Source organism: Hyaena hyaena, unplaced genomic scaffold (assembly GCF_003009895.1).
Source record: "Hyaena hyaena isolate Hyena2069 unplaced genomic scaffold, ASM300989v1 scaffold_39, whole genome shotgun sequence".
Lineage (NCBI taxonomy): Eukaryota > Metazoa > Chordata > Mammalia > Carnivora > Hyaenidae > Hyaena > Hyaena hyaena.
In genome coordinates, this window is record NW_024080671.1 from 1,241,907 (window position 1) to 1,386,085 (window position 144,179).

General features: G+C 43.1%; 1 protein-coding gene across 2 annotated transcripts; it reads left to right on the top strand.

The window, feature by feature from the left end:
• The first annotated feature begins 8,962 nt into the window (after nucleotides 1–8,962).
• Nucleotides 8,963–120,010, top strand: MAP2K6 (mitogen-activated protein kinase kinase 6). 2 transcript variants are annotated; one of them, XM_039229777.1, is made up of 12 exons: nucleotides 8,963–9,228; nucleotides 86,628–86,694; nucleotides 96,823–96,871; nucleotides 97,465–97,578; nucleotides 98,946–99,065; nucleotides 100,363–100,479; nucleotides 101,149–101,200; nucleotides 103,510–103,637; nucleotides 104,532–104,609; nucleotides 105,981–106,120; nucleotides 114,156–114,201; nucleotides 118,802–120,010. In XM_039229777.1, exons 1-12 carry the CDS (start codon nucleotides 9,213–9,215, stop codon nucleotides 118,877–118,879), a joined length of 1,005 nt encoding a protein of 334 aa, XP_039085708.1. In that variant the 5' UTR covers nucleotides 8,963–9,212; the 3' UTR covers nucleotides 118,880–120,010. The 2 variants fall into 2 exon arrangements, with proteins under 2 accessions (XP_039085708.1, XP_039085709.1); XM_039229778.1 differs by having other exon boundaries at nucleotides 114,156–114,250; nucleotides 118,802–118,881.
• The last annotated feature ends 24,169 nt before the right edge of the window (nucleotides 120,011–144,179 follow it).

Below are 144,179 nucleotides of genomic sequence, written 5' to 3' on the forward strand. Positions count from 1 at the left end.
CTAGAGCCCAGAACCATCTATTAATATCAATGTAAACAGATCAAGGAGCCTCGAAGGGCACAACACTTTGTCCTATATCAGTGTTTCTAACTCATCCCCAAATAGAGGATTTACTGAATTGTCACAGAGTGTAAAGGGGATACACAGATTTATCGTGGGCTTTATGAGTCCTGGGTTGAGCTTGTCCCGTGAACAATTAATATGAACAAGGAAAAATGTTACCAGATGACTGTTAACCTGAAAGAGGTACAATTCTAGGGCATTTACTAAAAGTTACCCAGCATAAGATGAGATTGGATTGCTGAAGTAAGGGACTAGGGATCAGAAGACAAGGTTGTAGATCTGTAGCCAGACTGTTTTAAATCCCGTGTTTTTCCATCTTGTCCAAGTAAAGCAACAACAACATGATTTGATGATGATAAACTGGGATGCTGGGACAGCCCACTTCAGTGTCATTATAAGAATAAAATGATATATGGTGGATGTGGAAGGAGCTTGTGAACCTTCAAATATTATAAAAATGTTACTAGCATTACCCGCATGATTTGAAGCATCTCAGAACAGAGATGGTACTTTTTCTATTCTTTTTTTTTTTTTAAAAAGTGTTTATTTATTTTGAGAGAGAGGGAGAGAGAGAGTGAGAGAGAACGAAAGAAAACACACAAACAGGGGAGGGCAGAGGAAGGGAGGGAGAGAATCCCAAGCAGGCTCCACACTGTCAGCGTAGAGCCTGATGTGGGGCTTGAACCCATGAACTGTGAGATCACGGCCTGAGCAGAAACCAAGAGTTGGAGGCTTAACTGATAGAGCCACCCAGGCACCCTTACTTTTTCCATTCTCTTAACCCACCATGCATGTCATAACTAGGTCTTAATGAAGGTCTATTACTTTTTAAGATGGGATATAATAAACCAGGGTGTTTCTCTTTTCTTTTCTTTCAGGTCCTCGGGATAAAAAGATTTGTGAGATGTAATGTTTTATAGCTTGCATTGCCTGTATTTTACATTTTGATGGTTCTTTAAAAAATTTTTTTTTTAACATTTATTCATTTCTGAGAGAGAGATAGACTGTGAGTAGGGGAGGGGCAGAGAGAGACACACACACAGAACCCAAAGCAGGCTCCAGGCTCTGAGCTGTCAGCACAGAGCCTGACGTGGGGCTCGAACCCATGAGCAGTGGGATCATGACCTGAGCTGAAGTTGGATGCTTAACTGACTGAGCAACCCAGGCGCCCCATATATTTTGATGGTTCTTAATCCTCCTTTAGCACACAGAACTAGTATTTGAACATCTGAGATTTGAATATTCTGAGAGATATGTAGGAAAGGAAAAATAGATGCACAAGCAGAAATACTCAAGGAAAACTGAGAGCTAATTTTTTCTTATGGTTACGAGATTCATGATTCTTGTAGTAAATGCTCAATTTAATCAACCTATCAAGAAATACTTAGAACAGGCTTGCTATGTATCTCCTGCTGTGCTATGGAAAATTTCTAGGGTATTCTAGAGTATTCCCAAGAACTTCACAGGGTAATTGTGGAGTTAAGACTTTTGTATTAGAAACAGTTCAAGTACATGGTGACTAAAAAAATGGAATACCGTTGGAAATGCTTTAATTGTACCAGGGGTTTATAGGAACATGTAGGTAGTCAAGACAAATTTGTAAAGTAGGGTCTGCACGCTCATTCAGTCAAGAACCAGAATGTAAGTACTGTAGGTCCTATAGGCCAGAGAGTCTCTATTTCAACTTTGTTGTAGTTTAGAGGCACCTGGGTGGCTCAGTTGGTTAAGCATCTGACTTCAGCTCAGGTCATGATCTCATGGTCCATGAGTTCGAGCCCCACATCGGGCTCTGTGCTGACAGCTCGGAGCCTGGAGTCTGCTTCGGATTCTGTGTCTCCCTCTCTCCTGCCCCTCCCTTGCTCATGCTTTGTCTCTCTCTCTCTCTCTCTCACAAAAATAAACATTAAAAAGTTTTTTTTTTAAAAAAAAAACAGCCACAGGCAATACATATGGGCATAGTTGTGTTCTAATAAAAATTTACTTACAAAAACAGCAGGCATGATCAATTTGGAGCATGAAACCGTAATTTGACAGCCTCCATTGTAAAGAAATTCTCCCAGCTCTCTATGATTTAATAAATGTTTGATATGCGCCTTTCATGTCACTAGGGCACATATCAATCACCTTTGACCCTTTGCAATAGATCACCTTTGACCAGTGAAGTGGCAGCCATGACAAGATTCTTCAACCCAGCCATGAGGTTCTGGAGGAATTCTCTCTGAAGAAGTCGCAAAGGGAAATATCTGGGTGTCTAGGTGGCTACGGTGCAGTTCTTTTTGAATCACTATATAATACAAATCAATAACTGATTAAATATGAAATTGGAGTGTTGCAAAGGGGGTTCCAAATTTAAGCATAACTTGAGCCTCCCGTACAGAGCATACCCGTTTATTTGACTTTCTGTAGAGCTCGAACGTGTTCAGGTTTTCAGAAGCCAGATGGGGCAGGACCAGAGATATTGTGTGTGTGTGTGTGTGTGTGTGTGTGTGTGTGTGTGTGTGTGTGTTTATAAAGATAATGAGATCGATTGATTTGATTATGGTAGAAGGAAGAGAAAAAGTATATGCATGTGTTGGATTAGACAACCTTCCAGTTTTCTGACTTAACAGAATTTGAAATATTTGTGCGCCCTGTGTTGCTTAATCTAATGATTCAAAGCAGTTCACGATTTGCCAGTCCTTTAACACACTCCCGAGATGACACACGAACATGCTTATAGGGTTAATGCTAGGTGGGAATTGTTTTTATTCTCACCTTCCTAGAATCAGCATCCTTGTCAGTTCATGCTATTATTTCCGGCTAAGACTGAATAGAGTTTGGGGGCGAGGTTGAAACAGCACCACATTGGAGCTCTAAATGGCTTCTTGATTGTTAAGAAATATGGAACATTCTTTTTATGCTTTTTTTTTTTTCTTTGAGAGAGACGCAGAGGGAGAGGGGGAGTGAGAACCTCAAGCAGGCTTAGCATGGAGCCTGATACAGGGCTCGATCCTACAACCCCGAGATCATGACCTGAGCCAATACCAAGAGTCGGATGCTCAACCTACTGAGCCACCCGGGGCCCGTGTACATTTTTTATTCAGTGAGAATGTATTCATGAGGAATCTCGATAGTCTGTTGGCATTTCCACCAGACATGTCAGACACTGTTATTTTAGAGGTTGTTGATAGTAATTTGAAAATCTAGAATCTTAATAGGAATCTTAAAGTACTAAACATTTTTTAGATGGTTATATATCATAATTAAATAAAAATTGTTCTTCCTAGTGAATCCCTATGCTTGAATTTAACTTTTAGCAGAGAATGCTAAGGTAAGCTAATCAAGCCATTTTAGGTGAATGCATTCAGTACGTAACAAATCCACCCATACATCAGATTAATGAGTATTAACTGAACACTTATTATGTGCATGCCATGTATTTGATCTGGGGCAACATGATGAAGATGAAACTGCCCCTGGCCAAGCTCAGAATAAGGGCCAAATATAGTCAAGTAAGGTCTGTCCAAGGGAGAAGGTTAGGAATGCTCAGGGAACAAAAGATTTAGCAGAAGGGGTAAGGTTTGCACTTAAGCAATATTACCGCAAGACGGTATTGGATAGATGGCCTATAAGAGTTAACAGTGCCATCAGAATTTAAAGGGGAGGATGTTCTTTTTAAGATGGAAGGATGTGATCAAGGACAACTTCCGAGAGGAGGCGACCTTGAACCTTGAACGAAGGGTAGAATTTAGAAAATTGAAGATGTTAGGTGGGGGCCAGACAGAATAAGGCAAAGACATAGAATGGCATGAGTTAACATACAGGAGTGGTGACATGTGAATTCATATCTCAGTAGGATAAATAATTCTGTTTTGACCAGATTGCTTAAACCAAAAGATCACAGAATATAAGGCTGAATGGGAATAGCTGTGCCATTTTGGGGAGGGCACTGGAAGCTAAGCAGAATCCACCTCGGGGTTTCTAAAATTTCTACCAACAACCCTAATTCATTCTGATATATTCAAGCAGTAAAAAGAAAATTTGTTCTTAAACAAATCATCTGGTTCCTTAAACTAATCTGCTACATGTTTCTCCCCAACATACGTCATTATATATAATGTACCTATTTATACCGTAATTTTCTAGAATCTAGGAAAGTAGATATTCAGAGTTGAACTCTTAGCTTTAACTGTGACAACTTCTTTCCCATGTTTGATATCTAGTCGATGCTGTTGAAAGACATTAATAAATGTCACATACACATGAGTATTGCTACCTGTAAGGTAATATTTCAACCTGTAATTTGAATATTTCTTATCCCAGCTCTTTAGGGATAGTGTTATGATAGTCATCGTATGGCTTGCAGGAACTGAGGATCAGGAACCCTTCATTCCAATGTAAAAAAATGGACTGTGTGCGGGACGCCTGGGTGGCCCAGTCGGTTAAGCGTCTGACTTTGGCTCAGGTCATGATTCGTGGGTTCGAGCCTCACATCGGGTTCTGTGCTGACAGCTCAGAACCTGGAGCCTGTTTCAGATTCTGTGTCTCCCTCTGTCTCTCCCTCTCTCTCTGCCCCTCTCCCGCTTGTGCTCTGTCTCTGTCTCAAAAAAATAAACTATAAAAAATTTCTTAAAAAGCAGGATGTGTGACCACACTTCCTTTAAATCTTTAGTGGTTCTTAATCGGACACGGAGCTGGGTTTACAGTCATGGGCTATTAGAACGAGAATTTACTCTGACTCTCCTTATTTTATTGAAACAAAAAGAGGTCCAGAAAGGTAAAGTGACTTGCCTTAGGGACCACAGCTAACTTTTTCTACATCCAGGACTAGATGGTTTCCTCGCATCCCAAGTCACTCTTTCCAAATCTCAGTAGCTTTAAATTAACTTAGAATGTCAGTAACTTCTCAAGGTGTTACTATGTAGCGGCGTTTCTCAAACTCAGCCCTACTGACAGTTGGACTGGAAAATTCTTGGTAGCGAGAGGCTTCTTGTGTCTCGTAGTAGGGCTCCCAGCTTCCCGGATCTCTACCCACTAGATGCCAGTTATCACCAGCCACCCTCAACCTCTGGTTGTAACAAACAAAAATGCCTCCAGACCTTGCCCAATGTCTCTGGGCAGTGGGTTGGGAGTGGGGGTGGGGCAAAATCACCACCGGTTGAGACACCCTTATCCCCACCACTGTCTCCACCCTGCATATATACTTCTAGAATAATTCTTTCGGAGCCAGTTTGACTTAGCCGAAGAGCAACTTTCCAAGAGTCACAGCTCCAACCTGCCAGTGTGCGGCTTTTCCCAGGTGCTCCAGTCTCTCCTGCAGGTGTTACAATCCTTGCAATCTGCTTATTCCAGGCTGTCCCTGATGGCAAGTCCTTCCCCGATTTATTGCAGTCATTATTTTACTATGCATTTGAGTGCCTATTATATGCTAGATACAGGGCACTGGGGATGGAGAGATAAGTCACTGATCGTCAGGAGTTCAGGCTCCTGGAGGAGACAAAGATGTAAATGCACACCTGTCAGCCCCATGATGAGTATCAGGAAAGAGGTGTGTGCTGGGAGGTACAGAACTAGAGAATGCACCTCTTTCGCACTGAGGGTGGCCGCCGGGGGATGGGTCACAGAAGGCTAGCAAAAGGAAATGGCAGCTAAGTTGATTTTTCCAGCGAGGTCACGAATGGAGAAAGCTTGCCAGGCAGAGGGATCAGTGGCTCTCAAGAAAGGACAGAGGAACCTGGCTTCTGACTACAGCATCAACATCGGGTGAGAAATGAAGCCAGAAGGTAAGCAGGGGACAGGTCTCAAGGAGCCAATTATACCCTGTCAAGGAGTCTGCATGGCCTTGATGGTAACTGTGAGCTAGGGGAGAATGCATTACATTTGCATTTTAGAAACATCTGAAGTACAGAACACGTTCAAGACGGGGGATCCCAAGGAGAAGCGCAGGCCACCTCAAGATAAACGTTGACTGTACTGTCTAATAAAAGAACAATGTCCCCGATTTTGCTTTCACTGGCTTGTGTGGCCGTGAGAGGGATTCCCTTTCGAGGAGCGCTGCCCCAGACTGGCCAGAAGACGAAAGGCCCACGACTGTAGAGAGGTACAGTCTCTTCTGCCACCCAGGACTATGGGCAGAGGAAAGCTTTCACCACCCAGGCAAGAAGAACTTTTTCTTCTGGAATCTCAGACTTCAAAGCCAAGTTGACTTCCATGCAGAAATTCAAAATATATTTTTCCCCAGAAAGAAAAAACGATACATTTTGCTATTTTTTAAAATTAATAAACTAATTAACGAATTTTTATTTTTTAAAGTTACGTGTCCAATGCGGGCTCGAACTCCCCACCCCGAGATCAAGAGCCGCGTGCTCTACCAACTGAGCCAGCGGCCGCCCCAATTTTGGTATTTTGAAACACGTGGCTCAGCCAATTTATGGGGCAAAAGGTGTTTTGCATATGTGTATATGTGCATTGGCTGTTGAATGTATCGTTTCTCTGGGAATATGAATTACAGGTAGATTTTTGGAACACAATCCATTTGCAGGCAGTGAGCTAGCTGTGCGTGCCGTGAAGACAGAGGATGGGCATGAATGACAGCAGCAAAATGCACCCGGCAGGTTGTGATTAGAACTTTTCCATCAATAAGGGAGTCTGGGGCAATTTAAGAGCAGTGCTGCTGACCATCTACAAGGCAGCCTGAAGGAAACTCTCTAGCCGCGCAGGCCCTGCCCCCCGGGGGGTTCGGGGAGGCTGCGCAGTTCCCGTAGCTGCCCTGGGCCCTGGCACATTGCGGGTGCTCCATTCATGACTGCAAACACAACTGGATGCATTAAAATGGATCTGCACACTCACACGCCTCCTGGTTACAGGAGACTTAGGAGACAAAAATGCCGGTGCCGTGCGGTGTCCAGATGAGGTGTGCAAGAAAGGAAGAGACGGCAAGGGTTTGCCTAGAAGGACAGTGAAAGATAGTGAGCTAGTAAGTCCCTGAATTTGTTGCTCCTGGGACAGAGACCCCCTTCGTCTTAGGGACAGAAGCTAACAGGTACACGAAGTGACCTTGACGAATTCTCAATAATGTCAGGACAGGAGATCAACTTAGGTAAATCAATGTTTGTGGCGTCACCTATTGCGTATTTCAAGAGCTGATTTGCTGGCTTGTAGCTTAAACATGGTGGCCTTCTCTCTGATTCATCCATTACTCAGAAGGCCCTGGCTTCCTAGAATTCTGATCCAAACTGCAATTGTTTTCATTAGCAGTCATCAAATCTAGCTGAATCCTCTTCCAAAGTGCCCTTTTTATTTAAAAGTGTGCTTTTTGATTTCCCACTACTGATCTGGCCTATCTCTAGACTCTTCCAGATTCAACTCACCAGGGATTGCGGAGAGCAAATTTACCTTCTTAAAACAATGCTTTGATTCAGTTACGCCCCTTTGCAAAACCCTTTCACAGCCTCCCAAGTATGTGTCAAATAAAGTCCAAGTGTCCAGCCTGTCTTTACCATCCAGGACAGCCCTCACCTATAAATTCTGTCTACCTCCTCTTTTGTATACAGTAAAACCTTGGACTCAGAGTAACTTGTTTTGCAAGCGTTTGCAAGAGGAACAAACATTTCTAATACATTTTAACATAAATACAAGCGATGTCTTACAATAGGGGTACTACTGAGGCCGAATGTCACATGATCACAACTGAGCCAATGATTCCTAAAATTCGCTTTGATATACAAGTGCTTTGTTTACAAGCATGTTTCCAAAATGAATTATGCCGGCAAACCAAGGGTTTACGGTCCGAGGCAACATAGTATCCTTAGTGTCTCATGAATAGGCTGTCCTCATTTCTTTATTGCCTGCGGTTCACCCCTCTTAGCCTGAAATCCTCAACTTCTCCCTCTCCAGGTTGAAAGCACACTTCTGAGTCCCGTCTCCTTGGTGAAGTAGAAGTCTGAGTTCATGTCAGCCCATGCACCCTCCTTCAGTTCCATTCCTTGGGTAGAATCATTCTGTGCGTCTCTGGGGTCCTTGTGAGAGGGGTGGCTCTACCGTGTTGATGTAGCCATGAGCAATACATGACAAATGGATGACCCAAGGCCCTAGAAAGGTGCCTGGCCCATCCCAGGAGCTCAACAAATACTTGCTAATTTTGTTGAATAAATTCAGGATATCTGGTTTGGTTAATCTAAGATTACCACCCACCTTCTCCCGCAGACCAGGGACTTTCCTCTTCCACCAGGTGAGAAAAAGCATCTATAAACATTTTAACTTTGATAAAGTTAGCTCTGACACATAAAAGGCAGAACTTCCTCTTTAACCCTTCGAGAAATGAGAATTACCTCCTCCCAATTCGCCCGTCGGCCCCCCACCCCCTGAATTTCAGGTTCCTTGAAAGTAACCGACCTGGATCATTTCTTACTAAATAAAACTTCCACATCTTCTCTGCATTTGCAAAGGTAATCTTACCTCTAGCCAGACAAATCACCAACCAATTCTCCATGCGAGAAAAATGTTAAAAAATGGAGGTGGGGGTGTAAAACGTCTACAGGCAGGGACATTACAACAGGTGCTACCCTGCAAACACAAAACACCCAAGTGACCTTCTCAGCGAGCCAAATGCTTTTCAGCTAACCTAATGTTCTTCAACTGTTGCTTCTGGGGCTTTTCGGCAACAAAAATGCTCCCTCGCCTTGGCCCTGCCGTTTTTTGGCCCATGCCTTACTACCGACTGCGTGTCTGACTTGTTTATCTGGGCGCACCCAGTCATCTCGCTCGGCGACCCAAGCGACCACGTTTCCTTAAATCAGAGCCCCGTGGACTCTGCTCGGAACTACACTACCCAGCGGCCCCCGCGCCCTTCGCAGGAAGGACGTCTGCGCACTAAGATACTCAGTTCCAAGTTTGGAGCTTTTAGCTGCCAGCCCTGGCCCATCATGTAGCTGCAGCACAGCCTTCCCTAACGTTGCAACTGGGGGAAAAATCACTTTCCAGTCTGTTTTGCAAGGTGTGCATTTCCATCTTGATTCCCTGAAAGTCCATCTGCTGCATCGGTCAAGAGAAACTCCACTTGCATGAAGATTGCACGCCTGCAGCTTGCATCTTTGTTGCAAAACTAGCTACAGAAGAGAAGCAAGGCAAAGTCTTTTGTGCTCCCCTCCCCCATCAAAGGAAAGGGGAAAATGTCTCAGTCGAAAGGTAAGAGCCTATTTGCATTACTTGCAAAAATGCAAAGGGTTGTGCATGCATTTATGAATGCATGGATGCAATTTTCGCCTGGCGATTGCATTTTTAAGTTTGAGGTTTTCCACAGCTCAGTTGCATTTCCTGTTTAGTATGTGTCTTTTTTTTGCAGACACAGAGAGTTCCTGTAAGGCAGGGCTTGCAGTTCAGCTGTGCATTGACGTTATTTGCATTCTTCTGCTAGGATTACTGAGCTCTTTCTGCCTTTTGCACAGTCAGGAGAGATAGAGCAGGTTGGTAGCGTCTTAATGTGCAGTGCTTTATATAATTGTAAAATTCTTTAGTATGCACGCACATTATAAGTAATTTTATGTGCAACAGGAATACAAACTTTTAAAAAGTCTGTAGGTGAAGATGAAAGGTAAAAGTTGAGTTAAACTAGTAGGAAATTAATGTAATCTTATATTCCTTTGGGAGCAAACCGTTGCGGTGCCAGTCTTTACCTAAATTTCCATTGATACCGCTTTGAACATTAAACAACTTTTGATTTTTAAAGGAAGTAAAGGTGAAGTGTGAATAATAGCATGTTACCAAAAAAAAAAAAAAAAAAAAACCCAGACGAGAAGTCTTTCTCTTCTGAGATTTTGCACTGTACACCAATTGCTTGTTGGCTCACAGAATTTAGAAGCAGCCGTGAGGATATAGATGTTTTAGGTCTCCCCATTTGAGAGATGCTTTGCATCTCAGGGGAAAATATGGGGAGAAAACCTGTACTTTTAATCATTACACCAACGTGGGTGAACTGCGCCGTTTCGTTGAAAATCAATGAAATCTTTTAAGTGTGTAACTTCATCTATTTAGTCAGCTATAATAGGTCAGAAATGCAGGGTTGTGGTTGTTTAAATTTTTTTTTCTTTTTCTTATTTTTTTAATGCAGCTGTATTTTGCAGGCTTAATGTTATACTTGGGGAGGGGATTAAAAAATTCCTGACATGGCATCAGAGAGCTGAAGGCCGGGTGCTGGCAGGTGTCTCTAGGACCCTAAGTCAGTCACTTGTTTCAGAACAAATCTTTCTTCACCGTAGAGAAAGCATATGCCATATGAGAATGTGTGGAAGGAGGAGGAGAGTTAGGTGCAGGTGAGTGAGGCTACCGGGCCACCACTTGCTTGGGGAAGACCTGGTGGAATGAAAGTATCTCCTAAGCTTTCTGCCATGTTTTTGGAGTTGTTGAATCGCTTTTTAATTCTACCTGATGGAAATCCTACATCTCAGACGAAGAAGGAAATGATCTCTGTTCATAAGAGTTCGAAGTAGGGCTGTGTTTTCCTTGACCATTAGGGGGGAATGGAATCTGGAAGGCTCAGCGTGCTGAAGAACCTGGGAATTGGCATTATGAAGGGCAGATGTTCCTTAATAGAAGGAAAACCTACAATCTCCGGAGCAGAGAAATAACAGCTTAGAATGGGCACTCCATTCTTTGGTGTATTAAGGGGCTGTATCTAGTTACTTTGTATTTGGGATATACTCATTCATTCATTTCAGTTAATGTATGTATAAATGTGTATGTGTGTATGTATTCAAGTATGTGATATATATATGGATATATACATATATTGCACAGGATTTGGAGGAATACAAAAATATTTAAAATATACTTGTTTCCTTCAAGGACCTCACCATTTGGAAAGCATGCATGCAAATCATTATACTACAAGATAATTGCATAGATAGTGAAAAGAAATGGCCCAGTTGGAGTTTAGAGATGGTAGTGATCTCTCTGAGAGATAGGAAGATTTCATGAAGAAGATGGTATTATGGTGATCTTATCTCTGGACCTTAGGGTCCAAAGTAAATCAGGTTATTCATCCCTTTTTTTTTTTTTTTTTTGGCTCACTTTTAAGATATCTCTCTGTCCTAGGAGAGCAAGTTTCTGAGCTGAGAAACTAAAAGATATTAGCATGGCTTGCTTCCATTACGAGAGCACCCATTGTAGATCGGATCCTGGTGGTTTTTCGTATCAGTTTCCAGTTAGCCCACGTGGGTGGGTTTTCTTCACTGGGCCCTCTTTAGAAGGTGCATCTGGTGTGAGTGCGAGGTTCCTGTCCGAAAAGAAAGAGATCGATAGCAAGAAGTGGGTGATCATTTCAGAAGTGGTGTAGGAGCCTTGGCCTGGACTTTTAAGTGTGCAAGTGGCCTAATTCAGCCGTGGTGTTCTCCAGTGGCCAAGACATTTTTCCCAGTACCAAACTGCTTTGTAATACTATCACCCAATGGAATGGGAGACAGAAGTGAAAGGTGGACACAACCTCAGAGTATTGAAGAATTTAACAACATGTTCAATTCAAAGGACCCTTACGAACTTTCTAGATCACTATAATTCGGTTTCTCAGACCTCTAATTTAAGGCACAGCAGAGGCAAAAGAATTATAGAGTCCCTGGGAGCTGGAAGAACTGGGCTGCCTCTTTCCAGCCTTCCCAGCAGTAAGATTCCGAGAAAGAATTTCTTAAAAAGAAATTTTGTTTTCCACAGTTGTAACTTTAGGTGGTATGCTTTTCAGCTTGTTTATATTAGCTGTCTGGGGTTGAGCTGACATTTTTCAAATATTAAAGTGGTAGAATGCCTTTTGAGGAAATCTGAAATGTAAGTGAACAGGAAGGGCACCCAGAAAGTGCAGGAATTCCTGCACTTTACAGGAAGACAGGCTACAGGAAAAATGTGTCATCTACATTACCCGGGAGAGACACACTATTGTTATTAAGCCACGATGATTTGAGGGAGGAAGGGAGAGAGGGAGGTCGGGAGGTCTGGCATCTCCCAGTTCACCTGAAAATACACAGAAAAGTTTGACTCTGTTGGAAATGCCCTCCTTCTCACTTCTCCCTCTTTTCACCTTTTAACAAAGTTAGTTTACCTTAGTTTAAGACAGGAATGGGTAAATCATGTCGTGAGAAATGCATGCAGGGCGTAATTGCAGAAGCATGTAGGAGTGTGGCGGGTGCTCCCCTGGGTTCCTTTCTTCTGTAATTCATTCCACCCTGGGAAATGAAATGTGTAAATTTCTCATTCTGTGTAAATTCCTTTGTTAGATTATACCAGACAGACTGTCATGCTTAGTCTGTAATCTGAGCCAGTATGTTTTATAACCTCGTCCATCTCAGGACACAAAATCAGAATAGGTACCTTGGGTTTCCTAGGCTTGCTTTGTGTTGGTGTGACATTCTGCACTTCACAGCACCCAGTTTGTCATCTGCAGGGGCTCGGGGCGGCGGGGTTCCTGGTGGAAAATAGAACGATGGAAAAAAAGGGCTGAGATTTGTAATATTGGAACTACTTTCCATGCTTTTACTATCTGAAAGAATCTATAAGGATTGCTTTTAAACCAAAAGAAAAACGTACACAGATAATATTTGGTCATGATAGAAACATTTGGAAATAAAGAAAAGGAAAATAAGAATCACTTGTGACCGCAGTATACATTCTGGGGTATATCCCTTTGAGATTTTTTTCCTCTACTCTGTGTGTAGGTGTCTGAACAAAGCTACAATGTGCATGAAACTAATGTCTACTTAGTTACCTTTTGTTTCACTTACCATATACTGAGAAATATTTCCAAGCGAATATATTTCTATGTTCATAATATTCAGTTCTATTTTATTTCAACAGAACCTTCATGTTTATTAACTTTCAGTATTACGAAGTCGCCATGATTGTCACCTAGTTGGTACATTATTCTGTATGTTGTGGGCTCAGACTAAATTCCAGGTTCTAGATATCGGATTCTTCCCCATTGTCTTTTTCTGTTCCACCTTTAAAAAATCGCCTTCTAATTATTATAAAAATGAGATATGCTCATTGAAAGAAATTTCAAGCTAAAGAGAATGTCATAATAATAAAGTAAAGATCACTCACTCGGAGTCACACTGTCCAGGGCTAATTACTGTTAACTTTTCGGTAAGCATCACTTTGCATTTGTGCGTCCATCGATCCATACTCACACACACAGACATATGTGCTATTTTACACGCTCTATATGATACTCTGCAACTTGCTTTATACTCCTCCTTATATCTTTGATATCCTTCTGTGATTCCACACATATAGTTATACCATTCTTCTAATTGGTTGCTTATTTTAATTTGTAAGAATGTAGCTATTTAATTAATCTCCAGTTTGGACTTTCACAGAGTTCCATTTTTTTTTTTTTTGTACAGCTATAAACAAAATCTAAGGAATACTATGAACATACATCTTTGTACATTTGCCCAATTATGTCTTTAAAATGAATTCCTAGAAATGGAAATGCCAGGTCAGAGGGCATGGACATATTGCCAAATTGTCCTCCAGAGACCTAACACGAATTGTTATTCCCACCAGAGTTTGGGACTGTGCATTCTCTTCTTTAAACATCACGGTACATAATGCCAAATCAATTGCTCTCCAGAAAGGCTATGGCTCCTTTCATCCTCCAGGTATCCTAATTTGAAAAAAAAAAAATCTTTGTCAGTTTGGTAAAAGGTGTTAACACTTATGGTCAGTTGCATTTTTTAGTAAAAAAAAAAAAAAAAAGTTGAATTTTCCCCCTTTTTTGACATTTGCGTTTCATGTGTTTGAATTTTTTGTCCCTCATAAAATGTATCTTAAAATTTTAATTTGGGGATCAAATTATTTCCAGAGTTGGTCCAGAACATTCCAAAATTGCAAAGCTTAGGTAATCATGGGTTGAGAGTTGGATTCTCAACCAACTGGGGTGAGCACTGGGTGTTGTACATAAGCCATGAACCACGGGCATCTACCCCCAAAACCAAGAGCACACTGTATACACTGTATGTTAGCCACTTTGACAATGAATTACATTAAAAAATATAAAGAGAAAAAATAATTTAATATCTTAGTGAGTTCCAATTTTAATTTTAACCTAAATTTAAGTAAACATCACATATTTCATAAATTCATTTTGTTACACTTTCTATAGCTATCCAGAACTGTACGAAAATTATAAGAAAAATGTAATGATCTGATTAAAATTCCAGTCTGGGAAATAACTGGCTTCTGGACATTTCTGCATTTTTGGTTCATCTCTACAGGCCAAAGTAGCTTTTCTTTCGTTTTGTAAATAATTCTTACATAGCACCTGGCTGTGTTCTAAGCACTGTTGCAGAATATTTGCTTTTTTTTTTTTTTTTTTTTTTTTTTTTTAGCTTTGTGTGCAATCATGTGCATCCTAAAAGGTGGTTCACTTTAGTTTATGAGATTTGTTAGAAGAATTAAGGCTGGGGTCAACTTTGATGACCTCCTAAATTATATGTCAATCACAGCATCTTGTCACAGCCTTCTCTAGTAAGCCTGCTTAGTTATGCACCCTGATATTCAGTGATCTAATTTAGAGCCACAAACGGAGTTGTATGGTCCAATCATCTCATTGTACAAATGAGCGAGTTGAAGCTTTGTGAGAAAGTGATTTGCCTGTAGACACAGCCAGAGGTGGGACGTCACGGCTCTCAATTCTCCATCCGCAAGTCCTTTACATCCAAACGCCAGCAATCCACATTTATCAAGCATTTGTTTCTTCAGAGTCTTTAGCATTTTGCACATTTCTTTTTTTGTTTTGCTTGTCTTTGTGGGGAGTGTGCTGGCAGGGGTGGGGAGAGGCTTTACAGTTCAAACAGCAGGGGTTCTTTTTCCAAACCCAAGAAATGGTGATCCATTGTTATCATGGTGGTGGGGCTTCTTACCAATTCTCTGCCAGGGGATATTTGGCAAATACTCTCATTTTAATTCCCAGCGCTGACACCATACAGCTCCCAAGTTTTAACCACTGTCATTGTTACTTGCCTTTTATGGACCATCTCTGAAAGCCCCTGCTGGGTGGCAGACCTCTCTTCTTGTATCTCCACATTTCGCGTTGTGCTTATAAATAGGAAGTGCTCAATAAATGTCTGACAGTTAAAGTGCTCTTCATCAGTGGGGATCTTTAAAATTTCCCCCCACAATTCATAAAAGGCTTGGGGTAATTAAATTATAATGCAATTTTCTTCCTGTGCTTCCTTGTTTGCATTCATATTTCCATTACAGCTTTGCTTCATGAAGGCAAGAATAGCATACTTAGCAACTCAGATGGCTGAAGAAGTGTCATTTCTCCTACCTATGTCCTCCAGACAGATTTAGAGGTTGCCTGATCCTTGGCTAACTTTTTTTTGTTTAAAAATATGCGGAACTAAGATGTGTTGTCTAAAGAATCTGGTGGGATAGGACTGGAGTGAATTCCTCCATCCTGCGCTGGTTTCAGGAGCTGTTTGCAAATTACCTCAGCACTTGAGCCTCTGGAGGGTTGTCAGAGATCATCTGAAAGTTTTTAACAGCTGGCTGCCCTATGAGAAAACAGGGAGCTCTGCACGGACAACCTCCGAATGTGACAATTCCCCACCTCCTCCTAGCCCACCGCTGCTGTCGCTGCCGCCCCTGGGATTTATTTTCTGTCCTGTGTCCTCGTAGAGTCTCCCTTTCCTGAGCTGGTCTATACAGTTTGATATGCAGCCGAAAAACTCCTCTTTCTGCACCGAAACGATAATTCAGGTTACAATCGAGTCACATGATGTCTATCAGAGCATTGTAACTGAGCCAACTCCGTTCTGAGTTGAAGCATTAAATAGGCCCTTGCTGGATATATCGCCCATTGTCTGTTTTATATTCCAGTCTCTTTGTCCCTCCTTACGTTGGATTGAGATCACCCCCTTTTTTTTTTGAAACAAATCATTAGCTGTAGGTCTAAATGCTGATCTCAATCCACACTCCAACACCCCATACTTACATTATGTGAGTTGCTTTCTATGTTATGCTTTTTTTAAAAAATTTTTAAATGTTTTATTTATTTCTGAGAGAGAGAGAGAGAGCGAGCAGGGGAGGGGCAGAGAGAGAGGGAGACAGAGAATTTGATACAGGCTCCAGGCTCTGAGCTAGCTGTCAGCACAGAGCCCGACGTGGGACTCGAACCCATGAACCATGAGATGGTGACTTGAGCCAAAGTCAGCCGCTCAACCCACTGAGCCACCCAGGCGCCCCCTATGTGTTATGCTTTTGAACTTCATATAAATCCTATGGGGATAGATGCTATTATTGATAATTCACAAATGGGGAAACTGAGGCTCAGGGGAGTTAACTAACCTGCTGATGGCTGGATAACCAGTACACGGCAAAGACAGGATGCAAAGCCCCTGTCTGACCACAGGGCCTATGCTCATGACCAGGGTAATTGCAAACTATAGCCCCATCTGTGTTTAAGTATAGCCTGTGAGCTAAAATGGTTTGCACATTAAATTTTTTTTTAAGTTTATTTATTTATTTTGAGGGAGAGAGAGAGAGATGAGAGAGCACAAGCTGAGGGAGAGGGGCAGAGAGAGTGGGAGAGAGAAAATCCCAAGCAAGTTCCATGCAGCATGGAGCCCGACGAGGGGCTCATACCCATGGGCCGTGACATCATGACCTGAGCTGGAGCCAGATACTGAATCAACTGAGTCACCTAGGTGCCCCTGCACACTTTTAAATAATTGGGAAAACAACCTCAAAGAGTAATATTACATGACACGTGAAAATTATATAAAATTCACAGTGTTTACACATAAAGTTTTATTAAGACACAGCTATGCTCATGCATTTACATGTTGTCTGTGGCTGCTTTCCCCCCAAGGATGGTAGAGTTGAATAGTAATGATGGAGATGTTACGTCCCACAAAGCCAAAAATAGTTACTATTTGGCTCTTTTCAAAAGAACGTTTGTTGACCTTGCCCTTTATGACTTTATTCAATCAAGTAATGGGATCTTTTCATGATGAGGCTTCCATATTACATTCCTCTTTGGCATTTCATTGGAAGTTGTTAACCTGGGCAGCTACTCCGGCAGCAAGCTCTGGGGCCCAGCCCACAGGAAATGTCTGAGTGGTGCTTCTCTTGGTTATGAGATTTGTAGGCCATTGCTCATTTCCGCCAAACTGAGCTACCAGTCTCCGGCAGCCCATCCTGGGGTCCTTTCCCCTCAGCTCTGCTCTTCCTGTTTGCTTTAGATTTCTTTTCTTTATTTTCCCTCCCATTGAGAAGCTGTTCTTTCATTCTTCCCCTGGTCCCTTCCTTCTCCTCTTCCTGATCTCACATTTTGTTTAAAAAGCAGATAAGGTAAAGACAGTTCTCCCTACCATCACTGCCTGGTTTTCTTGATTATTATCATGACCCAGAAGGTCCATCATTTCTTTAGTGTGGAGAGAAGCTGAAAGCCTGACTCCCTCCATAGTCCCATAGCCCCCATCTTACCCAGAGAGCTTTCCGTTTATCATTTCCTACAAAGCGTAGAGCTGTTTTATCATATCAACCCCCCTGCCCCCCAACTCCTGGATGGACAGTTTTGTTTGGGGTGGGGAATGAGTGTCCTTTGGCTTACAAAGTCGCTTAAATGGTGAGTATTTTGTGGGTAGGAAGCAAGGTTCTGGTACATGTTCTGAAAATGAAGGGAAGGAAGAGGTGGAGATGGACACAGAGTAGCTTCAGTAGAATGAACTCAGATTTGTCTACCATATCCAGAATGAGGGAAGTCTAAGTCACGTACAGGGGAGTGCTAGAATTCCTACCATCCTGCATCCTACATCCCACAGGGACGTGAATGATCTCATTCTCCCCTGACTAGGGCCTGGTGAGGTGATGCCCCATTTTGTACATGAGCAAACTGAGGCCAGAGAGGGCAGGGAGCTTGCCTTAGACGACAGTTGGACAGTGGCAGAGAGGTAGCTTTAATCAAGGTCTGTCTGACTCTAGAACCCGAGCTCCTGGCCCCTCCGCTTGAGTTGCCCCCCCCCCCCATAATAAATTTGTGAACCCGTTACCCAGAAGACACGTTGGTGGAAACATTTTGTTTGGAGAACTTTGCCCACTCATGAAAGTATGAGTGGATTCCATGGGAATCTGTATATACCAGGGCCAGGTATGGTAATTAGGAGGAGCTGACCTGCGTCCATCTACATCGAGGTTCCTTGTGACATGTCCCTTTAAGCCTCTGTAGATCATGGTCATTACCAGGTCTGACTCATTCTGAGTGTTAAGGTTGAATTCCAAGTACAAAGTACCCATTGGTAGAAGGAAGCTGGCTGCAACTAGTCTCTTGATAGATACTGGTCTGTACAGACAGGAAGTTAATGTTAAACATCAGTAATGAATATCGATTCCATTAGCTGTAGGCTGTAACTAAGTAGATCCAAACTTTAGGTGTTTCCCTGCACATTTAAGTTAAAATTTTTTTTTAAACAGTAATAAGAACATGACCGGGTTGATACCATACCTAAGTACAGGTATGATATCACCCCTTTGTGGCTTAGTGATTTCCTATATTCCTGGTTATTTCTGTGTAAATGTGACAAGTGTTATTTCCTTGAAACTGAATGAACCTACATTTCCACTGCTTTCCTCTTGTACTGGATGGTGTGGAAGAAATTAGAATTCTCTCCTTTTGTGGTAGAGGAGGCAGCCAGGGGAGTGGGGAATGAATTTCCCTTCATCCAGTGAATTCCCCCTCCACTTTCCCTCCTTCCAAAGCAGAACAGTCATACCTAGGCTTTGGTTGTTTCCCAGGATCCCATGCAGAAGCCATGGGAATAGATGGTGGGGACATTGAATGACAAGTTATTCATTCCCTTCCTCGATTCTCCCTGCTCCAGTCCCACATGGGAGGAATGAATTAGAGATAGGGTAAGGCAAGTAATCTGAAGAACCAGTGGGAACAGAACGGTCGAGAGTCTGGGAATTATTTTGGAGTGAACGTGCAGAATTGGCCTCTCTGTGCTATTTGAAATCTTTCTAAGCATGTTCTCCCACTTTATTTACTCCTTCATGCTCCCCAAACTCGGTTGCCATTTGAAAAACACAATCATGAAGACTCTGAGCATACCTAAAGAGAGAACTTGGATAAGGGGCTTGTCCAGATTAACCCAACCTGTATATTTTGGGTCAATGGTACCATTTAAGACATTGTGCTAGGTGGGACTAGACAGAAATGCATCTCACTCCACTCTGCTTACTAGCCACGAGCCTTGAAAAATCTACTTACTGTCCACCTTCAGCTTCCTTACCACCTCAGTGGAGAGGCTGACACTCATCCTCAGGATTGTTATGAAAATTAAACAAGGTAATGGACGTCATGTGTTTTGGCTAGTGCATGGCGTTCAGTTCTTCAACAAATATTTATTGAGTATGTGGCTGGGGTTGAGGCATTTTGCTATAACAAGCTCGCTATGAACATAAATTTGCTCCCCTCTTCCTTTCTCTCTAGCCCTAAGAAGCTTATAGTCTAGTAGGAGGTAAGACACATGCAGAAATGTGTAGAATAGAATCTAGAATCCTAGATGTGCTCAGAAGAGAGAGTGTGAGTCGGGAGGTCCTAGGGATGAGAGGGAGAGCAGGGAAATTTTTACAGTGCGCGTGCAAGTATCGACATGAATTTCAGAGTTGATGAGGAAATTGTGCCCTAGATCCAAAGTTGGGATGGAGAAAGGCATCTTGACTTTAAGGATCCAGGGGCACCAGTAGAAGGCTGTAGAGGCAAAACAGTTCCTTAGAATAAAAATGAGAAGACGCCCTAGCAAAATCTCTGAAGCTTAAAAGACCCCACTTGTGTTTTCTAAGAAACTTCCCTTTTCTTGCCAAGTGATATGCTGTTGGTATTACTTACGATCAGAGTAAGTTAATAAATGGAGTATGCCATATCTCATACTTTTAGTTTTTTTTCCCTTTGGATTGTGGAAATTCCAGGAAATCCAGAGGTTAATAGTTAAACAAGTATATCATATCACCTGGGTTTATAGGCACACTGTAATTATATAAGCAAGCTGTTGGTTCAATAATCAACATCTAGCTAAGTCAGGGAATATTTTCCAGAGCATGGCCACAGCTGTAATTTTCATTTTTTATAACCTGCCAACCTGCCTTTTCCATTTCTTAGTGCTCTTCCTTTTTCTAGAATCATTAGCAGTCAGTTAAGGAGTAGGAAAACTGTTGAATGTATTTCTGAATTTCCTCTCTCCCACATGATACTGGATACCGGCCAGGGAGTTCATAACTTGTGTGTGTCTGTGTGTAGTTTTAATTTCAGAAAACAGTTCCATTTAAAATCTAAATTTATTGAAATAATTGATAGGTTAAATTCACATGTCTTTCATTCTATTGGCTTATAAAACACAGTGACCTATAGCTCCGAAGCCCATAGTAGGCTGCTTAGTGTAACTGGTGCTGAGTCACTTTCTTTCTCCTCCACGACTTCATTCAACTCAGGGTCAGTATAGAGTGGGTAAGGTGGGTGGGCTGACTCACTCACAGTCAGGGTCAGGAAGGACACAGGGCACTTTTTGCCTCACCTTGCTGTGTGGTTCAAGAGCGCGTATGACCTGGCCAGGTGATAGGACCTGCCAGCTCTATCATCTCAATTGATGGCTTGCCAAGTCTTCCTGCTTGGGCTTTGTTCCTGAATGAGCTTCCATTGTTCTAGAAAAAAAAAATGCAGATTTAATTCTGGAATTGATTTAAAAATGAAGTGGAGAGCTCTTTGATCCATTAGTGCTAGAAAAACTTTCCCCTTCCCAAATTTCAATTGTGTTTTTTGGTGTGATCTAAGAATAAGAGAGTCAGCGTTGGTCGGGAAGGGGGTGGGGGATGGGTGAGAGGGCTGGGAGCGCTGAGGACCATATATTTTTTGGTTGAATTTGACAAACATTATTGAATAATTAAATTATCTGCACCTTGCACTGTGCTGTATGAATACGAAGATGAATAGAATTCCATCTCCCCCTTCAAGAGGCACACAGTCTGGTGGGATGTATTCATTCCCTAGGGCTACCAGAACAATGAACACAAATTGGGTGGCTTACACAACAGGAGTTTATGGTCTCACAGCTCTGGAGGCCAGAAGTCTGAGGTCAAGGTGGTGGCAGGATTATTCCTTCTGGGGGCTGGGAGGGACAATGTGTTCCAGGCTCTTCTCCCAGCTTCTGGTGGTTGGCTGACAATCTGTGATGTTGCTTGTAGGCTCGTAGATGCACCACCCAGATCTATGCCTTCGTGCCCACATGGTGTTCTCCTGATGTGTGTGCCTGTGTCACCTGTGTCTAAGTTCCCCCTCCTTTTAAAGTTTTTATTTATTTATTTTTGAGAAAGAGACAGAGAGAGCAGGGGAGGGGGCAGAGAGACAGGGACAGAGAGAGAATCCTGAGCCGGCTCTATACCAGTCAGTACAGAGCCCAATGTGGGGCTCGAACCCACGAACCGCGAGATCCTGACCCGAGCCCAAACCAAGAGCCAGACGCTTACCCGACTGAGCCATCCAGGTGCCCCTAAATTTCCCCTTTTTATGAGGCCCCTGGTCATACTGGATGAGGGACCAACCTTAATCTCATATGACATCATCTTAACTAATGATATGGGCGATGACCCTATTTCCAAGTAAGGTTATATTCTGAGGAACCAGGGGTTAAGACTTCAACACAGTAATTTGTGAGGGGCACACAGTTCAACTCATAACCCATAACATGGGAAGATAAATATGTCCGCAGCCTAATACCACTCTGTGTGATCTGCATGTAAGTTTTGGTTTCAAACTGCAACTAGGACACCAGGGAAGGTAAAGAGTACAGCTTAACCCGGAAAGATGAAGAAAGTAGTCGATAGAGACAGGATCTTACCTTGGTACAATGGAACTTTCAATGTGGTTCTTCTCAGGAGAAGCAGCGAGTGAAACAAGAGGCTTGCCATCTGGTCCATGAGCAGACTACCTGCTCTTCCTTCTGACTTTCTATTGTTAATGACAGACTGGATGCTTCTAAATTGGGGGGTGTGAAATTGGAAAACATGCATGCGCACACACACACACACACACACACACACACTGTTGCTGTATTGAGTCCCAAAACTTAACTCATGTTTAGAGGGAATGAGATGTAGTAAACACTTTCAGTGGCTGTCACAGGCAGCTTTCATGGGTAGATAGGTTCAGAGATGGTGCCTGGAGGTCAGGGAAAGAGGGCATCCTTCCCTTTGTAACAAATGATTCCAGTCCTCATGGAATAAAGCTTAAGAGGGAATGAGAGTGAGTAAGAACCAAGGATCTGTAGCCAGGCACAGCTTATTTTTAGAAAAGGCTTGTAAGCCTTTAAACAGAAAAAAAAGTACTACTCGAGGGTTATTGAGCTCTTAAATATTGATTGTTTACAAAAGGTGTTTTCAGCTCTCTGTATACTAATTAGAGTTAATGGCTTTATGTTCTTGAAGTGGTCAGAGTATGTTTAGCATAAAATCCTGCGTAAAAATGCCCATCAGCTTGGGCGAGAGGAGACAATATGGGACAGAATTGTCAGGGGAGGTTGTGTGAGGTGGTTGGGGGTAAGGTCAGCGGGAGGGAACTCTCTTGGCTTAGAACGGATGTCCATTATCTGTCACATTGCCCTGCCAGGGTGTTGATGGTGGCTTGCTTCAGGTAAGGGGGGGAAGCAAATGGACACCCCGGAAAAGAGCCACAGGAAGGGAAGGCATCCCTCTCAGCCAAGCCGATGGTCCTGGGTCAGGTGTTGCAAACAGCAGAAGGACAGGTGGGCAGCAGAAGTGAGGCAGAAGGTCAAGTGTCCAATGAGTCAACATGAAAAAGGAAGAAAGAAATAAGCAGGGAGGCCAGCTGGAAAACGGGGGCCAGAGAGCGAGAGGGAGGGTCCGAGAAACCAGGGTGCGGAATTCAGGCAGGGATGTGTGTGTGTCTCCTCCCGTATTCGCCCTGCACATCAGAAATGAGTGATGCCCTTCACCTCTTTCTTGCAGTTTTGGAAACAGTCTTGGTACCCCGGGGTGCTGTGTGATGCACTCCTACAAAGCCTGTGGAGGTAGGGTGTAGAAGGAGACGCGGAAAAAGAGCATCAGAAACTAGTTTGGGGCTTGTTTGAAACGAGCCCAGACTTATCTCCACGTCGAGTACCTGCGTGAAGCTCTAACTGGGACCAAAAGAGTCAGAAGAAAACAGGAACTGGTGAATCAGATGGATTGTCAGGCCCTGGGCCTATAGGCTGAACAGCTACTGGTTTCCTGTCTCAGGTTAGGGGGTGAGCACCGTCTTATGTGAGATCGCAGCCCCGAGGCCTAGGAATCCAGTTCCAGAGCGAGCCTGGGAGGAAGAAATATTCAGTGCTGGAGGAGAGCTTGTGCGTTCTTCTGTCCTAAAAAGATGTCGGGGGGCTGGGGAGGGGGGTGGAGAGATTCCGTGTTTGCCGAAACGGTTGGGCAGTATCAAAAAACTGGTACGATTTTTGTTCCCTTGGATCCTGCATTTCCATCTTGAGAATCCATATGCGGTAAGAACTAGTGATGTGGGTGTGCCTACTGTGTGCAAGGCTTTGTGATAAGCGCTTTACGGATTAGCTCTAATTGTTCACCAAAAGCCGGGAGGTAGGGAAAATCATCCCCGTTTTACAAAGAAGGACTTGGAACGCGAGATTAACAATTTGCCCAACATCAGAGAGTTCATGCTTGCAGAGCTGGGATTTGAATCTAGTTCATTTGAATTCCAAAGTTCATGTTTTTCACTATGTAACCGCCATGGCAAAGTAGTGAAAAATAGAAACACCCTGCTGCATAATCATAAAGGAATCGCTTCAGTTACAGATACCTACCTGATATGTAATAGGTTATAGAGACAGAGCAATAACGTTAATGGGAAGATGCTTATGACCCAGGAAAAATGGATATAGTCCCACTGATGGAGTAATTACAAATACAGGCAGGAGTTTGTGTCTTCGTGTTTTGTTTTACCTCAAGTCAAAATATCTCTTTAAAATTTTTTAAAAATTGTATTTATTTTGGAGAGAGAGAGAGAGAGAGACTGGGAGAGGGGTAGAGAGAGGGAGACACAGGATCCAAAGCAGGCTCCAGGCTCGGAGTGGTGAATACAGAGCCCGAAGTGGGGCTTGAAACTACAAACTGTGAGATCATGACCTGAGCTGAAGTTGGACGCTCAACCGACTAAGCCACCTCTGTGCCCTAAGTCAATGTCTTTATTAGAGAGAGTTTCAGTGAATCCAATCGTAGGAGAAACAGCTGAGTCTGGTAGGAACTAAAAAAATGCCTTTTCTGATTCCCTGCTTGCTCTCCCTTTGAAGAGGCTCTTTTTCTGTTTTTCTTGGAGGGTCTTTACCATTTTCCCCTGCAGACTCATCTATACACACGTCGTTTAAAAAAGCTACCAGCCCTGCATCGATACAACCTTGCGGTTTCAGTACCGACCATTCTTTGGCTAGTGACAGCCTCTGGGCTGAGATGGAATTCTCTCAGAGAATTCACTAACTGTCATGAAGGGCAGTTGCAGGATTGTCTGGCTCAGAGTTCAGGTGTCCATGTCTGTGGGCGTGAGGGGTAAGCGTGTGGCCCACTGCCCCTCAGAGCTGCCCTAAGGACAGGTTATCTGAGTTGGCATACGTAAGACAGAAAAATGGGTTGACGTAATTAAGCACTCAGGAAGGAACTGCAGGAGAAAATGAAAACCATGAACGTGGCCACCTAGGCTTTAACTTAGGCAGAGCTTTGACAGTATTGTGACCTGTGGTGTTTCAGTCCTTCTTTTAATAAAAAGTCATTATAAGTGTGCATGCCCTTAATAATAAGGAATTTGGTTAATGAGGAGGGAGATGGGTCACCTCAGATTCTCTCCTATTCTCCTGAGTGGAAGAGACTCAGACGCTCTACGCCGCCCTTTGTTCTGTGGCGGGTTGCCTTTATGAGAAGCCGTAAAAGGAGCAGTAATACCATCTGGTGAACAAACTGAGCCACTGCCCTTGGACTGAAAGAACATCATGGAAAAGGCACGCTGGTGCTCTCTCCGATGGCTAAGTGATAAACGCAGGATTAATGTTCTGATGATGTGACAATTGCCCAAGTATGTGGTCCAAAGAGTTTGGGCAATAGGTTCTTGGCAAGATGTAAAGAGTTTCCAGTCATGGGAGGTTATATCCTAGCAAAGGACTTAGAAATCATCTAGGCTGCACACCTCATGTTATAGATGAAGCAAGTATGACTGAGGAAGATTAAGTAAGTAACTGGAAAGGCCGAGGTGATGGCAAACCAGATCTGACAGATCTCCGACACCCACACCTGGATTGCTCGTAGCATCCCAGGTGTATCCTGACGCAGAGCCAACCTTCGACTCTCTGGGGAGCCCTTATTCTCTTCCCATAAAGACAGAAACAAACCCCCGAGGCTTAAAGATAAAAAATAAACAGGAGCGCTGGGCACAGTGGAAATCAGGACCTCTGTTTATTCAGTGGGGCATCAGATGATTGAATGGGTCTTGTTCAATCATGCATGCGGCCGTTCATCCGTTTATTCATTCTCTGAACATTTGCTAGATGCTTCTCTGTGTGGTTCACAGCGAGGCACCAGGAAGTGTGCAGAGAGATGATTCCTACTTCAAGAAGCTCGAATCCTAATGGGGAACAGATGTGTGTGCCGACGGTTGTGATTTAATGATAGCTCAAAGGAAAGGCGATTTATCTGCTTCGATCTTGCAAAGTGAATGGGAGAGCCGGAGATTGGGGTGGGGAGTCAGAGTGGACTTCAGCTCCGGTCTGTGGGGCAGCGTGAGGCGATACAAGTGTCCCGGAAATCCTGAAGCTCTGTGTGATTGGAATGTAGGGGGTCATCTGACGGAGCAGCGAGAGATGATGTCGGAGAAATAGGCAGGGGCCAGGGGAGGGAAAGGCCTTGCAAATCAGAAGGCGTTCATTGCCTGACTCGGATACAGAGTACAAAGTAGGACTGGAAGAGGGTTTCTTCCAGCAGCTAGATTAATATAATTTTGCATTTTAGTCTCAACTATGCAGCTATGTCCCTTAGCAACAGGTTTTGTTAATATTCTGAGCTCTGTATGAAGCAGAGAGCCAAATTAGCCTTGAAAAGCTTTCCCTTGGCAAGTCTGCGACAAACTTTTCTCTATCAGTTAGAAAAAAAAGGATATTGACCTTTATAGGGATGAGAGTTTGTCCAGGTTGATTAGTATTAGTGGTTTTCTTTACCATTTGATGATTCAACTCATCATGACATTTTGTTGGCATTTCATCGACTGACACTTGCCTCTGTTCCACCGGGCATGTCTTCAGGTCTGATGATAGAGTTTTTATTCATCTGGGCATGTCAACCACCTTGCTCTTTTGGTTGTATTCTGGCTAACGAACTTGACTTTCCTGCCAAGACCTTGGGAGCCTACCTTCCCCTTCCTTTGCTTCCGCCATGAAGTCAAGTGAATGGTACTCACATACCTGTCGTTCTGGGGGCCTTAAGGGGCAGAAACACCCACCTGTGCATGTTCTAGACTGGAGATTCCAGCTCTGGACCTTGGAAGTCAGTCTGCATCTGGGGAGTAGAATGCTCCCTGATTCCAGAGTTTTACAAAAGTGCGGAGGCAGCGCCCAGATGACGACGAAAGGCAAGACCAAGCCTAAGGTGGTCTCTCCAGATGTCACAAGCAGCTACCATTATTTTTGTGTTGTTGTTCAACTCTTCTTTAACTTAGAATTTCCAAAGTCTGTATCCACAACCTCGCCCGGTTCTTTGTGACAGGCTTAGCAACACATCAGAGGGAAAAATAATTTAGCTGGTTATCTCTATCTTTCGTTGGACTGGTGATCTCATCGACCTCATACAACCTCCTTGGGCCTCAGTTTCCTCTTCTTGAAACTGAATGTTCGCCACATTCTCTTGTTTTATTTTTTTAATTTTTTTAAATTAAAAATTTTAAAAAATATTTATTTATTATTGAGAAACAGAGAGAGAGCATGAGCAGGGGAGGGACAGAGAGAAGGGGAGACACAGAAACCGAAGCAGGCCCCAGGCTCTGAGGTGTCAGCACAGAGCCCAACACGGGGCTCGAACCCACAACCCGTGAGATCATGACCTGAGCTGAAGTTGGACGCTTAACCATCTGAGCCACTCAGGTGCCCCTGTATTCTCTTGTTTTAAAGACATGCACTAAGGAGCATGCATTGAGGCTGAAACATGGGGAGAATTCAGATACAGTGCAAATACAGAAGCATAAATAAAATTAGTGAATGTTAGCTGAGCAAGCATTTCAAATGTTTTCCCTTCCACCCACTGCTGTTGGGCTCAAGAAAACCCTCCACGCTTTTCTTGATCTTGATAGAAGCTTGGGAGTAACAAACTACTTAACCGATACTCTAATAGTAACCTGAACTTATATATAACTGGACTCCTGTTCGTTTTCGAAAATGCATTTATCCGCTTTCACTCTGCTAAGAATAAAAGGCAAATCCTGGAGATCGAGGAAGAGTTTTGTCCTTTGAGTGACAGTTGTAAACGTGAGGCTAGGTGACCAAGAAAGTTTATGAAGTCTTCAAAACAATAGCTCAATAAGAAGGACGGAATCAGCTTTATAGGTTGGCTTGGAGCCAGCGTTCCTAAAAGTTAAAAAAACAAACCAAAAATACATTCCAATCATTTGGAATTGATATGAAAGGATAAAATAGATGTGCTGGCAGCAGTGTTCGCTTGTTCGACTACAAACAACACTTTAAAAAAAGTGAACAGCTGTCACACTTCTCTGTCCTCCGTGGAGATTTAGCTTTGGAAAGATAGCAAGTTTGCAAATTAACAGATCCCATCAAAATTCCTTCCTTTTCTCCTGGAGCTTCTGGTGCGCCCGCCCTCCCCCCTTGCCTCCTTTTCCTCACTGTTGGATGCGTTAGTAACTAGGCAGGTTTTAAAATGAGAATTCATGAGGAAATGCTATCAGAAATGTTTAGTTTTATTGTAATGGCCATACGATAAATATCTCACATCTATTTTTACAAAAATGCCTGGATGGGGGCTTTTGCTCTGGTTAATTATAGATTGGGACAGAAGTTGAAGAAACACTTTTCTGCCCTGTTGACTGGTTTATTCTGAGAGCCAGGCTCGGTGCCCGGTACATAGTAGGTGCTCAACCAGCGCTGTCTGAATAAGTGACTTATTAGCGGTGTGCAGGGTTGGTCTAAAACATGTAATGTGAATTAAGGTGGCCTTCGGTGGATTCACTTGTCAAAGGAGAACTTCTTTTCATGCCTGTAGAACCCTCCTGTGTCTTCTTTATCTGGGTGTTTATTTTTTATGATGGTAAGATGCACTTAGCATAAAGGTCACCATTTAAATAAGTTAAAAAGTTTTTTAAATTTATTTTTGAGAGAGACAGAGACAGAGACAGAGTCAGAGTGCGAGCAAGGGAGGAGCAGAGAGAGAGAGGGGGACACAGAATCTGAAGCAGGCTCCAGGCTCTCAGCTGTCAGCACAGAGTCCGACGCGGGGCTTAAACTCCTGAACCCTGAGATCATGACCTGAGCCAAAGTCGGATGCTTAACAGACTGAGCCCTGCCCCCCCCCCCCAGGTGCCCCTAAATAAGTTTAAAGTATACAATTCTCTGTCTTTTTGGTAGTCACAAGGTTGTGCAGCCATTGCCACTATCTAGTTCCAGAACATTTTTATCTCCACAGATGGAAAGCAGTCACCCCCCCCACCCCCCGCTCCCCAGCCCCTGGCAACCACAAAGCTACTTTCTGTTTCTATGGATTTGCCTATTCCAGATATTTCCTATGAATGGAATCATACAATATACAGCCTTTTGTATCTGGCTTCTATTACTTAGCATCTTGTTTTCCAAGTTCATCCATGTGGCATGTCATAGTACTTCTTGACTCTCTGTGGCTGTATAGCTTTCCTTTGTATGGATATATTTTATCCTCTCTCTATTTCCCATCAAAAACTAATGTCTAGAGAACCGCATAAGAAATAGGTAATAAGTTCCATCTAAGTATAACCAGTAGAACTTAAATTTAAAACTCATCCAGGGGAATTTGCACTGTTCACGTGGAAAACAGCTTAAACTAAAGTAATACATTAAAATTTTTTTGATGTTTATTAATTTTTGAAAGAGAGAGGCAGAGGGTGAGTGGGGGAAGGGCAGAAAGAGAGGGAGACACTGAATCCGATGCAGGCTCCAGGCTCTGAGCTGTCAGCACAGAGCCCGTCGCGGGGCTCAAACTCAGGAACCGTGAGATCATGACCCTGAGCTGAAGTTGGGCATTTAACCGACTGAGCCACCTAGGTGCCCCTAAAGTAATACATTTCTAATGGTGAAATTTCAGGGTTGGGGACAGGGGACTTTTCTAGTAAGTGAATTTCGTATTCACGAATATCTGACTTCTTGTGAAGTCAAGTCTGCCAATGGCTGTGAGACTGGACAATGTGTTGAATGGAGTAGATGGGCACAAGGAGTAGTTGTGAGTGAACTGTGTCACCTTCATCTTCTTGGATGTAGTGTTTTCTGTTTGGTGTTTTGGTTTGGTTTTGAGTTAGGCTCTTTGCTAAGCTCTTTGAACGTGCTATACCTCATTCAACCCTCACAAAAATTGTGTGAAACAGGTATGGTTTTTATCTACATTTGATAAATAAAGAGTCCATAAATGATGAGGAGTAGGACGACTAAATACCATAGCTGAAGTTTCACTTCTAGTAAATTGTGGGGGCAAAACCCAAACTCACGTCTGACTATCTTTAGCATGAGCTCATAACCAACATATGGCAAGGCTTGGCAAACTGTGGCCCGTCGTGTGTTTTTGTACAGCCCAAGAGCTAAAATGGTTTATACATTTTTAAATGACTAAAAAAAAAATCAAAAGAATATTTCATGCCACGTGAAAATTATATGGAGTTCAAATTTCTATCTATAAATAAAGTTTTATTGGAACATAGCCACACTCATTTGTTTACATATTACATCTGCTTTTATGCTACGATGACAGAGTGGAGTTATTGGGATAGAAACTGTGGCCCACAAGGCTGAAAGCATCTCCTCTCTGGCCCTTTACGGAGCAAATTTTTGCTTTTTCTTCATTTGTAAAATGGAGGCAGGGCAAGAATCCGATTAAGTTATTTATTTATTTATTTTTTTTCCTGAGAGAGACAGACAGTGTGAGAAGGGGAGGGTCAGAGAGAGAGGGAGTCACAGAATCCAAAACAGGCTCCAGGCTCTGAGCTAGCCGTCAGCACAGAGCCCAGGGTGGGGCTCGAACCCACGAACTGTGAGATCATGACCTGGGCTGAAGTCGGCCGCCCAACCAACTGAGCCACCCAGGTGCCCCCGATTAAATTATTCTTAGGTCCCTTAAAGCTTGAATGTTCTGAGAATTGCAGAGAAAGTTGTTTATGTCTGCTTTCCTGTGAGGTCGCTAGCTCTCTCTGCCTTTCTCTCCCTCAACAGATGAGTTTGCCTCTTCACTAAAAATCATCTCTGCTGCGGGCCATATACCCATGCCCTGATCTCACATCTCTGTGAATCTCTCCTGTCCTTGGTTCATCTATCCTGAGTGGTAACAAGGTTACCATTTGTTAAGTGCCTGTGGTCAACAGGCACTCAGTGGGGCTGTGAGGAAGGTTCAGAGATGATAGACGGAAGGTCAGATATGTTGTTTTCATTTTATAGATGTGGGAACTGAAATTTGGGGAGTTCACACGATTTCTCCAGGATGCATCAGTTAGGAAGTTGTGGTGCTGGAATGCGAACCCCAGATCGCCTCTTTCTGATCCTAGGGCCATTGCTACTCTTGACTGATGTTCTCTTTGCCCTTTGTCTACCTAGAGTTATCTCCCTAACCCCTCTCTGCACCCTATTCCTCAGTGTGTACCCTCTTCATTTCCCCACTCCTCTTCCTAATGTTCTTTTTTTGTATCAACCTTGCATCCTGAGAATGATATTCCTTATAGCCAGCTCTTTTGACCACACCTGCTGAGCCATGTGGGATTCCCCACCCCTTGGGTGTGTTTAGGTCAGAAAAGCATGAATTAAATCTGGTTCTGCCATCTGAAGCTGCGTGACCTTGAACATTTGGCTTAACTTCACTAGGTCTGTCCGCATCTGTAAAATGGGATAATAGCAACTGCAGAGGCTTGGTTTGAGAACCAAATGAGCTCACTACCATGTTATTGTACCTGAGTGTGTTTGCCACCTAACAGACACTAAGAGCTGTAGCTCTCGGTCTTCTCACTATTATTATAAAACAGTATTTTCTACCCTATCACTCAGTCCCAGGCCCAGATTTGCTTTGCTTGGTTTTCTAGGGTGTTTGGTGATTTCTCTCCATCTAACTGTCTGATTTAGGTTCAGCTTATTTTTCACTCCCTGGCGTGCCTCATCTCCTCTGGTTAGCCCTGCTCTTTGTTTCTCTTCAGCTTGTCTTACCCATACTTGGTGCCTATTCTTAGGCACCTTCTCCTTCTCCCCTCCTTCTCTACAAATCCCATGCGTTTGTCAGGCCTCAGCTCCAGTGCTAGAGTCTCCTGTGACTGAGTCCTTCTGTCTGGATCGCTCCCTTTTGAACTTCCTTTGAACATGGAGTTGTAGAGCCATGGACTGTGGCAATGAAAGGCGCCATGTTTTACTTCCCACTTGGCCAGGTTAAGTAGCTCTGGTAAGGTTATTCAGCCTGTTTGTGGCAATGTCAGATATGGCCTTCCCTGTATTATATAAATCTTCTCTGAATCATGTACACTTTCTTGTGTTATTCACCATTCAGTCAACAAGAGTCGGAGTGCTTATTCTATAATAGGCTCTGAATTAAAGAAGGACAGATGGTAAAGACCGGTTTTATGCACTTGCACTTGAAAGTGAGTGCTTCTTTAGGAACCTTGCTTGCCTTAACCTAAGCCTGGCCCTGGTTAAGGACCTTCACTTGTTTTAGGAATTCATAGTTGGACTGGGGGTGAGGTTGGGGGGGGGTGGACTGACACTCCCCCAAAAAGGGAAGCGTAGTGGCCACGGTAGAGGTTTCAACAACATAAAAGAAGTAGTGATTAATTTAGGGGGTGTTAGGAGAGCTTCACAATGGAAGAGACTTTTGAGCTGGGTTTAGAAGGATGAACAAGAGTTTACTAGCAAGGAGAACACGTTGTCAGAATGAAGAGCATAGGAAAAACAAAGGAAGTTGACCATGCATGTCCTGTGTGGTATGTAAGCTTGTGGTACTGCCTGGGTGTGTCTGAGATGTGTTGTCCTTAGAGCATTGGAGGAGAGGCAGTAAATTCAGATTTTTTTTTTTTTTTTGACTAAAAGATCCATGCTCTTATTCTCGTACCTCATTCTACATCTGTATAAAATGTCTGAGTAGGGGCACCTGGGTAGCTCAGTTGGTTGAATGTCTGACTTCGGCTCAGGTCATGATCTCACGGTGTATGAGTTCGAGTCCTGCATCAGGCTCCCTGCTGTCAGTGCAGAGCCTGCTTTGGATCCTCTGTCCCCCTCTTTCTGCCCCTCCCCCATTCACACACGCATGTGTGCTCCCTCTCTCTCTCAAAAATAAAGAAACATTAAAAAAATAAAATGTCTGAGTAGAGTTGGTCTTAAAACATCTTTAAATAATCTAATCTTCTAAAAAGTTTGTCATTCTATACCAGTGAACTACAGTGTGGTTATTTTCAGGCTCTGCCAGATTGCTTTTCTCTTCTAACCCTGTGCTTGCTCTGTGATGTCCATTGTGAATGGTAAGGTGGATAGGGTCATGAGGTTTTGTGGCACATCATCTGGAAATTTCTGGATGAAGCCTGCTGCTCTGCTGGCCTTGGTTGATTTCTTGGCCTTGAGGATGATTTCTGAATTCATAAGATTCTGCTATCAGAGATTGATTCCTGCTGATCTTGTCAGTAGAGGAATCTATTGCAAGCATTTGGGGTGGCTTCTAAAAGCTGCCAGAGGTTCAGAGAACTAGAATCGGAAGCAATAGAGCTGGAAGAAAGCCCCAAAATGAACTGAAGAAGGGGGCTGGTGTAGACACTGCTGCTCCCCCCAGGGGGTACAGATACCCAGCTTTTACCACTATTCCCAGACATGAGGTATGGTTGTCATCAGAACTGTTCCCAAGAAAGCTTCCCCAAACTGGACAGAGCGGCCAGTACCATCGTCAAGTGCCAGAATGGGTTGTGTATTGTCCCTGCCCGATTAATCCCCAGGACTGATTCCAAGTCTGCGGTGATTGCCCTGGGCTTATGCTCTAGCACAGAGGATGCTGGGAAAATGAGTAACCTGCACTTCTAGTTTCTCTAATAGGTGGCTGGCTTTGCCTCGTGAAGTGGAGGGCTCCAAACAGGAATGGGGCTCAGATGCCAAATGCATGACAGATGCCACCGCGCTCTCTAAGCTGGCCATTGAATGTGTGCGCCCAACTTTCTTCAGCTGGAGTTTTATGGGAAACTCAGAGTGCATTTGCATCAGGAAAAGATTCTACCAGCTCTCTGAAGCAGAGGAAGGAAACTCGACTCGGGGGACATTAGCAGCGGAGAGAAAAGTCTCCAGTCTTAGATTACTTACTGACCTCAAAAGCAAAAAGGGCTGGCTCAGCCCTAGCGAGGTCTGCCAATGAGCTAATTCTAGTTCACTTAACAAAAGTGACGTTTTAAACGTGAATGGCATTGCCTTGATTTGTACACAATTTTCAGAAATCATCACTCAAATCATAGGTCAAAATTTGTTTTGTCCTTTCTGAACGCTTGATGTAGTAGACCAAGGATTTTCCTTCTTTCCCAGGGAAAAGTGTTGCATGTTGAAACGAAGTAGCTTGTTTTGGGGGCTGTGTTACTATCTAGTGGGAGATGCAGAGCCCGGTCTTTCCATTTCTCTTTAGTATTCTCCCCAAAATACAGGCATTTCCTTATAAGAATTCCCCTTTCTCTGGGTAAGAAGTGAATTGTCTGTAAATGCCCGAGTTCCATAAAGAGTATGAAAAGAGCTCTTGATATCGGGTTGGTAGGATGTACACGGTAGTTTTGTGTCTCATGGGTGGTGATTTGGATAAGGGACATGTTGCATGTCTGTGCTCTGGCTTCAACACTTGAAAATGCAAACCTATGGGGCGCCTGGGTGGCTCAGTCGGTTGAGCGTCCAACTTCGGCTCAGGTCATGATCTTGCCGTTTGTGAGTTCAAGCCCCGCGTCGGGCTCTGTGCTGACAGCTCAGAGCCTGGAGCCTGCTGCCTTTTCTGTGTCTCCCTCTCTCTCTGCTCCTCCCCTACTCACTCTCTGTCTCTCTCTCTTTCAAAAATAAATGAACATTTAAAAAAAATTAAAAAAAATAAAATGCATACCTCAGGAAGTTCTCTCTTTCCTATTTTGCGATATTCATGCTATCGACTTCAGTTTCAAACATATCCATCTGAGCTTTAGTTCACATGTGTTCAATCCACCAGACTATGTGTGTCATGCTGCATAAGGAAATCTGACAGGTACCTACGCACCTAAGGAGTTAAGAGTTTCAGCAAGAAGAAAATGTTGCTTATTTTTTCCCCTGTGACAAAGGTATTTTGGTATGTAGCGTGTTGTCTTAACAGCTGTGGCCTCCGGTAGTGTTAGCAAGTGTTCCTTGCTTTACTCTCTCCTGGTGATTAATGGAAACTGGGGTAGCAGAGGGTGGATCCATCACTTCATCTAAGAATATCAAGTTTATATAATCGAGCCGGAAATCGACAGTTGACCGTTCAGTAGCAAAGCTCCCGCATTCTCCTAGGGAATGAAAACACAGTACAGGGATACGGCTTGGATTTACATTAGTCAACAAGTTTTTTGAGTGACGCACGGGGAGCCTCAACTGTACTAAGTGCTTGGAGATTGAATTGCTGGATGAACGATCGTGTTACATGGGCCAGATTAGCAGTAGCCGGATTGGCTGAGCCCAGGTACTCTCTGTACCTCAGTTTCTCCACCAGCGTTTGAAGGTATTTATTAGGTGCCAGACCCCATCCTGCGTGTTAGCTTATCACTCCTTCACCGCTCACCTTTTAGGTGGGTGTTGTTTTCTCTTTTGCAGGAGAGGAAACTAAAGCTCTGGGGAGGTTGAGGAACTTTCTCGGAGATCCTGGAGCTAGTGAATAGCAGGGTTGCAGGCTTAGCTCCCCTCCAGTGCCCCTCGGCTCGCTGGTCTTTTCTTATCCACTGTCTTCCCGACAGCAGATAAGTACTGCCCACATTAGTGCCTCCTCCGCCCTTTTACGGTGGCTCTGTTTTGAGCTTATTGGGGGAATGGGTGCTTGAAAACACAGTTGAAAACACACTTCACCGACTCGGGCAATTCTGTGAAGTCGTCGTTGAATTTGATACCTTTACAGATTCCTTTAGGAGATTTATATAACCATGTGCCCTACGGTCATCTCCGTGCCCTTCGTGCGGAGGCGTCAGAGGCGAGGGTAGGCTTGGGAGATGGAACATCAAAATGGCCCAGAAGCGAGTTTAGTAAATAGGAGGGAGGGTGTGAAGGAAGGGGGGATTGGAGTGGCATTCGGAGGGGTGAGCCTTAGCCGAGCAGGGGCATCAGTGAATAAGGGCAGAGCAGGAGAGAGCTGGAGGCCAGGGTCGCGTATCCCTTGCACAGGCCCAGGCCAGGGAGACGTGCGAGAGGCTGGGCCAAGTCCAGGGAAAGGCAGACTAGCCAGACTGTTGAGGTCAGTTGGCAGACAGGGTGCTTTCAACCTGAAATTGAGAGACTGCCTCTGGAGCACAACAGAAGGAGATCTCTCAGCGTAGGGATGAAGGGAGGTAACACTGCCCACCTAGGACCGGAACAGGGAGGCATCTTTAAACGCCTGTTCCGTCACTAACCACGATAAACTCACCTAAATATTGTTGCCCTGCACCTCTGATTTGTCCTGCTGTTTCTGATGTATTTTTAATTTTAAGTTTGCTTACTTGCTTTTTGCGGAGGGTAGTGAAGGGACAGAGAGAGAGGAAGAGGGAGAATTCCAAGCGGGCTCCACACCGTCCGTGCAGAGCCCCATGTGGGGCACGATCCTGCGAACCGTGAGACCATAACCTGAGCCGAAACCAAGAGTCAGGCACTTAACTGACTGAGCCACCCAGGCACCCCTGCTGTTTTCGATTTCTATCGGGGGGCTCCTTACCCCACTGTAAAATCTAGCAAAGACCTGCCTGTCTAGCTCTGTAGGGAAATGTTCTCAGAACTTTTTTTTTTTTTTTTAAGTTTAGTCCTTTGAGCACTGAGGCCTAACGTAACCCAGTTTTCCATGAGACTCTGACCCAAAAGTCCTGTCTTTTACTCTTTTCATTTAAATGTAGTCTGAGGGGCGCCTGGGTGGCTCAGTCAGCTGCATGTCCGACTTGGGCACAGGTCACGATCTCACAGTTCGTGAGATCGAGCCCTGTATTGGGGCTCACTGCTGTCAGTGCAGAGCCCGCTTCAGATTAGCTGTCTCCTTCTCTGTCCCTTCCCTGCTCACGTTCTCTTTCTCAAAAACGAATAAGCACTTATTAAAACCAATGTAGTCTGATAAATTCGGTCGTGGGCTGGTCTGCGGTGCAGAGAGACCACGAGAAGCTGTTGAGATGCAGGGCTTTTCTGTCCCCAGCCACCGGGGGTGACTTCTGGGTGTCCCCATTGCTGCCCGGGGGCCTTGCAGCCACCAGCGTCACTGTCCTGGCCACGCTCCCAATGGCAGCCATCGCTGGTCAAGGCTCTTGTCATGCACCACTGCGCTTTTCTTCTGCTTTCCTCTTCAGCCACATCGTTGCCTTGGCCCCTGTGGTTTACTTCTTTCGCTGTCCCCAGGTGACGAGAAAACTCCTTCCTTCTGGTCCGTGGACAGACTGTTCGCAGGCCGGATGTCCTCTGGGGGCTTTGTCTCCTCTTGGCTCTTTTCAGTCTCGCTCAGAGTGTTTGTTTTCATTGCTGGCCGCGGAGGCGCTTCCTGTCCTTCCTCGCCTCTCGTTTCTTCTGTCATTGGGGTTTGTGGCTTTTCCACATGAGGAGGCTGCTCAAAGGAAGTGTCCCTTGGCAACCGAGGTGTTGGTAGGGCTGGCATGGCTGGCCACGCGTTCCGTAGCCGGTGACGGGCAGGCGCCCTGTGCCAGGGTGGAGGGCAGGGGCGGGAACTCCCAGCGTACAGGCTTTGATGGGGACGTTCGTCCCCAGTCCTTTGATGACAGTGGTGAAAAGTGGCCAGGGAGCCTGTTTTCCTCCTTCTCTTCACATGATCAAGAGCACGGAGTTGGGAGCCAACCGCCCGAGTTCAAATCCTGGCTCTTCCCCTTCTTAGCTGTGTAGCGTAGGCAGATTACTTAACGTCTTTGCTTCTTAATCTGTAAAATGGGGACACTCCTTGTATCAAAGACATAGGGATGATGTGAGAATTCTATGCTACACCATATGTATCATATATAATCTAACATAATATTAAACTTCACAATATATATGTTATATATTATGATCTATAACATATATAACAATACTATATATAATAATGTTATATTACCTATATACCACAGTATTATATTTGCATATATTGTGTTATTATATATATTATGTGTTCTGTATTATTGTAATATATAGCATACTCACTTTCATTTGTTATATATTACAAACTACCTTTTTATAATAGCATATACCCTAACATATATATATTTCTAACTGCTTATATATAATATACAGTACATAAACTATACATATATAGTGAATATATGTAAAGCCTTTAAAACAGAGCTGGTAAATACAGCAAGCAGATGCTATATTAGAGCTTGCATTATTATTCTTTGTTTTTGTGGAGTTTTTTTTTTTTTTTTGAAAAGGGAGTACAAAAACAAAAATGTTTTTGACTTAAAAGCAAAGCTGGTTATTATTCCTCAGCCTCCTCTGAGTGGTTGATTATCATTTCTATCCTTATTTTAAGGATGCAGTACCTCTCAAGCAGTAGGCTCCACGTGAGTGTCTAAGGCTTGACTTAAATCTCAAGCACAGTGAGCACCTCATGTGATTCCGAGTCCGAGGCAGTTGGGGATAATAGAGTATTTTGTCCCCGGGATGTCTTTCTTTTACCATCTCTATTTGATGATAAAGTTGAGCTAGGAAGTGAGACCAGTTTTCAGTTTATTCGAAAACATATTTTGTGAGCATCTTGTATGCCAGAAAAATATAAATAAGTAAGACCCTACCCTCGGAAGAGTTATAGTCTAGACAGTATAGTTGTATAAACACACACACACACACACACACACACACACACACACACACACACAAATATCATAGGAATACAATGATAGGAAAGTATTTTTGGTCCTAGTGGACACAAAAGCAAGAAAGTTCTCTTTAACCTTTGAGTGAAATGGGATGGGGAAGGGTGAACTTTGAAAATGTTTATGGAAGAGATTTTACTTAAGCCGAATCCAGGCATTGAGTAGGTCTGCATGAGTCATGTAGAAAGGAAGCATATTCTAGACAGAAAACTCCATGAGTAAGAGCACAGAACCTCAAAGCATCCTGGTGGTCTGAGAATTGCGGGCGTTTGTCATAGCTGAAATGAAGTCTGAGTGGAGGAGGACATGGGAATTCACAATAGTGAATGGTCAGGGGTTATCAGTGGCCTACTGGAGCTGGCTTGTGTCTGGTTCATCAGAGCCATTTATTAAATAGCCAGTCAATGGGGCGCCTGGGTGGCTTAGTCGGTTGAGCGTCCGACTTTCGCTTAGGTCATGATCTCGCGGTTCGTGGGTTCGAGCCCTGCGTCGGGCTCTGTGCTGACTGCCAGCTCAGAGCCTGGAGCCTGTTTCAGTCTGTAACTCCCTCTCTCTCTGACCCTCCCTTGCTCACGCTGTCTCTCTCTCTCTCTCCTAGAAATAAATTAAAAAAAAAACATTTAAATAGCCAGTCACTTTGCAAGTCATTGGTAAACTGGTGGTACCTTGCAGTGGACAGTGGTGGACATACTTACACCATAGAAATCAGCATATACCCTAAATCAGGGCTTCCCCTGCAAAGAGCTGCCTTGCTGTTGTCTACTGATTGAGATGTCCCTGTATGCCACTCTGAGAGTTATTCCTTAGGGTCCCTCCGTGTAGGTGATGGGAGATGAGTGCAGGATGGCCGGCAGGGAAGCAACGTGATCAGGTCTGTGATTTTGAGAGATCATTCTGTGTCTTTGGTCCTGTCCCTTAGGAAGCAGACTCAGAGAGAGCGCTTTGCACACAGCACGTTTACTGGGGAGAGTTCTTGCCACTAGCATTTGATTAAAAAAATTTTTTAATGTTTTTATTTATTTCTGAGACAGAGAGAGAGAGAGAGAGAGAGAGAGAGAGAGAGACAGCGTGAGCAGGGGAGGGTCAGAGAGAGAGGGAGATACAGAATGTGAAGCAGGCTCCAGGCTCTGAGCTGGCAGCACAGAGCCCAACGCAGGGCTCGACCCACGAACCGTGAGTTCATGACCTGAGCCGAAGTCAGACACTTAACCAACTGAGCCACCCAGGCGCCCCAATTGCCACTAGTATTTGAAAGCAAACCAAAGAAACGGGACTGGGCGGAAGGAGCAGCTGAATAGGAAGATGATGCTTTGGAGCCAGAATGGCCCATCGGAGTGAACCCACCCAGAGGCACGGGGGGTGTGAGGATAGAGGCTGTCCCTGTGGAGGGGTACAGTGCATCTTAGGGCACTCCGCGGGGAACATTCAGCCGGTGGGGGAAGGTGTGCCTCATGTCTGCAGGTGATTCAGTGGCAGCGTGGAGGATCTAGGCCTGAGCTCTGGGGAAGGTGGGTGGCTGGGAGACTAACTGGGAGAGTCTTATAGGGGTCCAGGGTAAAGATGATGAAGACAATGATAGAGACGGGATGAAGAGCGGGAAGGTGGGGTCTCTGGGGCCTGTTCCCCTCATGTTGTAGTTCTCAACTAAGACCCGGGGCTGCCCCCCAGGGTACCTCTGACAGTGTCCGGAAACATTTTTGGTTGTCATAAAGAGGAGGGATTGTGTGTCTGTATGTATGCTGCAGGCATCTAGCAGGTAGAGGTCAGAGATGCTCCAAACATCCATCAATGCACAGGGCAGCCTCCAAAATAAGGAAGTACCAGCTCCCACATGTCAGTAGTGTCGAGGCTGATCTGATATTAAGAAGAAAGGAATGATGTTTGGAGTAAGGGAAGGGAAACGGGAGAGGGCTTGTTTCTCTGCCCTTCTCTGGGTGTCTGGGTATTGAGCCCACAATTCAGTACCCGATTGCTCAAGTGGAGACAGTATTTTACTGACAGTACTTTACAGAGAGGAGAACTTTGATCTTACAAGCAAATGCATGTCATGTAGTCACTAAAGCCCTGCTTGTCTCCAATGGAAATTTTAATTCTAGGTAGCAATAGATTCTCATGTCTTTTCCACCCATCTTCCTTCCAAAAGATGCAAGTAAGTTAGAGCTTCATTCTGTATTGAAAAATACAGAGGTACAAGCAAGCAAATAATAAGGGGCCTCTTAGAATCTCTAGTAGTTCTGTAGTAAAATCAGTAGATTTTGTAGATCAGTAGATTCTGTAGAATCAGTAGAAGCTTCTGTAGTGAAAGGTTTGCAAAGAAATGACAGAACTATGGAGATACTATGAAAATGCATTGCTTAGGTTTTAGCAGAGTCGAAAGCCAAGGAAGAACGTACAATTGAATTAGGCAAAAACCAGAAGTTGATTAGGGAGGTTGAAACTTGGGTCGTGGAGAAGCCCTGTGTACAATATATTTGTTTGCTTCTTAACACGAGCACATTCAGTTACAGCAAGTTGGTGAGAGCTTTGGTGTTTTTTGTTTTTCGTTTGTTTTTGTTTTATTTATTTATTTTTTTAATTTTTGCTTTCTGGCTGAAGGCTGGTTAGTGTGCAGAGCGACCGTCAGTGGTCAGAGCTGAAGACAGGGCTCCAAGCTGGCGGGGTGGAATGGAGGGACCCCCAGGAGTCACAGGCAGGTGGTCTTGGCAGAGCAGCCAGAGCTGCGGTGTAGACAGGAGCGAAAGTGCAGAGCTGCAGCTTGGGCATGAGTGGGAGAAGCAGAGATGGATTTATGCCTGGTACTAGACCAGAGCAGTGGTTGAAAACTTTTTCTGTAAAGGTGTAGATAATTGGGTTTTATGGACCAGATGGTCTCTTGCACCTCTGCTGTAGGGTGAAAACAGGCAGATAATATGGAAGTCGGTGAGTGTGCCGTATCCACTAAAACGTTATTTACTGAAACAGGTGGTGAGCCAAACTTGGCCAATGGGCCGTAATTTGCGGCCTCTGGACTACTGTCTTGAGGAGCTGTGCACTGAAAAAAAAGTTTCGAAATACTGTTTAAGGAAGATGTGGATATGGAGGCATAGGGACAACTAAGATTTATGACTAAGGGGCCATAAATTCTATGGCCACTTCTATTTTCTTTCCTTTAAAACTTTTTAAAATGTTTATTTACTGTTTAAGAGAGACAGAACGTGAGCAGGGGAGGGGCAGAGAGAGAGGGAGACAGAGAACCCGAAGGGGGCTCCAGGCTCTGAGTGGTCAGCACAGAGCCTGATGCAGGGTCGAACCCACGGACTGTGAGACCATGACCTGAGCTAAAGTCAGATTAGCTTAATTTTGGTCTCTTACTCTTGGCCATCCCTCTCCTTTCTTTAAATAATTATATATATGTAATTTTTATATTTAATAATTTATTATAAAAACATAATTTATGGGGCATCTGGATGGCTCAGTCCATTGAGCGTCTGAGTTCGCTCAGGTCATGATCTCGTGGTTCGTGAGTTCAGGCCGCCTTTGCGCTCCCTGCTGTCAGTGTGGAACCTGATTCGGATCCTCTGAAGCCCCTCTCACACCTCCCCTGTACCTCCCCCTCATGCATGCATGTGCATAGGCACGCCTTCTCTCTCTCTCAAGAATAAATTTAAAAATTTAAAAAGACCCATAACTTATAATAATCGATGATATAATAACTTTATTTATCATAATTGGTTTTCTGGGTTTTTTTTGGAGAATTGTTAAACAGTGGGAGGAAACCATTCTACTTTTCTCTCTTTGCTCTTTGTAAATGCAATTTAGTTATTTTTTTCTCTTGGGTGTCGCCCTTTAATTACATTTTCTTCTATTTACCATTGACCTTCAGTCAGTGGTTCTCAACCTTGACTGTATATTAGAATCACCTGGGGAATTTTTAGGCATCCCAGGCTGCATTTGGAACAATTCATCAGAACTGCAGGGAGAGGTCCAGACATCATTATATTTTAACGGTCCCCCTGGGACTCTGATGTGCAGCCAAGGTTAAGAACCACTGCCTTGGATTTAAAGGGAAAAAAAGATGTCCTCCACACTTGTTTTCGATGCAGAGGGCCATTTAACCTGTGTAGGGGTATCCATTTATGGCCAGTAGGTTTTAACTATGAAAATTGGATTCTTCAGATTTTAAGGGTTGTATTCAGACAAACTTACTAGTGACGCAGTAGAAACTCTTTGTTACGGTTTGATACTGGCAATAAAAAAATTGTCAGGAAGCTATTGTGACTTGGCTGGTGTCTATATTTCTAGCCAGAAGCACTTTCTCCATCAACGCACATGTAGTGACAGCTTCTGAACATGGTGATAGCTTCCAAGTTCCAGTGATTAAGTCATTACCCATCCGTCAAAGCCAGTCTTACCAGAGGAAACGATCAGAACATATGTTCTGACTGTGTCCAGAGGGAATAGCTTTCTTACATCGTCATGGGTGCATACATACTTGATGCTATTTCTAAAAAAGACCCTAATTGGTTACATGAAAGGTGATTTTTGTTTAATGTAGGGAGGCATAGGGAAATTCAAAAGGTAAATTCAAGGAACTTTTAGAAACATTTGTCAAAATTAATTTGAAAATATAGATATGAGGATAATCCTGTTTTGTGACTAGTGACATTTTTGAGGGATCCAACAGCAATTTTCTTTTTTTACAACAGTCATGCTTTTGTTTTCGTTTTACATTTTACAAATGGAAGATTCTAACCTTGTGACCCTGGAGTTGCTCAAGCATTTAATATTCAAGGCTGGATTTCAAAGATTTAGTGCTTTCTTTCCTAAGCAAGAGTTAGAGAATCATGGTATTTTTCTAGGAGGGAGGTGGGGGGGGGAGGGGCGCGGAATAGCCTACCATGTTCCAAGGAGTTTTCCAGTTGGGAGCGAAGTGTCTAATGACTACTGCAGCTTCTCAGTTTCCATTATACTCGAGATGTGAGAATTGGCTTCATTTATTGAGGGGTGATGGAAAGAGAATAGGATTCTGTCTGCTGCAAGTAACTGCTACCCAACAAAAGTGGTAGCAACAATTAGGGTTTATTACCCCCTCTTTGAAGATATTGGATGGAAATACACCATTTAGGGTTGGGTGATTTGGTCATTTAACCATGCTTTCTGGCCTTGGAAGGTATTCCCTTGATTCCTGAACCCTTGACTTTTTCTTTCTGGTCACAGGATGGCCACGGTAGCCCTAAATGTCATGATGTAACGTGACAACATCAAAAGGCAGGAAGAGAAGGGGGCATTTCTCCCCGGGGTCTCGTTATTATTTTAATCAAGAAGGAAAAGCTTTCCAGTAGCTCCCAGTAGACTTCCTCTCAGATTTCAAACCTGAAGCCAGAGGCTGTTGCTTGTTCACCCTCAAACCCATACCGGCAAAGGGGGTTACCGTGCTTAGCATAGACTAAGGGTCAGCAAACTTTTTCTGTAAAGAATCTGATGGTGAGTATTTGGAGCTTTGTGGGCCACAGGGGGTCTCTGTTCCATATTCTTCTTTTGTTTCTCTGAATCCTGTGCAAATGTAAAGACTATTTAGATCTAGGGAATGTTTGCCAGGCCATGGAGCCTGGCATAAACTAATGAGTTGTGTTTCATCTCATGAGGACGATGGAAGGGTCTACCATTCCCTACCACCTTGCTATCCATTTTTTTGAACTCAACTGTGATTTTGTTAGCAAATTGAGTGTCCAGCCAACTGTGTTTGCCTCAATATCTTTTTTTTTCTTTTATAGTTTATTGTCAAGTTGGTTTCCATATAACACCCAGTGCTCATCCCAACAGGTAGCCTCCTCCATGCCCATCACCCCCCTTCCCCTCTCCCCCACCCCCTTGAGCCCTCAGTTTGTTCTCAGTATTCAAGAGTCTCTCATGGCTTGCTTCCCTCCCTCCTCCAACTATTTTTCCCCTTCCCCTCCCCCATGGTCCTCTGTTAAGTTTCTCCTGTTCTGCTTATGAGTGAAAACATGGTATCTGTCCTTCTCTGCCTGACTTATTTCACTTGTGTTTGCCTCAATATCTAATTTTTAAATTGTCATAATGATTATTAAGTGAGACAGAGCTAAATAAAGCAACTAGTGTGGTTCTGGGCACATCACAGGCCCTCAACAAACAGGGTTAGTTATTTTAGTTTTCTTGTGTCATCGCTGGGGAATTCTACCATCTCAGCTCCTCTTGTATATATGCTGGGGATCTTGATTAAATTGTAATAAAACATTATTTTGTGATTTTTAATTGGTTCAGTTTTCCTCTAGTGTGAGGAAGTATGGCCTCTAAATTCTACATCTTGTCCATTTATATACATTTCTAAGTAATTTGGCAATGAGCAGTTTGATGAAGAAAAATTGGGATGTGACTTCTCAGGACTTTAGTAGAATTTGAATTTGAATGGAGTTATTCTCACTGTGGTAGTCAGGTTGTACTAGGTAACAATCCCCAAATCTCAGTAGCTTAACATAAGAAAAATGCGATTCTTTGCTCATACTACATGTTTCCAGTGAATTGATGGGGAACCTTATTCCATTTGGTGGTGCAGGGACCCAGCCTAGTGGAGGCTCCACCATCGAGGAGTCGAACCATCTGGAACACATGGCCTTCTCGTCTGCAAGGCAAGGGACAGAGAGAGACTGGAGAATGGCTCATGCGCTTCCTGCAGTCTCATCCTGGATGTGACATATTTCACTTTCCAGAACTGATCACATGGGTCAACCCAACCAGAAGGAAGGCTGGGAAATACAGGGGAAGCAGATGTTGGTTGAGTGTATTCCTTCCGCAGCCCCACTGCTGTATTCATATTCTTCCAAGAGAAGAGAATCAATGAGGTTGCACTGTAATAACAGCAGCGGTTGCTGGTGTTTTACCTTCTATCTCATTTTAAACTCTTATTTATCCCATTTGCCCCCTCCCCCACCTTTTTAAACATTTTATTTATATAAAACATTTTTTTAAAAAATGTTTTATTTATTTCCGAGAGAGAGAGAGAGACAGCGGGAGCAGAGGAGGGTCAGAGAGAGAGGGAGACACAGAATCTGAAACAGGCTCCAGGCTCTGAGCTAGCTGTCAGCACAGAGCCCAACGCGGGGCTCGAACCCACATAGCGTGAGATCATGACCTGAGCCGAAGTCGGAAGCTTAACCGACTGAGCCACCCAGGTGCCCTTAAACACTTTTAAATTACATATTTCTCTTTTCCCACACTTTTTCCTTCCCTTACACAGTTTAGAATCTTGTCAATAGCTTCTAAGTTAGAGTGAATAAATCAGAAAATGATAGACGTGCAAAGGTGTACTTGAATTACCGCAATATAAAAATTCAATAGGATTTATCATTAATGTCAAAGGGACTTTCTTACGCCCTTTGAATTCACCTCTCATCCAGTGAGTCTCAACTGAGAATGGTGTTGATCCCCAGAGTATGTCAGATGATGTCTAGGGACATTATTTTTTTTGGTTGTCACAGTGGGATGGGGTTGCTATGAGGATCTAGTGGGTAGAGTCAGGGAGGCTACCCAACGCTATCCAGAGCACAGGACAACCCTTTACTATAGAAGATGACCAGGCCCCCTTGTCAATAGTGCTGAGATGGAAAATGTTGTCTCTTTCTCTTATTAATGACCTCCTTGAGTCCTCATATTATTGGGTAGCCTTCTCATTCTGTCTTTGCATGTCTCTGAACTATTTCGATTTTTTGTGAAATATAGCCAGGTAAAAATGTAACCTCCAAAAGTGTGGGTAGCTAGTTGATTGTTTAACAGATTTTTGTGATTATTGTGTCGACTTTCTTAGGCTTCAAGTAGAATCTGTGAAATGTAGTTTTTACATGTTTTTCTTTTGTCCTCCTCAAGCTTTATACATCCATGGAATTCTAGAAGATTTCGCGTTGATTATCCAAGTTGCCATTGTCAAAGTAGAATTTTAAAATTTTCTTTTAAAGTTTATTTATTTATTTTGAAAGAGAGAGGGTGAGAGAGCGAGCATGTGTGTACATGTGAGTGGGGGAGGAGCAGAGAGAGAGACAGAGAATCCCCAGAAGGCTCCATGCTGTCAGCGTGGAGTCCAATGCGGGGCTCAATCCCACAAACTGTGAGATCATGACCTCAGCTGAAATCAAGAGTTTGCTTGACTGAGCCACCTAGGTGCTCCTGTTTTTAAGTTGTTAAAAATTAACTGTATCTTATACAAATATGTGATGAACATTAATATTTTTATGATTTGTTAATAAGGATAGCAAAGCTGGTTCAGGGAAGAAATCAAGAGGCTGAGGATTTATGGGGCCTGGGTGGCTTAGTCGGCATCTGACTTCGGCTCAGGTCATGATCTCATGGTTCATGGGTTCAAGCCCCACATCGGGCTCTGTGCTGACAGCTCAGAGCCTGGAGCCTGCTTCGGATTCTGTGTCTCCCTCTCTCTCTGCTTCTCCCCCACTTGTGCTCTGTCTCTCAAAAATAAATAAAAGTTAAAAAAAAATTAAAAAAAGAGACTGGAGCAAGAACACTGGTATAGCGGTGCTAGTTTAGATATAAAACTGGTTTATATACTTCAGGGCTATAGTCAAATCATTGGAATTCTTTTTGGTACTAGGGCAGAAATCTTTTGTATCTAGAAAACATGTACACATGAAAACAGAAGGTCAAACAATTAGTACTCTGGAAGAGAGTGGCTCCCACAGGTAAGCATGCATTAGAATCACCTAGAGGGGTTATTGAAACCATAGCTGGCCCCAGCCTCAGTTTCTCTGTCTGTGATAGTCTGTGATGGGGAAATCCTGGCATGTCTGACAAGGGTCTCAGGTAAGGCTGCTGATGCTGGCGATTCAGATAACACACTTTGAGTGCCATTGCTCCCGTATGTCATGGAAAGGACACGCTGATGACCTTCTGCCTTATTTTAAGTTTTAGATGCTTTTTTCTTAACACTCAGACAAGAAATTCCCTAACTGAGAAAAAAGAGAGAGAGTGAAAAAAAGGAAGGTAGCTAGGGTAAGCTGTCCGGTACTGTGACAGTAACTTGCAGATCTCAGTGACATCACAGAGTGCCACTGTCATTCATTTTATGTCACGTAAAGTTGGATGGAGCTTAGACGACCATCCTTAAACAGTAGCATCCAGAACACATGGATTTGAAGGTGTCAATGGCAGATACGTGAGCCAGAGTTTCTAATATGGGCTTTTCACTGACTCCTAGACCAGAGTGGCACCTGGTATTTCTAGACACATCCCAGTGGCTGGAACTAACTGTAAGGGAGGCTGGGAAATGTGGGAAAACTCACATATACTGAAGGAGCATTTGATGCCTGTACTGCATGTTTCATAAATACAAGAGGGTAGAAATGTATACTTACCGTTCAAAGGACCCAAAGCATCTTTTTTAAAAAAATTTTTAAAATCTTTTTTATTTATTTCTTAGAGAGAGAGAGTCAGCATGAGCAGGGGAAGGTCAGAGAGAGAGGGAGACACAGAATCTGAAACAGGCTCCAGGCTCTGAGCTAGCTGTTGGCCTTGAGCCCGACGTGGGGCTCGAACCCACGAACTGTGAGATCATGACCTGAGCCAAAGTTGGCCGCTTAACCAACTGAGCCACCCAGGGGCCTCAGGACCCAAAGCATCTTAATCACAATAATGTTACTCTTATTATATTGAATGGGCATATTTCACACTTAAGATTTTAGATTTCTAGAAGAGCAGTTAGGGGGTAGTATCACCAAAAAAAAATTGATGAAGTTGAAGTAGGGAAGATTCTAGTGTTTGAAATTGCTATTAATGATAAAAAATTCTATTTTGAGGAGAGTAGTAACTAATTGCATAGACAAACTTTGGGAGCTCTGACTGAAATATATGTAGAGAGAGAGAATCCTTAGTTATCTTACCATGAAAGGTAAACTCTTCTATCTTGGGATGCAGCAAGCTATAGATTTGGAGTTTGTGGAATGGGGTTCCCACTTTTGCCCTGCCTCAATTTCCCTTTTGGGAGTGTTAAACTTTTATGCTCACCAAACATTTACTTAAGGATTACAATGTGGGATAATCCAGGTGAGATGAATTATGTGTTTCCTAAAGGCTTTCCCCTTTTTTACCAGCTGTTAGTTAGCCTCATGGGTCACTTAGCTTCCTGATTCTCAGTTCACATGTCTGTAAAATGGGTCTCACAGGAATACCATGAAAGTTAAATGAATATTTATACAATGTATCTAAAAATTCCTACACTTGGTTCCTTTGTTTTTCTTTACCTTGTACTTATTAACATGAGCTAGAAAAGCTATAACTGAGATCGTGTTAGTTATAGGATGACCAGCCTACAGATTTACCTGGGACTGGGTGGGTTCCTGGAATACTGGACATCCAGTTTTGAAATCCAGAATGTCCAGGGCAAACCAGAATGAATGGTCACCCTCTTTGGTGGACCTTCTTGGAAACTGCCTGTGGCTTGGCTTGCGGAAATGCCTATACTTCAGATATCTTTATGAAAAAATCGTACCTTGGTTTTGAGATGACTCTTCTGTTCTTTTACAGGGAAGGAGCTTAGTTTTGGATGGCCTAGGGTTTATCTAGAGTCTTATTTTAGAGTAAGGAAGCTTTATGTCTTAAAACTTTAAAATCATTGATTCTAGAAATGGGCTTGAATTCACTCTCTCCATTGTACTAATCCGATCTTTAACTCATTAGAGTTTGATCAGTGGAGTATTTACACATCCATGATTTTCCCAAGGTAGAGGTAGTAATTTGAGAGTGAGGAGTTGCTCTCAGAGTTTATAAAAATATATTTCGTTGGACCAATGGTTTTCTCAATGAGATTTGGAAGTCTCAAGTGATAGCCTCCCTAAACTATTCCTCCTCATGGTTCCTTACCACTACATCTTGCCATTTCTCTTCTTTTTTTCTTTAAATTAATATTTATTTATTTTTGAAGGAGAGAGAGAGAGAGAGCAAGTGTGAGTAGGGGAGGGGCAGAGAGACAGAGACACAAAATCTGAAGCAGGTGCCAGGCTCCATGCTCTCAGCACAGATCCCAACATGAGGCTCAAACTCTTGAGCCTTGAGATCATGACCTGAGCCAAAGTTGATGCTTAAATGACTGAGCCACCTCGGCACCCCCAAATCCTGCCATCTCTATCATAAATGGCTCCCTGCCTGGCCTCCTCTCTTCATCTTAGCTCACTGCTTTGATTTGGGTCCTTTTGCCAAACCTGCCCCTGTGTCTTTTATCGCCAGTCTCTTCAAACACATCTGCTACACTGCAGCTAAATATCTTCCTACAAAACACCTATCATCATTCTCTCGCTTTTCTAAAAGAGTTTATTTATTTATTTTGAGAGAGACAGAGACAACACATGTCGGGGAGGGGCGAGAGAGAGTCCGAAGCTCTCTCCGTGCTGCCAGCGCAGAGCCTGACGTGGGGCTCGAACCCGTGAAGCTGTGAGATCATGACCTGAGCCTAAACCAAGAATTGGATGCTAAACTGATTGAAGCACCCGGGTGCCCCCATTCTCCTGCTTTAGGATGGCTGCTTCTGCTCCCTGTTGGCCACCATGATGAAAACTAGCTTCGTAGCTGGGAAACCCTGGCGGGCCTGCTTTACGGGCCACACCCAGAGCCCTTTCACAATCCACACTCTGGCACACGCTGCCCCCGTCCTTCTGCTACAACATCCTCCTTTTCCTTTGTCACCAGGACTTTACACACCTGTCTTTTTGGACCCAGTTCTAATGCTCCCTCTCCCTTGTGAGAGACCTTGGTACCTCCCTGTAGTGGTGGCTTCTTCTGTGGAAGAACACAGCTTGTGCATTTAGAACGTGAGGTTATGACTCCCTGATCTGCCTCTCGTTACCTTCCTGCACCAACAACGAATGTTTAAGGAAGGACTCCCATTGCTAAGCACGGTCGTAGTGTTTTCTCTGTCTCATCCAATGCCCGTTGACATGTTTATCCCTCGTGTTGAGTGATACTTACCTGGAAGTTCTCAGCGTGTGGCTCACAGTACGTGTTCTGTATGAATGCTTGAATGAATGATGGAGCCCAATTCATGCTCCTTTTCACAGGGGACGCTTTCCTTTTTAAAGTATATCCTTCACTGGGGTCTTGCTGTTACAAGTTTGGTCTCCGGACCAGCGCACCAGCAGCCTGGCATCATCAGGGCTCACCCCAGACCTGCTGCATCAGGGTCTGAATTCTACCACGGCCCCAAGAGATTGATAAGAACATTAAAGTTTGAGAAGTTCTGCCCTGGGCTGGTCTCACATTATGGTCCCATCATTACCTGTAAGACATTCACCCTTCAATGCATGAGGTTCTTCTAAAAAAAAAATTAGGATTCCCTCCCTCCTTCCTTTCGTTCCTCAAATGCACATTCATAGGACCCCTTCCTGGGCCTACTGAGTCAGAATCCCCGGAGGGTAGAGCCACCGCCTTTGAAACAAATATCTCAAGAGATTTATATCACCCTGAAGTCTGAGAACCATATCCTAGAGAATTTCTTAACTGTTTGGTTGTCTCTGATTTCCCCCAAAACTTTGGACTTAGGAAGTCTAGCCTCATGATTAGTATTAACTCTGTTGAGGGCCCGTGGCCCTTTCCAGTTTCCCTGTTGCTGTTAAGAGCGCCGTTCTCTCGCTGCACCCAGATTTCCCCCGGCTGGCACCCCACTGTTGGAATAATCCTTTTTCTTGCATCAAAAAATGCACAGTGTCCTCAGTACTCAAGATGAGAACAAACTGAGGGCTGATGGGTATGGGGGAGGGGGAAGGGGGGTGATGGGCACGGAGGAGGGCACTTGTGGGGATGAGCACTGGGTGTTATATGGAAACCAACTTGACAATAAACTATTTGTAAAAAAATAAAAAAAGTTTAAAAAGTTTTAAAAAAGTTAAAAAAAAAAAAAAGAAATGCACAGGGTCTCTGAGCTTCCTTTCCTAGCAGTTGCCCCGCCCCTCTGCTTACGTCACTCCTTTCAAGTTCAGGGTGTGTTGCCAGCACCTCCGTTTTCTGCATTGTCCCCGCCCCCGCTCTTACTGCTGGGTGGCTTCTCTCCCCACTTGGGCACCAAAACTCTTCTTGCAAGAGTCACTGGGGACTTCTTTCTTTTCATATTCACTGACCTTTTTGAATGCTTTACAGAAAATCTCTTCAAGGCCAGCAACCTTGTGAAAAAGCACAGATTACGGTTTGAACCTGCTTTGCTGGTGTGCAAGGTTGACCAGAAACGTCAGCCTCAAGCCAGGGAGAAGTTGGACCTTACTTCTCTTTACTTGCCAACCCTCGGGGAGGGAAACTACTCAGTCACTGAAGGTTTTCATGCTTAAAAACATGTTTTACGGATTCAAGTTTACTGCAAAAAAGTTTGTTTTAGCATTAAGCTAGTGATTTTTAATTCCTAACTCATTAAATTACCAAATTTCTTCAGATAAATAATGGCTAATATCATTCTTATGTGTAGTTACCATTCTGCAGTTGCTTTTGACTGCAATCTTCCCCTGTTTTATAAAATGCGCCAGAATCAGAGTAGCTACATAAACCATTATTTTCTCTTTGAGAACCTGTAAAGCAAATCTTTAAACATTCAATAGAAGGGAAAGTACTCAAAAGGAAAGAGTAAGAATGTACCATGTTGGATATCCTTCTAAAAAAACAACAACAGCAAAACATTTCTCTCTCCTTTGCTCTCTCCTTCCTTTACACCCTCCCTCTTTCCCTTCCTTCTCCCCCCCTCCTTTTTTTAATAAACATTCAGCAAACACATTCCAGGCAATACTTTGGGCTCTAGGGATAGAACAATGAAACAAACATGGCCCGTTGCCTTTAAGATGCTGACAGTTTAGCTTGGACAGTCAGTCTTGTCATCCAATAAATAAAACAATTTGTTAAGTATATGGGGGAAGATAAGGGTGCAGTTGCTGAGGAGGGAGTGAAAAAGATGGGGTGAGTGGGGAGGAGGCGGAGACTCGTAATAAGAAGGATCTTCCTGGAGCTGAATCCTGAAGGGCGCCGGTGCCCTTCAGCTGGAGCTGTTACATCACTGGCAGAGCGGACGCGGGGGTGTTTCAAGCCCTGAAGCCCCGTGACGGGACCCAGAGGTCACCAGGCATCCTGGCGGGGGAGCAGGTGAGGAATGAGTCTGGATTTTAGCATGGGCAGTGGCGTCTGTGACACTGAGGACCACGGGTTGGAGAAGTGCGGTCCTGAAAGATGGGTCACCACTGGCTGGGCGAGTTCAAGGTCTGGCCAAGACGCGATAGCCTGGGGGTCCGCACGGAGAAGTCCCTAGAGTCTTAGAAACCTTGACGACACCGACACCGCACAGGTGAGAGGCACAGGGAGAGAGCACGGGCCAAAGACAGAATCTCCGGTCAGGTCGGCCTTTGCTGGGGAGGGTAAGGAAGGGCTGCTAAGAGACAGAGGAGGAAGCTCTTTGTGATACAGGTTTAAAAAGCTCACCACCCTTCCCAGCTAGGTGTAAGAAAAGTCCTTTTCTTTTCTTTAATTTTTTTTTTTTTTGAGAGAGAGAGACAGAGAGAGGCAGAGCCCAAGTGGGGGAGGGGCAGAGAGAATGAAGCACAGAATCTGAAGCAGGTTCCAGGCTCTGAGCTGTCAGCACAGAGCCCAACGTGGGGCTCGAACCCCCCCAGCTGTGAGATCAGGAGCCGAACTCCAAGGCCTAACCGACTGAGCCACTCAGGCTCCCCCTGCTTTTTTTTTTTCCTTAATTTATTTTGAGAGAGAGAGAGAGAGCGAGAGCATGAGAGACACAGACAGAGAAAGAGAGAGAGAGAGAGAGAGCACGAGTGAGGGAGGGGCAGAGAGAGAGAGGGAGAGAGAATCCCCAGCAGGATCCATGCTGTCAGTGCAGCGCTGGACACAGGACTCGAACTCACAAAACATGAGATCACGACCTAGACCAAAATCAAGAGTCGGACGCATAAGCGACTGAGGCTCCCAGGTGCCCAGAAAAGTCCTTTTCATGGTGATGCCACTCGTGCATCCTTATTTCTTTGCCTCCGGGAGTTAACTCAGAACAAGTCTGCTCGCTTCCCAGCCCACCAGCTCTTGAAAGGATCGGGAGGGCGTTCTCGTGATTTCCTTCATCTTCTGCTCCGGGGGGTGACACCCTCCCTTGTTGTCACCACCGGTCCCCTAAGTGACATGCTTTCTAAACCCCTTACCTGCCCTGCCAGCCTGGCCGGCAGCACGTGGTGACAGCGAAACGGAGAACATGAGGGCCACGACTTCCTTGTCTTTCATTCCTTCCTCCCTCCGCAGACCCGCTCTCTCTTCCAATTTTTACAGCAGACTCCGCATGAGCCGTTGGGTCAATGAACCCGCGGGGTGGAAGGGACAGTTCTGGGATCGCTGAATAGTGTCGCTTTGTCTTGGAGGCATGTTTTTCTGGCTGTTGATGGCGCCTGACAGGGTCGTTTTTGTTCTGGGGAGAGCCGGTTTGGGACAGCAGGCTGCCGAGGGGGCCGCGGGGCTCCCCTGCCCGCTGGGGCTGTCTGCAAGGCCTTCCCAGGGGCCGGAGGCAGCATCCCCAAGTCCCCTCTCTCCCGGGGAGGTCATCCGAGGCCTCTGCGGCCTTGTCCTGGGTCTAACCAGATAGCGATGGGGAGAGAAACTACCGCCAAGCTCACCAGCTTAATAGTCGTCGGGAAGGGGCCCAGCCAGCAAGATTCCACTTTCATCAGCGATCACACATGACAAGAGAGAGAGAGAGAGAGAGAGAGAGAGAGAGAGAGAGAGAGGGAAAGGAAGGAAGGAAGGAAGGAAAGAAGGAAGGAAGGAAGGAAGGGAAGGAAGGAAGGAAGGAAGGGAAGGAAGGAAGCAGAAAACAGCATGTCAGTTACAGAGTCAGGATGTATGTGGAGAAATTTGGAAAGGAGGCAATTTGCAGAGGAAGGTGAAATTAGTTCAGGTTTTCAGTTCGCCTTTGGGATGAATCACACCCATTTGGGATTACAATGTGCAAACGAAAGGCTGGAGTTTCCCTGTCTTGGGCCTTCCTGCTTTCTCTCTCTCTCTCTCTCTTTCCCATGCCTGGGCACATCACAGACTCCCTTACAGGCAGGCTTGGAGTCCAGCAAAGGGAGCACAGGCAAGAGCAATGGAGAGAGAAGGTGGGGGCCCCGGCTCAGCGGGCAGGGGCCATGCTAGCGTCTCTTCCATCGGGGCATGGGCTCCGGTCAGCTGATGGGGGGGAGGGGGTGGCAAGTACATTCCAGGGGCGAAGGGAGGCTTGGCCCGTCTCTGTGGCTTCCAGAACATACAGTCCTTCCATAAAATGACGGAACACAGAGTGCTAGTGGGTGCTGCTGGATTTGTACTGAGTCATCTGCGTTTTACCTCCGAGGGTCAGATCAGAGGTGGTTTCTTCGAGTGAATTCTAGACAGCAGTCTAAGGCCCTTTAGGGTTGAGTCCTATGTCAGCTCCGTGTTCTTTATATGGCCTTAAGGACTTTAACCACTCTGAACTACAGTTTCGTCTTCTTTATGTCTGTATGCCATGAATATTTTTGCCCCGCTTACGTGCCCCTGCATGATTGAGTCCTGGCCGGATTTCTGGGCCTGTCCGGGAGGGCTGTTCTTCACGCAGGCTGGATTTCCTCTCAGACAGTCCTGGTGTCCTGCATTTCCCCACCTCTTGCTCTTGTGTTTCCTTCTCTTCCCTTCCCCTGGCCCTTAGACTCTTCTTTTCTTCATATTTGCCTTTAAGAAGTCCTGCTTATAAGAATTAGCTCAGTCAGTTGAGCGTTCGACTCTTGATTTCAGCTCAGGTCATGATCTCACAGTTACGTGGGTTTAGACCCCTCATCAGGCTCTGTGCTGGTAACATGGAGCCTGCTTGAGACTCTCCTTCTCTCTCTGCTCCTCCCCTGCTCACACTCTCTCTGTCTCAAAATAAATAAATAAACTGGGGTACCCGGGTGGGTCAGTTGGTTAAGTGTCCTACTTTGGTTCAGGTCATGATCTCATGGTGCATGGGTTCAAATCCCGTAGTGGGCTCTGTGCTGACAGCTCGGATTCTGTGTCTCCCTCTGTCTCTGCACCTCACCCACTAGCTCTCTCTGTCTGTCTGACTCTGTCTCTCTCAAAAATAAATAACATTAAAAAATGTAAGAAAACAAACTTCAAGAAAGAATTAGCTCAGATGATATCTCACGGATAGAGTTTGCCCAAAATCTGTATATATTCAGGAATATATGAGACACAACATACAGATGGAGTTATAAGCTGTCGGGGCTTCCCTTTAGAGAAGTAGGGGTGGGGGTATAGATGAAGCAAGACTGGCCAAGAATTGCTAATTGTGTAAGGAGGGTGATGGCCGCATAGGGTTTCATTATATTCTTCTCCTTTGTGTATGTTTAACATTTCTTACAATAAAAGGCAAGAAAAGCAAATTTTCTTAATTCCCCATCCCAGAGGTGATCTCTCCCACACATGTTCGAAGCTTCCTCATGGTAGCCCCTTCTGACATCTGCTTCCTGTTATGGTGGTTGATGGGCGCGTGTAGCTCAGTAGTTAGAGACCAGGCATTCCGATTTGCCCAGGGCAGTCTTGGAATATTTTTTGGTCCCGTATTCCCTCTGGATTAGCGTTTATCCCAGATTTTTATTTTTATTTGTTTAAACAAAGTATCATGATCTAACAGTTGCATTAACCCAAGCCAGGATGGGTTTTACAGCCCACCGCTGTTTTGTTCTGGCTTCTGCTGTGATCTCTATTAGCATGGCAGGTGTCGAGGTAGCAAGCAGAATTTTATGGTAGTGCCTGGGCATATCCAAAAGATGACCAGCCAGGACTTCTCCCTCTTTTCCTTGCTTGTCATAGAGAGCGTGCAGGGTAAATCCTGATAAATCCAGGTGGTCAGAGTTGCTACCTCCTTTCAGTCTTAGATGGGCGAAGAAGTCCTGGATACGGTCAGGGCCCAAGCTGTGCTCTGTGACGCACAGCGCAAGGGGCTTCGTGGCTCAGAAACTGACCTGAAGGATGTAGACACGTGCCAAGAAGAAGCATTATGCTTCTGTCATTTTATAATGCACACTTTGCTTTCATGCAAATGTGTGTGTGTGTGGTGTGGGTGTGTGTTTAGAAACAATTTCATTTTGAAAATAGCTTTCAGTAGGTTGGGATTGTATAGGTTCACCACTGTAATGAGACCAATCTGCGGATCAATCAATAAATATTTAACATATCATATAACTTGTATTATTTTTCTTACCACCTTTCACTCACAAAAGTGTCCCTGTTTAAGTAATAAGGTATGTACTCACCTTACTGTAAGTCAAGAAAATGCACTCTGAAGTTAGACTTTTGGCTCCGATCCCCAACTCCAGGGCATGTGAACTATTTCCCCTTAGGTCTTTGTCCTCATCTGTAAAGTGGAGAGGATAATGGTTGATTATAGAATTTTCATGAAGATAAATGAGTTATCCCATGTGTAATGTTTAATGTAATGTTTTCCCTATTTTAAACACTTATGACTTATTCTGCTTTTATTTGGCTCCTTTTCTCTACTAGATTATATGCTCATTTAAGAGAGAAAATGGTCTCTTTATTTTCGTGGACCTCCACAGAGCATGATTCATAATAGCCCCTTGATAATATTTGTTGATTGACTGAACACATGAATGAATGATAGGCAGCTGTCTTAAATGGCGGCAGCCAGCTGGAGTGGTTCGAGTTGCAATCTGTGTGTATGAAATTGAGCAACGTCTAGGCAGGAATTCCAAATTCATCTAGTCCTTGTTGGGACCCCAGTTGGACTAACTGAGCTGACCCTTTCAAACACAAAGTCTTAGTGTTAGTATGTTCTGTAAGTCTCTAAGTGAACCTGCCCACTTACTTCCTGAACTGAGCACCTTACTGGACCCCATTCCGTTCTTCTGGTTGGTGTGTTACTTGAAGCTAACTTACTCAGCCAGTTATAAGGCAAAGAATATGGGGTTAAGTAAAGAAGAGTTACCATATATGATGGACATGTACAGGAAGAGATTAGAGAATGCTGGAATCTGTGTTTTAATACTTCTCAGGGAGAAATCCAGAGCTGGCGTTGTATCTATTGCTTAAAAATATCCGATTGGTCTGCTCTGCAAGTGTCACAGCCACTGGTGCTTTGGGGCTGATGTGTGTTAGGAAATGGGCCATCTGTAGCCAGAAAGGTTTAAGATGACCAAGGCGGGGGGGAGAGGTAGGAGGAAAGGGGGTTGTATGGAGCTCTGAAATGCCATTGTGGTGAATTTCCTTTCATTGTGTATTGGTTGGTTCTTCTAGAGGGAGGCTCTGGACTGAGTCCCTTTCCATTTTCACTGCTGCTGGGTTGACTATTAAACAATGGTTTTCGACTTGGACTTTTTGATGAGACAACTAGGAACACCCTGAAAATACTATACTATAAAAAATGTTAATATGTACATTTCTGTATACAATAATAATTCTCAAATCTTGGTTGGCTGTCCAATCCTTTCCTTGAAGCTTTAGATTTAAATAGACCTTTTTTTGCCGACTTTCTTTACTGCGATGGTCCCTCCACCTCACTGTACTCCAACCCAAGCCGATCCCTTCCTGTCTTCTCAAATTTGCTTCTCCTGTGTTCTTGTTCCCACTTGGTACCTGCCATTTCTCCTGGGAAGACCTTTTTCATGTAATTCAATTTTCCTTCTCTTCATCTTTACTGTCACTGATCAAGCCCAGGCTCCTGTCTCCTCTCACTCGGATCTCTGTAGTAACCTCTCAACCTCCACTCTTGCTCTCCATCTTGATCCCTGCTCCATCTGCCCACCAGGATGACTAAAGAAGTTAAGTAATTCAGTAACCGTTTACAGGCCAATCATTCTCTTTTCAGGGCTGAGGCCAAAACAGTGAACTAGTCACTGTTTCTGCTCTCACAGAGTTTCTTTTCTGGTACTGAAGACCAACAAAGCCATGTACCCAGAAAGACAGCTAACATGTTTATAAACTGTATTGTATCACAAAGGAAACCAACAAGCATTTGACACGGAGGGTAACAGGGTGTACATACGTTGCATGATATAGACAAGCAAGGCTCTCCTTGATGATGACCTTCAAGCTGAGATAAAAAGGATGGAAGGAACTGGAATGGAAATCATTCTAGTGGGGAAATAAATGTTCTAGGCAGAAAAGACAGTTTGTGCAGACACCAGGGTGTGCAAGAACTTGGTGGCTTCAAAGAACAGAAAATTGGAAAAGAATGATTAATGCACAGAGTCATCAAAGAAGAGTGATTTGAGATAAGAGCAGAGAAATGGGTGGAACCCACATCACTTGGGGCCTTGAAGGCTATAGTAAGAGTGCATTTTACCCCAAGTTCAATGGGGACCTATTGAGGAATTCTAAGCACAGTTGCAGCTTTATCCAATTTACATTTCACCTCTACTGTTGCTTTTTGCGACATGTGTCAAAGGAGGATGAATGACAAAGTGTGAAGACAAGGTGGGAGTTTGTTACAGAAAGTAGGACATGGTGATGGTAGAGACCAAAGTGTTAACAAGAGAGAGAGAGAAATGTAGACTGATTTGGAATAACTTCTGGAAGTAAAGTCAACAGTATTGCCTATTGGATTAGACATGGGGACAAAAGAATAGAAAGAGATTAAAGATGGTGGGTTTGAACAACTGGATGGAGGGAGTCATCTAATTGAGATGAAGAGGATTTTGACCCTTCTGTCTCCCTCTTCTACCTTTGTAGGACTCCTAGGATTAGATTGGGCCCACCTTAACAACTCAAGTAATCGCCCTGTCTCAGTGCCTTTAGTCTTAAACATACCCTGCAAAGTTCCTTTGCCGTGTAAGGTAACATATTCACACTCTCTGGAGATTAGGGCGTGGACATCTTTGAAGAGTGACATTGTTCTGCCTACTACAGAGGTTGAGTAAAATGAGAAAAGTGACCACAGAGGTGGTTGGTGGCCTTGACAGCACTTTCTCAGGGGTGTGATGGCCGAAGAGAGCCATATCATGGTGGGTAGAGCTATGGAAGGAGGAGTCAGGAAGTAGAAACAACTAGAAACAACGTGTATGTAGACAGCTCTTCAGAGAACTGCGATTATGGTTGGAAGGGATTTTGGAATGGAGTGAAGCATTTTTTAGGGCAGATACAAGAGTGTAGCTGTTTATTGATAGGGGTAAACCAGGCAAGAATAGCATGGTGGGGATACCGGGGACTATCATCAGGGAGGGATTATCTGAAGTACTGGAATCCTTCTTCAAGGTGGATCCAGAGCCCAGTGGAGGATCTGGCTTTTGATGGGAGGGACATGCCTACCTTTGTATAGAGAAAGTAGAAGAGGAAGCTTTGTGACATGGTGACAAGAGACAAGTGAAGCCCCATCTCCTACCTTCCATTTCTTCAGGGAAGTATGAAGCAGGTTATCATCTGAAACAGAACCGTGACCATACCAGTTGGTTGCTCCAAACCCTTTAGTGGCTCTTCCTGCCTATCTCTGATTCCATTGCCTGGCACTCTGCGTAGGATTTTACGCTGTAGCCTCACCAGCTCCTTAGAACCCTCTGGACACACCGTACCCCTCTGCTTTTGACTTCGTGTTTGCTTACTTCCATTACAGGAATGCTTTGCGTCTTCTCACCTTACTTTACCCCATGCTCCTCCCACCTCCAATGCTCTAGGAACCAGCCTTGAGACCCCCACCCCCTCACTCAGGTCAGTTAGCTGTTCGGTTCCTCTCAGATCTCCCTGGTTACACTACTCTACTCCTAATGTAATTCTGTGTGATAGGTCTGTCACCTCCACTAAAATGGGAGTTCGTTGAGGAGAGGCACGTGTCTTTCATCGTTGTGTCTGTAGCACCGAGCACAGTGCCTGCATGTATAAAAAGCTCAAAATGTCCATTGCACTTCATAGTATCATAGCAGGTAAAATGATCGAACGTGTATCAAACAAGAGCAAAGTAGGATAGAAAAATCCATCTAATCTAATCTGTACGTGACCCGTTATTATATTTCTCATTGACTTTTTATGACTGTTTTGCTCGGTCTCCACAGTCAGATCCCAGCTGCCCTGCATTCCAAGTACCAGCTTTAATTCTGCAACACCCTGTAGGCTTTGAAGTCCTCCAGAGGAAGATTACGGCTTAGTAGCCGCTGTCTCACTATTATTTGATGCGTCGCAAAGCCTGTCGAAAGCATAAAAATCTGTAGATAGATTATTTTGTATGATTTAAAAATGGTAGGTTTCTTTAGAAGCTGGGTATCTGGCAAAGTTTCCTTTTGAGAGCATGTTTTTCTGTTCTTTGAACAGCCTTTAGAGAAAGGTAGTCTGACATCACTGTGATTTTAAGCTCTTTATCCATTTCAGAGGCTGGTGGTATTCTAAGTGGATTGATTTCAAGTTCCATGAAACTGGGTGACCTAGCATATCACTCGTCAACTTGTTCTTTTTAAAGAGCCAAACACGTTTCACATGTGCTATAAAGGCATGCCAGCTATGCGATTGGTCACTTCACAATTACAAATAAATATACATCTTTACAGCCAGTATTTGGAGGGCTTTGAAAGGAGGATTTTGCAACTGAAACAGGGTTTAAAAAAATACGATTGATGTATACAGAAAATATTCACAATGAAATGCAGAGGGATGGGAACAGTGTTAAAAATCGCACACATGGAGGGGCGCCTCGGTGGCTCAGTCGGTTAAGTGTCCAACTTCAGCCCAGGTCACGATCTCACGGTCTGTGGGTTTGAGCCCTGCGTCGGGCTCTGTGCTGACAGCTCAGAGCCTGGAGCCTGCTTCGGATTCTGTGTCTCCCTCTTTCTCTGCCTGTCTCCCACTTGCTCTCTGTCTCTGTCTCTCAGAATAAAAAAATAAAGACATAAAAAATTTATGAAAAAGAATCACACACATAGTATGGGCTTAAGTTTATGAGAAAATGCTGTATCTGTGTAAACTTACGTATTTGTAGATCTATCTATGTGCAAAAATGACCCCAGGGTAATGCACCAAAATAGTAACAATGGGTTAGCCTGGGTGGTGGAATTTGGGTAACTTCAATTTTATTCTTTATACTTTTCCTCATTTTCTGATTTTCCAAATACATATTTTCTACCTTTGAACTCAGAAAACCTCTAGTATTTGTTTTAATGAGTAATTTATTATTCTTTAAACATCAGGGGTAAGCTAGCTTTTTAAATTTATTTTTACTTTTTATTTGGCCCGATGATGAAGAGAGCAAGAAACCAGGAGTCCCAGATTTGAAATATTTTTTAGCCAAGAGAACTAGAAAATGAAGTAATGATTGTAAATGATTACTGATCCCAGAGAGTACTCGGAGATGATTTCAAGTGTAAAGATACGGCAGACGCCTGGGTGGCTCAGTTGGTTGAATGTCCGACTTTGGCTCAGGTCATGATCTCATGGTTCGTGAGTTTGAGCCCCATATCAGGCTCTGCACTGGGGGTGCGGAGCCTGGTTGGGATTCTCTCTCTCTCTCTTTCTGCCCCTCCCCACTTGCACACACACCCTTGCTCTCTCTCTGTCTCTCTCTCTCTCTCACAGAATAAATAAATAAATTTATTGAGAAAAACAATAAAGTGTGAAAATGTGATTAGGGCTCGAGAGATTTGCAGTGAGTAACCTGGTCACATCTGTTTGTTTCCACAACCTCAGGCAGATGTTGCAGCTGCTGTTAGGAGGGCCTCTGTCTACCCTGGCATGTGTGATTGCAGCAAGATTTTTTGAATGCAGCTTCATTCCCAAGACCAAAATAGTCCAATGAGTCACTTGGGTATACGGTTTAAAAACCAAAGCCTGCAAATGGTCCTATAATGCCTTAGCTTTGAGTAAACGTCAGTTAAGTTTGGTTTTAAGGCTACCAAAAGGGTTGTTTTAAAGGCAGAGTAATGTTAGGATGAAGAGACCTGGCTCCTTGTGTGCAAGCACAACACGGTTCACTGGGTTATGGCAAGCCACAATATGCTATTTTTTAAGAAGTTTTTTATTTTGACAGAGGGACGGAGAGAGCGCTCGAGCAGGGGAGGGGCAGACAGAGAGGGAGAGAGAATCCCAAGCAGGCTCCAGGCTCTGCACTGTCAGCGCAGAGCCTGGTGCGGGGCTTGAACCCATGAGCAGCGAGATCATGACCTGAGCTGAAATCAAGAGTCGGACGCTTCACTGACTGAGCTGCCCATGTGCCCGCACAATATGCTATTTTATTTTAATCTCATTTTTATTCTCTGTGATGCTTAACACAGTGTAAGGGACACACAGGGGCTGCAGGCATGTCAGAGGGGACAGCAGAGGAGAGTGGTAGGCAGTATCGGCAAAGTGGGGTGTGCTGGGACCGCCCTCCTTCACGTTTCGCGCCTTGCTTTAGTCATTAACAGTGTCTTCTTTCATCCTCCAGAGTGTCCCATGTGGGATGACCGTTTCATGGGGTCACCCTGTCACCGAGATGGCTAAGGTGGCCCTAGAATCTGTGATTGCATCTCTGTCTGCACAGCAGCCTGGCACAGATGTAAGAGCCACACGCAAGGGCATACGCTCTTTAATGCTCTACCCCCCACCCTGTCCTGCAGTGGCTGCAGCGGACGCCTTTGTAGTCAGCTTTTTCAGACAGATAAATACAACTGTTGAAGGAAGCCTAGAGGATTAAAGCTCTGGACGGGGGACTTCTTTCCGTTGCCACAGCTGCCCCAGAGGGTGGTAATAACTTCTAGGATGCTGAACGCTGCATTTGGGGCCAGTGGACTAAAATCCTGAGACACACTGACACTGACAAGCTGCCTTGACATTTGCTCTTCGGCTCCTAAACCCCGGACTCTCTTCTTTTATGGCGGTTTGCACTTCTGTTCCCTTGATTTCTTTGGAGACTCCCGCGTGGTCCCTTTTCTCTTTAGAAGAATGAGAGTTTAAAGCCAGCATGGCTAATTCGAATGAGATTTAGTGACCCTTAATTGCCCTAGAAACCTGAAAAGTCCATCTCTAGGAACAAACTCAAGGAGGACTCAAATTGAGACAAACATTTGTATTTTGACAAAGGCCGTGCAGTTTTCTGATTTCTGCCCTCGGGGCAGGACTGTAATAAATGAGATTGGGGAAACCGTTGCATTTTCTGAATTAGGGTCTAAGTTCCTGGAAACCTCTGTGCTCCTTGAATTTAAGATGAAGGACTGTGCCAGTTAAAAAGAATATTTTTAATGTTTATTTATTTTTGAGAGAGAGAGAGGGAGAATGAACAGGGGAGGAACAGAGAGAGAGAGGGAGACACAGAATGGGAAGCAGGCCCAGGCTCCATGCTGTCATCACAGAGCCCTCAAACTCAGAGACCACGAGATCCTAACCTGAGCCGAAGTTGGATGCTTAACAGACTGAGCCACCCAGGCGCTCCTGCCAGTTTAAAATCAAATGGTTCTAAACTCTTCTTGGGGGCCTGAGCCCTCTGAGAAATGATGATGACCCAGGATCGCCTCTCTGGAAAACCAGACACGTGTGCACACAAAGAAATTTTGCATATTATTCCAGAGGATTTAAGTCACCCCATCTGCTCTATGGGTTGTGGGTTAATGTAGTGGATACAGTGGATATCTGCTTGCCTCCCTGATATCCATCTTCCACGGCCCCCTTCCTTCTGCCTCCTAGAAACCCTATATATTCTGTAGGTATCTCAGCCCCCTCTGTGTGACCATGCGCTTGAAGGGAGACCCTGACCCCAGCCTCAGGAGTGGAGGGAGTAGGGAAGGACGATTGGTCAAAGCCAATCATGGTCCTTTGCTAGAGATTGGTTCTAACATGGGTGTATAATACTTGGCTGGCAAATAAAGCAGGGGTGTAATTCTGCTGGGGGGCTTTGTGTCAAAATTTACATTTTACTCTTAAAATGAAAAACATACGATAGTATGGAGACAGCTGTCTTTTTTTTTTTTTTTTTTAATGTTTGTTTATTTTTGAGGAGCAGAGATAGAGCACAAGCAAGGGAGGGGCAGAGAGAGAGGGAGACACAGAATCCGAAGCAGGCTCCAGGCTCTGAGCTGTCAGCACAGAGCCAGACGCGGGGCTCAAACCCACAGACCGTGAGATCATGACCTGAGCTGAAGTCGGACATTCAGCCCGTGAGCCACCCAGGCGCCCCTGGAGACAGCTGTCTTGACACTCTTTTAGATGTGCTACAGGACTGAGCAGATGAGAGAGAGCAGAAAGAACCCTGTGGGGATGGATTGGAATTGGGCACATTTGTATGAATTCATGATTTCTAAAATATGCACATGATGTACACATGTGTGTTCATGTGTGGATATACACACATGCGCATATTTAATTTTTTAATGTTTGTTTAGTTTTGAGAGAGAGAGAGAGAGCAGGAGGGGGCACAGAGAGAGGCAGAAAGAGGATCTGAAGCGGGCTCTATGCTAACAGCAGAGAACCTGATGTGGACTCAAACTCACGAACTGTGAGATCATGACCTGAGCTGAAATAGGATGCTTCCCGACTCAGCCACCCAGGTGCCCCACATATGCGCATTTGTAATGCATGGGTGTATGTATGTATGCACATTCATATGTTTTCCATCTCTGATTGGTGACATGGCCAAGAAGAGATGATACTCAAGTAACAGTGGACACACCTGGTGCTCAGACCTCCATGCCGTCGCCCACTCTGAAGTCAAACAAGCCTCCTTGCAGAAATTCAAGGGGTGAGGCACAGACCAAGGTGATACTGGAAGAGTGGGCTGTTGGTATGCTAGTGCCTAACCATGCTGGTGCCTGAGTTACAGGCCATTTCACAACTCACTTAAGCTGCTTTTGAACAATAAGGCTTGTGATCCGACTGGTGGATTCCTTGGTCACCCATTGTATCTCCTTTAACAGAAATCAGTCCCTTGGTCTCAACAACATGGTGTGGGATCTCATGCTGGTAGATTAGGCATTCTTCTGTCCTTGGATACTGTGCTTACAGAGAAGGCAAACCCATATTTGGAGTAGGTAGGCCTGAGTTCCAGTAAGCATGAATTGCTATTTCCTCCTCTCCTTCAGGGTGGAAGAGAAAGGTCAAAATCCACCCTCCACCTAAGGGCTGGCTGATATCCTTGAAGGTACTATAGGGATTGGCATCTATCTGTGCTATTGATTGGCTGGACATTTAGCAGGAGCCGTGTCTAAGTCATAGGTTGGAGGAAGCCCACGCTGCTGGGCCACGCGTAGCCTCCATCCCTGACACCCGAGCCGTGGCATTCATGGGTGCATCGTGCCAGCACCCGAGTGACTGAGAAGAGGAAGCTCGCTGACATCCACAGGTGACACATGCATTCTTCTAAGACACCTCAAGCACTGTGGGATCTCTGATTCGTGTGGACTGAGGGGCAGGACAGACACCCTTCCCTGCTACTGAGTTCTCCCCTGCTTTGGCTCACAGTTCTGTTTCCACCTCCAAACGCAGAGCCCAAAATAGACGCTTGTGTGCAAGAGACATGTTTGTCATTGTATCTTAGTAAATGGGATGGACAAGGTAGGTGGGACAGGGAGGGCGGGAAGTCCCTTGCCGCAGTCACTGCTCAGGGCAACTGAAGTTTAATACCATTGGATCTTCTAAGAGCCTCGAGAAATGTATCCCAGGACTTCATGCCCATGGGACTAAAGGGCTTATTCATCAGTTCGTCTATCATGGTTCACCGATCAGAGGTGGTCCCATAGGTTTTGACCCCAGCTTCTGCATGTCAGCAAGCCCAGAACATTCCATCAGCCAGAGAACTCTAAGAGTAGGAATCCAAAGAAGAAAAAGGGCATCGGGTGCAACTCAAGAGGAGGCACTGTTGGGGCGCCTGGATGGCTCAGTTGGTTAAGCCTCCGAATCTTGGTGTCAGCTCAGGTCATGATCTCACAGTTTGTGGGATCAAGCCCTGCATCAGGCTCTGAGCTGGAATAATCTCTCTTTCTCTCTTGCTCCCGCTGCATGCCTCTTTCTCTCTCTCTCAAAAATAAATAAATTAATTAATATTAAAAAAAAATAAACCATCTTAAAGAAAAAGATGAGGAACTATCCAATTCCATCTGTTTGGAAGCTGGCCAGAGCCTGGGCTCAATTGGAAAGCCAGAGCTGGGAAGGGGGGCAGGGCAAGAGTCGTCCTTTCCACTCCAAATGGTCAAGTGAGGGCAATTCAGGATTTGAACAAAACACAATTTGCTCCACTCTTATCTAGTGGTGATACCCCGGAGTGTTTACCTAACCGTTCTAAAGTTCAGTTTCTCATCTGTGCATTGAGGATAACAAATCATTGTGCGTTCAGGAGGTTTAGCAGAGGGTGATATCGGTTAAATTCCTTGCTTTGGGCCTGGGGTAGATGTTAGTGACCTACCTCCCAACCGTGCAGAGCAGTAGATCCAAGGATAACTTCATAGTCTTATGGGTGAAGGGGGAGGGAGGGAGCTGGGAGGTGAGGGATGAGTGTGTATGTAGGAAGAAGTTATTGGACCAAAATGCAGGCAGAAGAGCTCTTAGTAGGCAGAGGACTGTGTGTGTGCACTGCACAGGTAGCAGGAGCAGTGTGGCCAGAGGAAGGGTCAAGACCAAGGTTGGGCGTGTTCAAGGAAAGAGAAATGACTTCTGTTAGGCTGTGTTATGTAGACTTCTGTTATGTCGTGGAGGTGGCCGGAGTAGATAGCACGACTCGGGTAGGCTCTTGAATGCCAGCTTGAGTACTTTGAATTATACTTGGCTGGCAGTGAGGAAGGAGGCATAGACAGACTTCCTCAAACATTGGGAAGTAGCCACAGGGGCTGCCTGGCTTTCTCCTGTCCCCACCGCCCAGCTCATTTAGGCCATGTAGGAAGTAACCATTGCCCAGTCCTTCCTGGAGCCGCTGGGAATATCCCAGTGTAGCTTCATCATTGCAGAAAAGACATACTGGAGGCTGCGGGTGGGCAGAAGCAGGGAGCTAGCTCTGGTTAACGTCTTACTTTCAGGGCCAGCTTGGTGCTGATGCATAGTAGGGACTGAGTAAATAATTTGAGGAAAGGATGAATGAATGAAAGTACTATGTGTTCATTTCTTCAGTTCCCTTCTTGGTGGTATCATGAGCTTACGTGGCCCCTCGGTTAAGACATTTGCCCCTGTTGTGCCAGCGCCAGCTGGGAGGCGTCCGTCGGCCAGCTACCCGGATCCCACAGAGGGGAGTTTTCTTAAGTCTTAATAAAGACTCCGGGAAGGGTTTTGAGTCGAGCCGCATGTGGAGTGTCTGTGTCTCCTTTTTCTCCCAAGGTCAGAGCAAGCTGTGTTTCAGCTCGTGCTTGTGAAAGTGTTCAGTTCACTGAAAAATCATGTGGTCATGTAAATACTCAGAAGGAAGCCCGGTGTTGCCAGTGATCACAGCCTCTGCCAGAATATTTAGAGTATGTTGCATTCTCTACGGAAAGAGAGCTAATACCATAGCCAGAGCTATTTATTTTATATGGTAAAAAAAAAAAAAAAAAGTCTTAACCCCAGTAAATGGCTTACTGTTTCCAAGCAGTCTTAAATATCCCAGAATTTCAGTACCACTAGAGAATTTGAACAGGTTCTTGGAGCTTTGTGTAACAGGGTTTGACTTGCCATGATATTATTTGGGGAGTTAAGCCCGGAAAATGTGCCTTTACTTACCACAACATCGCTTTGGCTGTACACATCCTTGGCTGTTTGCTCTTTCCCCCACCCTCCTCCCCGATACAGGAGGATGGGGATATCCCCACATTGCATGTTTTCTTATTTGTGTATAAAATTTAAGAAACAAATCGTTTTTAAGAGACAGTGCAGCCATTCACCGGGCCTCTAGTGTTGAAAGCTAAGCGTGCTGAAGGACTTAGTATCACTTCCTAGCATTCTGCACTTCTCTCTGCTCCCTCGTGTTCTTTCACTTTCGTTCCCCAGCAGCTCCTCCTGTCGCCTGTGACTCTCTCCGTGCCCCTCCTCTTTGTCATGGGACATTCCGTTCTTCCCGCCAGCCTCAACCTGTTTGCAACTTGGCACACAGGGAGAACGCGACTCCTTGCGCAGCCTTACCCCCCGGGACCGGTCCTCCTTTCAAGCTTAGCAGAGAGCAAAGCTTTGGGCCCAACAGCGTTTGGAGATTGAGACAATTGGGAGAGGCAGGAATGCATTTAACTTCAGAGAACATAGTTTTTGGCACCGGAGGAGGAGGCGACAGTGTAGGGTGGGATTCCATTTATCCGAAGCGTCAAGAATAGGGGGGTCTCTGGGGACAGAATTTAGGCTAGTGATGGCCGAGGACCAGAGGGCGGGATGGTTTTGAAGGAAAATAAGCTGTGGTGGCTAATGGGTATGATGTTTCTTTGGTGGGTGACAGAGATGTTAGACAATTCTATCACACAAGTGAGTGTGCTAAAAACCATCAAATGGTACCATTTTATCTATCTATCTATCTATCTATCTACCTATCTATCTATCTATCTATTTAATGTTTATTTTTGAAAGAGAGAGAGAGAACAAGTGGAGGATGGGTGGAGAGAGCGAGAGACCCAGAATCTGAAGCAGGCTCCAGGCTCTGAGCTGTCAGCCCAGCACGCGGGGCTCGAACTCAGGAACTGCTAGATCATGACCTGAGCCAAGGTTGGACGCTTCACCAACTTGGCCCCACAGGCACCCCCTTGAATTGTACAATTTAATTAGACGAACGTGAATTATATCTCAATAAGGCTGTTATAATAAAATTTGGAGGGCAGAGGTAGTATCATGGATCAGATTTTAGATCTTGGGGTTTGCAACTCTGGAGATGAAGAAGTCAAGCTCTTTGGGGCGCCTGGGTGGCTCAGTCAGTTAAGCGCCCAACTTGGGTTCAGGTCATGATCTCACGGTTTGTGGGTTTGAGCCCCGTGTCAGGCTCTGTGCTGACAGCTCAGAGCCTGGAGCCTGCTTCAGATTCTGTGTCTCCCTCTCTCTTTGCCCTTCCCCCACTCACATTCTGTCTCTCTCCCTCTCTCAAAAATAATAAAAAACATTAAAACATTTTTTAAAGAATTCAAGCTCTTTAATAGCAGACTTGCTGAATTTTCTAGAAGAATGAAATACATCACATACTCCCCATATGTGATCTTTGAGACTTGTGGACAGTTCTTGAGCTGAGCACCACTTCCGACTCGTTTGTTTCCAGGTTTTATGATGAGCCACTTTGGAATGGAGGAGGTTCTTAGAGGAAATAAGGAAGTTTTAGATCACACCTACTTTAGCTTTACATAGTTGAGTTGCCTTCTGGAATGTTCCCTTATGTTTTTCATTAGCTACTTCCTCAGGAGCTTATATACTGCAAGGGTATGTGGTAAAGTTTCATTTGAAACTACAGGAACTCCTTTGCCGACCTATTCTGGCTGTTTCTAATGTTTCTTGGCTCCGTGTTTCCTAGAATCCCCGTGGGAAATCTTGGCAGAACACGCTGTTATACGTCAATACGGAGTGCCTCTCTCAACTTCCCTTCACATTGAATTTTCTTTTCTTTTTTTTCTTTAATGTTTATTTATTTTTGAGAGAGAGAGAGAGAGGAAGGGGCAGAAAGAGAGAGGGGTACAGACAGAGAGAGAGGGGGGGACAGAGGATCAGAAACGGGCTCCGTGCTGATAGCAGAGAGCCTGTTGCAGGCCTTGAACCCACAAGTGCGAGATCATGACCCGAGCCAAAGTCAGACGCTTGACCGACTGAGCCACCCAGGCGCCCCTTGAATTTTCTCTTTGTTGTCACTATTTATGCATTTTTTTTCCTTCTTACGGTAAAGAGAGACCCTCCACTCCTTTCTCTGAGTCCAGCCTTCTCCACTGTGCTGTTGATCCCACACTGCCTGTTGGGAATTTTTGCCCCATCATTTCTGTGCACTCCTCTGGCCTCATGGCCTCTTTCCCCATTGGCTTCCTTTCTCAGCTAGACAGCTGCTCGAATTTCCCGTCATATTTAGAAAGTGGTAACAAATGCACACAAAAAACCCCAAACTCCCAGACTTTCCTTAGATCCTTATTTCTTCCTCAATATACCATGTGTTGTTCCTCCCCGCCCCCTACAGTTACCTTTTTCCCCCCCAAAATCTGTGTATTTTCCTGTTTTCATTGATGTGTCCTTTCGATGAAGAGATTGAGTTACAAAGTTGGGGGTCTTGTGCTAAAATTAAGTCTAGAGCATGTCCTACCTAGGACAGTTACAGATGTGAGAACAAAATGTGGGTTTCAACAAGATGGAAAGCAGATTTTCCAAATGGTTTTCCCAGGCATCGCTCCAGAGGCCCAGCAACCCCTAGTGGACTCTGATTCTGGTCATGTGGCCAGATGCAGTGAGAGCGTTGTTTGTTGGTTGGTTTATTTGTTAAGCACTGGAGAAGGGGCCAGTTTCCTGGAGAAAAAGTATGGCCCTTATTCAGAGCCCAGAGTTCTTCCTTTACAGAAAATTCTCCCAAGATAGTTGTTGGGATGTATTTGGTGGTTTTGTGCATTTCTTTTATGTTGGGTGTTAAGATGCCTGGCATATAATCAGATTTAAGGCTCTCAGGGACCTTGAGTGTTTAGTCCAGCCCAGGACTGGTGGGTCTTGCCGTAAAATGGGAGAAACATCAGGCTGCAATTACCATCAGGATGTGCCGATCAAGGAATCCATTAATGGACTGAGAGCCCCCCACCCACCATGTGTTTTTGTATTGAGAGAGGGGCACACAGCCCCACACAGCCCAAGTGTCACTCACCCAATGTTTTGTAAACAAAAGCCATAGTGACAGCTTTCAAACAGCCACTTGGCCATTACCCCCCCTGCTAAAGTGATTTCTGTCAGGTAGGAGGTAGGCTTATCAATTCTATCAGAACCCCCTTAGGGAAGGGGTGCTAGTCTACAGGCATACCACAGAACTATCACACAGTCGGCAACTTTGTGACATCATCTATGGAACTGGTGTAGTGTTCCTCCAAATACCAGAGCTCCCTTTAATGAGAAAATTAGCTCGTTTTATCGATGGAATGTTTTCCCTTTCAGTATCAGGGAAACTACAGTCCAGAAAGGTTAAATAAAATATCTTAGAGAAAGTTCATGACAATAGAGCTTCTCGATTGAGTCTTGATCTCCTCTTAGACCTTAGGTCAGGTCACAGTAGTTCCTGGTAAACAGCTTTATAGCCTACATTTGTTATCTGAAAAAGTCTGGGCATAGGGGTAGAAAGTCTACATGGGATTTAATCCAGAACTTTTACTTTTGGATCCAAGATTTTATGTAGAGCCCGGATACAGGTCAGCAGTAATCCCTCTACGAGCTAGTGGAAATAGACTTGAGATGCAGTCCAAGGACTGAATACCATTATATTTAATGGGAAAGGCGACCACTTACATCTGTAAAGCTCCACGTGTCTGGACAAGAGCCTTGAAATTGAAGAAGTAATACTTATCCCATGCAGTTGTTCTCATCATTAAATTAAGTGTTTACGTGGGAAGCTGAGCACCGTGGCTTTATGCAATAAATTCTCAATAAATATTAGTCGCTTTTCATTATTCTCACAAGCAGCTACTTGTTAATAAGAAAGCACTTTGGGGCGCCTGGGTGGGTCAGTTGGTTAAGCGTCTGACTCGTGATCTCACCTGAGGTCATGATCTCCTGGTTGGTGAGTTTGAGCCCCGGCGTCGGGCTCTGCGCTGACAGCACAGAGCCTGCGTGGGATCCTCTCTCTCTGCTTCTCTCTCTCTCTCTCTCTCTCAAAATAAACAAACATTAAAAAAAAAAAAAAGAAAGCACCTGCCAAAAATGGCAGTGTAGCTTGACTTATCCAACACATTTTTATCCACCGGCCCTGCATATATTTTGCTTAGCCTGTGTAATGCACCAAGGTAAGATATGGATATTCCCATTTTAAGGATGAGGCTTAGATCAATACCTTCTCACGAGCCATTAAAGCCAGCTTGGGGAAGTTGTATCTAGAACAGTGTGTAGGAGACATCACAGAGAGATTTAAAATTTACCCATTTCACTCCCATTTCTGATCACATGGGTAGGTAGAACAGTCTCCTGGTGTGCGAAGGAATTTATATGCTTTTTTTGGGTGCTGAGTCTTGGACATTAACTGCTTTACATGTTTCAAGGTGACTGCCTGGAATAATTTCTAGACTTATTACCCAAGACTAGGGACCTCTGCTTCTTTTGACACCTTGAGTTATAGCGCTGCCTGAAGCAATACTTGTTAATTACGGTGACAATGGCTTATCCAGGAGTCTTTCTATGGGACTGCGGAATTTTCCCTGAAGGGCCCTGCATGACCTGAAATAGTACTGAAATATGAGTAGATTCAAATCAAGAGCTCTGCTTTGGAATTAAGTTGATCGCTTTTGTATACTAACATTCTCTTCTTGAAAAATCACATTTAAATGCTGTGGTTTTCTCAAAGCTATTTCTCGGTCTCTGTTTTTTAACTGAGCACTGTGAACCTCTAATGGAAGTGTGCCCAGAGAAAGACGCACTAAATCAGGAGAGTATGTTAGCTATGGTTGCAAAACAGGACTCTCCAAACTGATCATCCTCCCTGGAAAAAAGGTGACTTAGACTTTGCAGAAGAAACCTTGGTGCAAAGGATTATACTGATTTTTTTTTTTTTTTTTCAGGCTAGAAGGTTGGAGTTTCACAATGAAGGATCCTGCTGTAGTTTTTTGACATTGCTTTGGCCACGGTTTCTTTACATTCTTGTTTCTTGTTGGCAGGGGGCTTAAGGGATTCCAGAATGAGCCACAGGCCTGGAGAAAGGGCTGCATTTCTTAGAAGTTTTCCTCTGACATGGCATCGAGTTAGAAAGAACTGGAAGCATTCCAGTTCAGCATTCATTCCTTCATTGTTCCAGTGAAGGGCATCGACCAAGGAGTGGGATGGCCTCTTCTACCCGTTCCTTCTAGTTTGCAGTTAACTTCTCAGTGTCATTTTTTTTTGTTCCCTTTTATTGTTAAGGCTTTCTAGGTGTTTCTATCACCACCGGGATTGTAGGGTCACAGAAGGCTCTCGAAGGCCAGCGGCAGAAGCAGTTGAGAAGGAAATAAAGGGAATGAAAACGAAGGGTAAAGGAAACGAAAAAGACAGGGAAAAGCAAGACATCTATTCGGTAGAGAGTATGGCAGCTTACATATAGTAGGAGAGACATTGGATAAGTTTTGAAAGAGAATTTGATAAAATTCAGTTTCCGTTGCTAATAATTCACTGTATTAGTTTCTTGTAGCTGCTGTTACAAATTATTGCAGACTTGGTTGCTTGAAACAATAGAAATTTGTTCTGTCCCATTTCTGAAGGCCAAAAGTCTGAAATCAAGGCATAGACAGGCCAGGCTCCGGCCAGAGGCTCTGGGAGAGAATGGGAGAGAATCCTTTCCTTGCCTCATGTAGCTTCTGGGAGCTGCTGGCATTCCTGGGCCTTCCTGGGACTGTTGCTTCCTTACACCAATCTCTGCTTCCGTCTTCTCTGGGCAAGTTGACCCTTGTTTTTCCTCTCTCTTATAAGGACACGTCTGACGGCCTGTAGGGCCCAGCTGGATAATCTAGGAAAATCTCCTCATCTCAAAATCCTTAATTTAATCACATCTGCAAAATTGTTACTATGGTAACATTCACAGGTGCCAAAGATTAGGATATGGGCACACCTTGGGAGCCATTATTAGCCTACATCACTCACTAAAATGTGAACGGTTATATACTTCTACCAAACTGAATTAAACCTAGCATAATTTTTTTTTAAGGTAGAAGGCTAAAAGTTTTCTTAAAGTCAGGATCAAGTGAAGATGTCTGCACTGACCATCATATTTAATTATTTTTTTGACATGGAAGCCAATGAATTTCTATAAGAGGTATACATGTTAAAAAGTTATATAGGATTAGTGGAGAAATAAATGGACAGATTAACAGGTGGTATTGGAACAACTATCTAGCCCTTTGGAGAAGAGGAAACAATGTTCTTTCCTTATAAAAATGCAGAGGCAATGGGGTGCCCGGGTGGCGCCGTTGGTTGAGCCTTCAACTTCAACTCAGGTCATGATCTCATGGTCTGTGGGTTCAAGCCCTGGGTCAGGCTCTGTGCTGAAAGCTCAGAGTCTGGAACCTGCTTGGGATTCTGTGTCTCCCCCTCTCTCTGCCCCTCCCCTGCTCACGCTCTGCCTCTCTCTCTCTCAAAACTAAATAAACATTAAAATTTTTTTAAAAATGCAGAGGCCAGAAAGGAATGTAAAAATTTTAAATTTTGTATAATCGAAAGGGGAGAAAAGCCCAAATGTTGTGGTGTGTGTGTGTGTGTGTGTGTGTGTGTGTGTCGCAATACAAACCACCAAAAGGGCAATGTCTTCTCTTATAAATAAAATAATGATAATAATACTAATATAGAAATGAGCAGTTCTAGTTTGAACAGGCAGTTCATAGACAAACACAGATATCGGTAGGCATACAAAAATACTCAGCTGTATTAAATATTTTAAAAATGTGATTAAAAACAACGAGATACTCTTGTTTACTTATCAAATTGGCAAATATTAAAAAGTTTGTTGACGACCACCTGTTTTTGAGGGGTTCTTTCTTTCTTTCTTCCTTTTTCCATTAAGAGTTTAAGATAGTTTACTAGGATGCATTTGGGTTATAACATAAATAAAAAGTAAGTGAGGTTACCTGTGAAGGAGTCTTGCCAAGCAAAAAGTCACGTTTGACTCTGATTAAGCGCTAACTTACAGAGGATTGAGTGAATCTACAAGGGGTATGATCAGCAGAATCCAGTGGGAAACTTTATAGAACAAATGGCCAGATCTTTGCAACAAAACAATTTCATGCAGACGGAGGGGCAGACGATAAGAAATGGAGCGAGAGCTTAGAGATGAAGAGAGACACAAGGGATTTTATCAAGCAGTCATAAACCATGGAATCAATTTGGATATTGATTCAGGCACACCATAATTTAACAATATTTGAGATATTCATGAGACCATTAGACTTTTGAACGCTGAATAGATATTAAGGAATTACTTATTTGTTCACATGTGATGACACTCTTTGTGGGTTTTTTTAAATAGTCAATTTCTTTTGGAGATATTTGGTAAAATATTTATGAACAAAATGATTTGAGGTCTGGGATGGTGGGTGGGTATAGATGAAACAAAATTGGCCATGAGTTGATATTTGTTGAAACTGGGGAGTGTGTTCATGTGAGTTGATTGCACGCGTTTTGTTTGCTTTCTTGTGTATTTAAGATGCTCCATAATAAAATGTTATTAAAGCGTAGATAAGACACAAACAAAAAATACTTACTTGGGCACAAATATGAATAGGAATCCCAGTTTGGTCCTAAGCTTTAAAAAAGTATTTTTAATGTTTATTTATTTTTGAAAGAGAGAGAGAGAGAGAGAGCAAGTGTGAGCAGGGGAGGGGCAGAGAGAGAGGGAGGCACAGAATCCCAAGCAGGCTCCAGACTCTGAGCTGTCAGCACAGAGCCTGATGTGGGGCTTGAACTCACACGCTGTGAGATCATGACCTGAGCCAAAGTCGGATGCTTAACTGACTGAGCCACCCAGGCATCATGGCCCTGAGCATTTTAGCCATCAACCCAAGGATGAAAACATCCACAAAGAAAAACATCCACATCATCCATAGGCAGAGATTGATCAATTATACAGGAGAAGCCAACTCTTATAATTATTGATGACACACATTTTTTTCTAAGAGTCTTTATAAAGAGGGCATTATATAAGGCCATGAATATATCCTTACAGAGATGAATATCAGAGGCCTCTTTTTAAGGTATACCTTACCTCATGGGTAAATGATATCATGGTAGCATGTAGCTAAAGAGGAGAAGTGGGGTGAAATCAGGATAGAGGCAGGATAGACTCTATACTGGTAACACTCTAAGAAGGATTATAAATGAAGGACTTTTCCTGTGTATTTCTTTGCATCTCTTAGTCTTCATGCAGCTAGTGGAATCAAAGTTACCCCTCTGTAGTTTTCCTTGGCTAGAAGGAAGGTGATCACAGTGCTATTAAAAGTGTGACCTTGGACCAGAGGGGAAAAAATGATCCATTTCTCCCAAGAAAAAAAATTCAACCCTCTTATTCACTATCCCTCTATTTTAAGTATTAAAAGAGAATTTTCTGTGGTTCAGTAGCTATTTATGAAAATCTTTATGTTTTGGAAAATTTCAAACATATTCAAAGGTACCCAGTACAATGAACTGCCATGTATCCATCACTTAGCTTTGACAATTGCCAACTCATGGCTAATCTTATTTCACCTATAGCTCCACACCCCACTCCCCTCCACCATATTATTTTGAAGTAAACTCTACAACCATATTATTTCATTTGGAGACATTTCAGTATTTGTCTCCAAAATATGAGTGCTAATTTTAAATCTAAACTAAAATTTAGTGCACCATTTTGAAAAGATGAAACACGTCACTAAATTTCTCAGCAACCCCTTGCCACAGTTTTATTTTAAAGTGGTACTTTAACATTCGTATGACTACATTTCCTTTCAATAAAGATTCATGAATGAAGCAGCACATAAATGAGGAAGACGAGCACAGACATTGGGGATTCCCCACCTAACCACTGCCCGCCTCCTACCTTCACTCAGGGCCCAGACCACAAGGAAAGGGCATTGGCTGTGATTTGCTTTTACGTTCCTTCAAGAACACATAGTCAGCATCAAATTGTTAACCTGACAAAACATGTTTCAGTTCAACCCGGTCTAAGAAAAAAAAAAAAGAGCTTCGATCACATGCGGTTGTAAAAAGAGTCTTCTGAGTGCTTTCTTTCTTTGAAAACAGGACCATTTCCAAATGAGTTGATGGTGCTGCTCTGAACACACTGGTTTATTCCTCTTTGACACATCCAGCAATTCTTTGTGTGTTTCGCTGATTCTTCATTCACATTTCATTCTGTCAAAATGTTCATGCCTTGACTGCCTTCCATTCTCTTGTTCTTTTTGTTTCCCTGCCTCTCATTCAACTCTCTACATTGTTTTCCTTTTTTCAACTCTCTACTTTTGTTTGTCATTCCCAGGTCTGCATACCCCCTGCTTCCCTTAAGCTCCATTTGTCTGCTTGAAATTTGTCACAGTTTCCCCCTGCCCCCCCACCATGGCATCTTAGACTTTACATGTCTGAATTGGAACTCATTCTCTGCCTTCTCCCCACCACCCATCCCAATTGGCCTTGACCTTCCTCTTTCACTTAATTTCGTTTAGGTATCGAAAAGCCAAGTTACTACTACTAGTACTACTGCCAGCCATACTACTACTACTACTACCACTGTTACTGCTTATCTTCTGATCTTCTATACCTCTAATCCAGTAAATTATGAGAACCTAGGGGTTTTGCCACCATAAAGTTTATTAATGTTTTTTAATGTTTATTAATTTTTGAGAGGGGGAGGGGCAGAGAGAGAGAGAGAGAGAGAGAGAGAGAGAAGGAGACACAGAATCTGAAGCAGGTCCCAGGCTCTGAGGCTCTGAGCTGTCAACATAGAAGCTGTCATGGGGCTCAAACCCACGAACCGCCACATCATGACCTGAGACAAAGTCGGCCACTTGGCCCACTGAGCCACCCTGGTGTCCCCTCCATAAAGTTTAAGTAGCTTATTTATCAGTCAGATTGCTGTGGTCTCTGCCTCTGACTTTTGGGTCTAGTGCTTGCCCCATACATGGGTAGGACATGGTGGATGGCTCTGAAGAGTTGGCATTCGAGTGCAAGGCATAGGTGAGCATGCCACTCAGTATTGGAAAGGAGACATCCAGAGTACTGTGACCACACAGAGGAGGAGCATTTATTCTGCATTTTTTTTTAATGGAAGGCTTCCTGAAGGAGAACATGTCTGACTTGAGTGTTCAAGTTGACTAGTAGGCACAGGTGATGACAGCATTTCAGGGGAAATATGAGCCAAGACCTGGAAGCCTAAAACACCCAGATGTGTGTATATGGGTGTGTGTGTGTGTGTGTGTGTGTGTGTGTGTGTGTATGTCCCCCACAGTTTCAAAATATTCTGCAGATATCAGATTCACCTGTGACATTGTTTTTTTGAAATGTGGATGACTCAATGTGACCTTCTCAACTGAAAAACATAGATAACTTCTCCTCTTAAATATGAAATTTAAAGAATATTTGTTTCAGGCTTTCAGTCTTTGGCTCCAACCTATGCTTCTGGCTTTCTCTCTACTACCATCCTTTGCTTTGTCAAAGGTAGATAACTCATAGTTTTCTTCAATATACCACAGTGCCTTCTCTCTACCCCTGGGAGTTCGTGGTCACTCTGCTTAGAGCCTCACTGTTGCATTTCTATGTTCTGGTTGTCAACATCCTACCTGTTATTTTTAAAAAACTTTTTATAATGGAAACATTTAAATATGTAAAAAGAAGACCTACTAGTATAATAAATCCTCATGAACCCTTAAATCCTTCTAGTGATCAGAGGACCACCTAAAATATCATTTCTACCATGAGACCATTTGTTTTTCATTTCCCTCACCGGCTTTGAACCTCCTATGTATTCATGGTGTGGTTGTTGTCATTGTAATACTCTAATATTACTGGAACTGGGTTTTCTTATCCCCTGACTCTTTCAAAGCCTTGATGAACTTTTTGTTCCTTGCAATGTCTACTTTGGTGAATTATTAACAGTTTTGGCTCGGAGATGTAGAGAGCCCAGTTCAGGAGCTTCATTTGGAGTCTCTTACTGGCCAGAAAGAACTGATTGGTGATAGGGGAAGTACCAGGAACTGAGGGAAGAGTGACCTTGTCCTCATGCAGAGAGAAAAGGTGGAAAAAGGAAACACTTTACTCAGACATACACTTGACCAGGGCTTCTTAACCCTGGCTGGAATCTTCACTCACTTGTGGAGACTTAAAGAAAAAAAGAAAAGTCTGTACCACAGCCACTTTGGAAGACAGTTTGGCAGTTTCTTACAAGACCAACGCTGTCTTACCGTATGATCCTGAAATCACACTCCTTGATATTTGCCCAAAGGAATTAAAAAGCTGTGTCCACACAAAAACCTGCACACAGATGTTTATAGCAGCTTTATTCCTAATTGGCAAAACTTGGAAGCGGCAGATGCCTGTCAGTAGATGAATGGATTAACAAACTGGGGCACATCCAGACAATGGAATATTATTCAATGCTAACAAGAAAGAAGCTACCAAGCCATGAAAAGCCATGGAATAACCTTCAAGGAATATCACTAAGTGAAAGAAGCCAGTCAGTATGATTCCAACTATATGACATTCTGCAAAAGGCAAAACTATGGAGGCAGTAGAGGGATTTGTGGTTGCAAGGGGATGGGGAGAGGAAGGAAGAAACAGGCAGAATACACAGGGTTTTGAGGGCAGTGAAAGTACTCTGTATAATACTGTAATGATATCCATACATATCTGTAAATATCAGTGTGTGTCATGTAGGTCAGTGTATATGTCAGTATACATTTGTCCAAACCCACAGGATGTACAATACGAGGAGTGAACCCTAATGTAAGCCATGGACTTTGGGGTGATAGTGATGCGTCAATGTAAATTCATCAGTTATAACAAATGCATCCCTCTGGTGGGGGGTGTTGATGTGGGTGGGGCTATGCATGTATGCGGGCAGGGGGTGTATGGAAATCTCTGTGCATTCCCTTCAGTTTTGCAATGAGCTTAAAACTGCTTTAAAAAAATAAGTCCTTTATAAAAAAAAAAGGTATAGATTCTGAGGCCTCTCTCCCAGAGATCCTGAGTATGTAGAGCTAAAATAGTTCCCATGGTCAGTGGGAGCCAAGAGAATATGGTTCAAACTCAATGAGATGTGTGAAAACTGTAGTGTTTTAAATTTTTAAAAAATTTTATTTATTTTTGAGAGAGAGAGAGAGAGACAGACAGACAGACAGAGACAGAGACAGAGTGTGAGTGGGAGAGAGGCAGAAAAAGAGAGAGAGAGGGAGACACAGAATCCGAAGCAGTCTCCAGGCTCCGAGCTAACAGTACAGAGCCCGATGCAGGGCTCGAACTCGTAAACTGTGAGATCATGACCTGAGCTGAAGTCAGAGCCTTCACCGACTGAGCCACAGAAGCATCCTGAAAGATGTAGTTTTAATATACAATAACATAAGAGAGGAAGAACAGAGGAGAACATCTGAAGAAATATGCTCCCCATACAAGGAACATTCTATATAGATAATATTTTAAAAATTTTAGCACAAACATGGAAGGGAGAAAAGAAGCTAGTGTATATTGAGCACCCGTTATGTGTCAGACCCTGCTAGAGATCTCCATATATTTTGTGCCAACTGAGTCTCTCCATGACCTGAGTCTTTCATCTCCCATTTGCGGGTATGGAAAGGGAGTTTAAGACATATTTTCAAGCTCACTGTGTTAGTAAGTGGCACAGCTGGGATTTAAAATGAAGCCTATTGGTGTTTAAGTTTGTGATATTTCTACTCCACTCTGTTATTATTTTTTTTTTTGAGGGGCTCACTCAATACTAATGCTTAAAACATTTGAGACAAGAACAAATATTCAGTCCACAACTCTTTATGATGTGTAGGCACTGGGCAAAATCGCTACCATAATGGAACTTCTTTTAGGAAGATAAATACTAAATAAGTAATAAATGCAGAAGTAAATACATAAATGCAAAAATAAAGTCATGTGACATTGTGAGAAATGGTATGAGGAGTAGAAGTGGAAGACAGTCATGGAGATCTGTTTGCAACACAGTGGCCAGTGTTTTAAATGGTTTAATTTATTAGTTTCAGGTGTATAATATAGTGAAACAACAATGCTCAGTGCTCATTACTCAGTGCTCATCATGGTAAGTGTGCTCTTTAATCCCCATCATCTATTTCCACTATCTCCCTGCCCCCCCCCCCCCCCCCCAGCTCCCTTCTGGTAACCATCAGTTTGTTTTTTATAGTTAAGAGTCTGTCTCTTGGTTTTTCTCTCTTTTTCTCTCTATCGTTTTGTTTGTTTTGTTTCTTAAGTTCTACATATGAGTGAAATCATATGGTATTTGGCTTTCTCTGACTGACTTATTTCACTCAGCATTATATTCTCTAGCTCCATCCATGTCATTGTAAATGGCAAGATTTTATTCTTTTTTATGGCTAAATAATATTCCTGTGTGTGTGTGTGTGTGTGTGTGTGTGTGTGTATAAAACATCTTCCATATCCATTCATCTGTCAGTAGACACTGGGCTGCTTCCATAGTTTGGCTCTTGTAGATAATGCTGCGATAAAGATAGTGGTGCATGTATCCTTTTGAATTAGTGTTTTTGTATTATTTAAGTAATAAGTAATATCCAGTAGTGTGATTACTGGATCGTAGGGTAGTTCTATTTTTAACTTTTTTAAAAAAGTGTATTTATTTATTTTGAGAGAGAGGGAGAGAGAGAGAGAGAAAGAGAGAGAGAGAGAGAGGGAGATAGAAATGAGTGGAGGAGGGACAGAGGGAGAGGGTGAGAGAGAGAATCCCAAGCAGGCTCTGCACTGTCAGTGCGGAGCCTGATGCGGGTCTCGGTCCCACTGATCACGGGATCATGACCTGAGCTGAAACCAAGAGTTGGACACTTAACTGACTGAGCCACCCAGGCGCCCCTTTATTTTTAATTTTTTGAGGAACCTTCATGCTGCCCCCATACTGGCTGCACCAGTTTACGTTCCCACCGACAGAGCCAGAGTGGACGGACATTTTAAACTCAAATGGCAGAGATGCAGTCAAGTGCATTGAGTTCACACTGCAGGTGAGGTGCTGGAACGTAAAAGCTGGATGCATGATCCTTAAGGGAGTGTTCAGGAAGGTCTGGGAGGGGGTTCTGTGGGGCGTGTGATAGGAGAGCTGGAGGTGGAAGTTTGGCTTCCTGTACACAAGAGGGCTAGAGCCTTCTAGGCAGAGGCAATACACAGATAAAGGCAAGGTCCCAGGAAATCCGTCTCCCTCCTTGAAATCAAAATGCCTGCATGTTTTAACATGAGTGCTTTTGGCTTTCCATCTCGAACTTTTATGTAATTCTGAAGAGCCTTGGCATGCTGGCTAGAGTCTCAGTGGTGGGTGAGATCCGGTGGCTTGGGGGAAAAGAAGCATTGGTGTCCTCTCGCCCTTGTGAAGCCAGCTTTCTCCCTGCGCTCCCTTCCCGCTGCTCCGCGAGCTGCTTTGCATCTGATCATCGCCATTTAATAACATTTAATGACACTCCTCTGCTGAGCTCTGTGCCAGCTACCCTTGGGACTCCAGCCTAGATGCAAGTATTAGGGAGAGGGCAGCCAAGGCCTCTAGGTTGCCAGTGAGTTGGCTGGAAATCCCATTCACGTTGGGAAACAGATTTTTAAAATAAATTTGGCCCTGGAAGCAGTGCTTTCCTTTTGTAAAGCTGTGTCAATAACCATAAACCCTCATAATCATGCTCCGCCCCCCGGCCTTCACCCGAGCTGACAAATATTTAGGCGTCAGCATATCCTCATGATGCCACCTTCTGTTGACCCTGTGGGATTCTCTTGCTGTTTGGGTTGGCCCTGGAGCACAGTCTTCTGTTTTATGTAATAAAGCACATGAGAGAAGCTCTTTGTGCGTCGCCTGTCCGCGTGGGGACCAAGCAAGAGGTCTGTCTGGTGTACCCCATCATTTTCAGGATGGTCGAAGCTAGCGAGCATTTCTGTGGCCTGGGAAATGTCTGCTAACTATCGGCAAGGGTTTTAGGCTCCAGTGCCAGTTTGCTCCAGGCCAGGATTATAGTGACCCCAGCTTCGGTTTAAGATGAAGTTTTGCAAATATATGTGTGTGGCGAGGCTCCATTTTCAAAGAAAACAAGCAATGGGTGTGATACAGGCTGATGTAATCTAGCCCTGCACAGGCTCAGTCAAGCCAACGAGGCTTACCCTTTGCAGATTGTGCCAGTAAGAGGGCAGAGTTGGTTGAGGGCTCCAGGGATACACAGAATTCTCTCTCTCTGAGAAGGTTGTTCTGACCACGTAACACAACACAGAGCCTATTTTCTGATCTATTTATTTTTTTGTTTTTGCTTTAGACTCTCAAAAGAGACAGCCACTTAACATACTTGGGCACTTAGCTGTATTATTCATATGGTTTCCCTGCCTAATTTTTTTTAACGTGGTGTTAAACGTTAGCATCAGGTGTTGGCAGCCTTACGGGGGTAACAGATTGCTTAAAAATAAACACAGCTGGAAACTGACCATGTATTGTTTTTCTTTCTTTTAAGAAATGAAAGAGGCATTTGTAGAAAGGCTGGAGAACGCAGTACTGCCCAGAATTGCTTTATAGATTTATTCTTCCAAGTCTAGTTAATGATTAACATCACGCCTTGGTGTCCAAATGGACCTACTTTCCTTCTTTCTCTGTGAAGTTGCGGTTTGCTGGGAACAATAAACTCAGAGAGCTTTGCTGCAGTCCGCACTTGAGAGGGTGGAGTCTATTCAGTTCCGCTTCCCTCTGCTGAAGTGTGGTCTTCAGCACTAAGCAAAGAATGCCTTGTATGTGGTGTTCTTCTGCGGGTCTTGCTTGCAGCCTTGAAAACCTCATCAGAGTCCCTTCTGGCCTCTTACTGGGCTCCTCCTTCAGTGATGGGCAAGTAAGTGAATTATGGAACGTTGGAGCATGTGTCTGTGATTTTTGTTTTATTTGATGCACTCTTGGAAATGAAGGCGGGGTATATACTAACCGCGTAATTCAACTAGCTTTTGTGTCCCCACAACTGTTTTGCTTGCTGCTGTCAGAGAAGAAAGAGCCTCCTTTTCTCACACCTTGAAGACTTTATTTTTGTTGCGCTCACTTATTCCTTTGGTCTCTGTGCCCAAAGGTTGCTCTCTCTTTCTCTCTTTTACTCTTTTCTTTGTATAGACGTTTCAATGATTTGTTGACTTAGGATAATGAATTGCTAATAATTAATTGCTGTGGTAGAATGATTCCTTGCTGTATTTGTTTTTCAAAGGCAGTTTGTCCCATAAATAGCTCTCTCAATGTCTATCTTGTAAGAGCTGAGTAAGAAATGAAGAAGAGAGATGTAAGAATTTCAGAGTAGCTTTTGCATTTGGTTTGCTTACATGGCAATGGGGGAGCCTTTTTCGCCAGTAAAATATATTTTACTTTTGCTCTATTTTGTTTTAGCTGCAAGGACTACAGTGTTGTAGCTTCTGGGATGATCTGAATTACCTGTCTGTCACCTGTGCTGGAGTATAGATGTAGTTATCTGGACAAATGGAATTTGCCGTTCATTCCCCGCCGGAGTATCCCGTTTAAAATAGCAATCCTTATCTATTTGACTGAGGCCCATGGATAGGAATTGTTGGAATTAGGCCATACATCGATTTGGATTTTCACCGTCAGATCCAGCTACTTAACATTCCTCATATACAGCACAGCTCTGTGAATTGTCTATCCAATTCGATGCATTGCCTAACTGACTTAGTAACACGTGCGAAGCAGCCATCTGAACTCCAGGAGGAGGAAAGTGAATAGTGAGTTTTGGATCTTATAAAACACACAGGTGAGCCCAAAGGATGAGAGAGTTCAGAGGACTTGTTACAATGAAGGTGGATCTAAAAGACTTTCTCTGTGTTGACTATTGCCATGCATATTTTTTCTTGGCTTTATACAACTTGGCAGAATTGATCTTCATTTTGGAGTTTGAAGGCATAGAGGGGGAAAAAAAGACTCAATTACACATTATCTTGGGCTGTGACAATCTGATCAATTGTGTTTATGAGTTTCCAAAATGATTTTTTTAGATGTTTATTTATTTTGAGACAGAAAGAGTGTGAGCAGGGGAGGGGCAGAGAGGGAGAGAGAGAATCCCAAGCAGGCTCTGTACTGTCAATGCAGAGCTCGATGCATGGCTTGATCCCGTGAACCGTGAGATCATGACCTGAGCCGAAATCAGGAGTCAGATGCTTAACTGACTGAGCCACCCAGGTGCCCCTTAAATGGCTCATTTTTTTTAAAGGAGACTATACAGATTCTTTCTCTAAGTGATTATAATTAACAGCTACTTAAGATATGTCTGTGTTCTTTCATATGTGATGCCTCATGGTTCTCATATCCAGCCCAGTTGAGGTAGGTATTGGTATTATTTCCCCATTTTACAGTTGAGGATATTGAAAGTCAGGTGAAAAGTGATTCTGGAGGTCACTTGGTGAGTGAAGTACCAGATGTGAGCTGAGTTTTTAAAAGCTCCTAATCCCGTGTTGCCCTGCCCCAGTCTCTCCCATCATCTCTATACTCCTTCCATTGTAGACCAAGGGAATGAGCTCTAGTCTGGATGGTGGAGACCTGGATTCTGATTCTGACTGGGTCATTGCTGGCTCTGTGATGGTGAGCAGTCATGGAGGTCTTTGGATGTGATTTTCCTGCCAGGAGGTTATATTACTTGATGTCTTAAGTTTCTTTGCATCTTGAGAGTCTCTATCCAGGGCCTTGTCCAGGGCGCCTGTGTCATTGCTGTAGTGTAGAGTGGGAAGGGGAGAGGGGAGAAGGAATGGAGGACCATGGGTATTTGATCCAGCTCTGTTCTGGTTTCTCCTACCAAGCAGGAAGAGACACAGGATCTCCTTAGGTGAGGAAAACCTTGGACCCATAAGAGGCTGTTTTCTCTGATCTGCCTCCTGAGCTGGCATTTCTCAGTCTGCTCTTTTTCTTTATTCATCAATGACAATGATCCAAGCCAAAGTGTCTGTAGTTTCAGCCCAGGGATGAACACATGGGTTACATTCCCACCTGGCCCCCAAAGGGTCGATAGCCTCTGCATGAGCGCATCTGTTATCTTATTCCTTTTTGGAACAGGGTAAATGTAAATAAATATTACTTTCTCCATCTTTTAGATGTTTCAGCTTATATGGAAAGTGGTTGAGAAATGGGCAAGCCAGAAGTGTGGGAATGTATTGTTTTTCTACCTCCATAGTTGACTCTATCAGATATTTACAGATCAAGTTAGAAAGTTATAAGATACTGAGACAAGGGTGACTGTCATTAAAAAGGAAAAAAATCTGTATTTGACACCATCTACCATTACCATCGTTGTGTATGAGAAAGAATGAAGAACTTAGAGTGACCACCTCTCAGCAGGGAGGAAAGGTCAGGTCTTCCTGGGTAAAGAGAGTTAGCATTCTCATAAGGATGTTTTCAGCTGTAAGTGGTGGAAAACTTCATCCACGACCACAGAGCATTTGGGAAGCTGTGTTCTGCCTGTGGGGACGTCACCCACAGGCTCCCTTGGTGGGAAGTGGGGCTCTCTGAGTGGGGAGATGAGAGCTACACGTTCCCAGGCTAGCCCTTTTCTTTTGCTGCAGTCTCTGTCCCCACTCTCATGCTGTAACTTAGACCTTAATTTTATCCTTATGTCTTTTCCCATAGGCAGGAAGCGAAACCCTGGCCTTAAAATTCCGAAAGAAGCATTTGAACAGCCTCAGACCAGTTCCACGTAAGTTGGCAAGATCACCATCTTAATCCAAACACTCCGCTTTACAGATTTCCGGGGAATGGGGGTTCATTTCTGGACTGGTGAGCATCGCCTTGATTATGGAAACTGTTGTTAGAAAGAGCCCTTTAAAGGGGAAAGCCATGTGCTCAACTATTCTGAGACCTGGAATAGGTCAGTCAGTCTATATCGAATAGGTCACTTTGAACTCAATGTCTCACATTACTGGTTGGCAGAAAACTGAGTGTCACAAATGTATTTGGCAGATGTGGTCTTATGAAAGGTCCCGGGACATGCACTTTTTACCTCTTCCATATAGACTTGGGCAAAACAAGCAAATCCCTGTGCGAGCCACTACTGTAAAACATGAGTTGAGATGGAAAGATGGTATTTGGTAGGGACTCAGCATCTTGACACCTAAATCCTGTCCCATGTAAATAGAAGGCAAAATGAGGTAAAGGAACTTTTTTTTTTTTTTAATTAGCAGAAGCTTTGGCCCAAATCCCTAAGTGAGCTCAAGTCCTGATGAAGCAGGATCCTCTGTCCCTTTGCCTTCCACTTACTTCTTTTTCACTCTGTGGGGTGGTGAGAGTACCCTCTTGTCCAGCTGGAGGTATGACCGTCTTAAAAAGCCTCTGCTTGGGAGGAATAGAAATTGCAAGGAAAAAAGTCATAACAGGAGCACTAGAAGAAGAAGAGCAAGCATAAAGAAAGGTCATCTCAATGGAAGCTTGAGTTTGCAAGGCCTTTGTTCATCTCTACAAAGGTGCCTCCCTTTCATAAGGGTTTTGGACTTAAACATGACCCATCCTATAAGTAAGTGCACCTTCTGGTGTTGAAATGTGCTGGTAAAAATGATCATGTCCACTGTAAGACTTTGTTGAGGCCATTGGCCATTGCATTCCATTGAAGAATCTCCTCAGTGCGGAGCGGAGTGGGTTCTACACCATAACTCAATGGTCAAGCTCATATTATACTGTTCCTTTTGTGAGGCTTTGCAGGAAGAGGTACTTTCCATATCTGCTATTGAGATTGCTTCCTTTGGTCTTTTTTTTTCCCTCTGTGGACCTAAGACCTGTGTAATTAATAACTTTTTCTCTCTGATTGGTTTCTAGAGAGTTTAGAGTCAAATATAATGTTCTCCTGTACTATCTGAATAGGACCCCATGTGATACACTTTTAGAACTTTTCATCTTGAAACTATTACAGATTCACAGGAGATTATACAGAAATGTACAGGGAAGTCCCATGTACCCTTCCCCTAGTTTGTCCACACCCCCCCCATGTCAACATCTTACACAACACAATATCAAAATGATTTGCGTTGGTGCAAATCATAGAACTTATCGAGATTTCACCAGTACTGCACATACTTGTTTGTGTGTGTGTGTGTGTATGTGTGTGTGTGTGTGTGTGTGTATAGCTCTGTGCAATTTTATCACATCTGTTGACTTATGTAACCACAACCATAAGCAAGATACTCAACGATAGCAACACTACACAACTCTTTGGTGTCATTCCCTTAAAGCCACGTCCACCTCTAACCCCCAGCCCTAATCTCTGGCAACCACAAACCCGCTCCCCATTTCCGTTTTGCTGTTGCATGGTTGTGACATAAATGGCATCATGCATCTCCTCCTATTTGAGGTGGACTTTTCCAATCAGCATAGTTTCCTTGAGGTTCATTCAAGTTGTTGCATGTATCAATAATTCATTCCTTGTTACTGCTGAATCCATTCGATGGTATGGATATGCCACAGTATTTTAACACTTCAGCTTTTGAAGGAGATATGGGTAGTTTCCAGTTCGGGGCTGTTAACAATGAAAACAATTTCCTGCATGAAAATAAGTCTTCATTTCCATGAGACCTGTGTCCAATAGTGCAACTGCTGGGTCATATGGTAAGTCTGTTTTTAGCTTTGAAACAACTTCCAAAGTACTTTCCGGAGTCATTGTACCATTTTACATTATTAGCAATTTATGAATAATCCAGCTTCTCTACCTCCCTGCCAACATTAATACTATTTTCCATTTTTGCCATTCTGATAGATGTATAGTGATATAGCACTGCAGTTCTGATTTTCATTTCTTTAATGGTGAATGATGCTGAGTATTTTTAGGTATTTGCTTTTCATCCATGTATCTTCGCTGGTGAAATGTCTGTGCACATCTTTGCCTATTCCCTAATTAGTTTGCTTTTTTAATGTTGAATTTTGAGAGTTCTTTCTACATTCTAGACACAAGGAGTTTGTCAGGTATGTGATTTCAAAGCATTTTCTCCCAATTTGTCTCTTCATCCTTTTATATTGATGAAATCCAGTCTAGCAATTTTTCTTCTTAGGGATCATGCTTTTGGTGACAATTTTAAGAACACTTTGCCTCACACTTTGTTCTTGTTTTTCAAAAATAATTTTGGCTATTCTAGTGCTTTTCTGTTTCATTTTAGTTTTATTTATTTTATTTTATTTTTCCATATTAGTTTGAGATCAGCTTGTCTGCTTCTACAAATAAACCTGCTGAAATTTTGGTAGAAATTGTGTGTAACCTATAAATCAATTTAGAGACAATGGACATCTTTACTAACTTGAATCTCCTAATCCGTAAGCCTGGTAGATTTTGTAAGTATCAAGATTTTCTTTGATTTCATTCATCAGTATTTTATAGTTTCATCATACAGATTCTCTACATTAGGGTTTAAAAAAATATTTATTTATTTATTTATTTATTTATTTAGAGAGTGAGCAGAGGAGAGACAGAGAGAGAAGGAGGGAGGGGATCCCAAGTAGGCTTTGTGTTGTCAGTACAGAGCAATGAGGGGCTCGAACTCACAAACTGTGAGATCGTGACCTGAGCTGAAATCAAGAGTTGGACACTTAACTGACTACATTAGGCATTCCTACATTAGGGTTTGTTAACATTTATACCCAAGTATTTCATTTTGTGGAGAACAACTATAAATGATACTCCGTTTAAAATTTTGGTTTCCACTTGTTAAGTGTCAGTATATAGAAACACAATAGATTTTTCTGTCTTGATATTGTATCCTGTAACCATACTGAATTCACTTAATTATTCTGGGAGTTTTTGTAGATTATTATTATTATTATTTGCATATACTTGTAGATATTACTTGCATATATCTGTAGATACTTTACAGCTTTCTTTTTTTAATTTTTTTTAATGTCTTTATTTTGAGAGACAGAGAGTGAGCGGGGGAGGGGCGTAGAGAGGGAGACACAGAATCTGAAGCAGGTTCCAGGTTCTGAGCTGTCAGCACAGAGCCTGATGTGGGGCTTGAAGCCACGAACTGTGAGATCATGACCTTAGCTGAAGTCTGATGCTTAACCGGCTAAGCCACCCAGGCGCCCCAAGAGCTTTCGATGTAGATGATTGTGCCTTCTGGAAATAGAGACAGTTTTCTCTCTTCCTTTCCAAACTGTATTTTTAAAACGTTTATTATTATTTTTATTATTGGCTTTGTCTCAGTGGCAAGAATGTCTCGTGCTGTGTCACGTAAGATTGATGACAGCAGGCAACTGTGCTTCGTTCTTAGAGGGAAAGCGATCAGTCTTTTACCATGAAGCACGATGGTAGGTTTTTGTAGATTGAGGTTTGAAAAAGTTCCTCTTTGATTGTAGGGTACTGCAGGTTTTTATCATTAATGTTTTTTGAATTTTGGTAAGTGCTCTTTTCTGCATCACTTGACAGGATCATAGATTTTTCTTCTTTGTACTGTTGATGTGGATTACATTGTGATTGATATTTAAATATTGAACTAGCTTTGCATACCCCAAATAAATTCCACTTAGTTATGCTACTTTATTATTTTTTTATACATTGTGGGTTTCAATCTGCTGAAATTTTGTTGAGAAGTTTTGTGTCTAAGTTCATGAGAGATGTTGGTCCATAGTGGGCTGTTTTGAGTTTCTTTTCTTTTCTTTTTTTTTTTTTTTGGTGTGTGCTATTATTTTCTAATTTTGATAGTAAGGTAATATTGGCCTCATAAAGTGAATTGGTAAGAGTTTCTTCTTTTTTTTTCTGGTAGACACATAAAATCTGTGAAACAAAATTAGCTGACATATTTCTTTTTCTGGAGCTTTTAAAATACAAATTCAATTTCTGTTGTAGTTATAGAACTATTCAGATGACCTGTTTCATCATGGCTAAGTTTTGGCAGTTGGTGGTTTTCAAGGAAAACCATTTCTTTTAAGTTGTTGAGTTTATAAGAGTAAAGTTGCTCATAGTACTTCTGGATTATTCTTTGAATGGCTGCAGGATATATTGTGATATCCCCTGATTTTTCCCTGAGATTGGTAATTTGTGTGTTCTCTCTTGTCAGTCTTGCTAGAGGTGTATCAATATTATTGTTGGTCTTTTTTAAGAATTAACTTTGTTATTTTATTTTATTTTTGAATTCTCAATTTTACTGATTTCTGCCTTTATTTTTATTATGGTTTGGTAATACATTTTTATATCAGGCTCCCAACTGTCTTACATTCCTTCCGTTCAAATTTTTAGTATTCATTTGTTTCTAATTGGTATTAATTGTCTGTATTTCATGAATTTTTGAAAGCCATCGTAAATCCTTCCTTGGTATAAACAAATGAATAAAAACCTACGTAATGTTACACGTAGTTTCTGTGTCATCTTTCCCTCATGGGGTAGGATAAACTTGGAATATGATTTTCCTTTCTGCTGTGTAAAGCCAAGAGTATCACTTTATTATTGTAGACAATAGCACGTAAGCTCATGGAGAGCCTATTATTATTATTATTATTTTCATACTGATGCTTAAATTTGTACTCCTAAAGAAGTAGCTTCCACATTTTGTGTTTTTCTTGGCAATGTTTTGAGGTTGGCTTGGTGACTCTTACCATTTATACCGTGCCTTCTTCTGCAGTACCACACAAAAATAAATATCCTGGGACAGAACTCATTCCATGTGTGTGGTCCCTCTGCTGGCACTCTTTCTTTGAGTAACTGATGCCAGTGTGTCTTTGGCTCAGGTCTCTGAACTGTCCCCTTACTGGACTGGCAGCAGCTAGTTCTGAATTGATTTGATGCAAGTGAGTATTATTCCAGTTAACCTCCCAAGAAGCTCGGAGGCCATGACTGTTACTCTAACTGAGAAAATAGACCTGTACAAGGTCAGATGCCTTGCTCAAAACAGTTGAGTATCATTTCATGTGTAAGAGTTCAGGGTCAAGTGAGTTGGCCTCGGTTTGTCTTTGGGATCTAAATTTCACTAGTTGAATGCCGTAGGGAAGTTGCCTAAACCTATGAAGACTTAGTGTCCTCTTCTCAAAGATGAGAATAAATAATGATGTGGTTGCTGTGAGGATTAAGTGTCATAACCTCTATTAAGTGTCCAGCCTAGTGCCCATTCCATTGGGATTTCTCAAAGAAGGTCACTCCAAGTGTTGTTGCTGTTATTGTTGCTAATCCACCAAATGTTATTTAAAACGTTTTCAAGTTTATTTATTTTGAGAGAGGGAGAGAGAGAAGGTGAGTGAGCGGAGGAGGGGCAGAAAGAGGGAGAGAGAGAATCCCAAGCAAGCTCTGTGCTGTCTCTGCAAAGCCTGATGCAGGGCTTGAACCCATAAACCCATGAGAGCATGACCTGAGCCAAATCAAGAGTCACATGCCTGACCGACTGAGACACCCAGGTTCCCCCACTTAATAATTATTGTTAATAATTATTAAGAGCTGGTGTGCAAAGTCAGGATTCTCTGATTTTCAAGTATATGCTCTTAGCCACATGTCAGAGTGGTGGAGAGTGTGGCCAAATAGTCTGTGGCTTGTGAAATAAGAGGCAGGATCTTTTTCTTCTGCAGTTGAGAAGACGTTATAGTGGGGCTCTGGGTTCTAATTTCACCATGCCTTTGAATGATGGGAGATTATTTAGTCTGTTTTGATGTAAACTCTTCACATTAAGGTAGAGTTAATAGTACCTCTAAGAGTTGTGTAAACTAAAGAAGATATTTTATTTCGTTTTATTTTATTTTTTGTTTTTTTGAAAAATAGTTTATTGTCAAGTTGGTTTCCATATAACACCCAGTGCTTATCCCCACAAGTGCCCTCCTCCATGCCCATCACCTCCCTTCCCCTCCCCCCCACCCCCATCAGCCCTCAGTTTGTTCTTGGCATTCAAGAGTCTCTCATGGTTTGCCTCCCCCTCTCCCCCACTATTTTTCCCCTTCTTCTCCCCCATGGTCCTCCATTAAGTTCCTCCTAATCCTCCTATATGTACAAACATATGGCATCTATCCTTCTCTGCCTGACTTATTTTGCTCAGCATAACACCCTCAAGTTCCATCCATGTTGCTACACATGGTCAGATTTCATTCTTTCTCATTGCCATGTAGTATTTCATTGTATAGATAAACCACATTTTCTTGATCCATTCGTCCATTGATGGACACTTAGGCTCTTTCCATGTCTTGACTATTGTTGAGACAATCAAGAAGATATTTTATATATATATAAAAAAAAACTATCATCAGTATTTTTTATTTTTACCTTATAGGATTTTAATGTAAATTACTTCTTGTCATTTATTATAGATTATAATGCTAAAATAGTTTGTGATCAAACAGTTCTTTTGATGTAAACAAACATAATTTTAATGTTAAAGCCATACACTAAATTCTCTTCCAAGTTTGTATAAATAGGTATATTTAACTTTATCAGAAATTATCATTTAAAATGTACGTACTTGGATTAATTTCTCTATGTGGAATGAGATACGAGATTAAATTATTGATAGTTATTAAAAAAAAAAAGGGTCTAGTGCATGGGTGCCTGGGTGCCTCATTCGATTAAGTGTCCGACTTGTGATTTCAGCTCAGGTCAGTCATGATCTTATGGTTCATGGGATTGAGCCCCAGATTGCGCTCTGTGCTGTGGGTGCAGATCCTGTTTGGGATTCTCTCTGTACCCCCTCTTCAAAATAAATAAATAAACATTAAAAAATAATAAAGGGTCTAGCATAGTCTCTGGCCCAACAGGTGAATAATAGTTGTCATAATAACCAGTAAACTGATTACTTATTACTGAGAATTACAAATAAATAATTATTATAATAGGCCAAGGCTGGTTGTTCATATAAAAGCTAATATTAGGTGACCGTTGGAGTACCTTTGGCCTTCCAGGGAAGGAATTTTGTAATAAGCTTGCTTTTTTCCCCAGAGGTCTAAAATATTGAATAAGCAACAGAGAACATACACCCACAGTTTAGTCTCCCGCAGAGACTCAGTGCCCCAGGCAAACTAATAATATGCCCAGCCTGGACAGAACACAGTGTCAACTAATCTAATACGAGCTGTCAGCCTTGGCCTCATCATTTGATGCTTTTGGCAGACTTGATGAGTCCAAAGGCTTCAGGCTTGGGTGGATTAATCATTTTCATTAGAGGGGACCTGGGTGTTGGGAGTAAGTTCCTTGGATTCAATTAGACTTGGATTGAAGTCATGGCTTTACTACTTGGGAGCAAGTTAGTTAAACTCTGTGCCAAATGGTTTCTCATCTGGACCATTGGAGTAATGATACTCAGGAGTGTGTGTGTGTGTGTGTGTGTGTGTGTGTGTGTGTGTGTGTGTGTTTAAAGTATTAAATGAGATGTAGGTAAACCACTTCACTTGGTTCTTTAAGTCAAGACAGATTCAAGTGACATGAGTTTTATTTTCAGCTCTGTTGGGCTGTGTGGTTTTAGGAAATCACTGAGCTTTTCTGGGTTCCATTGTTTCTCATTCTGGAAAATGGCATGACCTCCTCTTATTAGGTAGAGGTATAATGCAAGGTTAGTATAACACTGGAGTCCACACACTTTTTTTTTTTTTTTTCCAAAAGGCCAGATGGTAATTAATTCAGGCTACCTGGGCCATAGTAGCCTCTGTTGGATATTCTTTGTAGTTTGTTTTTCTACAACTTTTTAAACTTGAAAAAAAATCATTCTTAGCTGGGCCACAGACTATAATTTGAAAAGCCCTACATGGATACTGGGACACCAGAGCTGGAAGGGGTCTTACCCAGTGCCCTCTTCATTGGATGGCAAGAAAATGGAGGTAGCCCCAAATAACCAGTGACATTTATGTTGCTTCATACTTTTTTGGTTAATGTTTATTTTTAAGAGAGAGAGAGAGAGAGAGCGTGAGAGTAAGAGAGAGAGAGAGTAAGTGGGGGAAGAGCAGAGAGAAAGGGAGACACAGAATCTGAAGCAGGCTCTAGGCTCTGAACTATCAGCTCAGAACATGATGTGGGGCTCGAACTCACAAACTGCGAGATCCTGACCTGAGCCGGAGTCGGATGCTTAACCGACTAAGCCACCCAGGTGTCCCAGTTGCTTCATACTTCTTAAAAGGAAGAGTCCTGAACAATTGCAAACTTTTTGTTTTGTTTTGTTTTGTTTTGTTTTACTGTTTATGTCAACATGTTTCAAGTAATATCTGTCTTTATTTCAGAGTTCCATTGTGATTAGTACAAATCATTGACAATGAAAGAAACAGTTTTGGAAATTTTAAGAATGAGAAATCAGATTTTTAGAGACTTAATCCTCTGGAACATATTTCTGAAGAAAATCTCCCTGCTCATAAACACAAGATATATAAAAACATCACTGGTGTGTGCGTGTACGTGTGTGCGCGTGTGCAAGTGTGTGTGTTTTCCTCTGTCTCTCCCTCCTAGTCCCTGGTTTTAAGTTAGTATAGAAAAACTTTATTTTCAGTATTTCATAGGGATTTTGAGGTGAGAGAGGGCTTGCCATTAAGACTTTAAATTTACGTTTATACCTAGGTTTATATTCTTACTTTTTCTTGTTTTATTTATTTAGTTTCAGTACAAGGGGCAGAATTATAACACACAAGGATTCTTCTCTCCTTTCCTTTCAGCTTCCCTTTCTTCCATTTTTTCTTGTATTTTTCTAGAGGCAGAGTCCTGGCATGCAATGTCCCCTTAGGAAGATGTGGGTCTCTTTGATCACCCTTGATTCTGTCAGCACTGGGATTCTTTTGTCCTATTCTAGCTATGCTTTGGGTGCATTTATTTCAAGAAAATGCTTTTCAAGGCTCCTAATTAGTTGCATGGCCAAGGCTAAACATCCTTCTCTTGAGTGGATTGATATCAACCCAGATAGTATTGAAATAGCAGGAAGAAAGACCTGAGAGGATTGTGTGCTTTCTCTTTGGAGATACAAAATCAGTCAACTTTTGGCTGCTCAGATGACCCCTGGATAGCATGTGCACTACATATGGAAGAAACATCACAACTGTTTTAGACAGCCTGATAGAACAGAAAGTATTCCGACCTACAAACCAGGAGACCTGGGTTAGTTGTGACCCTGGGCAAGTCACTGGGTTAATTGTGACAAGTCACTTCAGCCTCTCTGGATCTTTTTTCCATCTGTAAATGTGGGGACTAAAGAAATTAGGAATTATTGTGGTTAGTTAACATAACTGTATGCTAATTATTGTTTTTTAAAAAACAATTGTGGGAGGGGCATCTGGATGGCTCAGTTGGTTAAGCGTCTGACTTTGGCTCAGGTCATGGTCTAATGGTTCATGAGAGAGAGCCCTGCACTGAGCTCTCTGCTGTCAGCACCGAGCCCTCTTTGGATCCTCTGCCCTCCTTTTCTCTGCCTCTCCCCTGCTCTTGTGCGTGTTCTCTCTCTCTCTCTCGCTCTCTCTCAAAATAAATAAATAAACTTTAAAGAAAACAGTTGTGGAGAAATGTGGTGGAATCATTGGGCACATTGGTGTTTTTGGATGAAAGAGAAAGTTTGGAACTTACTAGGGTAGTATAGTTATTTGTATAACTATATACACCTAGCTCATATTTATCGGATATTTACTATATGCCAGTCATTCTGCTAAATGAACATTTTACTTGGAATATCTCAGGATGTCCTAATATCCTCATGTTAAAGAAGAAATAGAAGCTCAAAGAGATTAAGTCGCTTAAACCCAAATATATTTTATTCCAAATCCCACATTATCAACACTTTTGTGCTGCTTAATTTTACTGATGAACTTCCACCTTAATCCTGTGGAAAAACTCTCTCTCCAGTTGTGTATGATTTGGGAAGGGCATATTTGACTAAATAGTTCATGGTTTTTCTTTAACCTTTTTCTTTCTTAGGCCACCTCGAGACTTAGACTCCAAAGCTTGCATTTCTATTGGAAATCAGGTAAGAAAAATCACATTTGCCAGTTAATACCTTGACTGTTTTCCATGTATGCTTTCTGACTGGCCATTGAAAAATATATTTTCCATAACATGCTGTCAGGAGATGGGTCAAAAAGTTTGAGTTTAAGCAGCCGTGGTACGTGGAGAACTTACTATTTTGAATGCTTTAGTGAAATCAGGCTAGTGGGGTCCCGATGGAAGATCCTTGAGGAGAGTACATGATTTGCTTTGGGATGCATTCCTGAGAGTCCAAGGGTAGATCTAGTTGCTGTCAGTCAGCAAACAGGTGAAACATGTGATGAAGGGGGCAAAGCTAAGGAAACACAGTGTAGACAGCTCAAACCGAGCAATTTGGAAGTGGAGCTGGAGCAAGATCTCTGGATTGCCCATGACAAGCAGGCGGCATATTGTGTGAGTCTAAACTTCTCCTGGCACACCTTGCCTTCAGCAGCTGCCCGGATAAGCTTCTAGGCAAGAAGCTTCTGGACAGCAAATAACCCTTAGAATGTTGGGAGGAGCCAGAGAGAGGGAGAAAGAGTCTATGTCCTTTGTTTCTTTGTTTACTGTTGCATCACTACCTCTTCTCTCTTGCAGAACTTTGAGGTGAAGGCGGATGACCTGGAGCCAATAATGGAACTGGGACGAGGTGCGTACGGGGTCGTGGAGAAGATGCGACACGTGCCGAGCGGGCAGATCATGGCGGTAAAGGTAGAGTCCATGCGCCCCAAACGTTTTCCGTCTGTGGTGTATACGTTCGTCCATCTCAGTTGAGAGCCAATTCTTTTCTTAGAAGCAAAACAATCTTCAGTGGGGTAAACCAAAGAAGATTATTTGTTGGGAACACCATTTTCCTCCAAATGTGTGGAAAATTCTTCTTGGTACAAATTGCATCTATTGTTTGTTTTTTTTTTTTAAGTGATAAATCTGACCCCCTCCTTTTAATTTGTTATGTAACCACTACATCACCATCACACTTAAAAGAATTAACAGCACTTCTTTAATGGCATGGAATAACAGCTCTGAATTAAAATTATCTTGATCATCTCAAAGTTGTTTGATGTTTTTGGCTGTTGGTTGTTGAAATTCGAATCCAAATGAAAGTTCAGAAGTTGCATTTGATTGTTAGGTCTCAAATTAGGTTGTTTTAGTCTATATTGTGTTGTTTTTAAAGAATGGGCCCTAAAAATCAGGAAGCCAGCATTGTCTCCATTTGTGAAAAACAGGAGACTAAATTGCATCTTGAGTGAATTTGCATCATTTTTGAGCTGTACAAAGAAACTTAGAATCATTGCCCATTTCTCGAGAGGCTTTGGGGAACTACCCTCTTTCCCTGAGTTCATGGATTTGGACCATTGGTAGGAAAGCGGATGGTTAGATGACTTGGATCTCTTTGTTTTTGGAGAATGGAGATGTCTTTCCCTTACCGTGTAGATTTTTCAATTTGTTCTTTTGCAGACTTTTTTACTTAGGCAAAAAATATGAAATCCTAGTGACATTATATCATATGCTCATTTAGTAACAACATCGTGCTTCTTTAGGGCTACATTTGTTGATGTGACAAATTTCTCTTCTCTCAGAAGCCCTGGTATATGAATGAACATTTTCTCTTTTTCTGTTTGATTCTGTCCATTTCTGTTAGCTCTGTTGGTTCTTTTACAGTTGCTACTGAGTCCAAATATTCTTACTTGTTCCCAAAGAGGGACTTCAGGATATTTTTGTGGGATCCCAAATCAACCCCAAAGTAATGAATACTGTGGTCTCTGTACTGAACATACATAATATAATAAAGCAGACTGTTCTTATGACTTGGAAATACAGTCCCCAACTTTTTCATGTTTTCCAAAATATATTATCAGTGTGCTTGGGAGTTTTCAGGAAATCCAACGAAAGTCTTCTGGAGTTCTCATTTGTTACAAATAGCTAATCACTAGGATAAATACTTGAGAAGTCATTGCTAGAACCTGTGCTGTGAATTTTGTAGTATTTTCAGGATGGGACTCCTTAAGGTCCCTGCCTTATTAACTGATTCACCCTCAGAGCAGTAACCGTAAATTTTTCCACGAATTTCCATTCAGCGGATCCGGGCCACAGTAAATAGCCAGGAGCAGAAAAGGCTACTGATGGATTTGGATATTTCCATGAGGACAGTGGACTGTCCGTTTACCGTCACCTTTTATGGCGCACTCTTCCGGGAGGTAGGTGATTCTTCAATTCAAAATCTGAGGAGAACAATAACTTAAAAAGAAGTTTCTGTAATTACATCAACATGATGTAGGTCTTGGTACTCCTTCTTGTTTGACACATTTTTTTAAAAGTTTATTTATTTATTTATTTATTCATTTATTTATTTATTTAGAGAGCCTGTACATGTGAGCATGGGAGGGGCAGAGAGAGAGAGAGAGAGAGAGAAGGAGAGAGAGAATCCCAAGCAGACTCCTTGCTGTCAGTGAGAGCCCCACGCAGGCTCAATCTCACAAGCCATGAGATCATGACCTGAGCTGAAATCAAGAGTCTGAGCTTAACCAACTGAGCCACCCAGGCACTCCTGACACATCTTCTATAGAGAGTTTTATACTTGTGCAAAAGCATAAAAGTATAAAGCTGGCTTGAAATGATAGTGTTTTTAAATGTGTTTAGCCCTTTTAAAGCTACTCAGGCTCCTTTCTCCTTTCTGTTTTGGTTTATTTTGGCAGAGCGGTCTATATCAATTGTCTATAGACTAATTTAGATAGATCTCTTAAAATCTGATATAGACTAGTCTTTTGGCCAGTGGATAAGCTTTATTTAGCCTGCATATGTACCCTCGAGGCTTAAGTTTATCTTTTTGCTTTACCTTTGCTTTTATTTTACCATGATATGGAGTATAATGCTTCAACTCACTCTGACGACCAGCTTTTCGATTAACTGTCACCAGTGCTTCATGTGGGAGATCAGACATGGAACCTAACTTCCTACAGGGCATTAACAATAAAGGCTTGGATTTCTGGGAATCTACTGTTTGTGGCTATTGGTATTGATGTATTTGTTTATTTAAAAAGCTTTTTAAAAATCCAAGCTGACACACTATGTCACATTAGTTTCGGGTGTACAACAGAGTGAGTTAACCTCTCTGCACATGATGCTGTGCTCTCCATAAGTGAAGCTACCGTCTGTCACCATACAATACTATTATAATATCATTGGCCATATTCCCTGTACTGTGACTTTTATTCTCGTAAACTTTTCCTTCCATAACTGGTGTGGCTATTGGTATTTAGATCCTAGTCTTTATCAAGGAGTAGGTGATCATATGCAAGTTCTGCTTGGCTATCTGCTAGTCGGCTCTTTGGAAGCAAACTTGCTTATTTGTAAGTTCCTTTGAGATCTGGAAGGGACACTGGACATTTCCTCCAAAAACTCAAGTGAAAAAAGAGCTCTTCCTGACAGGTGTTAACTGTTTCCTTTTTTCCTTTTCTCTCCTTTCTACTCATCTCTGAACCAATTGGTCTCCAGGGTGATGTTTGGATCTGCATGGAGCTCATGGATACGTCACTAGATAAATTCTACAAGCAAGTGATTGACAAAGGCCAAACAATTCCAGAGGACATCTTAGGGAAAATAGCAGTTTCTGTGAGTACATCATGAGCCCTACTTACAAGGAGAATGTGGGAGGTCTAGACCTTAGGTGTCTCTGATTCCCTAGTCTGAGGGAACACTCGCTGGATTAGAGCTTCCCCAAAGTACATGTCTGTTGAATGCATGAGCGCATCTATGGATGAGTAAATGAATGCTTTTCTTTCTGGGCACTGTGTAGAAGATTCTACCACTGACTTGGTTTGGTAAACTCTCAGTTAAAATGTCTCTAGCAGCGCATTCATCTGCTATGACCACGTTCCTGGTGTCTCTATTCCGATACTACTTCACTTTGATTTTCACTTGTAGATTTTTAAATGTTTTCTTAAGGCTAAGAGGGCATAGAAGGAAGTAGAAGAAAATGAAATGGAAAAAAAAGGTTGCTCTCTTAATGGCTATTGAAGTTCATGAGGGTGGAGAGAAAAAAAAATATTGGAGACCGAATGAAATACCAGTTAGATGAGTGAGACACTGTAAGATCCGGTCCTCTCTGATGGGTGGAGTTCAATTAGTGTAGCTTCCTCTGTATTTCCTGGATAGGGCCACCACTATTTGAGAAAATACCTCACCTTATGACGTTAAGCCAGGGATAATAAACCTGGGTATACTTAACATTCAATTTCTTTCCGGTCATGGAGAAAACTCGATCTTGTGTTTCTCTTGCAGATTGTAAAAGCGTTAGAACATTTACACAGTAAGCTCTCTGTCATTCATCGAGGTAAGCATCCATGGAGTTGCTTTAGCTGTTCCTTTTATAAAATCTATTTCTTTTACCCAGATGTTTCTTCCCCCAGTGGATGGAAGTGGAATTGAGTTAGGCAAGAGAACTGAGGGGTTTTCCTTCCCAGACCAGTAGCAAATCATATTAAGTAGCTGCTTTTTATCTTGTCTGAGGACATAAGAAGACATGGGCTTTTTATTATGCCTAAATTGAATATAAACCACCTGCTACCAGGCACAGCTCTGGGATTACCCCACCGAGAATTTTAGAGAAAAGGATAAAAATGCATCTAGTATTGATGGTCACCTGGGAGCTTGTTAGAAAAGCAGAATCATGGGTCTCAAGACCACCTGAATCTCCATTTTAAACAAGATCCCCAGGTAATTTTTGTATACCTTAAAGCATGAAGAGTTCTGGTATAAAGCATAGCTTTTTCAGACAATAGGAGGCAGGATAAAGTGAAAACATTGGTAGATTTGTCTCTTCTTTCTCTACCTCCTCTTCTTTCCTTCTGATTGATTGGCCTGTCGTCTTTTCATCCATCCATCCATCCACCCACCCATATATTCATTCTTCCCTCTTTCATCCATCCATCCACCCATATATCCATTCTTCCCTCTTTCATCCATCCATCCCCCCATATATCCAATCTTTCATCTTTCCAATTATCACTTATAACCACTTTTCTACCATTTATGCAGCACTATAATAGATACCTTGAGGGGTATCTGAGAACAAAACATAATCTTATTAAAATTCCATAAAGGGATTCTTGATGGGGAAATAAGACAAATACATAGAAATACATGGAAAAAAATAAACCACATTACAAATATGAAAGTACCAAATATGGAAGCAGTCTAGGTAGAATATAAAGCAAGGAAGCGATTAGCACCGGGTGACTATAGTCAAAGAAAGCTTCTTTGTGGGGCGCCTGGGTGGCTCAGTCGGTTAAGCGTCCAACTTCGGCTCAGGTCATGATCTCACGGTTTGTGAGTTTGAGCCCCGCATCGGGTTCTGTGCTGACAGCTCAGAGCCTGGAGCCTGTTTCAGATTCTGTGTCTCCCTCGCTCTCTGACCCTCCCCTACTCATGCTGTCTGTCTCTCTCTCTCAGAAATAAATTAAAAAAAAAGAAAGCTTCTTTGAAGATGGATTCAACCAAGTCTGAGGAAAAATTAATGGAAAGTGTCTATAGCTAGTAGGGTAGTGAGATTTGGTGATTCTTACGCTTTCTGAGTCTGAAAGTGATGCAAAATGCCTTGGAGAGAGTGCCTGTTCTTGCTGTTATTATTATCATTAATTGTTATTTTTAGAAATTGGAAAAAATAGGAAGGAAGAAGAGGAGGAGAAGAAAGTGGGAAAGAATCCAGATGGGGAAAAGAATGTGGATTACCCACCAACATGAAACTTAATTTTAAAGGATTTATTTCAAAATTAGGAAGTGTTTTATTTGTATTAAAAATGTATAAGTAAAGTATAAAGAAAATAAATGTGCACGTCCCCCATTCAGCTTAAGAGAAAACATTATAAAGGATAATTTTTAATGTTTTTAGAATAACTCTGCTGAAAAGCATCATAAAGGAAAAAAGTTAGTTGTGGTTTCTAAGCCCATTGTCTAGAGATAACGGTAATCTATATGGGAGTGTGATTTTGTGGTCTGGAACTTCTGGATTTATGGTGAGTTACACTATGTGACCTCTGACACGCCCCTTGCAGACGCTTGCATCAAAGCTGGTTTCTTTGATCAGATCTGATATATCATTTTATCGAAGTCTGCCTTTTCATTCCATGGTCTGTTTATTCCTACTCTTAATGTGTAGGTCATGATGAGCTGGGCTTTAAAAAAAAATTCTTCTGTCGTCATAAGAACACTTAACATGAGATCTACACTCATGGCAAGTTTTAAGTGTGCAATACAGTAGTGTTCATTAGAGGGTCAATGTAGTACAACAGATTTCTAGAACTTACTCATTTTGCATAATAGAGACGATGCCCAAGGAACTGGGCATTTGATTCATTAATAGCTTTTTAAGTTTTTACTAAGCGTAGGGGGCGGTAGATAGAGGAAACAGTCCTTTCCATCTATGGATTCGCAATCCTACGAGAAGGACAAAACATGAAATAGAAAATCAAGTTGAAAGCAGGAAGATGTACCAAGTGTGAGTCAGGGATAGTTGTGAACTTTTGTGTTGGGCCTCAGGGGAAAGGGAAGGTGAGGGGAAATGGAGATTTCAGGCCCCCTGGTGGTAGACACCTGAGTCTTCAAAACAGGCTGGGATCATGGGCTCTTGGTTCTTGCTTTTAGACGTCAAGCCTTCCAACGTGCTGATCAACACTCTGGGCCAAGTCAAGATGTGCGATTTTGGAATCAGTGGCTACCTTGTAGACTCTGTCGCTAAAACTATTGATGCAGGATGCAAACCGTACATGGCCGTAAGTATGCCAGCTGCGGGGTGGGGGGTGGGGTGGGGAAGGGGATGTGCAATCCGGGAGTGCAGGCGCCAGCACACCGTGCCAGAAAATAGGAATGGACAGTGACAGAGGGAAAATGGAAATGTGCTTACAGTGCAAGAAATAGTCTGCATCTTACTTTTGTCTTAAGTATCTTCTGTCTGAAATCCTTAGTTATGATTTTTTTTTTTAATAAAAAGCAAGTAAAAGAGGTATATTACTTGGGGGAAAAAACACGTAAGTAATCCATACAGCCCCCACACATTTTTCACACTGTGTTGTAGGGGAGTGTTATCTTGTTTGTTGGGGCCAGAAGAGTAAAAAGAATTTAACTAACTCCAAAAAGACAAGAAGGTTAGTCCTGAGAGAAGCTCATGGCTGTGAAGACTCATTGCCGTTGGCAGAGACCTTGCGACCCCCTTTAACGTGAAGAGGCTTCTGTGTTCTATTTGGAAATAGATTTGCACTTGAGATTGAAAACCTTCCCATCCGTGTTGAGCTAATCTCAGGGAGTCAGTCACCCAGTGACGCTTGTGGATTCTTATTATTGCTCCTGGGCTGTTGATGTTTTTATCAAGGAAACTTCTAGATGGGGAGAGTAGCTTTATAATGAATATCCTATTTCTTCTTGGGGCAAAATTGAAATTAATTTTGAATTTTGAGGGACTTGAATCCATTATTGTAGAGACTCTTGCAGAAGGAGGAAAATCCCATGGAGGTGTCAATATTTTTTGTAGTAGTGAGTCTTCTCCGCCTGGGAGGCATGTGAACACACTTAAAACGACTCACTTGGCAGCTGGGGACACGCCCACCTCCCCAGAGACTTTGTGGAGCTAAGAATGTCATCTCATTTGTCTTTCCCTGTCTCCTTTCCAGCCCGAAAGAATAAACCCAGAGCTCAATCAGAAGGGATATAGTGTGAAGTCTGACATTTGGAGTCTGGGAATCACAATGGTAATGTACAATGATCACGCTGGACTGTGAGGTTCTGGGCATGAAGCTGAAGTGGGTGGGTTTTGAGACCAAAAGGCAAATGCCCTCACTGTGGGTCCTGAGCATCCTTTCTGCCTGAGATAGCAGGAGGATCTGAGTGATGATTGTCTGCAGTGTGGTGTCATAGAAATACTGCCCTGGAATTGAGCAAAGCCAGTCTTTATTCCACCTCTAACAGTCAGATGCCCTTGAGTAACCAGTAGAGTCACATGGACTGTATTATCCTCATCTGTAAAATGAACCCTGACTACAGCTCCTCATAGTTTTCCTAATAGTTAAAAATTAAATTATTTGGGGCACCTGGGCAGCTCAGTCAGTTAAGCATCCGACTCTTGATTTCTGCTCAGGTCCTGATCTTGTGGTTTGCGAGTTCGAGCCCCACGTCGAGCTCCGTGCTGACAGTGCAGAGCCTGCTTTGGAGTCCCTCTCTTTCTCGCTCTCTGCCCCTCCCCTCCTTGCACTCCCTCTCTCCCCAGAATCAATAAATGAACATTAAAAAATACATTGAAAATTAAATTATTTTAATCTAGGCTCAAGCATCTCAACGAGGGCTAACGTGTGTGGAGCCTGACGGAGCTGTGTTCCCCAGGACATAGGCTGTGCTTTATGATTATGATAGACGTCTTGGCCAGTGGGGTCATATATAGCCAAAGGGCATAGTAACACACAGGCCAATCTCCTTAGGCGCAGTCCTGAAGTTATGCAAGTAGTGATTTATTTGTAACACTGGGGATCATCAATTTTCAGTGTATCACCAAGGTCTGGAATTATCCACCGTGGTCCTGGCTCCTTTCCAGGCACAGCAGCTGATTAAATCCTGTGAGTTATTTCACATCCCTGCCCAGAAGACACGTGATGGTCTTGTCATGGCAAAGTGGCCTTACTCAAATCCAAAAAAAGATCCGTCATTTGGTGCTAGGGTTGTTGTTTTTTTTTTTCTTTTTTTCATTCCAACAAGTGGCCTGTAGATGGCAGCAGGTGTACACTCTGTGAAAGTCTCAGGGTGAGCCTTCCTTTTCAGAGCAAACATTGGAAACCCTGGTGGCTTTACATCCCAGACTTTAATACTGCTGGCTTGCAATTTTATTAAGTGTCACGATGGCTTTTGGGAAGGAGCACCTGGTTATAAATAGGCTTAATCGGCTGCCTCTAGTAAGATCATGTTTGAGGAACTGGGGGAAAGTAGGGAACATACTGTGAGGTTATTTCTCCCCAAATTTTACTTGAACTTCACCTTTGTAGTTCCCGCTGACTCTTCTGGATCAGAACACCCAGATTCCCTAAAGCTGCTCTGTGTAAGCTGTTGACCCCTTGTCTTTCTCTCCCTTCTAGATTGAGTTGGCGATCCTTCGGTTTCCCTATGACTCTTGGGGGACTCCCTTCCAACAGCTCAAACAGGTGGTAGAGGAGCCCTCCCCACAACTCCCAGGAGACAAGTTCACTGAAGAGTTTGTTGACTTTACCTCACAGTGGTAAGACAGCGCCATCTGCCAAACGCCAGTGTTAAGGAAGAAGAGGACTTCTCATGAACTTCCTCCATCGGTTTTAATCCATTATGCATGCATTCATTCCAAAAGCATTTATGGAGTGTGCCCTTGATGCTGGAGAAACAAAGATAGGCTTTGTCTCAGTCCCTGCCCTCGCTGAGCTCAGAGTCGAGTAGGGGGGGTCTCATGGGTCAGTGATTGTGGTACAATGTGGTACAATATGGAAAGTCCAGGGATGGAGATCTGTGTAGGATATTTGGGGAGCTCAGAGGAAAGGCATTAGGATGGAGTTTCTGGAAGAGATAGATTCTGAGCTGACGACCATGTGAGGGATTGTCCAAGGCGTAAAGGAAGTAGGGAAGGGAAAGGTATTCCCAGCAGAAAAAAAAAAAATCTCCTTTATGAGAGCAGTAAGCTATTTGATGTTGATTAGAGCATCAAGAGAACAGTGATCAGACCATTGGAGGATTAGAGCTGGAGAGTAGATAAGATGCAAAGAATTATCTCAAATTAGAAATTCCGAGGAGTTTTTGAGAGTGTGACTTAGATACCTACACGTCTTATAGAGTAGTTCTAGTATATTTTAGGCTGCCTCCGACACAACACTTGTTAACTGGGAATATACTTGCCTGTGAGGGTACAGTGGACACTACTGGGGGGTCTGAGGAGGGAATCCAATCCAGGTTGGAGGGGGAAGGTGGAAGGAGTCGTGCTAATTATGTAAATTTTATTTTCCTGGAAATTGTCAGTGGGATCGTGGCAAGTAGGAGAGGGCATGGCTTCTCCCCTCTGCCTGGTGACCAGACTGCCTGGTATAAGCTCATACTAAGGACAATGTCAAGTGTGCCTGGAAGAGGAGGAAAGGAAAGCACAAAATGCAGCTCGGTGATGTGGGCATCCTGTGGAAGCAGACAGTGACTAGCCCAGCTGTGACCCTGGGAGAGGAGTGATCTTGATCGCCCCCTGCTGAGGAAGGAGCTGGGCCTCTGAAGGCTGTTTGACAGCACAGCTCCTCCAGGTTATCGTTCCTTGGCTTCCACACTCTTTGGAAGAAGTATTCTGAATGCAGCCTTTATTGGGAAACATGATGAGACAAAGCAACTGTCTGTTGTTTTTGACACTAAGATCTCTTGGACTTGCAGTTAGCCCTGGTCTCTGTGTCATCCCTGGTATTTTGCCCTGATGATGTATGAGGCTGGCCCACCGTTGCTCATTTTTGTTTGAGTTTTGGCTGAATGGCTAGAGAGTGGCTGGGGCAGTGGGCACGGTGTGTTGTTAGATGCCTCTTACTGGCACTTCCTCTGGGCTACTGAGGTGTGTCCTCGTCTATGCTTTCCTTGAGCGAATGGGCTGGATGTGGTGGCACACTGGCCAGGCTGAGATGGGCTCATGGTTTTGCCTTCTGGATTCAAGCACTTGTTTTTGTTATTGTTGTTGGTTTTTCTTTGTCCTTATGCCCAAACGTTTAAAGGTCACCTAGAAAAAGGGGTGAGTCATCTTGAATAGTTCCGACCAGTAGTTCTCAAGAGGAGCGGTAAAAGGGAAGGATCTTACCTAGGGAGGTCTTTTCAAACTATCCACGCTGTAACCTTTAGGCTGTCTGTCCCCCTTTCCCCAGGATTCTGGGTACTTTGGAAAACGCGGTGAGAATAAGGCTGAGGTGGAAAGTTTAAGGAAGCTGAGCTGCCTTTGGAGAATCTCCGGTTTAATGCAGTAGTTGTTAACCCTGGCTGTTCATTTATAAGACTCGAGAGAACTTTCAAATGTACTGATTGTCACTTAGGCCATACCCGCAGCCATTCTGATTTCATTGGTCAGGGTAAGGTTTTGAATCTCAGCATTTTTCAAATGTTCTCAAATCTTTCTACTATACAGCTGGGATGAGAACCCCTAATTTTGACCTATGGTCCGTGGACCTGATATCAACTGCTTCCTTTTCAGGAACTGTTTTTCTTCTATAATTTATTTTTAAAAATCATTCAATTGCTTTCTCTTTCACCAGAGTATGTTTTTCCTCTGATGTAGAATTTCCCCCTGAAGATTCAGAGCATTAAAGCTTTTTAAACGGATATTTAAAAAAATGAGAACGTTGAGAAATAATGCTTCCTAATTTTAACGTGTGCACACACCTACGGGAACGATGCAGATACTTTATTATCGCACTATTGCACTTTGTAGGAGGACCTCCCCATGCCTACCCCCCGCCCCTAAAAACACTGGCAATATCTTCCAGCTGCCTTCTGAGGCTTCCATTCCCTTCTGGTTTTCTGTCAATTTTAGTCCCAGCTACCACAGTTCATTAATTTAAAAACTTTGAGCCATAGACATTTTCTCGGTTTCCTGGAACCATTAGTTCTGTTAATGCTGTTAGCCGTCTGGCTTGTTTATGGGACTTATTAACATACACACACACACACACACACACACACACATGCATGTATATAATATACTATTTATATACATATATATGTAACACATGTAATATACTATATATGTATGTAATACACTATACATATATTTGTATGTATGTAATACATTATATATACATATATGTATATATGTAATACACCATATATACGTATATATGTATGCAATATACTATATGTACACATATATATGTATATGTAATAGAAACAAAACTCACTTGAACTTTGAAGTTTTCAAAGAATAAATTCTTCCCAACCTTCAGTGTCATAGTCCCTGTAGAATCTGATGTTTGAGAATATCGGTTGTGTAAAGTAGTGAGTCGTTTTTGTTGGTCGGAGCATTGGAAAGAAGAAGAGGAGCCTTACTTCTGCATTTTATGAACATTCTTAATGAGCCTCACTTGGATTTTCTTTAAGACTACAGGCCCTCCTATTTCAGATGCCAGCTCAGTAGTTTTGTGCCTACCGTAAATTACCAATACATTTTCTTTGATACCCCTTCAGTATGAACATTGTTTTGAAGCCAACCAAGGTGGAAAAGTTGTCTAATGTTTTGAGAGATGGTGCTGATTTTTTCAAAAAGTTTTATGAATGGCTTAGATCTTCCCGGAAGCCATTTCATTTTCCTACATGTTAGCTTACAGAGACACACCTGCCCCCCGCAGCAAACTAGTTATTTCACTTGTTTTACCACTGATAGTTTTAAGTTTGATCTGGGGATGAGTAGAAAGAATATAGAGGTGATTTACGAACACCTCCTTTCAATGAAGAAAGGGATACAGCCTGAATGTACCTCCCTTTTATAGCTGTTTCTCTACTTGCCTATCTACACAGCCGTTTTTGAGATACCTCTTTATGAAAGGATCCTTTTTGGAATGACCTCCATGTGTGTTTTTGTATTTTAATGACATAGTCCGGCTATGATCCTTCACGACTTCTCGGAAAGCCCCAACTTTTGTGGCAAGTGGGGGAAGGGGCGTACAGATTCGGAAAAAAATGGATCCCGAATTTTGAGATAGATACATCTGCGATTTTATCTCCTACCTCTCTCTTTGGACTAAATGCTAAATTAGAAGAGAAAGGCTGCAATATTCATGGTTTGGGTCATCTGTCAGACTATTTGTGACCTTTCCTGGGATGCGTCCTGACAGCATTTGATGACATCCCAGTGCTGCTCCACACGGTTCAGTGTCATCCAGGTAGTCACCTCGGCTGTCCCCTCCTCTGACCACTGCTTGTGAGTGTACAGTGATCCTGGACTGTGGGTGGAACAGAAAGCAGTACCAGGCTATCCCTGTCATACCCAGAGTTACATTTAGAGCCCGGAGCCTCAGGGGATGTGTTTCTTTTGCAGTAGCCTCAGAGAAACATTATCTTCAGGGGTGGGGCCAGAAGGGGAAGAGAGGAGAGAAATTTAAAGCATTTATTCTTTAAGGACGTTAAGGAGAAACCAGTGGTGTCTTACACACCTGTCCTTTCTGTACTTCATTTGAAATAGGACTACTGAATGACATTTCCTCCTCTATTTTTTCCCCTACACATGGCTTTCTTATCATAGGGTTTTTAAAGCTTTCCCAGAGTAGGTGATGCTGACCCTAACGGCCTTGTTTGGGGATTCATAACAGACAAGTCCAGTAGAAAAGCTTTACAGCCTAGTCCCACAAAGGGTTAACAAATGAATATCCAGAAAGGAAAAATGGAATCGTAGCAGGCTTATGCTTTTCTCTATAGCCTCTTCCTATAGAGTCACAGGCTTGGTGCCTGAAGGAAGTCTCTGGAAACCAACTACTGAGTGTCCAAACAGCTTGACTTCCTTTTCACTTCTCCTTCAGGCTATTTAAGAGGCTCAGTGCCCAGCTGACCAGCCTGATGGCATGTTGGAGGAGACCCACCCAGACATTGATACTGTCTGACTCAGAGGAACTAGCATAAAACAGACAATCAAATATAGTTCCCGCCTTGTTCAGGAAGAAGAGTAAAAAGAGGCACTGGATATTTATTTAGCCGATGACAAATGTATGGGCTTAGGAGACACAGCATGTTTTCTTCTGTGGATGTACCGAATAGGCCTTCTTGGAAACCGTCAGGGGGAATTCAAACAGGCAGAAATCCTCTGGTCAGCACAAACTCCAAGCTAGCAATTCTCAAGACAGCATGAAGCTGTTTTTTAGTGTCAGCTACGGTCAGGAGCGTGTGTTGTGGCATTTGGAAGAGGAATTAGAGCAGTTAGCTAATTGCACGCTTGAAAATGACAAGCCACTTGAAAATTCAAAAGTCTGACTCCAATCCAAAAAGAAATTGGTGTAGCTTTGAACTCCACAGTTGTTATTTTATACTGCATTTCAAGCACTTCCTATCAAACATGGAAAATTTGCTTGCCCTCCCCCCAACCTGATCCTGAGTATTTTGCTATTCTTAGCGCATGTTTTCAAGTGCTCTCAATTTAAAAGATGGAGAGAATTGAGTTTTATCAGTTATATTAATTCAATCAACAGCCTTGGATTGCTGTGTAAGTATTTTCCGTGAACGTTCCCCAGCAGTGCTATTATGGGAAATAATGAGCCTTTTAATCAGAGGCCTTAAGTCAAGAAATAGCCTATTGGCCCACAATCCCTGAGGTTTTAGAAATCCTAAACACTTTACGATGTATCAGCTTGGGGTACGTTCCCCACATTTTTCCCCACAGAAAAATCCAGAGAACTTTTCTTAAACTATTCCAGAAGTGAAAAGATAAGCTATTCTTACTTAAAATGATCTCTCCTTGGGGGAACCTGGGTGGCTCAGCTGGTTGAGCTTCTGACTTTGGCTCAGGTCGTGATCTCCAGGTTCATAAGTTCAAGGCCCCCATTGGGCTCGATGCTGTCAGTGTAGAGCCTGCTTTGGATCCCTCTGTCTGCCCCTCCTCTGTCCATTCCCTGCGCATGTTCTCTGTCTCTCAAAAATTAAAAAAAAAAAAAAAAAAAAAGATTTCTCCTTTAAAAAAAAAAGGAAGTGTTTATATTCCTCTACCTGATGAGAAGTGAGTCTTACTTCATTTTCTGCCAGATAGAAGTTCAAAAATCAGTGACGTTGCGAAGACCTCTGGTCGGTAGAAGAGGCCATTGTTCTAACATCTGAGGAACAAGCTCCTTTTTCTGTGAATCCTTCGGTTCGATTGCTGACCAGTGAAAGCTAATGATGTAAAGGTGGCTCGTGACCCTCAGGGAGGATGTTAACAGAGTCCTTGTCATGGCTGACTAATGTTCCCATCTAAGTAGAGACCCCTGAAATCAAGCTTGTGAATAGGGAGTGTGGATTTAATGCTTTGTCTCTGCTTTTCATCATTGCTTTTTGTTAGTTACATTGTTCAGACTATGGAGAAGACTTTCTGGTTTTTGATTGGCTTTGAACAGTAGCTGAAAATCCAAGCCTTCTGTGCATTAGCCCTTTTGTTTTTTCACTACAGTCTGTGCAAGTCAGCCACGCTCCTGGGATCGCATTCCTTCTTCTGTGTTTCCGTCTAGGTGAAGTCGCTCTTGAACTTAGAAAGAAAACTTCTGCTTCTGAGGTTCAGAGATAGAGAGGTGGCAGTGTTGAGAATGTGTGCAAAGGACAGACGGGCCAGCTGGGGGTACTTGTAAGCAAACTTCATTTCTGAGCAGGAAAGAGAAGGCGACAAGAGGAATAGCCTAGGACACGTACCCCAACGGTGTGCAACCTCAGCACTAATGACTTTTTGGACTGAACCAGTCTTTGTTGTGGGATAATAGGATATTTAGCAATATCCTGGGCCATATCTATTATCTACCCAGTAGATGCCAGTTGTATCAACCAAAAAGTGCCTCCAGATGTTGCCAAATATCCCCTGGAGGGCAAAATCACCTGCATTTGAGAACAACCAGTAAAGCACTGTAGAACCTCAAGATATAGATACATAAGTATCTTTATAGATACATAAAGATATGCAAGTATCTGTATAGATACATAAGGATATGTAAGTATCTGTATGGATGCATAAGGATAGTAAGTATCTATGTGGATACCTAAGGATATAGATACAAAGTCCTAAGTGGGACTTCCAAGGTCTCATTCATTTCACTCAGGCACACCTTCTCATATCAACCTGACTTTGACAGTTAATAATTCCTCTTTCTAATCCGCTCTTATTTTTATCCTCAGTTGAGATGAAACTTTCTCTCATAGGTTGTCTGGTCACTGAGGTCACTAGGTCCTAGATCTGTCCTCAGTTCCAGGTTGAAACTTCCCTGCTCACATCTACTGTACCCTGTCTCAGGTTTCCTGGCTTCTACCCACAGCATTGCCTGGAATAAACTGGTAGGCTGTTTTAAGTTGTTTTGGTTCAAAAGCTTTCTCTCTCTCTCTCTTCTTTTTTTCCATTTCATTTCGATTTACACCGCAGTTTCTCAAAGTGTCTCAGTGACTTCACTCTCTTAGGGCTCTGTCCCTTCACCCCCCACCTCCTCATCATTATTAGCCTTTGGGGGTGGAGCTGAGCTCATGTCACACATACGAGGTCTCCTCTGCTCAAAATGACCCATTAGCACAAATCCCAGCTACCTAATGGTCAGTCACATGTTGGTTACTTCGATCCCAGACCGTTTCCTTCCCATTTGTGTATGATTTTGGGGCCCCCGTGGGCAGAGGAGTCTGTAGGTTGCCTTGCAAACCACAGTTTCCAGAACCCTCCTTGTCTTCATTCTGTAACCTGGGATTCCAACTCCAAAATAAACTGCTTATTTTCTTTTTTTCCATTTTAAGGCCATGGGTGGATACAGGGGTGGGTGAAGGACAGAGGTGAGGGCTGGTCTCTTCTTCCCGCAGGAAGAAGTTCCTGCTGTTTTTACTGTTGCCTCCAGTGTCAAATGTCATTAAAACGTTTGTGTATATATGCAGTTGTGTATACAGAAGGGGAGCCGCTGGACAGTAGTAGGACGGGGCCACAGAGAACTTCTGAGGAGAAAACCTGCGAAGTCACTGACTGAGGGTGGCTTTCTCTTTCCTTAGCCGGGAGGTTGTAGACAAGTAGCTTTACTTTAGGCATTTTAGGGGGGTATGGTTTCTACCGTTAGGTGGGTTCGGTTAGGAATGTATAAAAACGAATGACACATTCAAGGGAACAAATGATACACTAAGCCAGGAGAACGGGGCATTGAAGAGAGTGAAGAGTTAACAGATATAATGAGAGAAATACCTGCCAATTTCTTTGCCAGGGGGATGGGTGTAGTAAAAGCTCTCTTGAAGGAAAGTACATACGTAATTTGGAATCTAATGGCTGTAGATCAGAAAAGCTAGTTTGTATGTTGTTGGTAAAACATCAAAAAGATACTTTTTAACAAGTACCAGAAGGACACACACACACACACACACACACACACACACACGCACACCCCTATTCTTCCTGTTAAGTATACCTAGAGTGATTTAAACCCTAATTTTAAAGGTGTAATAGAAGGGGAAAGTGAAAACAGGAGATTTATGTGTTCAATACATTTTAAAGCTGGTTATGTTTAGTGTTCTGCCGCTTCTGAAATCCTAGGCTGGTGAAAATACAGATGGGTCCAGATTTTAATGTGATTCATTTTTTTTTCTTTAAGCTTGAAGAAGAATTCCAAAGAACGGCCAACATATCCAGAACTTATGGTACGTGTTGTTCCCAGTGTAAACCTGTCCTGACCAACCGCTAGTAAAGGTAGAGTGACTAAGACCTAAATTTTAATAAAAAACCCATCATGGAAGAGCTGGTTCATTGACACGTTAGTACCTGGAAGTGAATTCATGAAAATAAGAGTTGAGTCCTTCGTGCATCCTAAATCCTTCCTTAGTATGACCTGGGGCGAGGCACCTTTCTTAGTAATTTTTTCATCGTTGGTTAGCTGGTTATCATATACACTAGATGCCTATAAAATTTGTATTTTCAAGTTCTTAAGATCTCAAGATCCACCAGTTAGTAATATAAATGAAGGAAAGCATGATTTAAAGGATTTATGTAATGAGGGAAAAAGTGCCAGACAACTCACCAATTGTTGATTTAAAAAATTAGATCACGATCTCACGGTTCATGGGTTCAAGCCCTGTGTCGGACTCTGTGCTGACAGCTCAGAGCCTGAAGCCTGCTTCAGATTCTGTGTCTACCTCTCTCTGCCTCTCCCCACTTGTGCTCTGTCTCTCTCACAAAAATAAATAAACATTAAAAAAATAAAAGAACACATGATACACACACATACACATGCAATGGAATATTATTGAGCCTTAAAAAATGAAATCCTGCCATTTGCAACAACATGGATGAAATGTGTACAGCATGGTTGACAGTTAATAGCATAGTTAATAATATTGTGTTGCACACTCGAAAGTTTCTAGGAGAATAGACCTTAAAGGTTCTCATCACAAAACAAGAATGGTAACTGTGTGAGGCGATGGATGTGTACCATCACCTTAGCGTGGTAATCATTTCATAATATATAAGTGTATCAAATCACCACATCGTACACTTAAGCTTACACAATGTTATAGGCCAATTCTATGTCAATAAAGCTGGAAAAAAGGAAAGAAAAAGGATAGCTAGGAGACATAAGCCAGAGAGAGTTACAGAGAGCCGATCCACAGGATAGGTGATGGTCACAGCCAACCACATGGATTTTCAGCTCTGTTGATTAAACCTTGATTTCTGTCTGAACCATTCTCCAACTGACGGACCATAAAAGAACACTGGGGGAGAGTTTCAGAATAGACAAGGTGGCCTCTTGGTGGCAATTGTCCCCTTTCAAAAGGCATCTCCTGGGACTGAGCATTCTGTTTGTTGGCTCTGTCCAACGATGACCCACAGTTGAGGGAGAAAGGAAGATGTGTAACTACTTGAAAAAACTTAGCGTACCACGTGTTGGGGCTGGACATTGCCCCTTTGATTATATTTTTAATAGCCAGTTGGGGACCTTTTCAGTCGTGGCTACCCTTTTGGGTGTACTTATGCAATTTTCGGACCATTTTAAAATTAATTTCACATAAAGTGCAATGGACCTGGGGTGATTTCCTGGGTCTGAGGAAGCCTGCGCTCCCATTTTAAAGTGCTCTTGTTTGTGTCTGTTTTCAGAAAAAGAAGAGCACTTTCTATATATTCCTGCCTATTTAAAATGCAGAACATTTTCTTTTCTTTTCCTTCTGAATGGCCTCTTATCACAGGTCTCGGGGGCACACACTTGAGGGGAAAAAAATGCCAAGTTCTAGCTTCATATCCATGGGCAATTGATGCCGAATTCCACCTCTCCATTGTGTTCTAATGCTGTGGGCTTTTATGGTCTACATATTAATGTTATAAAGTCATGTGCATTCCCCCCACCCCACCCCCACTTCTTTTTATGGCTTTAGTCTTTGTGGTACTGGAAATGGACTTGCCTTTTAAGGCTATAACTGCTCCTTGCTTTCCTGTGGAATTGAGGTTTTTAAATGGAAAATCTGAGTCCAAACTCTTTGACTTTAGCATTGGGAAAACACATGCCGGGAGACTATTGTTTAAATTGTAGGAGTTGGTGAAGAAAGGGGGAAAAATCCTTTTTCCAGGTGAAGGACAGTATAATTAAGGCTCCAACCCAGACATGTACCTCTTATAGAAATCTCAAATGTTTCCTCCCCTAGCTGGGATGGAGGGTGTACATGCTTTAACATCATCTCTTTGTTCTCACAAACTCCCACTGGGGGACATGACTCAGTAGGGTTTGTTCTTCTAGAGTGGGGACCAGCCAACTTTTTCTGTAAAGGGTTAGATAGGAAATGTTTCAGGCTTTGTGGGCTGCTTTTCAACTCTGTTGTTTTAGTGTGAGAGCAGCTCTATTCCATATGTAAACAGATGGTGTGGCTGCGTTCCCATAAACCTTTATTTCACGAATAGGCAGTGGGCTGGATTTGATCCCTGGAACATTGATTGTTGACCCTCATCCCAGATGATAACCGCCAGAAATGATACTCGGGTGATGCAGATGATTGCCCAGGAGGTGATTATGTTCTTCGAATATCCTGGGAAGTTCTAGATCGAATCGTAGTGTTAAGCAAGGATGTTTGGACCCACAGAAAATCATTGTCTTGAGGGATGAGGTGTTGTGTAGAAGATATGGTGGCTGTTAGCGACTGTGGCTCACCCCAGTGCTCCCGGTCATGTATTCTTGGATCTCCATGTTTCTCCAGGCACAACCATTGGTAGTGTACTCCCTTGCTGTACGTGGCTCCTTTTTTTTTGAAAAAACCCAGCCTTATTTGCTCCTCTCCATGCTTCTGGCCTTGCTATTCCCAGTCCATTGCTTATAGAAAAACTGGGTTCTCTCCCAACCTTTTACAGCCCCAGAACCCTCACAAGAAGGCGAGTCACGCTTTCCATTTTGACATGCCTGCCTGCTCTCCCCTCCATCTCTCCTCTGACTCTCACAGGCATTTTCCCAGCCTGAGAATAAAGTGGAAGACGCCTGAGGATTTTTTCGCTTAAAGACTTTAGGTCAGGTTATTTGGTTCATCCAGACTAAGGCTACCCGCCCTGAGCTAACAGGCAGAGCAGAACCAGAGGCAAGATGGGGTTGGCGGGCATCGGAAGTAATCATTGACACGGTCTGAGGTCTGACACGTCCTGTTTTGATAGTGAAAACTTTTAAGTACATTAAAAGATCACCCAATGTCAGAGGATGTGGGAAAGCTAATAAGCATGATGGTAAAGCACTTGGTTAGTGTGCTGTGTAAGTGGTTAGTAGTCAGAGGTAATGCTGCTATTTATTTGTGTGACGGGGAGCTCAGGATGAAGGGCCTAGCATCTAGAGCTTCGGTTAATAGGGTGGGGGCGAGGCTCTGAGCAAACACCCAACCTGTATCTTCCAGATGGGCAAAAGCAAAAAGCCTCTTTTCCATGTTTTGAGTCACGATGCTTACCAGTGACCACCTACCTTCTTTTGGGTTTTATGCCTTTGTTCCTTTCCCGTGTACATTGTTTTCTAAAACTTCCACGGGTGGGCATTCAGTTCCCCACAGAGCTGACTCATCTAGCCCTGTGCTGTCAGGTTGAAAACAAATATAATTAGAAAACCTACCACTAGGCAACACGAAGGTTATAAACTAACATCCCCAAAGTCAGGGAGAAACGAAGTGAGTCATCTACATGTCTGCATGCAGAAACACTCACACTTAGCTGCTCAACTAGGCACTGAAAATAAACCAGCAGACAATGAGGGAGGTGGGGGGATGTACCTGACACTGGCACTAGGTTCTACCCGAAGGAATCATTCTTTTTGGTTTGTTTGTTGGATTCTGTTTCCCACTGTGAGAACCATGGTTCACGAGTTGATGTATCTCCCTTGTATTAGAGGTGTGAGGGTCCAGTGTGACCTGGGAACCTGTTGTAACAAAATTGTGCCTTTGGGGGAGGGTTATGCTGCTGCAGAGAAAATGGCTTCATTTCCTTCAGAATTGTTCCATCGTGTGGCCTTTTGGACCCACGACGCCTGTCCTCACTCTGGCATTTTTGTGAAGTTTGCTTCTTCAGAGCTGCATGAATATGGGCTTTTTTTTTTTTTTTTTTTTTTTTTTGTTTTTTTTTTTTTTTTTTTTTTTTTTTTTGCTTTTCAATGTTTAATCTCCAAGTTGAATTTCTCTGCGCATACCTAGAGTTTGGCAGTCTGCATTATTTTCCAGATGGATCAACTCTTCATCGAGAGAGACATGAGTATAACTCGTGGCTGTCGATGTGGCTTAGAGAGTGGCTTCGTTAACTGTTCTAGTCCAGACCAGCTCTCCGGTGTCAAGGGAAAGCAATGCCTTGCCCATTTACTATGCTACAAAAATTGGTTTCTCATTCTACTCTCCAGTTCTTGAGAAATCAATGTGCATGAATCTATGAAATTTCTCATTATTTTACTGCTGTATCAGTTTAAAATTACTTTGTAGGGAACAGGGTTATTTGTAAACCAGAGTTTGGGCTGTCTTTGCCAATCCTTGTATTTTACCATATATGGGCTTTAAATAGCCTAATTACATATATTTTCCAAAGCAATAAATCCTCTGTAGGAAGGGAAGGTTACAATAAAAGTTATCTTTAAAATGTCCTCATCACTAGGCATATACTTGATTTGGGAAGAGGTTGGAAGGGTCCAGTTTAATCCTAATAGGGGTACTTTAATCTGTTCACCAAACACATCTGTTAAATTGCTAATCTCATGTATTGTCAGTGCTGAATATTAATACCATGTGTCTTTCTCTTCTTTTGCAGCAACATCCGTTTTTCACCCTACACGAATCCAAAGCAACAGATGTGGCATCTTTTGTAAAGTCAATTCTTGGAGACTAACTACCGTGGACTCAATTGGTTGGCCCTCCTGTGGATTGGTGGGTTTACAGGGTGAAGCAAGTTCATGAAAGCGCCAATAGAAACTCATCTTTTTTGAGATAATTTAATCCTTCCTCTCAGAAGGTTTTTTTCCTCCCCATTTTCTTTTCTTTATTTTTTTTCCCCTCCAAAGGGGGCCTTGGAATCCATAGTATAGAATGAACTGTCTAGATGGATGAAATATGGCAAAGGCTTAGGACTTAAAAAGGTGATTAAATATTTAATGATGTGTCATATGAGTCCTTAAGCTTCTCAGACTTCTCTTGTTCTTCACGAAATGAATGCATTGGCCCTGGTCAAAAGGTGCTACAGTAGTGATGAAATTGTAAGTAGATCTGTAGTCTGTCCCACTTATTATTTTAATATTTATGTTTAAGAGCTTGGTTGAAGAGATTCCATTTTATGCAAGGAGGGAAATACAAGACACATGGTTGGGTTGGCAATATTTATAGGGCTTTTATTTTTAAGTTCAATCGTGTCTGTGGTCCAGAGGAAATTATTTAATATGCATCTTTAAGAGTATTATAACAATATCAACGAGGAGCTCTTTTTTTGTAAAATACCTGTTCCAGCTGTTGGAGCTTCTTGCTGTGTCCTTAGATTTCTGCTCAACTCCTGGGTAATAACCACGTATTTCAGGTGAAGTGGTGAGGCATCCCGGTCATAACTTTGCCCCAACTTTGGGAAACATAAAATCACGTGTGTCACATCTCGGAGTCCCGAGTGGGGTTCTCTTGACCTTTGTGGTATTAATGGAATGTGATTCGTGATGTGGTTTTATATCACCTGTCTACCCTTCTACATGTGTGCCTGTGTGTATTCAGTAAGTCCCAAGCTCTGCCAAGTGGCTTCTGTGGACATCTCTGCTTGGTGAGGAAGATATATGTCAATCCTGAGAGGAGATGCCATGTCAAACCTCACTGAGAATTGGTGCCTTCTGCTTCTCTCCCTCATGACAATGTATAAGCCCCAAGGTTTGCCTTTGTGTGAAGATGTGCGTTTGCTTTCTTTTCTCTCCCTTGTTCAATAAAGAAGCCTTACTATTAACGGGAGGGCTGCAATACAAGAAAATAAACGTTCTTTGATAAGATAGGAGGTAATGGGGAGAGTTGAATTAATTCCTAGGAATAGACTGCCCGATAGCCAGTGGTTGAGGCCACATTTCACTTCAGCGGCACACAGTGGCGTGTTCTGTAGGAAGCCAGTGCCATTGTGGGTTCCTGGCGGGTTGACAAAGTAGCGAAAGCTCGTTCTTGTGACTAAATATGCCCCTAGGTTCTCTAGGTTCCTTGATGAAAAATGAGTGAAGTGATGCAGGGAAACTAGGTTGATAATAACCAGGAAACATTGCTTTTGGACACTGGGTTTACATAAGGTATTCTTGAAGGATGAGGATGGAGAATTTTGGTGAACAAGGAAGAAGAGAACTCCCTCTGTTTGTGTCTTTGCCTTGAGTTCACAGATATGGAGATTATTACTCCCCAAACTCTTCCCTTCTTTCCCTTTTAGATTTTGAAATGCCGTCACTAGTTTTTCTGTGTCTGCATTTTCTCCTTGTTCTTGTCTCTGTCTAGCTCAGAGCAGTTGCCCAGAGTGAGTATGGCCCTCCCGTACACTTCTTTGTATCCCCAGTTCCAGGAGATACCTGTTTGATCAAATGTAGTTTCATCTTCTTTAAAGCTACCTCTCTGTTCCTCATCTTTTTCCAGCTGGGAAAGGCATATTATCCTAGTGGCTATGGCCATTCACTTTCCCTTCTACCTTACTAAGTTGGGTGGTTTCCCTCGCTGAGACCAAGAGAAAAAAAAATCACAACTGTATTCCTTCTTCTCTTCGTCCATCTGATGAGAAAAGCAAGTAGTAGAGAAATCGGAGGTCATTCCATCACAGCTTTTGGCAGAATGTATAAGGCAAAAATTCTTTCGGGTCTGAGTCAGATAACTCATACCTGTTCTTCAGTGTGGTTTCTACTTAGAAATATTCTTAACCAAGTGTGTTCTCATGTGTATGCCTCTCCAGTTTGTGAGCCCAGGGCCTAAACTTGCAAAACAATCATACTGAGATAGAGAAGGAGTTAGTCAATAGCTCTCAACCTGGTGCGTACCGGAATCCCTGAGAGTTGGTGAACACTGCCAGTGCCAAGTTTGGGGTTTCATTGGTCCAGGGTGGGGTGCTGGGAACTGGCATATTTTACACACTGTTTGTGATTCCGATGCCAGCATGGTTGGGAACACCGGTCTAGTACCTCCAAAAGAGAGAATTGACTTAAAATTTCTCTTGAACGTTGGCAGAGAGAAACAAGAGCCTCCACTTCATTTCTGGTCCTCATCAATGGGGCCATCTTTGCCACTATCAGAGAAGGCATGTTCCAGGAATACTGTTTTGGAACTTGGGATACGTTGTCCCCATAGAAATGTTGTACAACATGATGATCAGATATCTTAAGTGCTCAAGTAGAATGGCTTGATAGACTTATGAGTCTAAACTCTAGAATGTGTGTGTGTGTGTGTATGTGTGTGTTTGAAAACCGGGTTATAAATTCTAGACTAATTTTAAAATAAAGATGGTGATGCATAAACCATTTTAAGTTGATAAAAGTTGGAAGTCTCCTGTACGTATACACAGGTCATTCGATCCTCTATGTTATTTCACTCATTGCATATCATCATTATTATTGTTTTGGCTTACCTTTGGTTGATTAGCTTTTTTTCTTTTAATGTTTTATTTATTTCTGTGAGAGAGACAGCATGAGCAGGGGACGGTCAGAGAGAGAGGGAGATACAGAATCTGAAACAGCTTCCAGGCTCTGAGCTAGCTGTCAGCCCAGAGCCTGACACGGGGCTTGAACCCACGAACCGTGAGATCATGACCTGAGCCGAAGTCGGATGCCCAATCCTACCCTCCTGTGTTCTTTGTTAGTCCTGTAATGTCAGATGTCCTCGTCTAGGACACGAAATACTCAGCCTCAGCATCTGAGGAAGCCAGCCTTGAGTCTAACGTGGCCCCAGGCTTCTCCAAGTGCACTTGATTTAGTGTCTTTGGGAGGTAGTCACAAAAGCGACAAAGAAGGGCTAATGTTTTCATAGTTTTTAACACTAAAAATTCTTCTCTTGACCAAGAGGCTTCATTGGCTCTGCTCAGAGAAACTACTCTGTTTCTTCCAAAGTTGTCTAACAACATGCTTTATCTCTGGCTTAAAAAAAAGTGCAATGGATGCCCAGTTCTTGATTTCCCACCCAAATGCTTTTTTGGTGACATGACTGCCTGTGGCCTTGAAGGGAAAATTCGTATATTCGTAAAATTCCTCGAAGTTGGTGGTCAGATTAAGTAAAATGGATTAAACCTCCCTCATGCTGGGGGTTTTGTCTTCTTAATGTTTATCTGTGAGTTAGAGGGAGATTTGCTGGCCTAAAAGCAACCTTCTATTTTTATTGAATTAGCAAATGGAAGGTGCAGTTCTTAATTGGACCCCTGAACATTTACATATTCGGTTAGAAAAATGCCAGAGTAAAATCTAGGAAGAGGAAGCTATCAAACAAACCTTATTAGAATAGGAAAAAGTGGTATTTTATCATGGAAGGTCAGCGTTCCTCTTGTCTAGGATGTGTGTGTGTGTGTGTGTGTGTGCGTGCTCGCACGTGTGCGTGTGTGTTTTAGCACTGTTAAATATGCTGGCAGCTAAAGATGCTCTTTGGTTTTCTTTGGCTTTAATTGGGGTACTCTGGATTTCTTTAGGAATCTGTTGAAAGCTAGGATCTTTTCCCTAGGAAAACGCACATGGTACATGGAACACATAGTTTTGCAAACATTTTTTGTCGAGGGGAGGGGAGTGGAGTACAGTTTATAGACCCCATAGGATCCATAACCTCTGCTCTGCAGAATGTGGACTGTGACATTCTAGACCAAGACTGGCAAACTTTTTCTGTTAAGGGCCAGATAGTAAATATTTTTGGCTTTGTGTTCCATTCGTCTGTCCCTGCGACTCCGCTCTGGGGTTGTAGTATGGAAGCACCCATAAATAATACATAATGAATGAGTGTGGTTCTGTGTCACAATTAGATTTTATTTACAGAACCAGGCAATGGGCTGGATGTGGCCCACAGGCTGCAGTTTGCCAACACCTGTCCAATCTTAGAGCATCAAATACAAAACTCTGATTAACTGTGTGTATAGAGCTTTTCCATTTGGTTAGTATTCAGCGCAAGTGCTGTTGAGGCAGATTAGGAAGATGGACATAGAAATGAGTTTGGGAAGAGCGGAGGCTGTTCAGTCCCATGGGAATTGCCTCTTAAGTTTCTTAGGTAAGTATTCCTTGCACTGGAGGCCAATGGGACAGTTTTCCTAAGGTGAAATTGAGTACCTACTTTTTCCATTTCTATACAATCGCTGGCATAATGTCCTTCGACTTAGAAATTGGAGGCATTCTTCTCTCAGCCATCGATGGCCTTCTTGTCTCTTAGCTTTGCATTGTGTTTCTCTCTGGGATGTGATACTTGTTCGTACAGGGAGGATCATGAAAGCCAGATACTAATCCTTGGGTTTTCCTTTTCTCTGAACTGCATTAAGATTTGAAAATTTGGGAGGCCACCGTTACCTCAGAAGTAGAAGGCAGATAGAATTCTTAGAATCTTCCAGATCCTCCCCCTGGTCTATTTGGCCATTGTTTGAGAAAGGAAGAAATATAAGTTTGGGGTCAAAATAGTGTTCTCAGGTAGACTCAGAGCTCTAGGCTCTCACTGTGACTGGAGACGTGGGCTCTCCTCTTGGGTACTGTCCTGAGACTTGGGAAGACAAGGCTGCATTATCTTCCCCCTTTCTTTAATCCTCACTAAATTTTTATTCTAAGGGGCTTATGCAAAATGCCTCCTTTCTGATGTGACAGCCAGGGCTTGTTGAGTTTCTGGGCCCCCCAGTCTCTGGTGAAAGCTTTGCCTTCCCTCTGGACCAGCACAACTGTACTTTGCTTTGTCTTTCATCAACATTGGTCCCCTCTTTGCTGTAGGAATGCTGTGCAAAGGACTGTCCGTCCCCTAAGGTGCCCAGCTCTGCTTTCTTCTTCCAGAACAGTCCAATTCCGCTGACCTGAAGCTGTAGGTTTCTTGGTTATTCAGAAACAGTTTTCTTCTTGCTGCATCCTCAGGCAAGCATAAATTATACTTAGAAGGCTACTTGGAACCTCTTGAAGAGCATATTTAAGTATTTGATCTGGCAATTTACCTGAAAGAATGTTTTCTCTTTGCCTTGGGAAACAAAACCTGAATTCCAGAGCCTTCAAAATGAAACTATCCTTCATTGAAACTATGCTTCAAAATGAAAGCACCTTGCCACCAAATCCATCACTCACCACCTGTCTGGGTATCTGCAAAGATGTGTCATTTTGCCAGGGTTTAGAGGGTCACTGTTTACAGCTATGCAGATAGAATATTCCCACTGCAAGTTTTCTAATGGAGTCATTTGGAATCGGCACTTAAGTTGGGGTTTATCTTTTTAGCTCCTGACCCAAACTCCCTTTTCAAGCGAAATTTCTCCAGAAGCCCTTTTCCTTCCTGAAGTGAAGGGGACTGGGCCCTAACTAGAAACACAAAGGAGAGCCAAGGACTTTATGGTAGGGATTTTTTTTTTTAAAGAAAAAAATACACCTCTAACAAAAACATGTGTTAATAGAATTAAAAAATATCCAACCCTGTTCCCAGGGACTGTCAGCATCTTGACATCATTTGTATTATCATTAGAAATAGGATGCCGAGTCCTCTCTTCTTGCGAGTTTACAGTGAGATTTTTGGAGATGTGCATTGCATTTCTGTCTCAAGAGTTGTCAGCATGGAAAGATTCCTCTGGGCTGGGGGAGCTTATTCCTTTTGACGCATACAGGGTTTCCCCAGGGTCCACTTCTGCGTTTCTGGGACTCGGGGTCTCTTTCTAGGAATGAGGTTAATGCTCTTAGTACTTGGAGACTGATTTGAGGGAAAGCACGGGAAAGTTGAGGCACATACTTGTGTCCTAATGTAGGAAACAGAACTTCCTAAATAGTAACCAGAGTTTGTGGCTTTGACAGGGCCACCTGGTCTTTCCTGGTTTCCTGGATTGCATTTGCTTCTTTTTCCACTGCCCTCCCCCCCCATCCCCCCATGACCTGGGCTGACTGAACGCTTCTGTGGAAAGAACCCATCCAACCATTTTCATATAGCAGAACTCAGAATCGGCAGTTTTGCATTGGTTTGCCCACCTAGGTTCTGTTGTTCCCAAACCTTGAAAAAGAATGGGATGGAAAAGAATAGGATGGATGTCCGAGAGGACTTTTAGCAAAACCCTCCTTCTGAACCCTAAGACCTTACAGTGAAACTTCCATTCATCCTATAAAGAAGGATTGCTGGATTGGGTATCTGTTCCTCTTAAGGGATATTCTCTTGTGGCCAGAAATGAGTAGTTAGCATCATTCGGTGACTACTAATGTTCATTCGTATTGGAGTTTGCAAGCTAGTTCAGCAAAGCAAGTCAGCCCTCTGCCTTAGGAGACTGTCATCAGACTTTGGACTTTCAGGCTGAACAGTGATGTGAAATTATGTTTGGAGGTGGGGAGAAAAGATACATGCAGAGAACAGTGCTTAACCAGGGTCCCCATGGAGGAGCGTGCTGGTCAAAGACAGGTATATCCCTTAACTTATTTTCAGTGTTACTAAGGACAATGATCTCCTATGGGGAAACGTATCAAAAAGCCAAACATTAATTTTTGTTCCTTAAAAACTGAACTATAAGAAAACTCAGAGAGTAGCATTGGTTTGGATCACAGAACATTTTCTCTTGTTTCCCTGGTGTTCTTGACTCTACAGAGTCACTCATGTAAGCTGATGACACCGAGGGGAAAGAAAGATAAATGACTAGTGGCGTGAAACAGCATCTTGAGAGCATGCAACCCGTCCATCAGCTACACTCTGAGTAAAGAAATGTGAACACAAAGATGAGCCCCTTAATCTTTAGGTCTGGTGGCTGATGGTTTTAAGGAAGGTGGACCCCAGAGGTTATCTGATGAACATACTTTTTCCACAAGACAGAGGATGGTGAGTGTTCTTAGACACTATAGATCTTCATCAGAAGAGGAGAATTTATCATCTTAAAACATAATGCTCAAAGCCAGTTCGAATTTTCAGAAGTGAATTGTGTGGAAAAGTAGTTTCGTTTTCTGCTGCTCTCAAGTAACCTTCCTGGCTGGTGTTCAGTAGATGCGGAGGGAGATGTTGAGGACACCTAGTTGTTTCCAGACTGTGTTCAGTGGTTCCCCTGGGGTCTCTTGTCAGGAGGGGAAGGGGAAGAGAGTGTGATGAAGGATGAAGAGTCTGATGCCCATGTGAAAGCCCCATCAACCTCCAATGAGGACGTTTGGCTACCAGTATCATCCCCCTTAACTGGAAGTCTCTGGCTATTAAAGGCTTGGGAACTTTGGATGAAGTGACTACCTGAAGACCCCAAAGAGCCACAGAATCAGGGAAATGTTGTAGCCAATGCTTTCTGTGCAGCCCTGGCTTCTGCTGTATTCCATATGCCAACAGGGCTTGGAGGTGGAGGGGCGAAAAGAGAAGGCCATTTCTTGAAATTTCTGAACGTGAATCATTTGAAAGAGAATTCAGAAATGGATCCGGGATGGCCATGCATATAGACTATTAAATTACTTACCTTTTCAAAAGTGGTTGCAAATAATCTGATGTCGGTGGCAAGGAGGGACAAGACTGGGCTCTTGATGGGCAGTGGATTATCTAAATTTCTATGTCTGCAGGTCCGGAGTTGTCATTTTGGTTATTGACACGTAGGAAAAAGTAAAGCTCTTTGTACGATTTTGGCACAGAGAAGGGTCCTATCTGAGAGTCAAGCTGATGGCTGCCCTCGCTGGGTGTTCCAGGTGAAGATCAGTCATGGGAAACTGGTAGAGCCTCTGGAAGCTGCAAACAGGTGGTGTTATCTGTCCTGAGCAGCGCACAAGGAGATTCTTAGGCATCCGTTGAAATATATCAGGTACCTTCTACACACACATCGTCTGTGGTGAATTCCGCTAGTGGTGCTTGAGCCACTAAACCAAATTGAACAGCAGGGGGGTTCCAGCACCCATTTTAGAACTCTGTATGTGTCATAAAGCTACATTTGGCAACAATTTGTGGAATCCTTGGCCAATCTCTGCATAGAAAGCCACCCGAGGAGGTTCAATTAAGAAAACTCAAAACAATTTATCTGTCATGTTACCCCTGTGTTTGGTTTATTCTTTAGTTTCAAATTTATTTTTTGAGTGGAGTGATTTTCTATAGGGGCCGAAATGATGTTTTAATAAAATAATAGGTATTTTTAAAGGGGAAAAAAAATGCCTTCTTGATGTAATTAACATCCATTGTTGCAACACATTTTTTGCTACACCAGAATCAACACGTTAGGTCATTTAAAGTTGAAAAAGGCATTAAGGATATAGTTCAAATTCTTTGTTTAAATACATGAACATTTTTCTATATATTTTGTGAAAATCCTGATGGAATGCAGGATATAACTTCTGTATGGAATTGAACTTTACAAGAATTTTAGTGAAGTAGGCGGGTTTCCCCAGATTCCTTCGTGCATCTGTTTCATTGCTGAAAATGCTGCTTCCAGTTATTAATCTGGTCTTTGTAAGGAAACACACACACACGCACACGCACGCACGCACACACACACACACACTTTCCCCCCTTACATTGTGTGAATTTTATGATAGACCTTTTTTATTTGTATATGTGATTGATTGTTTTCCTGTGTTGCACCCCACATTTGTTTATAAGTCATGTTTATTGTAAAAACAGCTGTTGGGCAAGTGGCAGCATGTCTGGTCTCTACAATCCCTTGATGCTGAGAAAGAAGTAATTCCATATGTTCGTTAGGAGGCCCTGCAAACTCTTCCTAACACCTGAAATATGATGAAAGGAGATTGGAGAGGTTGTGCACCCCTTTCCTTCAAAACCCCATCCCCAGCACTGTGTCTCTGGAAAGTGTGAAATAGCAGCATGACTACCATTTTGTGGATTTTGTCATTGACTGACTCCGCCACCTTTCCTGCTCTGTGGAACACGCTGCTAGCTTTCTCTGGCGGAAATCATCTCTTCTTCATGGATGGCAATATCTTCTCTTTATGAACGAGGCAGACTGAACTGTAGAGTATGGAAGTCATTAGAAGTTCATAAAGACCTCTGAAGGATGTGGGTAGAATGTTTCCATGCCTTTGAGGTGATTGGGAAATTGATGTTCTGGACCTGGGAACATTTGCTTGTGAGCTGAGTGGGAAAGAAGTCGGGGAGGGTGTACTTCATCTGTTTTCCTATACGGAAATGTACAGGGCTGCTCTCTTAAGGTGAAAACATTTCTCACTGTTGTCCGGGAAAGAAAAAACTATGACTATCAATTGGTAACTTCAGTCAGGCTCTAGGATTGTATTTAAAAATATCTGCTTTGTGGGGAAGCATGCCCTTTGTTGACTTTGCTATACTGGCTTTGATGGCTGCCATGCATCTTTATTTTAGCCTAATTTTCCTGTTACCCACATCATGTACATTATTGTTGTTTTCTTTTGAACTACTGCTTATCATAAATGGTGATGTTATCTCAGAATTCCCGAAGCCAAGGAAATAGCTACCACAAAGGACTTGGGGTAGATGAAAGCACTGGTGTTGATGTAGGTTAAGATTTGACAGAGCTACTAGAAATATACCGAATGTGGCTTTAAAGACGCCATGCTTGTTTTTAACATTTGGAGAAGCCACCTGTTCTGGGTTCCTTTTCTTGGGAAATCCATCTCTTCATGCAAATACCATTGGTGAGTCATACTTAACAGCCTGGATGACTGGCCTCTATCAGTAACTGTACAAGGAATTCTAATAATTGCCAAAGGTGGGGGTAATTTTGCCTTTTATAGGTCATTCTGTGGTGACATTTCCAATCATGGTATCTTATGCAAAGAATAACTTTATTATTTCCCGTCTCTTTTCTGATCCAAGAGCACAGTAAAGGAAGCGTAAAGTTCTGATGTGATACAGAATAGCTCATTGAATCTGCTTTTGACCAAGGAAATGGCTGAGATGTTGAACTAAGTGGTTGTTACATGGCTCGTATGGTGACCTCAAAAGGAAAATGAAATTGGGACATTAAGTCAAACTGGGACTCCGCTGTTGGCGAGGAGATTACACTTTGGTTTCCTATCTCAGGATATTCTTCAGTTTCATACTGCTGCTGAGGAGGAAGGAACAAGCCGCAGACACTGTAACTGGTCTCCGGATGTTTGTGCGTGTGTATGTAAAACTTCACACTGTGTGTGTTGTGTTCAATGTTGTGTCAATCTATGAACTGACTCAAACAACAATTTGAAGATAGAGAAGACACCCATCCATCCACCTGTTTTTGTCAAAGTGCTTGCTATGACTTTCATAGCTAGGCCAAATAGCATACGTATTCAGGAGCACGGTGTCCTGGAAAGAAATGGTGTGTTGATCTCATAAGAAACTGTACAACCAATAAAAGACATTTTAAAAAGTGCAGTGAGTCTGTATATGAATTGAGTTGCCCATGGAAATGCTTTGTTCCAGGGATATGCTGCTTTTAGGTGGGGAAAAAAAAATAGCAGCAACAACAGCAAAAAACTAGCCTGAATGATTCATTCTCTTTTTCTTCTCCCATTTCTACTACCCCACTTCCAAAACGTAGCAGAGCAAAGCACGCCTTAACAACAGTGTTGTAGTCTTGAAGCCTCATTAGCAAGTCATTTCAACTGTAATGAACCTCAGACTCAATCTTCCTATAGCCAGTATTCCTAGGTTAGAAGTGGAGGCCAAATATTACATTATTAAAATTTGATGGCTTGTGGGAAGGATGGGTCCAGATGGCTTAAATGAGAAGGAAGGCCCCGTCTTTGTATCTTTTCTGGGTTTCTGACCCTGAACATTTAGGCCAACTAACCATTCGAATTTTTCCTGGTCCTATATGTAATGTGCATACTACTAGGAAATTTGCTTTACATCATCAGGCAGTGCTGTACACATTCTGGGAAAAAAGAAAATGTCATTTCAAGTATATGTGGTTGGGTCTGCACAGTTCTCTGATTTCTATAGACTGAGTGCCTAGAACTGTTTGACGAGCATCTGCATTAATCCAGTTTAGAGAAGAATGGCTAGATCTTAATGTTACCAGTTTGAGTGGATCACCAGTTATACCTAGAGGCTTACCTCTGTCTTGTTTATTGCTCAAACACGCTGATGTTGCTGAGTCAGGAGTAGACTCCTTTTAAATCCCCTAGTATTTCACCTCCGACAGATATCATTTCAGAGTTTAGAACCGAAAGTGGAGGGCTCACTCTATCTCTGCATGCATTGCTCAAGTATTTTCCAATGCCGAGACTCTGTTATACTGATTTGAAAGTCCTGTCCGTGCACTGTATTAAGATTGCTGTAATTTTTCATCTTTCTTAAAATCAAGAGCCAGGTACTTAACCTAACCGACTGAGCCACCTAGGTACTCCTATTCATAAGTTCTTTAAAGTATATTGTTCTATACTCTCTGTCTCTCTGTCTCTCTCTCTCTCACACACACACAGACAAACACACAACCTTAGTGGGACTATGCTATTATCACCTGCCTTGCTTTCCAGATTATAGCACAGGCATCTTATGTCGATTAATGCAGATGGTATACCATTTTTGATGGCTGCTTAATATTCCAATAAATACATGTATATAATTAACTGCTTCCCCATTAATGGAAATTTTGATTATTTCTTTTTTGATTACTTTGATAAATGTTCTTGTTCCTACAGCTTTATGCATGAGTCTGATTGTCTTGGAGAAGTTTTAAAGAGCTAAAGGGCCTCAGACATTTTCCCCAGGATTGAACATCAACAGTGGCTTCATTCACTTGTCTCAGCATGGCTCTCTCCTTTCGTTACTGTGATGCTCATTCTTCTCAGCTCTAGCCGTAAACTAAGAGATCAGACTTCTCTGGCAATAAACCCAACTTAGGAATTTTCATTGTGGGGACCAGTCCACACAATGGTGCTTTGATGATATATTTCTTGAGCAAATTGGAGCATAAGAATGTCTTTCAGGAATATCCACAGAGGAAAAAAAATCTCAGGAGGAAGCACTTGGAGGAAAAGTGCAGAGCATAGGAACAGGGAAATGGAATCTGCCTTTTCAAAAATGTTTGTATTTTAGAGAGACCGCGTGTGAGCAGGGGAGGAGGGCAAGGAGAGGGAAAGAGAGAATCTTAAGCAGGCTCCACACTCAATGCAGAGCCTGATGCGAGGGTCAGTTCCATGACCCTGGGATCATGAGCTGAGTTGAAATCAGGAGTTGGACATTCAGCCGACTGAGCCACCCAGGTGCCCTGAAATCTGCCTTTAAGAAGCAAAAGCTTGCTTTCCTTTCCCCCTTGTAGTCTTGGTATGATGATTATGCAGTGGCTATAATGGACACTAGCAGACTTTCTGGTTAGCCTAGTGGGCCCCCTAACCATTTATGACCATGAAGCCACAGCTGCCACTCAGCATCCCTCACTTAATAGGCATTAGCTCTGAAAGCCCTTTGCAGGTGTGATGTAGCCATCCTGGTTTGGAGAAGGTCTGCACTACCCTGGAATGTGCCTTCTGTGTCCCTGCTCCTCAGTGCTATGGCATCAGTGCCACCACCCAGGAGCTAGCTAGCAATGCAGAGACGAGCCTGGAGGACAGCCCTGCTGCCAGGGGACTCAAGTTCACATCATAGTTGGAGACATCGCCGTCTATCCATCTCATCCGATTTTGGAGCTTCTATTGTCGGACCTCAAATGTTGTAATTCTTTCAACATGTGCTCCGGGTTACAGACAAAAGATGCCTCTGGAAGTGATCATCGGATTTGTAAATGGAAAGTCTATAGTGGGTGGAGGATTGATTACATGGGTTCATGTGTATTTAAATACATAGGTATTTGTGATGAATGGTTCAAGGCAGGATAATCGAAAACTAGTCTCATGAAGGAAAGAAATGCCCCTCACACTGAAACACCTTTACATCAATTAGAGATCGAAGTGTTTTATAGGTTGTAAATGGAATGCTGCTTTAGGGATGCCAAACATTGTGTAGGCTTCCTAGTGAAGGAGCTTTAGGGGTAGTGGCTACAAAGCTTACACAATGACCTAGTGCTTCCATTGTTTCCAAACTCAGCAACTTCCTGGTATAATCTGGGGCATCACGCACCCTCTCTTTGGTTTCCTTGCACTGCTGGTCTGCCGGTGCAGTCAGAAACTTCCTTGGCAAGTGCTGGCTCTTTGTCCCACAAGGAAGGACATGAGGCAAACTCAGAACTTAATGCAACTTGCTTAAGAATGGTCAGCTCAGCTAAGAGCAATCAGCTTTCCCCCGATCTGGAGTGACCCCATGGACTGCGAGGCAAAGAGCTGTTCTTAGACAAGAACTTGCTAAACCACTTGACCTTTTCAACAGCTGCAGAACTGTTTATCGAGAGCATGCCATGTCTCTTGGATCCTCCAATTTGTCAGCCAGGAAAGTCAAGCCAGTGACATTGTGTGCTTTAGAAAACTTCTGAGCAATTCACAACTTCCACCATAAAGTGGCTAAATTGGTCTCACTAGTCAGATAGTGATCTTTGGATGGGCCGTCTGCTCCTTGAGCTGCTTGGCTTTTGGGACTCGTTCACTGGAATCAAATGAGTCATGGCTGGAGATAAACATAAATGCCAATATGCCAAAGCCTCCAATTCCCTAAACTATAGCTCCTAAGGAAGAATAGATTGGGTCTGGTTCAAGCCACAAACCTAGGGCAAGTGGTAACGTCTGCCAAGAGGAAAGAACACGAATTCTGTTCATTTATGTAAGCAATTTCTTGAGAAATGCAGGGGCCGGTGAGTTTTACTTTAGCTTATCTGAAAATTATGTTTGTGTGCAAAAATACCTATGATTCATGACATCGTTTTGCAGGATAATGTGAGTTGACATGTGATTTGAGAATGCTAAGAAAATGAGTGAGGAATTATTTTTAAATAGCGGAAGTGAGGAAGAGATGGAGCCAGAGTGGGTATGGAAACAAGGAAGATGGCATCAGTCCAGGCCACACAGGCTGTTTAAAACCCTGGCTCTGACACTTACTAGCTGTGTGACCCTGGACGTTTGACTTCAACTCTCTGTCCCTCAATTGATTCCTTCTTCAAATGGAGATAATAGCAGGACCTAATTTCCAGAGTAACTGAGGGTTTGGTGGAATGTGGCTATAGAGCACTCAGGGCAGTGTCTGCTACATTATTATCAGTTGATGAGGTTTTCCTAATATGGTCCTCTGCTCAAATCCTTTTTCCACCAATAAAATTCAACAAAAGTGTTTATAAAGGAAAGACAAGCAGCCAATTTCAAGGATGAAGGTGTTCTAGACTACTCAGCCCAATTCATCACAGTAAGACTTGGCTGTTGTTGACTGAATGCACCAGACTATACATACATCAGAGCCAACTCTCAATGTCGCAAACAAATGCCCATATTTTTTGGTTTGTATATCAGATTAAAAGCTTTGTTTCTCTATTCAGACAGTGATCAAACCAGCACATTTTACTTCCGCAAACCCTGCTTTATGAGATGAAAACAGTGACATAACCACTTTTGAAATGGCAAATCCAATGCATACTGCAAGAAAATTTCAGGGTGTTTATTAAGATGGAAATAAGAGGGGCACCTGGGTGGCTTAGTCGGTTAAGCGTCCGACTTTCGCTTAGGTCATGATCTCGCGGTTTGTGGGTTCGAGCCCCGGGTCGGGCTCTGTGCTGACTGCCAGCTCTGAGCCTGGAGCCTATTTCAGAGTCTGTGTCTCCCTCTCTCTCTGACCCTCCCCTGCTCATGCTGTCTCTCTCTCTCCTAGAAATAAATAAATTAAAAAAAAAAAGATCGAAATAAGATCCATCAAAAGAAAAGAGCAGGCTCAGTACTTGCTGATTACTTTTTTTTTTTTTAACAAAGATTAGGCAACAGATAATAAAATGTTACAGACTGCTAGAATATAAATACTGAAAACAAAAATAATTTTAAGCAACAATGTCTTTGCAATGTATCAAATACTTAAGAAAGTATTCTGTGTGGATTGAGAACTTAAAAACAGATATACTTTATTATACTACCTCATTCTTCGAGAAAGCATCACACGCATGTCCATGGAAAGCATGTGGTCTTTAATGCTCTTCAGATCGGGGTTTGAATCTCAGGTCATTCTAAGACCCAGTAGGAAACTGAGTAGGTCCTACCTCAAAAGGTGAAAACAATAAGAACCGTATGGAAGGGTGGAGTGAACATTGTAAGGAAAAGAAATGAAGAATGTAGCACTATACCTGGCATACAGCCCTTGCTTTGCATATGGTGGCCTCAACTCACGGAACCATGGTGAGCGAAGATACAGTTCCCATGTGCGTGCATTTCAGGTAACACAGTACTGTGCCAGGTGAGGACTGTGTGCAGTAAGTGTTCAATATATGACAGTCCTATGTAATATTTATGTATTAAAATCATTGATACGAAAGCTTGACATTTCGATTTAAGGGGATACACCTCTGAAATGAGAAGAACAGTAATGATGTGACGTTTCGTTCGATCCTTATGAAATGTCAAGAGGTGTGCGCTGTTGATGCTCCCATTTTACAGTTGGAGAGGCGGCAATGGGAGCATCGTCAAGAGGACAGGACAGCGGGTTGACTCGGGAGCTGACCCCTGGCATTGGAGTCTCCTCAACCCCTCCAGTCCTTGGAATGTGCATTCTGTCCCCCTGACCCTGTGCCCACAGTGGGAGCCATTTCCAAGGATGCAGCCTTGAGAGAGATGGTATATGTGTTAGAACCTCCTTAAAATCTGCATATACACCTTTAGGATTCTGGCAACAGGTTTGGAGACCTACTCTTCTGGAAGCACCTGATTCAAGCCTCGGAAGTAAGTCTTTTTGCTTCTTGAAACTACCACCTGCCCATCGGAAGTAGCCAACCTCTGTCTTCCCTCTCTCCCGGCCCTCTGGGTATGGGGCCAGTTTCAGATTTCACCCCGGAAGCTCCAAATGGGGATTCAGAAGTTCAGTAACTTACCTAAATTTATGCAGCAAATAAGTGAAGGTGCTAGACCTCTCGGCTCTTTACAGAAGGGGCTGGGCCCTACTGAATATCTTTTAGATTTGCATTAAAACCAAGGAAATGTGGGGCGCCTGGATGGCTCAGTTGGTTGAGCATCTGACTTAGGATCAGGTCATGACCTCACGGTTTGTGAGTTCGAATCCCACATCGGGCTCTATGCTGACAGCTCAGGATTCTGTGTCTCTCTCTGTCCCTCGCCCACTTGCACTCTGTCTCTGTCTCCCTCTCAAAAATAAACATTAAAGAAAACATTTTTTAAAAAAACAAGATAATCTTTTCTAACTTTCTTGACCCTGAGAACAATTTTTCTGTTTACTCATCTGCCAAGGAAACAAATGTTTTACGTGGGCCAGTTTGAGGAGTTGCGGAGACCAGCACCATGGTACCCTGTGTGGTCCAGAGAAGGCAGAGCAAAGAGCTGCACATGGAATTCCAGAAGGCCCAGGCCTGGCCCAGCCAGTCGAGCTGCAAAGAGCGGAATGAGGGCAGATGTTTTCCCAGGGGGCCTGGGAGAAGACCACCAGGACTTGAGCAGCTGGCCAGCTCTAAGGTGGTGCTTTGTTTTGCTACAGTTTGGGCAGAAGAGAGAATTGGGTTCTGGTCGGGGCCGAGAGGAGGGAACTAGAAAGGCTGTTGAGCTCCTCTCACAGAGAGAGAGAGAGAGAGGCATCATAGGCAACCCAGGTGAACTGACCTCGTCCATGTAGTCTGCGTCTCATTTAGGGATTACAGTGAAGGAGATGGTGGTCAGGTGGTCAGGGAGAAGTCACCTGGTAACTCAGCTGTCATGGGGGCTGGGCCACCAGGTCTGAGAGCAGGGCTGTAACCTAGTCCCCCATATGAAGATCCGCAGAGGTGCCCGAGGCTGCTCATGTGGTCATTCCGCTCTCAGGAGTGTCAGGCTGAGACTGAGCCTTGAGGTGAAATGGATTGGTGGATCCAATGAAGAAAAGTAGGGGAATGAGGGGCTAGGAACCAGAAGTCATAATCTTGGGCTTGAAGCCACGGCAGGTTTCTATTTCCCAGTTGGAGGGGAGGGGGGATTCCACACCCACCAACCATAGTGTAGGCAAGGTGCTTGGGAGGAAGGGACCTCAGATAATCTGTTCTTCACTTTCAGGAGCCTCATAAGAAATGTCTTAGATGGGGACCGTCGCCTTGCAAGGTGGCTTTGTGCTTTGGAACTTGGGGTTTGTTAGCAGGCAGCTCTGTCCATGCCATTTGGATGGAAGGTGAAAAACCAGGCCCGCTTCTTGTACCCAGTGGCTGTAGTTACAGCATGCGAACTGCTTTCATTCCCCAAGTCAAAAAAGAAGAAACGAATCCTTTAAGAGCTATGGCAAAGACCAGTTCTACCCCTATTCAGAAATTCAATCCTGCTTCACCACTCGAAAAATAACCTTTTAGCTCCTTTAAACTACTGCAGCGATTGCCGTGAAATGGCAACCTTTTTAAACATCAGATTGGAAAATCTGGCTGGGGGTGGGGCTCAGGCTTCTTAAATACACAATCCCATCCTGATGAACAAGGGAAAAATCTTCCATGTCCTATATAGCCTGACATTTAGTAAATGAACGTCTCTTGTGGTCAGGGTTAAGTTATGGAAAATGTAAAGTTAATATCTTTTGCATGTGAATAGGGATCTCGAATGGAGCCAAAAGAATACCACACATTGACTAGGTGTGTGGGGGGTGGCCGGCAAGGAGAGAGGTGGGAAGATGTGGTTGGGAAAAGCTCCACTGAAACTCTCCTTTAACTCTCTTGTTAATCTGTAAAACACTTCCTGGCTTGCTCTTATGGAAACTTTAGAAGCAGACGGAAATATTTTAAGATGTATAATACACACGGACCAGTGATACCAATTTCCATTTTCCTTACAGGAGTCAACACAGGGAAGTGCTGTTGGGAAGTCCTTTGGGTGTTAGCAGAAATTTGAACGGGAAAGAATATTTTATGGGATGGCTTCTTGGAGGCTTAGAAATAACTGATTTGCAAACAATGACCAGCACAAAAGCTTTGTTTCAATTCTTTCCAATATATTTCAAAGGTCAGTGGTCAGCCTTTACCACCACCCCCCCCAGTCAGGTAGTTGATTATCCTAGCCTTTGGCAGCAATTCAGCGAATTCAGCAAGTTTCTACTCCCCAAAAGAATTAGATATTTTGAGGGAAGGAATTATCAAACTTATAGGAGATGGGACAGTGTATTGGCTTCAGAGAATGGCATCCATTTCAAATTGTAAAACTACCTTTGGTAAGATTCCTTGATTTCAATAATTTTCTGAGGGTGTAGTGAAGCTGTAGCCTTAAAAATGGAGTTTAGGGGCACCTGGGTGCCTCAGTCTGTTAAGCATCTGACTTTGGCTCAAGTCAGGATCTCGGGGTTCGTGGGTTCAAGCCCCGTGTCAGTCTCTGTGCTGACAGCTCAGAGCCTGGAGCCTGCTTCGGATTCTGTGTCTCGCTCTGTCTCTGCCCCTCGCCCACTCATGCTCTGTCTCTCTGCCTCTCAAAAAACAAATAAAAATTTAAAAAAATTTAAAAAACCCGGAGTTTGTATTGGAGCACAGGTAATATCTCCATCATAAAATCTGCATACAGTATTTTTACGGACTGTGAATAGGGCAGTATTGGCCTTCACACCAAGAACTGCTGAATGAAATTCAAATATACCATCCAGTGAATCACATTCCAAATACGCAGCTCTGTAAGTCCTGATCACTACTTAACAGTAACTGGAATCTACTCTCTTCCTTGGGCTAGGTGGGCTTGTGTTCTTTCCAACATTAGGGACCCCCTTGGTGCTGAATGGACAGCTCTGGGTAGGGCCTGATCAAGGCTTCGGGGTGCTTTGGGACCCATGGATGGCTTCACAGGGGCTGTGGTCTTCACAAGATGAATTGCAAAATTGTGCATGTATGTATGTTCCGTTTTCATAGAGGATCCACAGCAGTAAAAGCACGCCCCCCAAAAACGTACCCCAAACACAGAAAAGGATAAAATCTGTTGCTTTACTTGTATCAAAAGAAATGCCATTTTCATAGAGTATTATTAATAATACTCATGAAATATTTCATATTTATTATGAATTTTATAATGTGCTCAACCTCATTTCCAGACCAGATAATGAAATAATTTTAACTAATCAACACCCAACCATCTGTGTTAACTTTTCCACAAAGTGAAACAAGGTCTCTTTATGCACCATCCATGGGGCTTATATTAAATATATACTCTTATAATATTTGTGCTGATTCAAAGGCAATTTATCTCCCAAATTGAAGAGTCTACAAAGTGTAAGTAGGAGTGGAGGAGAGTAAATTTTGACAACAAAGAGATGAACCAAAGAGCAAAAAATCATATTCAAGATTTGACTACTGATATTCCGTAATACACAATTGTAGGTCTTAAAATATTTGTTGTTTAATGTGTTTGTTGTTTTTATGGGGAAAAAACACCCTATTTACATTAGGGTATATTCTTTTTTTAAAATATTTTTTAAAAATGTTTTTAATCTTTACTTATTTTTGAGAAACGGGGACAGAGATAGAGTGTGAGTGGGAAAGGGGCAGAGAGAGGGAGACACAGAATCCAAAGCAGGCTCCAGGCTCTGTGCTGACAGAGCCTGACATGGGGCTCGAACTCACAGACTATGAGATCATGATCTGAGCCGAAGTCAGATGCTTAACGGACTGAGCCACCCTGGTGCCCCTTTGTTAGAATATATTCTGGGGATGGTGTGGCTATCGGTAAGCATTAAAGTTTTAGAAAAGAGGCTGGCAAATATTCGAATGAACTAAGCAGATTTGAAACGAGTCGATAAAAAAATTTCTCTTAAAACTTTGAAGCGTATTTTGATCGGTTCACGTATTTTGTCATGTTTCACTGTTCGGCTTTTTCCTTTGCCAACAATCTCTCAGTGTGGCTGTGTTCTGTGGCAGTTCCACAGCACTGATGAGCAAACTCTCTCAAGTCAACTCATTGCTGCTCTCTCAATTTAAAATACTAAAATTGTTGGGGCACCTGGGTGGCTCAGCCAGTCAGGCATCTGACTTTGGCTCAGGTCGTGATCTCATGGTCTGTGAGTTCAAGCCCCGTGTCAGGCTCTGTGCTGACAGCTTGGAGACTGGAGCCTGCTTTAGATTCTGTGTCTCCCTCTCTGCCCTTCACCTGCTTGTGCTCTGTCTCTCCTTCAAAAGTAAATAAACATCAAAAAAAATTTTTAATACTAAAATTGTTTAACATTTTCATAAACAGCAGATAACAAATGATTAAGTTTATAATTCCTCCTCCTGTCCCTTTCAATAGAAGGTTCTATTTATGTTGATAATACAGCGAATGATCCAACTCCAATCCTAAACTCTGCTTGACACAGTGGATGTTTCCGTCAGAAGATTCCTTTCAAATGCCGTTGAGAATTCCATCCCCACCTTATCTGTCGTAGCTCAGCTAAAATCAGTGCGCTAGAGTATATACATTTTTTTTTGCATCGATGACAATGATACAAAGAAGGCACACTTAGTCCTCTGAAGGGGAGAATTTTATTTGGAAAATTTTAATCCAGGTTATGGGGCTCTTAAAGAGGGAAATTTTAAGATGGCCACACGGGGGCAGCAAAATACGCGGGATTCCCCCTTAAACGCTGAAGCTGCAATATTCTATCTGCTCCAGCGGTATGAAGCAGACAAATGAAAAGAAACAATTCAAGTACCTGGGATGTGAGCCATCGACAAGCACTGGCGTTTCTAGTCCAAATATAGTGAGAGTAAGGAGGGGGGCACGATGCTTCCTGGGATCTATTCCTAGCTGAATACGTGAGACCTCAGCTTTCTAAGTATTTCTTATGATTTGCACACACAGAGCTAAAGCCTGGCAGTTGCTCGCTGTACTTTCCAGCAGATCTTAATCTTCCCCTATTAAGATTTTCCTGTATTTCAGGAGAGAGTAACAATAGGGTAGAGTGTCAATAAGATTTAATTTTTTAAAATAGGGAAATAGACTCTCTTCAGAAGAAGTAGTAAGTACTTGTGAATCACTTACTAATTATTAGGCTCCGCTCAGCAGAAAGATTTACAAACTACAGCAGAGTTCAGGATACCAGGAAAGCTTGGATACTTGGCAGAATTCCTGACTGTGTGGCTGTTAACCTTGGTCAGGTTTTATAATCTCCAGGTATAACCTTTCCCTAGAACACAAGGGTCGTAGGAGAGAAATCATCTCAAAGATCCAGTAAAATAATGCATGTCAGCCACCTAACGTAGCCCCTGGCCTGTAGTAAGAATTCAATGAAGTCCATAGTTATAAAATTATTATAAGGAATGAATGGCACATGGCAGGGCTCAGTAATTATTTCTTGCTGAGTACTGACAATACGGTATCTCATTTAATTCACACGAGTACTGTGAGAGCTGGGTTTTATTGCCCCCCATTTTTATAGTTCAGAAAGTTGAGATTAAACGATGCTCATCCCCTGCGTAATATCACAGATTAAGTGCGAGAGCTGGGATTTCAACCCAGGTCCTGATTCCACGCCCCGTGTACTTCCCACCGCACTTGGGTGGGGAGACTACCGTATTCTTCCCCCTCACGGGTCGGGCTAGGTCAGCACAGGACAGAATCATACCGTTTTACTCGTGCATTCAACAGACTAAGAGAAGGTGTGGAGAGGAGAGAGGTCGTTTGCGCCCACAAGGGAAGGATTTGCTGTCCACCTGTCTCGATCCCGGAACGGGCTCCACCAGAGGTGAGTCGGGGGTAACACACCTTAAACTCATGATCACACACATTTCGTGTGTCTCCCAAATTATGTGGTGCAATCCCTGTCTGAAGGAACACGTGTTTGTTGGAGTGAGTGAAATTGTCTATAGTGAAATGATAGGTGGTTGTCTGGGGTCAGATGTTCCTGAGTCTTTAAGTCTTTGTAAGGAGTAATATGTAAATTCACAGAATGTGAGCCACCTGGTCTCCCCCTCAATATGGTGGAATGTAGTCCTCTCTTCTCATTAAAGGAAGCAAGCCCCTTCTTACCATTTTTTAAAGTTTATTTATTTTGAGGGAGAGAGAGAGAGAGAGAGAGTGCACAGGGGAGGGGCAGAGAGAGAGAATTCTCAGCAGGCTCAACACTGGCAGCGCTAAAGCCCGACATGAGGCTTGAACCCATGAACTGTGAGATCATGACCTGAGCTGAAACCAAGAGTCGGGGGCTTAACCGACTGAGCCGCCCAGGCGCCCCTGACTCTTACAATTTTTAATTGAAGTTTCCACACCCACAGGCTTACAGGCACGTGTGTGACTTGTCATACATTTGAGAACCACACTGAGTGAACATTTTAAATGAAAAACGCAAACATACAAACAAAACAAAAGAAAACAAAATCCTCCTTTGGTAAAGCAGCTTGAACATCCAGAAATTCTTTGTTGTTTTAAACCAGAAGATTCTCCATGAGAAAGAGGAACAGCACACAACTGAAAACAAGACCACTAACCCCTGAGGCTATTACGGAGATGATACCGGACATTTCCTTTAATACCTAGTGATTTTCAATAACTAGGTGTGGCCTAAAATGAATAAAAACTGTTCTCAGATCCGAACTTCATGCAATAAATAGAGGCGCGTGACCTTGGGGTGACCCGGGAGCGCCCTAGGGGCAGGCTCCCCACCCCTCCCTGTCCTTGAAATGCACAACGTAAGTGCCGCCCCTACAGTGCCGCCCCTACACCACGTGGGAGCCATTCACCGGAGAGAAAAGGGGTGTGTGGGGACCCCTTAAAGGTCTCTGTGTAAATGCTTAAGATTCTGGCGGCACCCAGGACAAGCCTTGTAAGTAAGTTCCCTTCTTCTTCTTTTAAATATTTATTTATTTTTGAGAGAGAGAGAGAGAGAGAGAGAGACAAAGACAGAGACAGAGAGAGAGTGAGTGGGGGAGGAGCAGAGAAAGAGAGACTCAGAACCCAAAGCAGGCTCCAGGCTCCGAGCTGTCAGCACAGAGCCCGACATGGGGCTCGAACCCACTGGCCGGGACATCAGGACCTGAGCTGAAGTCAGACGCTCAACCATCTGAGCCACCCGGGCGCCCTGTAAGTTCCCTTGCTCCTTCAACCCGCCACCGGCCGGTCTGGGGTGGCCTGCCTCTCTGTCCCTCTGTGCTGGGAGCCAGTTTCGCATTTCACCCGGAAAGCTCTTGAGGTTTCCAGGGACCAGCATTACTGACACAAAAGGGGGTGTAATCAAGATCCAGCCCAAGAAATGCTCTGTTGTGGACAGCGCCCAGTGGCACGTGGCTGCCAACCTCCATCTCAAAAGGCTAAGGGCTCCATCAAAAAGGCCCTTAAAATACCTTCTGAGTTTTTTATCTGTGGATGTTAACAATTGTCTTTAAAAGTGCTATTCATTTACATTCTAAATATGTTAATTTATTTTGCCCTTCCACACCCCTGCCCCTGACCTTGACTTGCTGTGGTTTGGGGAGAATTCCCAGTGGACTCTGTTCCTATTGAGGATGGGCCTTGTGAAACATACTGGCTTTTTGTGCGGTTGTGTCTCTGCGGGGTCTGATGGAATGCGGTGGCCCGGCAGGGAGGCGGGCGGGGGGGGGGGTGTCACACGCCTGCGGTTTGCTTAAAGTCTTCCTCCATTTGTCAGCCTACCCGAGAGCCAGACGGACACTCTGAACAAGAACCCCACAGTGTATCTTTTGATTTCACGGGCCTGCAAAGGAAACTTCTATGAAACATCCTATATAGTAGGTTTTACACCACTTGTGATTGTTTAAGCACATGTATATGGAAGAGATATGGGAAAATGTAGAAACATTTTTTGAATATTTGAGAGAGAGAGAGAGCATGTGTGCAAATGGGGAAGGGCAGAGAGAGAGAGAGAGAGAGAGAGAGAATCCCAGTCTCCCAGCTGTCAGCACAGAGCCCAGCTCAAGGCTTGAACTCACGACCTGTGAGATCATGACCTGAGCTGAAACCACCAGTCAAGTCAGATGCTTAACCGACTGAACCACCCAGGCGCCCCTATACGTTATACCTTCCTTCCACTCATTCTTGATAAACTGTAGGATAACAGTCTCTTCTAATGGGGCCTTTAGTTTTAAATATGCAGTGATACACTCTCTACCTCTTTGCAAAGGGGATTTTTAGGTCTGCCTTTGTCACGGGAGCATGTTCTGGCCGAATGAATAAATCAAAATCAGACAGCACTTATTTAATCAGAAATTTAATCAGCTCCCCCCAAAACTTCCAGCTGTGTCTAGTATCAGGTCCCAGGGCAAGAAGAAGTTTCCACGGGGGGGGGGGGGGGGAGGCTTCCGTGGAAAAGGAACCAGAAAGATAACCGCTGCTGTTCTTTTTCTTGCCTTTTTTTCCTTTCCTCTCTTCTGTTTCCTCCCCTTCCTCCTCCTCTTCCTCTCCTCCTCCTCCTCCTTCTTCTTTAAGAAATGGCATAATTTAAGACACTGCCACCAGTGATTTAAAACATGTATTTACCTTCCTATTTTGGAAATGGCCTAGAAGGAAAAAATGATGTAAAGGAAGAAAACGACTGGTTGGAACAGTTCATCCTTCCCTTTGCGAGAATGAATTTTTTGAGTAGAAAGATCGGTGTCTAGTAGCCTAAGGTGATGGTAGCAGGAGTCTATTTGCTCATTGTTGGGGTGATGTTTTGTGCTGCTTTGGAAAATGAAAAGGAATGTGTGTGTGTGTGTATGTGTTCACAGAATCACCCCCAGGACCCCACGGGAATGGTAGCATAACGATCTCATCCCAAGGGCATAAGGAAGTTCAGTTATGGAAACTGAGGGGTGCGTGGGGACCACCACCGGGCTCCATAATTCGTTGCCTCCATAATGGTCCATTCAACACCCTTCATCCTTGCCCAGGGTATAGACCTCATCTGTGTTATTCTCACTTTTCTTTTTTTAAATGTTTCTTTGTTTTATTTACTTCTGAGAGAGAGAGAGAGAGAGAGAGGGAGAGCGCGCGTAAGCAGGGGAGGGTCAGAGAGAGGAGATACAGAATCCAAAACAGATTCCAGGCTCTGAGTTGTCAGCACAGAGCCTGACGTGGGGCTCAAACCCATGAACCGTGAGATCATGACCTGAGCCAAAGTCACGTGCT

Bases quoted from the DNA above. Each gene is read 5' to 3' on its own strand.
- MAP2K6 (XM_039229777.1), top strand. The intron at 96,872-97,464 runs GTAAGAAAAATC...TCTCTCTTGCAG, and splicing joins GCATTTCTATTGGAAATCAG to AACTTTGAGGTGAAGGCGGA. The intron at 99,066-100,362 runs GTAGGTGATTCT...ATTGGTCTCCAG, and splicing joins ATGGCGCACTCTTCCGGGAG to GGTGATGTTTGGATCTGCAT.